The following is a 138,264-nucleotide window of genomic DNA, read 5'->3' as shown; positions in this document are numbered from 1 at the left end:
TCTGCCTTTATAGATTTACTAGATTTTTTTCAGCTTCCTTTAGGCCAGGTGACTCCGAACTCTTGGAGGCACTTGTCGGCCTTCGCTGCCGAACTCCGTAGGTTAGGAAGGGATTTGTCTTTGAAGGCGATCCTTAAATTCTTTCAATTTAAGAGGAAGGGGTCTTGGTTTTACTTGATCCCTTTACAGCCCTTTAGGGCCTTTTGTAAAACGAAGTGGCCGAAGTGGCAAAATCGCTTCTTCTACTATGATAGGACCGCGGCTCCTAGTTTTCCCTGGAGAGGGCCGGAGTCCGTTATCCGTCACCCTCGGCCTGAACCGTTGGACGAGCTCGATGGCGAGCTCAACAAGATTCCCATAGTTAGGAAACAATACACGGAGTCTGAGCTCGTCAAGGGCGACGTCGTGTTCGACATCTCGTCTTCGGACGAAGAGGCCGAGGGTGAGGATTTCTCTTTATCTTTATGCTCTACTGCTTTAACGAAGAAAATCTGACTTTGCTTTCTTGCTTTTTGGCAGTGTTCATGTTGAATAAGGCTATCAGAAAGTCCTCCGAGCTTGTGGAGCCGGAGAGAGAGAAGGCTACCAGCTCGGCGCCTGATGCCGAGAAGAATCCGAAGAGGCAAAAGACCTCTTCGGGTCCAAAGAAGCCGGAGTCGACTTCGGCAAGTAGGAAGGGGAAGACCCAGAAGCCCCCGAGAGCGCCAGAGAAAGACATGGTCTTGGCGCCTCCTTCGGAGCATATCTGTGAGCCATTTCTATGGCCCACGGACTTCGCCGAGGTGAATTGTCTTCTTGATTCCTTGGCTTGGCTTCTGTCCTGTATTTTAGGTGCCCTCTGTTAACTTTTTTCCTTATCCATTTTCAGAGGAATGATATGCTCTCCAAGCTCGTCGCCGTCGAACTCTCCAAAGCGTCCAACGACTATGCCGAGATGCAGAGGAAATTGGCGGCTGCTTGTCACCGGGCCGAGCAGGCTGAGGCAAACTTTGAGAAAGCCAGGGCTGCTAGGATTTCGGCCCAGGATGAAGCTCAGTTTGCCAAAAACCAGCTCGTCATCCAGCGAGAGCAGACGAAACAGAGGGATGCTGCCGCCGTGGTTGCCCAAGGAGAGGGTCTCCGTGCCTACACGGAGAGACTCTTTTTGAGCAGCCAGTTCTCGGCCTTTGTCGGTAGTCTGGTAAGGCTAATTGCCGATAAGGGCGAGCAGGGGGCCGACGTCGTGCTGCCTCTGTACAGCCGAGAGATAGCAGCTCGGCTTCAGAATCTGCCGCTCCTGGAGGAGCTCGCTTCATCCTCGGTCCTGCTTTCTGCAGACCGAGTCCGGAGTTGTCGAGCTGATCGGGACGAGAACCTGGAGGCTATCTTTGCCTCCGTGGGACCCGTTTCACCCGCTTCGACTTACAACGGAGAGGGTGAGGCCGAGCTGCTGGAGCTGGAGGCCGAAGTCGAGCGGGCCGGGCATCCGGAGAAGGAAGCCGATCAGGAGGCGGAGGCGAGGCCGGCAGGAGGCGAGGCCGAGGCTGAGGTAGCTCAGGAGAAAGAAGCTGACCCAGACCAAGGAGCCGGAGACGAAGCTGGCGGAGTATGATTTCGTCTCCCTTCTCTTAGTCTAGTTTCTTCCTTGTAAAATGGCCTTGAAGCCCTCCTAGTGTAAAAAAATTTTCCTTGTGAATGAAAAATTCTCTACACTTGTCTTCGTATAGCTTTTCGTACTCGCCTTTATTCCTGTTGTATTTTACTATCTGCTCGGTACAGCTGCCGAACTAATATAGCTGCTTTGTACTCAAGGAGATGGAGATACTTCACTGGAAACGGCTGTACTCTTCGGCTTTAGACGAAGCTGAGAAAAGAGCTATAGCCGATCAGACGAAGAATGATGAGCTTCTGGCTCGTTTAGTGAAGCTGGAGGCCGATAATAAGGACTTAGAGTCCGATAAGAAGGATCTGGAGGCCGAGCTGAATACGACCATTGCTGAGAGGACTGCGTACGAGGATTACATCCGTGTGCGCGGGGGATTGACCATATCAGATGTTCAGAGTCGAGTTGACGAACTGTGGGAGGAATATCTTGTACTCCGGAGGAACAATGCGCTGGAGAGCTCGGCTTGCCAACAAGTTGTGAAATCACTACGGCGTTGGGCTTCTCGGTACAACATTGTTCTTTCTCGGCGCCCCTCCATAGAAAGATTCCTTCGGCATATCGTGCCAACAGATGCTCGCACTCCAGATCAAACCTCTGGTTCCCTTGTTCAAAATCCTACTCCAAGTCAACAACGAACTCCGGAACAGCCGGAAACGTCTAGACGAGAACGGGCTCAGGAGCAACCGGAATCGTCAAGACAGGGACGGACTGAAATTCGCCGAGGAGTTGTGACTATGAGCGAGCAAGATCAGCAGATGCTTATTGCAGAGACTCTTCATCGCCGAGGTGTTAGGACTTCTCGGGCTCGGGGAAGAGGCGTTGGGTCGAGGATAGCATCTCGTCGACCTGCTTATTCTTCATCTGCTCGGAACGACCGAACTCGGCTTCCAGAGGATTTTGTGAATAGGTGGCTCAACTTTAGCAACCCCGGACAGTAGAATAGTCCTTTGTAATAGTAGGGTAGCGGAGTTGTATGCTGAACAAGATTTGAAAAATGAAATTTTGTTTCCGCCTCTAACACTGTATTTACAGCTTAGCGAAAAAATTTCATCGTACTTGTCCTCGGTCTTATGAAGTATACTTCTTTGATCGGACTTGGTCCTTGGTCTTATGAAATAAACTTCTTTGACCGGACTCGTCTTTGGTCTGATGAAATAAACATCTTTGACCGGACTCGTCTTTGGTCTGATGAAATAAACATCTTTGACCGGACTCGTCTTTGGTCTGATGAAATAAACATCTTTGACCGGACTTGTCTTTGGTCTGATGAAATAAACATCTTTGACCGGACTCGTCTTTGGTCTGATGAAATAAACATCTTTGACCGGACTTGGTTTGTGTTCTAATTTGGCGATTTTTGTCGCCGGGATCGAACTTTCCCTTGTCCTAATTCGGCGAGTTTTATCGCGTGGATCGGACTTTCCCAGTTAACCGAAGTGGTCTTATGCAGTAAACCTCTTTGACTAGACATGGTCGTCCTCGGTCTTATGAGGTAAACTTCTTTGACCGAACTCGGTCGTCCTAATTCGGCGAGGTTTATCGCGTGGATCGGACTTTCCCTTATTGCAGTTCGTTTCAGACGAAGTGCTTATTAAGCTGAATTGCGGTCTTGTATCCTCCTTGGAAGCTTGGACGCACAATCGTTGGCTTATTGCAGTTCGTTTCAGACGGACTGCTTGTTAAGCTGAATTGTGGTCTTATATCCTCCTTAGAAGCTTGGACTCACAATAGTCTTTAATAATCGATCTAAAAAGGGGATCAGTCTTTAAAGAACGATATACCTTGGTACCATTTGTAAGAGACGACAAGCACATAGAGACAAAACACATAGAGAAAAAATGAAAAAGACGAAAGAAAAAAACTTTAAACTTTTCATAAAACGACAAGTAAAAGGTACAAGTAAAAAAACAAACAAATAAAAACATGTACCCCTATGACCGAACTAGACACAAGACAGACTGACCGGACTTTGTCTCTTACAAGTGGAACTTCTTGAGGTTGGAGACGTGCCATGTTCGGGGTACTTGTTCTCCTGACATGTGAGTCAATTTATAAGACCCTTTGCCGAGGACTTCTGACACCCGATACGGACCCTCCCATGTGGGCTCGAGTTTGCCCAGCTTTTCTGCTCGGCTTACTTCGTTGTTTCTCAAGACGAGATCTCCCACTTGAAATTGAAGCTTTTTCACCCTTTGGTTATAATACCGGGCTACTTGCTCCTTATACTTGGCTGCTTTTATGCACGCCAATTCTCTTCTTTCTTCGGCGAGATCTAGTTCGGCTCTCAGTCCGTCGTCATTCATTTCTGAGGAGAAGTTTAGAGTTCGGGGACTGGGTACGCCGATCTCCACCGGAATTACGGCTTCAGTGCCGTACACCAGACTATACGGAGTTTCACCGTTGGAGGTTTTGGGTGTAGTTCGGTAGGACCATAGGACTTGAGGGAGATTTTCTACCCATTGTCCTTTGGCTTGTTCTAACCGAGCTTTTAACCCTTTCACCAGAATCCGGTTCGTTACTTCCGTTTGTCCGTTTGCTTGGGGATGGGAGACCGAAGTGAACCGTTGTTGAATGTTCAGCTCTTGGCACCAATTCTTGAACGTCTTGTCGGTGAACTGAGTCCCATTATCCGAGATGAGGATGTGGGGTATGCCAAATCGGCACACTATGTTCTTCCAGACGAAGTCCAATGCCTTTGAGCTCGTTATCGTAGCTAATGGTTCAGCCTCCACCCACTTCGTGAAGTAGTCCACGGCAACGATAAGGAATTTCATTTGCCGAGGAGCTTGAGGAAGTGGTCCCACTATGTCTATGCCCCATTGCATGAAAGGCCAAGGGCTTTGCATAGTGTACAGATCGGTCTGCGGCATCCTTGGGACATTTGCATGAATTTGGCACTTCGTACACTTCTTGACGAGCTGCACTGCCTCTTGTACCATGGTTGGCCAATAATATCCCCATCTCAGAACTTTTTTAGCTAAAGCTCTGGCTCCGATGTGGCTACCGCACGATCCTTCATGAACTTCTCTGAGGATGTAGTCCGTCTCTTCTGGTCCTACGCACCGCAATAACGGCTGGAGGTAAGACTTTCTAAAGAGGACTCCTTCATGAAGTTCGTACCGAAGAGCTCGGCACGTGATCTTCCGAGCTTCTCTCTTATCCTCGGGCAATTGTCCTTGATCCAGATACTGCAAGATCGGCGTCATCCAGTTCGGCGAGCTGGATACTGAATGTACCTCGGCTTCATCAATGCTTCGATGCATTAATTCTTCCGCCTTTGAGCTCGGATCTGAGGCCAACTTACTTAAGGTATCTGCTCGGCTATTTTCCGCTCTGGGAATGCGGATTATCCGAAAATAGGAGAAACTTCGGCTGATGCTTTGCGCTTTGTCCAAATACTTCTTCATTCTCTCGTCACGAGCTTCACTTGTACCCAACATGTGATTTACTATGACTTGTGAATCACAATGGACTTTGAGAGATTTGACGAGCAGACTTTGCGCTAGCTGGAGTCCGGCCAGGAGGGCTTCGTACTCGGCTTCATTATTAGTAGTGGGGAATAGGAACCGAAGTGAGTAGGTTACCTCGTGTCCGTCGGGAGCGACAAGTAGAATACCAGCTCCACTTCCCATCTTGTTTGAAGCTCCATCTACGAATCCGCTCCAGCAGTCCGGCGGTTCTACTTCGGATTCCAAGGGCTGTGCTAGTTCGGCATTGGCAGAATTCTTCTGTTCGGCAATAACAGGAATTGCTTGATCGAACTTTGCTTCTGCAAGAAAATCTGCCAAGGCTTGTCCCTTGATGGCTTTCCGAGGTAGATATTCAATTGTGTGCTCTCCCAACTCTATAGCCCACTTGGCGATTCTGCCTGATGCTTCCGGTTTGGTCAACACTTGCCGAAGTGGCAGATCAGTTAAGACGCATACCTTGTGAGCATAGAAGTATGGCCGCAGTCTCCTTGCTGCATTTACTAATGCCAGAGCAATCTTTTCCAGTGGTTGATACCTTGTTTCTGGACCTCTTAATGCTCGGCTTGTAAAGTAGATGGGAAGCTGCTTTAGGCCTTCTTCTCGTACAAGCACCGCGCTGATGGTTTGATCCGATGCCGCTAAGTATAAGAATATTACTTCGGCTTCGGTTGGAGCAGAGAGCATAGGAAGCTCGGCTAGATAACTTTTGAGCTCGTCAAAGGCCTTTTTCTGCTCGGCTCCCCACTCGAACTTTGGTGCCTTTTTCAACACCGTGAAGAACGGCAGTTGCTTTTCGGCTGCTTGAGAAAGGAATCGATTCAGTGCGGCTAGACATCCGGTTAGCCTTTGCACGTCATGTATGGACTTCGGCATTGCCATGTTTTGAACAACTTGAACTTTTGAGGGGTTTGCCTTGAGTCCGTCCTTTGAAACCCAACAACCCAGAAACTTTCCCGAATCTACCAAAAAGGTACACTTTTGGGGATTAAGTTTGAGGTTGGCTTTCTTGAGCACGTTGAGAGTGGACTTGAGGTTGTGCTCGTACTCCGAAGTGCTTTTGCTTTTGACGACTATATCGTCAACATACACTTCGACCTCTTTTCCAATCAGGTGCCGAAAAAGCTTGTCTACCATCCTTTGATAAGTGGCTCCGGCATTCTTTAAACCGAATGGCATCTTTTTATAAGCGAAAATGCCGAAATCAGTAATGAAGGCCGTTTTTGAAGCGTCAATCTCATCCATTAAAACTTGATGGTATCCTTTGTACAGATCAAGAAAACAAAAAATTTCAAAGCCTATCAAAGCTTCTACTTTTTTATCTATGTTCGGAAGGGGATAGCAATCTTTGGGACAGTGCTTATTTAGATCGGTGAAATCTATGCACATCCGCCATCCTCCTTCCTTTTTCTTGATCATGACAGGATTGGCTACCCACGAAGGGTACTTCACTTCGAATAACACATCCGCCTTCAATAATTGACGGACTTCGTCATGGATGACTTGATTTCGTTCTGCCGCAAAGAGTCTTTGCTTCTGTTTTATCGGCCGGACTGAAGGATCAATATTTAACCGATGAGTGATTACCTCGGGGGGCACTCCGGTCATGTCCAACGGAGACCATGCAAAGACGTCTTTATACTCCTTGAGGAGCTGGATGGTTTTTTCCCGAAGTAGGGGCGTTCCCGCGAAGCCGATCTTAACCGTTCGGGATGGATCGTCTTCGTACAGCTGAACTGTCATCGAGTTCGGCTCCGGTATGACTTCGGTCATCGCCTCTGGCTCCGGCTGCTGTGATTGCTATGCTTGGTGGTGCCGATCTGACTGCTCGGCACTTCTAAGCGCAATTTGCAGACATTCCTTTGCTCTCTTTTGGTCACCTCGGATGACCGCTATCCCTCCTTTAGTGGGGATCTTGATGGTGAGGTGATAGGTGGAGCAAACGGCCCGAACTGTGTTGAGCCAGTCTCTTCCCAGGATGACGTTGTACGGGGACCGAGCTTTCACCACGAAAAACTCAATCATCGTACTGGAGCTAGTAGGCGCTTTCCCCACCGTGATCGGAAGGCTGATAATACCTTCAGGGCGGGTGTCCTCCTGGGTGAAGCTCTTCAGGGGAAGCGGAGCCGGACTGAGCCGAGCTGGGTCCACTTCTAGTTTGTCGAAGCACTCTTTAAAAAGAATGCTAACCGACGCTCCTGTATCCACAAACACCCTGTGGATCAGTTTGTTTGCCACTCCGGCTTGGATGACAATGGCGTCTTGGTGAGGAGAGATGGCCGGGACGGGATCTGCATCTGAAAATGTAATCACTTCGTCCTGCTTCAGCCTTTTATGCGTTGGCTCCTCTCGATTGGAGCCTCTGCGTTCTGACTTTAGGGACGACTTGGTCTTCCCGGCAGGGAGCGCGTCAATAGTCTGGATTACTCCATCATATTGCGGCTCGTCATCGTCTTCGGGATCCGGCTGCCTTTTCGGATCCTGAGGAGCGCAGTTCGCACCACTCTGCTTTTTATTCTTCTTTGGCTGCTTGCTTCGGTATTTTTTCAATGTCCCTGCCTTCACAAGAACGTCGATACCTGCAGCCAAGTTTCTGCACTCCTCAGTATCGTGACCGTGGTCTTGATGGTAGGAGCAGTAGCTATCCTGTGGTCGGCGCGCGGCTGATTTCGTCATCCGCTTTGGCTTTTCGAATAGGTCAGAGTGCAATTCGAAAATTTCCGCTCTCGGCTTGTTCAGCGGGACGAACTGAGCGGGCGGCTTCTCGGGATTGAGACGAGGTCCCAATCTGTCTTGCACCGGAGCCCTTTGAATTCTTTCAAATGGAGTCCGGCGAGGATGCCCCTGATCGCTATGATCGGGCTTCCTTCTGTCTCCTCGGGACGATGAGCTGTCTAACGACCGTTTGCGACGGTCTGCCTCATCGGCCCGGGAGTACTGGTCCGCAATGTCCCACATTTCCTGAGCTGTCTGCGGACCGCACTCAACGAGCTTCCTGTAGAGAGCTCCGGGCAGGATTCCATTTTGGAATGCCGAAATGACAAGCAGATCGTTGAGATCGTCTACTTGCAGGCATTCCTTGTGGAATCTTGTCATAAAGTCGCTAATTTTTTCGTCGCGACCTTGACGAATGGAAAGCAGCTGAGCCGAAGTGATTCGGGCTTCCGCTTTCTGAAAAAACCTCCTGTGGAAGGCATCCATTAGATCTCGGTAAGATCTGATGCTGCCTTGGGGGAGGCTATCGAACCACCTTCTCGCGTTCCCGATAAGCAGCTCGGGAAACAGCTTGCACATGTGGACCTCGTTGAGACCCTGGTTCGCCATGTTATATTGATAGCGCCCCAAGAAATCGTGAGGGTCCACGAGCCCGTCGTAAGTCATCGACGGAGTTCGGTAGTTCTGTGGTAGGGGAGTTCGGGTGATGTCGTCCGAGAACGGAGTCTTCAGTGCTCCGTACACGGCGAATCCGATATCTCGTCGGTATGGAGGAGATTGAGTTCTCCTGTGATTCCGGTACCGAGGAGGAACAGGAATATGTCGGGGCTGAGGACTCTTCTTCCTGGAAGCCACGGCACTACTGCGGTAGTGACTTTCTTGTGCGGAGGGAGAAGGAGAATCCGCCGTTTTCGTCTCCGACTGTTTTTGGCTTTTCCGCAGGAAGGTTAAGAATTCCTCCTGCTTCGCCTCCAAAAACTGCTTGACAGCCTCATTCAAATCGGGCTGCTGGGAAGACTCAGTGGGACGATTTTTGGAGCGGCTTGTTCCTTCGCCATGAGAACTGGTGGTGGATTTATCCCTAGGCTGTTTTCCAGACCTGTGGGATGGATTGGCTTCCTCCTGGTTCTCACGGGCAGGAATACGGGCACTCTGCGATCTGGTATGCATTTTTTGGGTGGAAAAAATGGATCAAAAATTCGCTTTATCACAAATTTTGTTCTCTGTTTCCCACAGACGGCGCCAGTGATGGTTCCGCGAATTTCTGATGTTAGTAAATGCTGGTAGAGAATTATGACACAATGAATTTACGTGGTTCGATTTACTGAGGTAAATCTACGTCCACGGGGAGAAATGAGGGCAGGTTTGTATTGCTTGATCTGCGAAAATACAGCTTACAACACAGACTTGCTATATGCTATTTTATCTCTAGAGAGCTTAACCTTTTTCTATCAGATCTAAGTTCTATTTATACATTGAACTAGGATCGTGGTTTGCAGCCCCACTAACAAGATCGTGGGTGAGCAATAACTGCTCAATAACTGCTTCATACCACTAAATAGATCGTGGGTATAGCGGAGGTCGTGGAGGCCTTTCATGAGTCCACTAACTCCTAGTTCGGTCGAATGCTGAGACCGAACTGCTGGACTTTACCGATCAGCTCTTGCCGATCTGAGAGGAGAGCTTGACTGGTCGGCTTTTACCGAGCTGTAGGCTGAGTCCGAACTCTTGGGTCGTGCCGAACTCTTTGGTGCCGAACAGATACTCTTTCTTGGGCTCTGGGCTGATGGGCCGTCACTGTTATTGGGCTTGCCATTAGGGTCTAGTTCGTACCCCATCAACGTACATAGTTCAATCATAGAAAATAATAAACTCTTCAATTGACCATAGCTAATATTTTGTTTAACAAGGAATGTTCTTACGTTCTAAACTTCATGCCTATTTCTCTATAGAGAATATAGTGCATTAACTAAAGTACTAAGCGATCGGCTATGGTTCCATAGTATTCTATTTTTGTTGTTGATTTTAATTATTCAAATGAGTTTATGTAATGTAGGCAAAACTACAATTTATTGCATTTGCATTGAAGGTATGAGTCATTGTTGTCTGCACAATAAGAAGATATGCTACTAGTATGTTATTACTAGTGGAGTGTGTAGTATTTTGTTTTTGAAGGAATGCATGGATAGGATAAAGAAGTCCCTAAATTTAATATTGGAATGCTTATCATTTCACACTTTTCACAATTAATTTCATTTCAAATCACACAACCCTTATCAACAACTGGACTAAGATAAGTAGACAGATAAATGCTCTATGGCAAACAATATTGGATATACATATGCCACAGTCACACAGATAAATACAGTGGAGTATTTGTTTTGGAAAGGTGTTAAGTGAACCAAATTACATTTTAGGTATGAGATAATCACTATCATTTAACCACTAAGTAGATCGTATTGAACAAATATATTATCTTAGATATTCTATCCGTTCTATTATAAGGGATCAACTTTTCAATTCGGATTGTCCTACTTTAAGTGTTTGATTTCTTTATTTAGCAAAAAACAACACTTCTATCTCTCTTACTTTATTTTCTTTTTCTTTAATTTATTCTTTCTTTATCTTTAATGTTTTTTCCTCTCTCATACTCACTCTGTCCCCCATTAATTGTTCACTTTCACTTTAACCATTAATAGTGAGTAGGCCTCACATTCTACTAACTCATTTTACCGTACCCAAAAAACTCCTCACATGTAGTGGGACGGAGCGAGTATATTTTATCAAAGAAAATTTACCTTATTCTTTATTGTAATCCATAAACAATAGTATGAAAATTTGAAAATGGTTGTAAGATGCATAAAAGATTGACGTAATACAGACTTCATGATAACGCAACGCATTGACGTATTGAAATAGAACGACGTCGTATGGACTCACGAGGCCAATGCATAATTCTCGAAACAACACGTCGTCGTCGGGGTACAGTTGAGCAGTGACGTGTCGCTTTCAGAGAGATGTGGACCACTTGCTGGTGATACGACCAAGTCCCGCTACACGACAAAATGTGCCTTTTTCGCACCTCATCTTTTTCTCGCCGTCCAATCCTGTGGAGGCTGATCCACAGTTGTCGCCAAAGAAATTAGTTGTGGACCCTTAGTTTTACCAATTTGCCCTTTCCAATTTAAATGTGTTCTATTATTTCTTTTTTACTTTATTATTTTTCTGTAGGCATTATCTAATCCATAATTTCGCAATTACACGTCGTTTTCTCTAGGGATTGATTAATTACCTTCAGTTCATTGATACTGTGTGGGTCAAGCAATCTATTCTTTGCATAAAGTGTGAATCATAGTAAAATATTTAATTGAAAAACTTGTGATAAATTTTGTACTATATCTATGTAGATGACGACATGTTTGAATGCATGTAAAATAAGAGGAGTGATAAAAAAATAATTGAAGTATTGTTAGCGAAAATAATATTTCACTTTATTAGAATGAGAATTGTACTATAATTGAGATATATGTTGATTGAAAGTTCAAAGATATCATATTTTCATTTTAAAAATAAATAAATTATTATTAATACATCCAACTAAATACTAATATTAATACATCCAATTAACTACATTCTTTTTTTTACATTACTACTTAAATTTTTTAATTCACTTCATTAATACATTCAATTATTATCTTTTGAATGTGAACTTAATTCATTAAATACTCCCTCCGTCCGATAAAAATATGGGCGGATGAGATCGCACGAGAATTAAGACAAAATTGGTAAAGTAAGAGAGATGAGGTGAATGGTAGTTAAAGTATAGTTAGTGAACAGTGAGACCTATATTATTAAATTGATATAATTTTCCAGAAATATAATGCATATATTTTTGTGGGACGAACGAAAATGGAAAGTGTACATATTTTTATGGGGCGGAGGGAGTAATATCTTTTGAAATCTCGTGTCATCCATCAACTGTGGCATTTTCACTCAGATGGAGATACATCATAAACTTTTAATCTAACTCAATATTCGGCCAATTCACACGGATTCAAATCTGAAAAAGAAGAGTTGAGTTGTAAATTCTTTGATTTATGCAAGTTAGCACGTGAACAAGCTAACAACCATGCACCTAGAAAATCACCAACTTATCCCATGCTACTTAAAACCAACCTTTGAAGCAAATTGTAAGATGACACTAATTAATGAGAAACACACGTTCAATTAATTGGAATATTATTTTCCCATTAATCTAAGTCGAAATATCAATAACCCTAGTTTAATTAATATTTGGTGGGACTAAAAGATTGAAGCGGAGTTTATTCTTTAACTAATTGACAAGCTACATTATAAAAATTGACACACAAATTTGAGGCGGCTCCTATTCATACCACCACACAAAAGTGTTACTCCCTCCGTCCCAAGGAAGATGATTCATTCCTTGGGCGGCACGAGAATTTATGCAAGTTTGTTTTGTGTGTGAAGTGGAGAGAGTAAAGTAAGAGGGAGGGATTAAAGTAGAGATAAATGTGTTTCCATTTTTAGTAATGGGTCATCTTGGTTGTGACAAATCAAAAAGGAAAGTGAGTCATCTTTAGTGGAACGGAGGGAGTAATAATTATTCCACTTAGAAATATATCATGTAAATGACTAAATGTATTCCACTATAGGCAATAAAAGTCGAACCAAGGACATACGAAGCTAGAGGTGGGATCGGGTGGGATCAACTAATTTTACTGTTTGGTCATCCATGCTAGCGTCAATCCCAATAACTTTAACATAAAAATTGTATTTTATGAATCCGTTAATTACTGGTTGAAATTCATTTTGTTGTAAGCAAGCAAAATGGTCATGTTATTGGTCCACTAAAAGAATTTGCAATCAATATCATAAATCATAGTAATTCGGAATTATGACTATTATCGGAATTGTTAATTAGTCAAGAATTTAGCCATAGTTGGGAAATACTTTAGTGTCTATGTGTGGAAAATGAAGAGAAAGAAGTGAAATAGCAATTGACTTTTGGTGAGCGTTAGGTGTGGGTATCACATGAATGCATTAAGAGGCGAAAAATACTCTTAACATGCACTATTTGTTTTTTGTAATTTTTTTTATAATCCCATTCGGAAATTTATTAATGGGCTACCATGTCACGAGCACTGTCGTCTATCTTCATTTCAAACTTATAACTTTTCACATTTAATGCAGCAAACCAATCAGCTCTAATAATGGTCCATCCCTATTATTATTGTTAATATATTTCATTTTCATTAATTATTCTTCTAGACTTTATGGCCACGTCTTGCATAGCTTTAATCAAGGGCTCTTATCTCTAAAACTATACTCATTTTTTTGTAATTTCAGTTATAGTATATTGCAATCAAAATATATGCAAATTTAACTGTATCAAGAAATTATTGAATTCATTATGGAGTATGTATTAGTAATATATATGTTTCGTTTAAATGCAATTTTTATAAGATTAAAATTCTATCCCATAAAATATTCTCCACATACTTCTAATAGAATATATAAACCTCACAATAAATTTAAGGTTGAGAATATCCACATTATGAATTTAAAACATTTAAGTTATTATGAATTGGCGCCTAATGTTATCTACAAATTGACTTATTATATATAAATAATTCCATTGGTCGTACTACTATAAAGTAATCAACTAAAACTTTGTATACTTAAGTTTTTTCATTTACATAATAAAAAATCAATAGTTCTAGAAATGCCAAAATGATTAAAAGACTACCACGCTGATAATAATAAATAATACTAATACTAATACTAATAATAATAATATAAACACGATTTTTAAAATTCGTGTACACTTAATAATACACAACAATTGTCCTTGAGTTATATAGTTGAGACTTCCATATAACTCAACACCTATTCAATTATAATAACAATTTACGTATACTGGAAAAGATCAAATTAATGTTAGTTGTCCAAAACACTACATGATCAATATTAATTAAGCGTATGTACCTAATTTCCAATTTAGTATAAGTAGGATGGACGATATAGAAAGTGCAGTGGCTACTTAATGGATAAATATGGCACACACTGGCTATTTAAAAATGTACTCCATAATACCTCTAAAATTTAAATTGAATTAGATTTGATTTATATAAATCCGTTTTATTATTAATTACTATTAAATTATTTTATAGAAAAAAATAGATGATACAAAAGATATATGAAAAATCCACATATGATTTTAAACTTGATTTGGAAATAATTATGCAATGTCCAAAAAAAGTTAATCTTTTATTGAATTTTTAAATATTTAATTTAAGAATTTAAAATATTATAGAAGGATTAATAATTAGATATTAATAGTATATTTTAAATCAAAATGTTCATGAACCCATTTTTTAATGTTAATACCGAAAAAAGTCCAATAATGTATTTATCACTTTTCTTATGGACAATAGCTAAAAGATATATAAACTCGATTTTAGTAGGATTCAAACTTTAATTATCTTTGTCACAAATATATACGCCACACAGAATGGGGTCTGACCAAAAATACGAACTAAGCAAAGCGACTTTATATACGAACAAACATACACTCAAGGAAACTCTAACTACCTATTGATTTTGCACTATTTATTTTAATTTTTCGCAGGGAGTGTCTCATGAATTAGGTTGCATTACTAGTAGAGATGAGAATTAGGTAAAACTAATTGTTAAAAATACATTAAAATTTAAGAGAAATTTCTATATGGAAATATTTTATTTTGTGTAAATGCAAAACACAAAAAAATAATGTTAAAATAATAAATTAATATAATGTTTTTAAAGCTATTTTTTGTAACTGAAAAGTACTAAGTATAAAACAATAATTTAGGCATTTTGTAGATCAGGCACGTGTCTATGAGGTATTATTAGTAGTGTCTAGTAAGTCAAATTATTCACGACTTCAGTATTAAACTTTTGTATTGTCATATCTATACATTCGATCACTTGTCAGTGCAATTTTGTATAAGTTGAATTAATATATGAATCGATTTTTCATGAATAAGAATTCATCATGAATCACCAATTTTGGAAACAATCACGACTTTTTAAAATGTAATTAATGTACATACATTTGGTAGCTAAGTTCATCCGTCTAATTAAATCAATTGATGATATCTATTTAAAATACTGGTTTTGGTTCATAAGCTTTGAAACTAAATATTTAAATTTTGAAGTTTGAATTGATTTCAATATCTCATTTGTGCAAATAATATTACTTTTTGTGAAAATGATGTTCATTCGTTAAGATATAAAAAGTTAAAAAATACCACAATACTACTTATATGACTGAAACGATGACATATGAAGATCGTAAAGACCTTGATCTATACATAAATAAGATGATCGAAAAAATATATATTGAGACTTAATATTTTATAATCATATTTTATGGGAAGAGCTAGAATTTAAGGAGACACTGTTTTAAAAATAAAATAAATAGAATTTGATGAGACTGAGTTATGATATTAAACTCTATCCCATCCGCTTGGAATGTATCCACAAAAAAAGTTGATAAATGTAGTAATAAAGTTGGCAAACGTGTGGTAGTAGAAAGTTAATGATGTACGGACACAATCCGATCCCAAATTTTAAGATTAAAGTATGATTAAGTAGTCATGGCCAGAATTTATTTTGAATAGTGCTCTTTGACTATGATTGATAAATTAACATTAATATTTTTAATATTTCAAAATTAATTATTAAGATTAATAGTTGTAAAACATTTTTTTGCTTTAATTTTATCTCATAGACTAGAAAAAAAAGATATGGACAGAACAACATTACGCGTGGAAGTGGGGTATTATTATGACATTATCAAAGGACATATTTTAAACTTTTTGTTAGAAAAAGGTGGCTTCTAATAAATTCATAAAGTAGGCTTCTGTCTCTCAGATGTCCAGCTTAGCTTTCAAGGCTCACATTGTGAATTCACTTTTGCCAACCATAAAACAACCTTCACATTCCCACCCTTCATAAGATAGACCAATTGGTAAGATAGATATTTGTTGAGGCTATAATTTTGTTATCCTATCTTTGTGAAATTTTATTTGTTTTTTATTTATGGTTATCAGATTCAAATCCTTGCTACTACAAGTGACGTATTAAAATGTAAATCAGACTAAAACTCTATTCCATTCGTTATATTTACATGAATCTCTATATCAATAATCACATAAATAAGTACTGCTTTTAAGTTGAGGATGTATGCTGCACAATTATTTTTAATTGATGATATCCTTGTTTTTATGCACACATAGCATAATTTTTTTCGAAGAGATTGTTGTTTATTTATACAATTTACAAAAAAGAACAAGGGAAAAAAAACTATAAAACCGTACACACAGAATCAGTGGCATTATAGTCAATGCAGTAGAAATATTAATACCCATAAAGTTGGATCATAAATGTGAATTGCAAAGAGAAAAAAATCCCATCTATAAATATTACTTCCAACACCATAAAATATTCAGAAGTCTTACAATTTAATCCAAATATCTAAAATCCCCTCTCCAAATCCTCCCTGTCATAATCCTCACCACTCTAACTTCTTATTCTGCCTCTGCAACAATCTATTGATCCTTCTTTTTTTTTTGTCTGTGATCAATTTCCATCTTCAAACAATCCCTAATCTTTTCTTTTTTTGGAATTGTGAGGAGAAAAAGGGGCAATTTTTGAGAACCCTGTTTCCTCCATCCTCTGTTTCAAAATTGTTGCAAAAAAATGGCAAGAATTCAAGATTTCAGAACACCTTTTCCGTCGCAAAACGCATCCGAAATCGGATTTTCTCTCTCGCAGCTCATCCTCTCAACGAATTCCAACACGTTAGATTCGATCTTCTCCTACCGCGAAAACGCGAATTCCGTCGCTGCGCAAGCGACTGAACCGCTGGGCTCATCCGTCTATTGCAGACAAAGAGATTTGCTACGGAAATTTTCCTACGAAAATCCTTTGATTTCCGTCGCTAGTAACCCGGTCGCGGGACCGGGTCCGTTTCCGACGTATTTCAGCCCGAGCAAGAAGAAGCTGTACCGTGGCGTGCGGCAACGCCACTGGGGGAAATGGGTGGCGGAGATTCGGCTTCCGCAGAATCGTATGCGCGTCTGGCTCGGCACGTACGACACTGCAGAGGCCGCAGCCTACGCGTACGACCGAGCAGCCTACAAGCTGCGCGGCGAGTACGCGCGCCTCAACTTCCCCAACCTCGTGGACCCTGCGAGGATCGGCCTCGGCGACGCCACGAGGCTCGCTGCCCTAAAAAGCTCCGTCGACGCAAAGATTCACGCCATCTGCCAGAAGGCGAAGCGCGGGAGAAAGTCCCGGCCCGCCCCCAAAAAGGCAGAGAGCGCCTCCACCACGACCACAGATAGTGGGGTCGTGGTGGGGAGTAAGGAGGCGGAGGGGTCGCCTTCGTCGTCGGTGGCGAATGATGAGTGGTGCTCGGCGCCGCCGCCGGAGATGGATATTGAAGGGTACTCGCTAGCGCGGCTGCCGTCGTTCGATCCCGAGTTGATTTGGGAAGTTCTTGCGAATTAGCATCGAGTTAAATATTAGTAGTACTTTCTAAGAAAGTGTTGTATTTTACCATCTTTTTTAGTTATTAAATCAGTTTAGTCTACTGAATTTCGGATTTATTTCCTCCTTAAGGTTGTTTGCCAGTGTGCCTGTTTCACCTTAAGTACGGATTTCATGCTTCTTTTCTCCACAACTTACTTATCATTTTCTTGTATTTTAATTATGTATTGGCACTATTTATTAAAAGATAGATACAAATATATTAAACTAGACTCAATACGTGCTGTAATTTTACAATATTTTGATTTAATTTTGAACTTTTGTCATAATTTTTCAATAAATGCTGCAAATAAATATTGATAGAATTGGTCAATTGGCAAGTTGGGATCATAGACTAAATGAAACTAGTCTCTAATAATTCATCAAGTTTTATCATGTATTGATAGGGTTTGTGATATGTGTCATCCTAGAATTAGAATTCGGCGTATTTGACGGTAATAGACTCTAAAATAGCTATAGGTGATGGCAAAATTTAGACATATTTTGATTTTTGCATATGAAATTGTGAAATGTGTGATAAGTATACAATTATAATGTGTGGTCCACATTTATGATTTCAATCTCTTGACATTTGACAACACCCCAATAGAGTTGTCAATAATTCGATTTATTTGTTTTAGATGTTATACATATGCATTACATTGAAGGGTGAAGATATGACACATATTGTTCTAACACTTTTAGCCAACATCAAAATTATATAATGTTCTAACACTTTTAGCCAACATCAAAATTATATAATGCATATTTTCGTATCCATCTAACTCAATATAATATTGATTCCATATGTGATATAATATATGCTAGTTAAATTATCTCGTACCGCATAGTAAGTCATAACAAATGGATCCTCAATGAGTAAAAGGATAGTACAATTTCATAATATGACATATGACTTCATCTCTTATGACTCTTAATGGAATTTGAGCCCTTCACGGTCGTATGATATGATATCTCATATCATACTACTTTCTTCGTTCCCATCTTGGTTTAAAAGTGAATCATTTAAGTTGCAATATAAAATTAATAAAATATGAGACCTTCTTCGTTCCCATATGTAGTTTAAAAGTGGACAATTTGATTTACAATATAAAATTAGTAAAATACGAGACCTACCGAAAAACAAATATTGTACTCCCTCCGTCCCTCTGTAGTAGAGATGTTTCATTTTGAGCACTCATTTTGAAAAAATGATAATAAATAGTTAAAATGAAGAAAGAGTAAAGTAAGAGAGTAAATAATATAGATAAGAGTCTTCTCTATATTATTATTTCTCTTAGTTTACTTTTTCTCTACTTTAACTATTTATTACTATCATTTTTTCAAAACGAGTGCTGAAAATGAAACGTCTCTACTGCAGAGGGACGGAGGGAGTAATAATTAGTAAAGAAAAATTTACTAAATACGAGTACTATATAAAAGATCGATTAAATTTTATGCTCCGTTCAAAAATTTAGAACAGTAATAACTATACATAGACTGATGATTTTTATGATTTTTTCTCATCAAAATTTTTTTAACGAACAAGGACAAATCCAAAAGAGAGACCCTACAAAACCAAGCAAAATATTTTGGCATTACACTCTTGGTCCAAATCCAGAAAGCCCATCAAAAGCCCACTGATTCCAGTTAAAAATAAATACTGTTGTCGATTAGTTTTTTCCCGCCAAATCCTCACTCCACGGTCTTTATTTTCCCGCCATTTCCCCCAATTCCTCTTTCCATCTGCCGCCTGCCTAAACGATACGACACTCCGATTGTTTCAATTCTTGTATTGTATGCTGCAATTTTTTTCCGGAATTCTGCGACTAGTTCGGGACTAAGATTTTTCAGCTGGTTTTTTCGCTCCTTGGCTCCAGTAACTATAGATAGGAAAAGCTGAATTGTTCGGAAATGGTGAGAGAGGAAGCTGAGAATACTAGGGAAGACATGGTAATCGACGGAGTGGAAAACGGGCACAAGCCAAACTATGAAATTCCAGATGGATTCAACTCTAACTATCTCAAGACTTACTATGGTAACACATTTTTTGTTTGTTTTATTTTGTCTTCCCCAAATTTGAATTCGACAGATTCTACTCACCTTTGACCTCAATGCTTGGTTATTTGATTTTTTTTAATAAAATTGAATGCTTACCATACAAAAAATTTATTCTTGTTTGCCTAATTTTAATCTTTTGCTGACCGAGTGTGTTATTTTTTCTTTTATTTGTACGTGAAGTTACCTTTTGTTTGATCTCATACGTGCAGTGAATTTTTTTCCATACGCTGAGATGCACAAATGGATGTCGTATGGAAATGGTAATCTTTATTCGGCTCCTGCTATAATTATGCAATTTTTATTGGCTGGCTTATAGTTGTATGTTTTACTTTCTAGATGGAAAGCATCCAGGATGTGATGCATCTTACTTTGGGAGAAGGGAGTTTTCATTCACCTTAGAAAATGATATCTACCTGCGGTTTCAGTCTTTCAAAGATGTAGACGATCTTGAAAAGGCCATCAAGCATCAATGCCCTTTCAAAATTGATATTGGTCCCGTATACAGTGTGGATGTAAGTCTCACTGAGCTTATGGTTTATAGAGGGCCACATATTTTACAATCTTGATGGAAATTTTAGTTTCTGTAAGTTCTGTTCACTGATAAACTTCGTATGCTGTGAATTGAAATGCATTTTGGATTTGCAGCCTAAGAAAAGAAGTGCATATGGGCAGTCTGATGGTAATGTTTTCAGACCAGTTGAGAGGGAACTTGTATTTGATATCGTAAGTAGTTATTCTCCAGCATTAATATTTCAACTGTGGTGGGATTTTCAGATACAATCATACCGGTGAAGTAAATAAGTCACATGGATGCCCAAATTATGATCCCTTTATCTTACAACTGCAGGATATATCAGATTATGATGATGTCAGATTTTGCTGCAAGGGAGCTGATGTTTGTTCGGCATGTTGGCCATTGATGACAGTTGCCATTAAAATAATTGATACTGCGCTTAGAGGTAGGAAATGGTGCACACGATATACTAAATTGTTGTATTGGCATGAAATTTAGTATGGGGACAGAAGCTATATTGCTAAATCACCTAATAAAATACTGAGAATATTACAACTCCATCCTTTTATGGTTGGTATCTTTAGCAATTCTAATTACAAATAATGAAATTGAATTAGTAACAGGAAACCTTGTATGCTGTTTGCAACTCTGTAAGTTTGTAACGGTGGTGTAAGCTTGCATAGTTGAAAACATGTCATTTTCTGATGTCTTCCTTTTACTCATTTACAATTGAAATTTTGTCACTACTTACCCACTTGTTGTGCACTCACAAATATAGGTTTCTTCTTTCTTTCACTATAGGAGAACATATATGCCAAGACAACACTTCCTCACTCATGTTTCTTTGACAAAAGAGTTCAACACTTTATTTTGTCTTTCTTTCAGTCTTCTTGTCTTGTTATTCTGACTATTTTATACTTTAAGTTTTGCTCTTTCAGTTGTCTGGTTAAGTTTGTTGAGTATCCGATTCTATTGACTCTTTTTTTCCAATTTTGTTGGCCATATTTCCTTATATGCCTGATTATGCAGAGGACTTTGGATTCAACCACATTTTATGGGTGTATAGTGGACGTCGTGGTGTGCATTGCTGGGTTTGTGACGGAAAAGCGAGAAGGTAATGGTGCCTTAATACAGATATGATCACTTTTGACCATTTATTGACCCTAGTATATGCTAAACTGTAATTATTATTGGCAAGGTTGGACGATGGACAAAGGGCTGCTATAGTTAATTATTTACATGTCCATAAGGTTTACTCTTATTCTTATTGATTAAATCTTGCAAGTATCTCTTTGAAATTTGAATATATCTTAGGCACTATTATGGTTCTAAAATCCTTTTTGTTTTGTCATGTGTCCTGTTTTCCTCCAGGGAAATGAACACAGCATTAAAAAAGTTACCCTAGTTGGGCAGATGTTTCATCCTTTCATAGGGTATGCAAGTTATATATATGGTTGTTGTATCTCTACTTATTCATCACAAATTACATTTTTTCCATCCAACAGGAGATCTGCTGAAGTTGTGAAGGAATTCTTTGAGGAAAAGTTTGTTTTGAGTCAAAATTTATTTTCAGATGAAGATAGATATGAAAAGATACTGGAAATGATTCCAGATGAATGTAAGCTAGAGTGCTTTGTAATTGCTATTTCCTTTGTGGTGAAAGAAATAATCTATATCCTTCCCCATTCGTACTCTGACAGCCATTACTTCTGAGCTTCGGGGGAAGTGGCAGGATAAGAAACGCACACGTGATGATATCAATGTTGTTCGATGGGGTCAACTGAAATATCTTTTACAATCAGGAAAACAGAAGGTATGACTCCACATAATCTTTTTCTCGAAGATATATTTTTGCTTTTTTTACATGTAATTGCTATTCTTGTAGTTTCCTCATTCAACTAAGATAAAATGTTAAAATTAAAATTGATTTTCTTTTTTATTTTTGACTGATATTATTAGTTGTATCGTCTCTTATTCATATCGTCTCTGTATTTTAGATGCTGGGTGTCCGTAGGTGTGTTGAAGAAATTATGTTTACCTTCACCTATCCAAGACTTGATTTGGAGGTTTTCCATATTCCCATTTTCAGTTTTATTTTGGTATAGGGAAGATAATATGGTGAGTTATGAATTAGATGCATACTGTGCTTGAAGTTTCCCATTTCCATCTCAGGTCTCAAAACACATGAATCACTTGCTGAAGGCACCTTTCTGCATACACCCGAAAACAGGTTTGTTTAACATGCCTCCTTTTTCAATACATGCTGTCCAGGATACTCATACTCATGGTAGATAATGGCATGGTGAATTCCTTGCTTTCAAGTTTATCTGCATATTAATTATCATCCAATTTCTAATTTTCTTTTCAGGCCGTGTTTGTGTTCCCATTGATCCTAAGCACTGTGAAGATTTTGATCCTTCTTCCGTGCCAACCCTTTCCAGGGTGAGAAGTCACAAGTTAAAATATATATACACTGACAATGCTTTGATTAGATGCCTAGATACTTTATATATATGATCATTATTGGTTATGTTCTCTGGTAATACACGATTTTTTGTGATACTTCCACTCTATATAATTTTCATCATCGGATAATACTCTTGATTGCACTACTATGATGAATATTGTGATAGTTTTAGCTCAATACATTGCTCCCAGCAGAGGCATAAAACTAGTTTAGTTAGAACTCTAACACAACTACACAATAATGCCAAGTATTGGCTTTCAGAGGTTCAATAAGTCCACACTATCTTCCTTGCCATTCAGCATCAGTCAGATCTTGTATACTAGTACTGCATTTCTTTAGTTATGTCTCCTACTAGCTATCAGATCCGGTTACTGGCCATTTGTTGGGAGTTTGCTTGTTTAATATGATGATGGCTCTGTAATTTATTGTAAGAAAATGAATTCACGCTTCTTGACCACGACCTACATAGTAAGAGAACTTTTATTCAATCATGTTCTTCTTTGGGGCTGGTAGTGTGTTTCTTTAGTTAAAATTGCCAGTTCCTCGCATTCAGTCCTTAAGAGAGGGACCCAAACTTCGATGGTATATGATTGTGGAAGATATGATTCATCATGGTGCAGTGCTGAAGACTGGCTAATGCAATTTTCTTTTTGGTGAGTTTGCAGCTTCTGGAAGAACTTAACATGCGGCCTCTAGGAAGTGGGGGTGAGATAAGTATGTAATAGTCTTTGAAGTCCTAAATATCTATATCGACCATCTCTTTCATACTCATAATTGTGATTTTGTTAAACCTTTTGCTGGCAGATTTGGAAAATACCTCACTTGGCGAATCATACAGATATTTCAAGTCATCTTTTTTGCACCCTCTGCTAAAGTCCTGCAAGGTATATTCTTAAGCCCAAATCTCTTTTCTTTACTGAGCCATGACTTTATTTATTGCCATAAAAGAAAAAGAAAAAAGGAGCAAATTGTATCCCTATATTTTCTTATCCATTTGCTAAACAGAATCTGCCCTCAATTTGACAAGATATACATACATATTTCTCCATCACACACTTCCATTTTTTGGACTCTGATCTTTTCTAAAGTAGTGACAGTAAACAAAACTGTAGGGATAAAAGTATAATAGACCAAAATAGTATTCCCTCTTTTTCATTATCAATGGACTTAGTATTGAATGTCATGAATTCAAAGACAATAATTGGTAAAATAATAGAAAAATATTTAAGTGGAAAGGAAATCTCATCTTATTAGATATAGTAAAAAATAGAAGAAAACTAATTTTTATGGATGAACCAAAATAGAAAAATATTATTATTGACTGAATGAATATAAAAAATATAGTGTGCCAAATCGAACATTCACTTTATTCTTGTACTTCCATTTATGCTTGTCATTTTAAGAATTCTATTGGTCCCCCAAGATTTGGTTTCTTGCCACATTTTATGAATTCATTTTCCACCAAAAGCTCATATTATTCATTTACCATTGATTTAAGAGCCAAATTCGTTAAAATTTGATGTGCAAAAGTGCTTGTAGGAGTACTTAATTTTTTGTGTTGAAAAATGCAGGAAGATATCGAAAATGCTTATGCTGCTAAAGTTCAGCAGTCGAGCAATTCCCTAAGCTGGTAGAGAAGACTAGAAATGCCTACATTTGTGTCTTTACATTAATGCTATCAATCAATGTTGTCTTTTTTTTGGCAGTTTATGATTTTATACTACATTACACTCGAACCAGTAATGTCTTTTCAACTCAATTCTCCAACTAATATCCAATACATTTCTAGGATATTCTTTTTATTCTCTATTATATGCAATATAGCTTACTAGCTTAGTATATATACAAATTTTACTATTATGAAATGAGAATAGTTATCAAGACAATGAAAAAAAGTTACTACTATTAAAATTTTACTTTATTATTATAATATTACAACCGTAAAATTCTTTAATCGCAAATTGATCCTATTTGCCCAAAATGCATATTAATCGTGAGTTGAACAAAGCTTCTTGGTCGTGAATTGATAAACAAAGCTTTTAGTTATGTGTTTTACTAGTACTACCCCTCCATTCCATAGTAGCGTGGTGGCAAATCTTTTCGGCACGAAGATCAAGAAAAATTATGTTAAATGAGTTAAGTAAACGAAGAATAAAGTAGGAAATGAAAAAGGTTGAGAGATGGAGAGAGAATAAAGTAAGAGAGAGTAAAGTAAGTGAGAAGAAATCTATTGACTTTACTAAAAAGGAAAATGCCTCTGTGTTATGGAATATACTAAAATGATAAAATGACAAAATGATTCAACTACTATGGAATAAAATGAGTACTATTTACAAAACATATGGAGTACTATTACAGGTAAAGCCATAAATAAAAAGTTTAAATAAAATAAAGGAATATTGTCGTATTGACATCTAATGTCATGAAAGTTTTCAAAAGTTGGGGTTTTTCCAGCTCTCGAAGTTGTTGTCGAAAAATTATGAATTTTTTTTTATCATGATACTATAATTTTCTGGAATTTTTCATTGGTGGAAAATAAAAACTCGGGGTAAAATTCGTGATATTATTTACTAATTTTAAAAATCATAGGAAAAATTCATCTTTTAAAATTTTTTATAATATTAGGTTCCAATATCCCTAAAATAAAATTACTAGACATGCCAAAGGTTCGTGGTCTGATGTTACAGAAATTTGCCATATTTGTACAGTCTCTGTCTTTGCCTATATTCCCGGGACCAAGTCAAATCATAAAACTTAACCAGACAATCAAGATTACATAATGAGAAGAAATGAAATTTTATTTACATCGTTATTGCTTTAAGATAAGCTCAAAATATAAAATAAAACAATTCTATTTCCCATCATACCCTCATCGCCGCAAAATAGTAGAGAAAATTGCGGAGCTGCTAACGTAAACTTAACCTTCCCAATTGGTCTTTTCTTAGCAAATTAACCAATCTCACCTGCCACAAAAGTAGACTTCTATTTAAACCAATCATAAATGTAAAAACAACCCCACACTCACTCCCAACCAATCCTCTTTGTCATACATAATTCTTCACCACTCATTTTTCTTCAATTATTATTACTTTATTAGTATATATTACTGTACCACTTTTCCGATTGAATAATGCTATGCGGCCACATTATGGCCAGCCATAAATTAATTAAATAACAAAAAAAATTGATTTTTTTTTTCAAATTTTTGGTTTAATACTACTTGATTTTACTTTTATATCATCTTCATTATATGTTGCTCAACATGTTAGTGTTGCTCTTTCGTAGGTTTTGTTCAACTTATTACTACTGCCATTTATTGATTGTTGCTCAACGTATACAGTAATTCGTGATATCAATGTGTTTTGCGTAATAGAATTCAAAGATAAGTATCAACTCACAAGTCCATTCACACACATATAAGTTTATATCGGTAATTCTAATTTTTTTCTACATATAAATGAACTAAATTACTCTTTATGGCCGGCCACATTATGACCATTTGGCATCACTCTTTCATGTTCCCTATTTTATTGTAGTAGTACAAAACAGATAAAAAGAAAAATCATGAAATTTATTAAATTATGATGTTATCTTGTTATTTTAAACTTCGATCATACAAGTTTTAATATTTTCAATTTTAAGTGAGGTATAATTTAAGGTAACAAAACTACTCATAAATCACAATATCATTTTTATTAACATAATTAATAAATAAATCATCGTCATTAATTTGAGAAAATTAATGACTAATCACAAATAGAAAATTGAAATATTTATTATGAAAAAATTGAGAAAAATATTAAAATTTATAATTTTTATGGCTACATTTTAAAGTTGCTAATTAGACTAGAATTTAACTAAAATTTGTATTTTTTCGGATGCTTCCCTTTTACAAAGGTGGGAAATTAGGGCATCAGCAGTGGGGCGCCCTAAGGCGCGCCACGTCATCAGTTTTATCCACCTACCTCCTCACTTGCAGTGGGGCGCCCTAAGGCGCGCTCTATGGCGCGCCACATCATCATTTTTTTAATATTTACAAAATTCATACGAATTTAAAAAAACTAATAAATTAAAATACGAATTTCAAAAACTTCATTTCATTTAATAAAAATTAATACATTACAATGCGAATTAAAAAAACGCAAACTCAGCGACGGCGGTTACGAGCCCACACTTCTTCAATCATGTCGCTCATGAGTTGCGCATGATCCTGTTGGTCGCTCATGAGCTGCGCATGATCCGGTTAGAATATGATCTCAATCTTTCATCTCTAAAATTAAAATTAGAAAAATTATAAAGTTGGATAACTATGCAATTATAAGATTACTATTTGAATATGAATAAACTATTGTGTGATTTGACGTGGATGAAACATTAAAGAAATACACATTTTGGACCACTGAAGCAAGTTGAAGCTGCCAATGGCGGTGTGTTTTGGACTGTTGTGAAAGCTCTGACTTTGATTCTCATTCACTCCCTCTCACCCACTCCTTCCCCTTCTCCTCCCCCCTCAAAATCCACTCCTTCCTCCGTCACAAATCTCCACCGTCGATTTCAGCAATGGTTGGCCCGATGATCGGCGACAGACGCGGCTGCGGCGGCGGCGGTGCTCCCGAGGAGGATTTCATCCGGAGGCACCACAAGCACGACGTCGGCGAGAATCAGTGCTCTTCGTCCTTAGTCAAACACATCAAAGCTCCTCTCCCTCTCGTACGATTTCACGCTCAGATCTGCGATTGATTTTGATTTTCATTTTGTTTCAATTTTATTTGATGAGATGTGATTTGTGGCGTAGGTTTGGTCGCTGGTGAGGCGGTTCGATCAGCCGCAGCGGTACAAGCCGTTCGTGAGCCGGTGTATTGCACAGGGCGATTTGCAGATCGGAACTGTGAGAGAGGTGAATGTGAAATCGGGGCTGCCTGCTACCACTAGCAAGGAGCGCCTCGAGCTGCTCGATGATGAGGAGCACATTTTCAGCATGCGGATTGTCGGCGGAGATCACCGCCTCAAGGTATGCTCCTCCGCCTCCTCCTCTTTCGTTTTTCCGTTAATGGCGATTGAATCAGCTACATTTCGTAATTCGGCATTCGTGATTGAAATCGCAGCTAATTATAGTTAAAATTCTGGTGTGCTTCGGTTTTAGTTCTAGATTTGCTTATTGAATCACAATTGCCGGTACGAGATTCAGATAAACTTAAGTAAATATTACATTTGACAATCATGTTTTGAGCTTGTTTTTTCCGATTTAGAAACGCATTATGTTGATACATTTTCTTCAATGTGTTGGTGTTGTCATCACCATCTTCAATTGAATATGTAATTGGCTTGTGATTTGAGATTACAGAACAAATTTAGGCCAATCTGGCATTTATTGTCATCTATGAGTTGAGATAAAATTGAATAAATATGTCATATGGCAATTGAATGTGTAATTGACTTGTGATTTCAGACTACGGACCAAATTTAGGTCCAATCTGCTATCTATTGTTATCAATGGTGAGGGTATGAACGTCGTTTTTTGTCAATTGCAGAACTACTCCTCCATCATCACCGTTCATCCAGAGACAATTGATGGAAGGCCGGGGACAATGGTGATCGAGTCCTTTGTTGTGGATGTTCCGGAAGGGAACACCAAGGATGAAACATGCTACTTCGTTGAGGCTCTGATCAAATGCAACCTCAAGTCGCTGGCTGATGTCTCGGAGCATCTAACTGCACAGACCGGTGATAATCAATAATGGTACGAGTGGTGGTGACTACAAGTTCACAAGAAAAAAGATGATGATGCTACATACATAGATCTAAAAGTGAGTAGAGAGAGTGGCGTGGGCGCCACTCCTCGGCTGTCTTTCAGCTATCTATGCCCTCCTCCTCCCATCCCGTTGAAAGGTGTGTGGGTTTGTTGCTTTAGTTCTGTTTCCACGCTCGGCCCGCTTTCGTTGCATCCCAGACCATCACTGGTTCGGGTATGTGCTTCGAACTTTTGTTTTGAAATTTGGGTTGTAAATATTGTAGGCTAGGAAGATTAATCACTTTGATATGTTTGGAGCTTGATATGATTTTGTTTGTGTATTTGATACTGTGACTAAGTTGCTATTTTGGGATTCAGTTCAAAGTTTGTAAATAATGTTGTGTTATCTTGTTTCTTTCTTATTTTAGAGAATATACCTCTAATTTCGGAAGTATTGTCCTAACTCGAAGATGCGTATTATTCGGGGAATATCTCTTCTGCTGCGTTATCTAATTCATGAGGTTTCTAGTGTGTATGCTACGCAACTTTTTAGGCCCAATCACCAATGGGGCGAGCATATGGTAAGATACAAGGATTTGAATATTATGAGAAAAGATTTATGTAAGAAGAAAAAAGACAAGTTGCCAACCACTTTAATTTTTAATTTCATATACTATTTTATCTATACAATCACACTTACTAATGACTATAATTCGAACCGTTCATTTTTTCACTTCAAAAATCCTCTACAAATTCTTTTTTTTATTTAAATTATTCCCTTCTTTATTGTTGCAATTTTTATTAATAAGACTTAAAGATTTAAGCATTTTTTTTTCATAGATTCGACCGTTAATATCTTATCATCCCAGAGCAAATTGGAGATGTTGGAAGTGGTTCCTTGAATAAAAACTGTGATTAGATTGATTGTGCGATCCAATCGAAGTAAACTTCCCTTTAAAGGAAAAAGAAATAGATGCGCGGTAAGAAAAGCGGCCGCCATTTCAGGTAATCCACAAACGCAACTATCGCTGCTGCCTAACTTTTTTGAACACAATCTTCACTTAAAATTCTACCCTTTGTTTTTAGTTTTTCACTAGTCCAGCTAATTATAAGCAGATGTGGGTTATTGTGATAACACATGAAACAAATCCAATTAATGATTTAATTCGACCTAATAAAATTTACTTACTAATTAATTTTAATGCAATATTCTTCTATCTATACTCACAAGTAGTACTAATACTTAGTACTTTAGTCAGCTTACATGGACGGAATGGTTAGGGTCGGCTGATTCAGCCTAGGCTCGTGCAACATGACACCCACACATGTAAAAATGCAGAACAATGTCATTTTGATTTATTAAAGAGTAAAAACGAATCGAATTCGCATGCAATACTTAGGAGTTGTTCGGTTGGGAAGATTAAATCTCATGATTAAATATGCATCATGTTTGGTTCATAAGATTGAACCCTTCAACTTAATCATAGATGGATAGTCTCATGATAATTAGTCATAGCCTCCCCCCTCCAACTAAAATAATCCTACAACTTAATCCTAGATGGATAGTCTTATGATATTAGTCATGACAACCGAACGCCACCTTAGAATACTTAGCGGAGAAAGTCTTTCATCAAGGGCAAATAATGAGTTGAGATGATGGACCATGTATGTCCTTTAAAAATAAAGAGCTTTGCTGAGGCAAACTTGTAAAAAAAGAGTTTTAAAAAAATAAAAATTGCACACTCTTAACAGATCTTGATGGACAAATTGTATGGTTGATTTGTTTGAATTCGAATTCGTCGAAAAATATTAATATCGCATGCAAATTAGTGAGGAATGACTGTTCAAAAAGAGGTTGATGGAGGGACAAAGAGTGATGGGCTTTGCTTTATATCGTTCTTCCCACTTCTGTTAATATTGTTAAGCCTTTAATAAAGCTGCCATTCCAACTTATAAAAGCAACTATATATATATACATTCTACATTATTTCACTATTTTATGAAACAAACCTGCACGATCACCACAATTAATCATGCATACAAACACAAAATTTAATAATTCAAACAATCAAATCACACTATCATATCAAATCTAAATTCTAATCACACTCTATCATACAAACGCAAAATTTAATACTAATTCAAACAATGTAATCTGATTTATAATTGCCATCAACTTTGCATTTTTATGTAAAAAGTTATTCGGGTTGATTAATCAAAATTTGGGGTACACATATTTTTTAGTGCATATTGATCACGTATCATCATGAAGTTAAATGACATACAAATAATGAGACAAAGAATTTGGAGGTACCATTGAGCTCAATAATCCCCTATTCCGAAATAATGATCGCATTTAATACTCTATCATTGTACTATGCTACTAAAACTTTATCCTATATAGTTGATTGACTCTCAATAATAATGGTGGACAAATAAGCGACAAATTTAAAATGAAGCTAATAATTAACAATAAATCAATAATGCGACAAGTTGAAGGCACATGCAAAAAATAGGGAGACTAGCTATCTTGTACTAAGTACTCCTATTACATAAGTTCACATGCACTCTTTATTTCAATGCACATCTAAATTTTATTGTTTTGGGATTTGGGTTTCTCTGCATTTCTTTTGTTTTTCTTGCAATTCTTAATTTACGTAATTTCAAAGTGTTAGATTTTAGAGTTTTTTGAGTGAATGAGTTTGGATATATGCAAGTTTTGTGTCGTATACACCATCATTTTACGAAGAAATTAACTTTGCATTTTGATTTTATTGGTTTGAGACAATTTACTACTAATACTATGACACACTATATTGATTCTTAGATTTTGACTAAAGTTATTTTATCATTTTACGAGTGATTGTTTTAATATAGAGGTGTTTGGTTTGCAAGATTAAATCTCATGATTAAATATGTATATGTTTGGTTTATAAGATTGGACCATTCAACTTAATCATAGATGGATAGTCTCATGATAATTAGTCATAGCAGCCTCCCCCTCCAACTAAAATAATCCCACAACTTAATCCTAGATGAATAGTCTCATGATATTAGTCATGCCAACCGAACGCCACCTAATATGACAAGTCCACACAATCTTTTTAATTAAGAATCAAGTTGTTAAATTATTAAGGCTCTTATTAATATGTACTAGTACTGTATTTTCCCAATTATTATTATATTTTAAAATATATGCATGCAGATTAATTATCTTGTTTTGTTATTTATTAATTAATTCTTTTGCGACGTCACATAATAATGTTACTATCAATTTATTCTAGAATTTTATAACAATCCACTGAAAGAATTTATTTAAATCATGATAATTCCACGTCGATAAACGATAATTCTAATTTATAAAGAATACTTGAATATTTTGTACTTTTAAGAAACACCAAATGTTTCTCAATCAACCCCGAAAATATCCGTTAATTTTGTTTATTTGTTTCCCATTTCCAAATAACAAACGAAATAATTGTGAACACTAATTTTCTACTCAAAACACGTTGCTCAATTAACCCCAAAAATATCCGTTAATTTTTGTTTATTTGTTTCCGATTTCTGATTTTGTAAATAACAATATAAATAATTGTGAACGCTATTTTCTGCTCAAAATCTCTCTCCTCAAAATCTCTCTCTGTTCTCTCTCTCTCTGTCTCTCTCTCTCTCTTTCATTTCGCGGCAAAGACAAGCGCTTGTTGACAGACACTACCTTCATTTTCCTCACTTCAGGTAGTCTCCACTTTTCACACACAACACACAGTCACATTCTGCTCTGTTTGTGTGTGCTTTTTAGCTTCGCTTTTTTGGTTAGTTTCTGTGTGTTTTCTTCGTCAGGTGCAATCCAGAACTCTGTTCGTTTTTGGAAGCAGTTATTTTCTCCATTGGATAATCGGATAGCTTCTAATTTCTCGTTTTCTCAACAATTTTTATTTATTTATTTTGGAACTGCAGATTTATCAATCATCATAGAAGATTTGCATTTGGAGTTTTCCCCTCGGATTATTTCCAGATCTCTGCTCACCTTTTGCGGCGTTTTACTTTGCAAAAAATCATTAAAAAGTTTGCTACTCTTTCATCTACACTCCGCTTAACTTCTCTCTCCTTGCTGCCTTGTGTTTGCTTTGGTTGTTTTCTCTCTAAATTAGCAAGGAAACTCCTACCGTGTTTTTTGTTTTCCGTGGAAAATCTGAATCGAATTAGGTCGAATGTATCGCTGCGGTTGGTCATTTTGGTTTTGTATTGTAACGTTACTACTATTATCGATCAATTTTGGAGAATTTGCCAATGCTGATTGGGCAACTTGCTCCGGAATCGTTCCGATGAGTTACCGGAACGATAAGATTTCGATAACGGACTTTGGAGGTGTGGGCGATGGGAAGACGTTGAACACGAAAGCATTTAGAGAAGCAATTTACAGAATTGAGCATTTGAGAAGGAGAGGAGGCTCTCTGCTTTACATTCCTCCCGGCGAATTTTTAACTGGACCGTTTAATCTCACTAGCCGTATGACTCTTTTCTTGGCTAGAGGCGCCGTGATCAAAGCCACTACGGTATTTAAACTCTTTTCACTATACTTTACTTAATCATCATTATGCCATTTCGAATGCTTCTGCTGCTGCTCTTGCTTTGTAAATGTATTTGAATCGAAGTTTTAGGTGGTTCAATTTGTCTGGCATTGCTATTATACAGTACTTAGAGAAATGTAGTTTGAGCTAGCCTTCCATGTTGAAGTGTAGAGTGCATTGCTTGATTCTCTTGCTGGATTTGTACTTGAGTAATGCTGTAGTTTCTGTTGTGATAAGCATGATTGAATGCAAATTTTGTGAAGAGAATTGTAAATGGTGACCATATGGTATGTTAATTGTGATGTATCTTGTTCAGTAGCTAGAGTTATGATGAAAGAGACTGATAGGTTTAAAAATTCTTATTTTATGTAGTAAAGAATCATGGTTTAGGAGAAACTAAGTTTGTCTTGTGGACCATGGAGATAGCTGGCTGACTTAAGTGCATGTGAAGGTCTTTAGAATAAAGTATGGTTTGCCAGCTATGATAGTGGAAAAACCAGCATTCTGTTTTTTTCCAGACACATGATTTTAAGAAATTATGCAATGGACTGTATAGATGATGACATGGAGTCATGGACATGTATGTAGCTACATGGATCTGTGATTGTTAATAATTGCTTCTGTGAGGACAAGAGCTGATAATTAGAATTCTTAAAACTTCTTCTTGACTACATTTGTGCTTCATTAATCATGTACTAATAGAGAAATTGTAAAATGTAAATTGCTTCACATGTTATGACAAAGAACTGTATCTGGATATGCTGTGATACTTCTCTTAGTATCATTTACTCTTGGCCTTTTTTTAAAAAAAAAAAAGTTCTGGATCTTTGATTCTTTTGTTGCTTAATATTTCAGGATGTTGGCCAGTGGCCCTTGGTGGCGCCGTTGCCCTCTTATGGAAGAGGAAGAGAACGGCCCGGAGGAAGGTACATGAGCTTCATCCTTGGCAACGGTCTACATGATGTGATAATCACGGGTTAGTTTGAGAGAAACTAGTGGTCCATATACCAACCAATTCTAACAGAATGTTGGCCTTTTTATAGGGGAAAATGGAACAATCGATGGCCAAGGCAGCGTCTGGTGGGACATGTGGAGGCAAAGAACTCTCGGGTTTACTCGTCCAAACCTTATCGAGTTCATGAACTCAAGAGGCATTATCATTTCCAATGTCATTTTCAAGAACTCACCCTTTTGGAACATTCACCCAGTTTACTGCAGGTAATGGTTGGTGGTTGCTCACATTATGTTAAAACCTATACATTTTGAATGAAACTCCCTTTTAATTTGAACTCCCTCTTTCCCCTTTACAGTCATGTTGTGATTCGATATGTAACGATTCTTGCACCTGCTGACTCTCCCAACACTGATGGAATCGATCCAGACTCGAGCTCGAACATATGTATCGAGGACTCCTTCATCTCAACCGGGGACGACCTAGTGGCCGTGAAGAGTGGGTGGGACGAATACGGGATAGCATTTGGTCGACCCAGCCACAGCATCACCATCAGAAGAGTAACTGGCTCCTCCCCATTCGCTGGAATCGCAGTTGGGAGTGAAACCTCGGGCGGCGTGGTGGGCGTCCTAGCTGAGCACATAACTCTCTACAACATGGGCATTGGCATACATCTGAAGACCAACATCGGCAGGGGAGGGGTCGTGAGGAACATAACTGTGTCGAACGTCTACATGGAGAACGCCCGGACGGGGATCAAGATATCGGGCGACGTGGGGGACCACCCGGACGAGTACTACAACCGGAACGCCCTCCCGGTTCTCAAGGATGTGGTGATCAAGAACGTTTGGGGTGAAAGAGTGCAGCAACCCGGTCTCATCCGCGGCCTTTGGAATGCACCATTCACTGCTATTTGCCTCTCCAACATCCATCTTGGTGGCGCGCGGCCGTGGCAGTGCTCTCATGTGGTCGGAGCCGCCGTTCAAGTTAGCCCCTCGCCGTGTGCTCAGCTCACCTCCCGCCCGCAGATAGGTGCGTGCTCCTCTTCCTTCTAAAATCTGTCTGATTTGTTGTCATTTTATATGTAAGAATACTTTAAATTTTATTGTGTCATAGCAATTGTTATTTTTCTTGAGTTGAACTGAATCACACAGTCAACGTACATAAAAATAACGACAAACTAACAAAAAATCATGAATTTTGATATATCCGACAATTTAAAAGTCGTTGGAAAATTCATGAATTGTAGAAGTACATTTTTTTTACACGGTGAAATAATATAACTCTAATTTATTGCTAATGTGATTTACATGTGTTTCAAATTGACGTCGACTAAGTTATGTACCAAAAAAATGATAAAATTCATTGAAGGTTTCATCCATATAGAATTTTTCTGCTGGATCTGTGTTGAAAAATTGAGAAAAATTATCAAAATTCATATTTAAGCATAATAAACCATAAATTGACTAAAATTCATAATTACTCTAACAATTTACTCTACATATAAACATAAAGATATTGCTTGGTCCTTCACATCTGAAATGGACGCAAATTTATTTACATACGCTCTAAAGCCTAACTGATCATACCTGCACAACTCGATTTACACTAATAGAGATACATATAATATGTGTAAGAAACATGGCATACATATCAAATTCAAAACATATATTATTATTATTCGTGATTGATGCTTGGAAGATTCTAGAAATAATTGGTCAAGAATTTGCGCACGCCCTTGATGAAACCGGGCATCTCATCTTCCTTCCTCTCATTTCCGATCCTCAAACGTTGCCTCAATTTCGTCATCCTCTTCTCGCGATCGAACCTGTCGTAATCGAAGCGTTTGAACACGGCTCTCTTCATCACCCGATTCTCGTCGTCGTCGTCCTCCTCCTCGCTGTCGCTTTCCTCGCGGCGGCGTTGGCGCTGGCGGAGGTGGTGGTTGCGCACCCTCGTCCACCGCCCGGGGATCGGCTGCTCGAAGTCGCTGTTCTCGCCGATCATGTCGTTTCCGAAGGGGATCGGCTCGCTTTTCCTCATCATCGTAGGGTACAATTTGAAGTGGTGGTGGTGGCGGCCGCGGCAGGGGCGCTTCACGTGGAAGCGGCGGTTGACCGGCCGGAACGTGATCTCCGTCAGCGGCACGGCGGAGACGACGGCGAAGTTGGGATCCGTTTCCGCTTCGTCGGCTTTGATCGGTTCGCTGGGGAGGCGGAGCGCGGTAACGGAGTCGGCGGTGAGGCGCGGCGGAGGGCGGGCGAGTGAGACGGTGAATAGGCAGAAGAGAGCGGCGGCGGCGATGGCGAGCTTTGCCATGGTCATGGTGATATATTTTATCGATTATGAATTGATTGGGGGTGGAGAGATCTGATATAGGGATGGATCCGGGCAGTTCGGGCAGGTTAGAATCGGAGTGGACTGGGGGAGATGAGAGCGGGCAGAGGAGCTGACCGTTCCACGTGGGGATTTGTGGATATTGAATCTGCGTAAGATGGTACGTAATCGAAGCAATACTATATTAGTCTAAGCTATCTTGAGTTGACATTTTCTGTCCTTATTAGGCTTCTTATTTTCTTCTCTTCACACATAAAAAATTCACACATACTTAATTTTTTTATGTGTGGAAGAGCATCTCCAACTATGATTATTTAGCACTTGTTCATAAAAATAATAATACAAGTTTAAATGAGTGGTGTTTATAATTTATAAGAACCATTAAGGGTATTTGCAGCGCAGATGTCTTGTTCCGACCCCCTCTGAGTGTCACTTGGCCGAGAGACGGAGGGGCGTTGTCTCTCCACTCGCCCTCCTTTGGACCAATGAAGTTTAATTTTCATAAATATTTGTAAAATATTAAATGTCAATAACATTTATTATTATATTAAAATTAGGGACTTCAATCAGGCTAACCAGCGGATTTCGAGCCAGCCCTACATATATTACAAGCTAATTGGGTTGTATTTTTTTTATCGAGTTAGAGATTTAAAACTTTAATCTTAAACTACAGGTTTCGGGCTAGGCCATCGGACTAATCGGATTTTTAACTAATACTCCCCCCCCGTCCACCAATACAAGGGGAGTTGTGACTCGGCAAGAGTTTAAAAAATGTACTATTAGAAAGTTAGTTGAAAAGGTTAGTGTAAAGTGAATCCTACTTTTATATAGTATTAATTTTAATAAAATATGAGTAAAATAAAGTTAGTGGAATGTGAGATCTATTACCAAAATTAGTAAAAACATAGGAAAATTTATTAGTTGACCGGGGGAGCAATAAAATGTATGGGGCATATTTCTTAATAATTTTATATCTATAATAAATAAATATTTGCCAAAAAAGTAAAGATATAAATCAAATAACAGTATAAATTTAAAATTTAATACATTAATAAAAATGCACACGAAAAAACATAAAGTTAATGATAAATTTAATTTTTTGACTAATATATTTGTAGCTTCTACTTGTATCTCATAATTTTAAATTAGTTCTTCGCCGTTTATCAAAAAACATAGTACTAACATAATTTAATAATTTAAAGGTAGAAATGAAAATAAGTGATACGTATTTAATTATAATCATTATAGCCTACACCTACAGCCCACAAATCTAGATACAAAATAAATAAATAATGGTTTTATCTTGCAGAACTTAATGTTTCCATTGAACTGTGAAACCATGAAATTACGTTTCTTAAATGAAGACGACGGTGATCGAAGGAATTGGAGCGGCGACAAATACCAACAATGTAGAAGGAGGAGAAATAGAAGGGATGTTGTGGTGCGGAGGCGTTCTGCTTCTGTGGAAGTTGATCAGTAAAAAAAATGAATTGTGGTGGTGTGTATGGCGCCAATTGAAACTATTAAAAGAAAAATATATTCTTGCAACCCTAGAAGGTTAGGTTTTAACTTTATTATTTGTCAAATAAAGTTAAGAAGGTTAAAAAATTATTCTTGCAACCCTAGAAGGTTAGGTACTTAGGTTAGTACATTATTTGGTTTTAACTTTATTATTCCATATATAGAAGGTTAGGTTTGATTTGTTAACTTTAAATGAACGGGAAACTAAATTTTATGTATCGATCTAGAATATATTGTTTGATTTTAACTTTATTATTTATATTACCGTAGAATGTTGATTTTTTTGGGTGCTAAGATTTGGTTTGATTTTTATGCTTGTTATTATTGGTTAACTTTCCTTAAGCAGAAACCCATATCTGGTGTGCTCGTTTCTTTATCAGAACCTTGTTTTAAATTATGAAACAGTCAACTAGGAGAACGAAGTATTGCTATTTCATGTAAAATGCATATTAATCTTAAAGAAATTTGATGCAAAAAGCAAGGGAAAGTCTGATAAAGAAAAATCGAAATAAATTTTAGATGCGAAAAACAGAACAAAAGTAACTCGCACTTGGACGAATGAAGCGCTACATAAAATTATCCATAAATTGGTCATAAATTTGGCTAACTGAAAGAAAAACTGAATTGAAATGGCAGACGGGGGGAATCTGCTTGGTGAATTTGATGAATTTGGGCATAATGTTTCTACAAAATGTAGTAGCCGACGAACCCTTTTTGCCCTTGTATTCCAGATTGATTGTTCCGATGGTGATGTTTTGGCAAGCTTGGCTGCTGCAGTTGAACGTGATTACGTCCTGTGTGGCGCTGGTGCCGGTGACGTTGTTGATCTCAACGCCGCTGATCTTGACGGAACCAGGTAAACCCGAGGGGCATTGTTTGTTTGGGCAGTAATTCTGATCAAATATGATGGGGTTGGCCGCATTGACCATGGTGAGGTCGATGAAGTGGAGATCCGAGACCCTGGTGTTGACCGGAGAAGACCGAAACGTCTTGACCCTGATCCCGTTGGTGGTGTTGTTGAAGATGCACCCCTCCACCCTTATCCCCTTCACGTCCTTCTCTTTCTGGTACTTCCCCAGGCTCCCGATGCTGATGCCGTGCCCGGGCCCGCATGTCACGTTCTTTATGACCACGTCTGTGAGATTGTCCCCCATCGAGATGCAGTCGTCGCCTGTCTTGATCACCGAGTCGATCACCGTGATGTTGCTAGATCGGGCCATGTGGATGCCGTCCGTGTTGGGGCTGTCGCCCGGGGCGGACACCGTCAAGTTCTGGAAGGTGACATTGCGGCTCCAGATGCAGTTGGCGTGGAAGAACTTGCTGTCCTTGGTGGTGATGCTTTGGATGATTGAATTGGTGATGGCGTTCAAGACCAGGTTGATCGGGGGCTTCTCACAAGTTGCGTTTGTCTTGCAGTCATTGTTTTTCCACGCTTCTTGCCCTTGCCCGTCGAGGATGCCACCCCCCGAGATCGTCAGGTAATCCACGTTAGTAATGCCGATCCATCCCTTCTTCTTATCGCGGATTTTGGCCGGGTCCGGATGCGCTTTGAGGTGGCCTTGGACCTCCAGATTCATCGGGGCCTTGTTCGGCCCCGATAGTAAAGCTTGGCTTAAATTCCAATCCCCTCGTGGGATCAAGATTTGACTTTTGGTTGGTGATTCAGTCGCATTTTGCCATGCTTTCTTCAACGCCTGTATCATATAGAGATTTAACAAAAGTTTAGTCAGTCATAAATAACTACAAATACTAGAATATTAGTACATCATAAAATTGACTATCATAATACCTCGCTGATGTCTTTAGTCCGCGTTGCTCCAAAATCAGTGATCTTGAATATATTAATTGAATTAGCAGTCAATATTAACTGCAAAACCAAAATTACTGACACTATGTCCTGCATTTTCATTTTGTCTAGGATTTTGTAAACTAGGAGTAGTAATAATTTTACTGAATATGTTTTCATAGTTCATTGCATGTGTATTTATAATTGAAGGTATGTACAATTTATGGTAATGGAGTATATTGAAAAGAAATTATGGCAGAAAAATAAGTAAAATAAGTATTGGAAATTTTAATTTGTAAAACAAAAGTTTAAGGAAACAAATTGAAACGAAATCCTATAAGAAAAAATATCATTATGGTAATGGAACGTTTTGGAATGTACTGAAATTAAAATAAATAAAATAAGATTTTCCTTGGTAATGGTACAAATAAGTGAAATAAGATTTTCCATGGTAAGGGAACGTATAAGTTTCATAATACTCCTATATTCCACCGCATCTTATTGTATGATTATTGCGTATCTTTCCGAAATATAAGAGGCACAATCCAATCGTTATTTATATATTGGCTTATTTTAAATTATATTCCATATTTTAACTAAATTTAAATACATGTTGAAAAAGAACACTATACGAAAATAGAAAATATTTTAACCTAATTTAGATACAACTATATGGAAATAGTAGATGTGGGATATTAATAATTCAGTGGTAAATTATTTAGAAGATCTTTTATCTTTTTATTCTTGTCAATACACCTTAAATAAAAATAAATAGAGCAGCAAGAAATTCGTGTTCACATTGTCAATAATTAAAGGAGTCTTAAGCCACGAATTTCTTAGCAATGACATACGTATTTGATAACAGTCGCACTTCCTATTAATGATGGATTTAAATCATACAAAAATAATTAAATATTCAATATTATATGATGGGATACGAACTAAACAACTAAACAATAATTGCGAGCCCAATAGCAGTGACGGCCCATCAGCCCAAAACCCAAGAAAGAGTATCAGTTCGGCACAACCAAAGAGTTCGGTCACAGCCTATAGCTCGGTAAAAGCCGACCAATCGAGCTCAACTCTCAGATCGGCAAAAGCTGATCGGCAAAGTTCAGCAGTTCGGTCCAAGAAAGAGTATCAGTTCGGCACAACCAAAGAGTTCGGTCACAGCCTATAGCTCGGTAAAAGCCGACCAATCGAGCTCAACTCTCAGATCGGCAAAAGCTGATCGGCAAAGTTCAGCAGTTCGGTCTCAGTATTCGACCGAACAAGGAGATAGTGGACCCATGCAGGATCTCCACGACCTCCATTACACCCACGATCTATTTAGTGGTATTAAGCAGTTATCAACCCCCCTACCAGGGCTGAAAACCACGATCTTAGTTCGAATGTATAAATAGAACTTAGATCAGATAGACGAAGGTTAAGCTCTCTAGATCCTGAATCTTATAGCAAATCAGTATTGTAATCTGTAAGCGAGACCAAGCAATACAAATTTGCCCTCTCTTCTTCCCGTGGACGTAGATTTACCTCAGTAAATCGAACCACGTAATTTTCCGTGTTGTGATCGTTTATTACTTGCATTTAGTCCCATCAAAAATTCGCTACATCATCACTGGCGCCGTCTGTGGGAAACAGAGAACCAAAACTGTGATAAAAGCGAGTTTTTGATCCTTTTCCACCAAAAAATGCGTACCAGATCACATAATACCCATACTTCCGTCCGTGACGAACGTGAGGAAGCTAGTCCAGCCCGTAGGTCTGGAAAACAGCCTCGGGAGAAATCTGCCTCCAGTTCTCACGGTGAAAGAACAAACCACTCAAAAAGTCATCGCATCGAGCCTCCCCAGCAGCTCGCTTTGAATGAGGCTGTCAAGTTGTTCTTGGCTGAGAAGCAGGATGAGTTCTTAACATTCCTGCAAAAGAGCCAGAAGCCGGAGAAGAAAACGGCGGATTCTCCCTCCCCCTCCAGACATGAAAGTCACTACCGCAGTAGTGTCGTATCTTCAAGGAGAAAGAATCCTCACCACCGATATGTTCCTTCTCCTCCTTGTTACCGAAATCACAGGAGAACTCCATCTCCACCACACCGTAGAGATGTCGGATTCGCTATGTATGGAGCGCTGAAGACTCCATTTTCGGATGATATCACCAGAACTCCGTTGCCTCAGAATTACCGAACTCCGTCAGTGACTTATGACGGGTTAGTGGATCCTCATGATTTCCTGGGACGCTATCAGTATAATATGGCGAACCAAGGTCTCAATGAGGTTCATATGTGTAAGCTGTTTCCCGAGCTGCTCATCGGGAACGCAAGAAGGTGGTTTGATAGCCTCCCTCAAGGCAGCATTAGATCTTACAGAGATCTAATGGATGCTTTTCATAGGAGGTTCTTCCAGAAAGCTGAAACCCGAATCACTTCGGCTCAGCTGCTTTCTATACGTCAAGGTCGCGATGAAAAGATCAGCGACTTCATGACAAGATTCCACAAGGAATGCCTACAAGTAGATGATCTCAATGATCTACTTGTCATTTCGGCATTCCAAGATGGAATTCTGCCAGGAGCTCTCTACAGAAAGCTCGTTGAATGCAGTCCGCAAACAGCTCAAGAGATGTGGGACATTGCGGACCAGTTTTCTCGTGCTGATGAGGCAGACCGTCAAAAACGGTCTTTAGACAGCTCTTCCAGAGGAGACAAGAGGAAGCCCGATCATAGCGATCAGGGACATCCTCGCCGAACTCCTTTTGAAAGAATTCAAAGGGCACCGGTACAAGACAGATTGGGACCACGTCTCAATCCTGAGAAACCACCCGCTCAGTTCGTACCATTGAACAAGTCGAGAGCGGAGATTTTCGAACTGCATTCTGATATGTTCGAAAAACCAAAGCAGATGACGAAATCGGCCACGCGCCGAAGTCAGGATAAATATTGCTCCTTCCATCAAGACCACGGTCACGATACCGAGGAGTGCCGAAATTTGGCAGCAGGTATTGATGTTCTTGTGAAAGCAGGGACGTTAAAAAAATACCAAAGCAAGCCGCCGAAAAAGAATAAGAAACAGAGAAGTGCGAACTGCGCTCCTCAGGATCCTAAAAGGCAACAGGATCCCGAAGACGATGACGAGCCGCAATATGATGGAGTGATCCAGACTATTGACGCTCTCCCAGCCGGGAAGACTAAATCGTCTCTAAAATCAGAGCGCAGAGGCTTCAATCGAGAGGAGCCAACACATAAAAGGCTGAAGAAGGAGGAAGTAATTACATTTTCAGATGCAGATCCCGTCCCAGCCATTTCTCCTCATCAAGACGCTATTGTCATTCAAGCTGGAGTGGCAAACAAACTGATCCACAGAGTGTTTGTGGATACAGGAGCGTCGGTTAGCATTCTTTTTAAAGAATGTTTTGATAAACTGGAAGTGGATCCAGCTCGGCTCAGTCCGGCCCCACTTCCTCTGAAAAGTTTCGCCCAGGAGGACACCCGCCCTGAAGGTATTATCAGCCTTCCGATTACGGTAGGAAGAGCGCCTACTAGCTCCAGTACGATGATCGAGTTTTTTGTGGTAAAAGCTCGATCCCCGTATAACATTATACTGGGAAGAGACTGGCTCAACACAGTTCGGGCCATTTGCTCTACTTATCACCTCACAATCAAGATCCCCACTAAAGGAGGGATAGCAGTCATCCGAGGTGATCAAAAGAGAGCAAAAGAATGTTTGCAGATTGCGCTTAAAAGTGCCGAACAATCAGATCGGCACCATCAAGCATAGCAATCACAGCAGCCGGAGTCAGAGGCAGGAGAAATGAACGAAGTCACACCGGAGCCGAACTCACGACCAGTTCAGTTATACGAAGACGATCCATCCAGAACGGTCAAGATCGGTTTCGCGGGAACACCTCTACTCCGGGAAAAGACCATCCAGCTCCTCAAAGAGTACAAAGATGTCTTTGCGTGGTCTCCGTTGGACATGACTGGAGTGTCTCCCGAGGTAATTACACATCGGTTAAATATTGATCCTTCAGTCCGGCCTATAAAACAGAAGCAAAGAAATCAAGTCATCCATGACGAAGTCCGCCAATTACTGAAAGCGGATGTATTATTTGAAGTAAAATATCCTTCTTGGGTGGCCAATCCTGTGATGATCAAGAAAAAAGGAGGATGGCGGATGTGCATAGATTTTACAGATCTAAATAAGCACTGTCCTAAAGATTGCTACCCCCTTCCCAACATAGATAAAAAAGTAGAAGCTTTGATAGGCTTCGAAATTTTCTGTTTTCTTGATTTGTATAAAGGATACCACCAAGTTTTAATGGATGAGAATGATGCTTCAAAAACGGCTTTCATTACTGACTTCGGTATTTTTGCTTATAAAAAGATGCCATTTGGTTTAAAGAATGCCGGAGCCACATATCAAAGGATGGTAGATAAGCTATTTCGGCACCTGATCGGAAAAGAGGTTGAAGTATATGTTGACGACATAGTTGTTAAAAGCAGAAGCACTTCGGAGTACGAAAACAATCTCAAATCCACTCTCGACGTGCTCAAAAAAGCCAACCTCAAACTCAATCCCCAAAAATGTACCTTTTTGGTAGATTCGGGAAAATTTCTGGGTTGTTGGGTTTCAAAGGAAGGACTCAAGGCAAATCCCCTAAAGGTTCAAGTTGTTCAGAACATGGCAATGCCGAAGTCCATACATGATGTGCAAAGGCTAACTGGATGTCTAGCCGCACTGAATAGATTCCTTTCCCAAGCAGCCGAAAAGCAAATGCCGTTCTTCAATGTTTTGAAGAAGGCACCAAAGTTTGAGTGGGGAGCCGAACAGAAGAAGGCTTTTGACGAACTCAAAAGTTATTTAACCGAACTTCCTACTCTCTATGCTCCAACAGATGCCGAAGTGATATTCTTATATTTAGCAGCATCAGATCAAACCATTAGCGCGGTGCTTGTGCGAGAAGAAGGCCTAAAGCAGCGTCCTATCTACTTTACAAGCCGAGCATTAAGAGGTCCCGAAACAAGGTATCAACCTCTGGAAAAAATTGCTCTGGCATTAGTAAATGCAGCAAGGAGACTGCGGCCATATTTCTATGCTCACAAAGTATGCGTCTTAACCGATCTTCCACTTCGGCAAGTTTTGACTAAGCCAGAAGCATCAGGCAGAATTGACAAGTGGGCCATAGAGTTGGGAGAACATTCAATAGAATATCTACCTCGGAAAGCCATCAAGGGACAAGCCTTGGCAGATTTTCTTGTAGAGGCAAAGTTCGATCAGGCAATCCCTATTATTGCCGAACAGAAAAATCCTACCAATGATGAACTAACACAGCCCCAGAAACCCGAAGTAGAGCCGCCGGACTGTTGGATTGGATTCGTAGATGGAGCTTCGAATAAGACAGGAAGTGGAGCTGGTATTCTACTTATCGCTCCCGACGGACACGAAGTAACTTATTCACTTCGGTTCTTATTCCCAACCACTAATAACGAAGCCGAATACGAAGCCCTTCTTGCCGGACTTCAGTTAGCGCAACATCTACTTGTCAAATCTCTCAAAATTCATTGTGATTCACAAGTCATAGTGAATCACATGCTGGGTACAAGTGAAGCCCGTGGTGAAAGGATGAAAAAATACTTGGACAAAGCGCAAAGTATTAGCCGAAATTTCTCTTATTTTCGGATAATCCACATTCCCAGAGCGGGAAATAGCCGAGCAGATACTTTAAGTAAGTTGGCCTCATATCCGAGCTCAAAGGTGGAGGAATTACCGCATAGAAGCATTGATGAAGCTGAAGTACACTCAGTAACCAGTTCACCAAACTGGATGACGCCAATATTAAAGTATCTAGATCAAGGACAACTGCCCGAGGATAAGAGAGAAGCAAGGAAAATCACATGCCGAGCACGTCGGTATGAACTTCATGAAGGAGTCCTATATAGAAAGTCCTACCTTCAACCGTTATTGCGATGTGTAGGACCAGAAGAGACGGATTACATCCTTAGAGAAGTTCATGAAGGATCTTGCGGTAGCCACATCGGAGCTAGAGCATTAGCTAAAAAAGTTCTGAGATGGGGATATTATTGGCCAACTTTGGTACAAGAAGCAGTACAGCTAGTTAAGAAATGTACGAAATGCCAAATCCATGCAAATATCCCAAGGATGCCGCAGACTGATCTATGTGCTATGCAAAGCCCTTGGCCTTTTATGCAATGGGGCATAGACATAGTAGGACCACTGCCACAAGCTCCCCGGCAAATGAAATTCTTGATCGTTGCCGTGGATTACTTCACGAAGTGGGTGGAGGCTGAACCATTAGCTACGATAACAAGCTCAAAGGCATTAGATTTTGTCTGGAAGAACATAGTTTGCCGATTTGGCATACCCCATATCCTCATTTCAGATAATGGGACTCAGTTTACTGACAAAACATTCAAGAATTGGTGCCAAGAGTTGAATATTCAACAGCGGTTCACTTCGGTCTCTCACCCACAAGCAAACGGACAAACGGAAGTAACAAACCGTACTTTGGTGAAAGGATTAAAAGCTCGGTTAGAACAAGCCAAAGGACAATGGGTAGAAAATCTTCCTCAAGTCCTATGGTCCTACCGAACTACACCAAAAACCTCCAACGGTGAAACTCCGTACAGTCTAGTGTACGGCACTGAAGCCGTAATTCCGGTTGAGATCGGCATACCCAGTCCCCGAACCCTTAATTTCTCAACAGAACTGAATGACGACGGACTGAGAGCCGAACTAGATCTTGCCGAAGAAAGAAGAGAATTGGCCTTCATAAAAGAAGCCAAGTACAAGGAGCAAGTAACCCGGTATTATAACCAAAGGGTGAAAAAGCTGCAGTTTCAAGTGGGAGATCTCGTATTGAGAAACAATGAAGTAAGCCGAGCAGAAAAGCTGGGCAAACTTGAACCCACATGGGAAGGTCCGTATCGGGTGTCAGAAGTCCTGGGAAAAGGGTCTTATAAATTAACCCACATGTCAGGAGAACAAGTACCCCGAACATGGCATATTTCCAACCTCAAGAAGTTCTATTTGTAAGAGACAAGGTCCGGTCAGTCTTGTGTCTAGTTCGGTCCTAGGGTTATGTGCTTTCATATTTGTATTGTTCTTTATACTTGTTCGTTTTTTAAAAGTTTAAAATCTTTTTCGTCCTTTTTATTTGTCTCTCTATGTGCGTTTTGTCTCTCTATGTGCGTTTTGTCTCTTATAAATGTTACTGAGGTATATTGTTCTTTAAAGGCTGATCCCCTTTTTAGATCAATTATTAAAGACAATTGTGAGTCCAAGCTTCTAAGGAAGATACAAGACTCCACAATTCAGCTTAAGAAACAAGCAATTCGTCTGAAACGAACTGCAATAAGCCGAAAACCACTTCGGTTAACTAGGGAAAGTCCAATCCAAGCGATAAAACTCGCCAAATAAGGACACAAACTAAGTCCGGTCAAAGAAGAGTTTACTTCATAAGACCAAGGACGAGTACACTAACTAAGTCCGGTCAAAGAAGAGTTTACTTCATAAGACCGAGGACGAGTACAGGGAAAGTCCAATCCAAGCGATAAAACTCGCCAAATAAGGACACTAACTAAGTCCGGTCAAAGAAGAGTTTACTTCATAAGACCGAGGACGAGTACAGGGAAAGTCCAATCCAAGCGATAAAACTCGCCAAATAAGGACACTAACTCAGTCCGGTCAAAGAAGAGCTTACTTCATAAGACCGAGGACGAGTACAATAAATGAAATAAAAAATCGCTGAACTGTAAATACGCAGTGATAGAAGCGAAATGAAAAAATTTCATTTACTAAGTCTGGTTGGGCATACAATTCCGCTGCCCTACGAGAATGCGTTACACTATTACAAAGGACTACTCTACTGTCTACGGTTGCTAAAGTTGAGCCACCTATCCAAAAAGTCCTCATGATGCTGAGTTCGGGCGTTCCGAGCAGTTGAAGAATCAGTAGGTGGACGAGATGCTCTGATCGACCTACCGCCTCTTCTCTGAGTCCGGGGAAGTTCTAGCACCTCGGCGGCGAAGAGTCTCTTCACGAAGCATTCGCTGATCCTGCTCACTCATATTCACCACTCCTCTACGAACTTCAGGGCGTTCTTGTCTTGACGTTTCCGGTTGCTCCTGAGTCCGTTGCTGACTTGGAGTACGTTCTTGTCTTGACGTTTCCGGTTGCTCCTGAGTCCGGTGCTGATTTGGAGTAGAAGTTTGAGTAAGAGGATCCGAGGTTTGAGTTGGAGCGTGAGCGTCTGTTAGCGGGAAACGGCTAAGGAATCTCTCGATCGCGGGACGCCGGGAAAGAATGATGTCGTACAGAGAAGCCAAGCGCCGCAACGATTTCACAACTTGTTGGCAAGCTGAGCTCTCCAGCACATTGTTCTTCCGGAGTACATGAAGCTTCTCCCACAGTTCATCAACTTGATTCTGAACTTCGGATATAGTCATTCCCCCGCGCCCGCTGATGAAGTCTTCATATGCAGTCCTCTCAGCGATGACAGTATTCAGCTCGGCCTCTAGATCTCTCCTTATGGACTCTAAGTCCTTATTGTTGGACTCCAGCTCCACTAAACGAGCCAAGAGTTCATCATACTTCATCTGGTCGTCTATAGTTTTTTTCTCAGCTTCATTCAGAGCCAAAGAGTATAGCCGCTTCCAGTGAAGTACCTCCAGCTCCTTAGAGTTAAGAATACGAAGCAGCTATGTCAGTTCGGCATTTCAGTTTACCGAGCAGGCAGTAAACCACAACAGGAGTAAAAGAGATTAAGAAGAGCCATAAGGAAGACACGAGTGTAGAAAGAAGAATTTTTTCCATTCACAAGAAAAAATTTACACAAGGAGGGCTTCAAGGTCATTTTACAAATAGAAAGAAAGAAACTAAACTAAGAGAAGGGAGACGAAATCATACTTCGCCAGTTTCGTCTCCGGCTTCCCTGTGGGTTTCAGCTTCTTTCTCCTTGTCGACCTCGGTCTCAGCCTCGGCCTCCCTCCTCCCTCCCTCCTGCTCGGCGCCCCCATCGCCGATCTGCTGCACCTCTTGCTCGGCGTGCCCGTCGCCGGTCTGCTGATCCTCCTGCTCGGTCTCCTTGCCGGCCTCATTTTCCTGCTCACCCTCTTTGAAAATTGAAGCGGGTGAAACAGGCCCCAAGGAGGCAAAGATGGCCTCCATGTTCTCGTCACGGTCAGCACGGCAATTACGGACTCGTTCAGCAGAAAGCAGGACCGATGAAGACGCAAGCTCCTCAAGGAGCGGCAGACTCTGGAGGCGCGCTGCAATCTCTCGGCCATACAGCGGCAAAACGACTTCGGGTTCCTGCTCAGCGTTATCGGTCATCAATTTCAGCAGATCACCGATAAGGGCCGAAAATTGATTGCTCAAAAAGAGTTTCTCCGTGTAAACACGGAGAGCCTCCCCCTGAGCCACCACGGCAGCCGCCTCCCCCTGTTTCGACCGCTCTCCCTGGATGATGAGCTGGTCTTTGGCACGTTGGGCTTCATCCTGAGCCGAGATCATAGCGGCCCTTGCCCTCTCAAAGTCTGCCCGAGCCTGTTCGGCCTGGTGACGAGCAGCATTCAAATTCCTCTGCATCTCATCATAATCGCTGGACGCTTTAGAGAGTTCAACTGTGACGAGCTTGCAGAGCATATTGTTCCTCTGAAAATGGAAAAAGGAAAAAAGTCAACAGAGGGGCCACAAAAAATATAGGAAAGAAGCAAAACCAGAAAATCAAGAAGGAAATTCACCTCCACAAAGTCCTTTGGCCATAAAAAGGGCTCAGAGATATGTTCCGAAGTGGCCGCAACCGCTCCGGATCCACAACCCCCCAGGACAATGTCTCTCTGTGGCGCTTTTGGGGGTTTCTGAGTCTTCGCCGTCCCCCTTGCCGAGGTCGATCCCGGCTTTTTTGGATCCGAAGACTGACTCGAAGAGGTCTTCTGCCTCTTCGGATTCTTCTCGGCATCAGACGCCGAGATGGTGTTTTTCTGTTTCTCCGGCTCCTTTGATTCGGAGGATTTGCGACCAAGCCTGTTTAGCATGTTCACTGCCAAAAAGCAAGAAAACAAAGTTAGTTTTCGCCGCTAAAGCAGTAAAGCATAAAAAAGAAATCCTCACCCTCAGTCTCTTCGTCCGAAGACGAGGAATCGAACACGAAGTCACCCTTGACGAGCTCAGATTCCGAATACTGTTTCCTAATCATGGGAATCTTATTGAGCTCGCCCTCGAGCTCGTCCAACGGTTCTACCCGAGGATGAGAAATTACGGACTATATGGAAATAGTAGATGTGGGATATTAATAATTCAGTGGTAAATTATTTAGAAGATCTTTTATCTTTTTATTCTTGTCAATACACCTTAAATAAAAATAAATAGAGCAGCAAGAAATTCGTGTTCACATTGTCAATAATTAAAGGAGTCTTAAGCCACGAATTTCTTAGCAATGACATACGTATTTGATAACAGTCGCACTTCCTATTAATGATGGATTTAAATCATACAAAAATAATTAAATATTCAATATTATATGATGGGATACGAACTAAACAACTAAACAATAATTGCGAGCCCAATAGCAGTGACGGCCCATCAGCCCAAAACCCAAGAAAGAGTATCAGTTCGGCACAACCAAAGAGTTCGGTCACAACCTATAGCTCGGTAAAAGCCGACCAATCGAGCTCAACTCTCAGATCGGCAAAAGCTGATCGGCAAAGTTCAGCAGTTCGGTCCAAGAAAGAGTATCAGTTCGGCACAACTAAAGAGTTCGGTCACAGCCTATAGCTCGGTAAAAGCCGACCAATCGAGCTCAACTCTCAGATCGGCAAAAGCTGATCGGCAAAGTTCAGCAGTTCGGTCTCAGTATTCGACCGAACAAGGAGATAGTGGACCCATGCAGGATCTCCACGACCTCCATTACACCCACGATCTATTTAGTGGTATTAAGCAGTTATCAACCCCCCTACCAGGGCTGAAAACCACGATCTTAGTTCGAATGTATAAATAGAACTTAGATCAGATAGACGAAGGTTAAGCTCTCTAGATCCTGAATCTTATAGCAAATCAGTATTGTAATCTGTAAGCGAGACCAAGCAATACAAATTTGCCCTCTCTTCTTCCCGTGGACGTAGATTTACCTCAGTAAATCGAACCACGTAATTTTCCGTGTTGTGATCGTTTATTACTTGCATTTAGTCCCATCAAAAATTCGCTATATAATTTAAAACTAAATCAATATGTGGTAATAATGACAAGGTTCCGACTCTTTTGAGGGTATAGAAAAGAGCACACCAAATTAGATTTCCACCTATGTAAATTTGTCCGAACAACACAAATCTTACATTTTATGAAAATAAATAATAAATGTAATTCTAAATAATATTATTAGAAAAGGAAAATATTCTAAGAATCAATCACGAGTTTTGAGGACCTCATTACTCAACTTAAGGTGGAGTGTTAGAAAATAAAAATATTCTAAGAATCAATCATAATAATATTCTTAGAATATATTTGGTACTAGTAGGAATCGATTAATATTATTTCTTGTATAGTTGATTGCAACACTTATGTAATGGGTGTTTTACATAAGAATCATATATCGATTAATTGTCTGTCTAAACTCTCTACTCCTTTTTCCCTCTCATGTCCTATACATAAAATAGGAGGTGGAATATGTATCCATAAAATCCATTATCCTAATATTGGGCATATTATTCTCACGTTTAGACTCTTAGTTAAGATTGTTGTAATAATTTTCGAAGCTTCAAATACACTATAAAATCCATGATAATTTTATTACTAATATTTACGTTATGGACAAGTAATTACAGCTAGCGTGTAACATATCTAGTAGCTATATAATTCATTAATTTAATGATATTGACTACAAAATAAAAACACTCACAATTAAAGTACACTCTACACTCTACACTCTATATACCCCTAATATATTAATTTAAATGATGATTAAGGAGTGTGAATGCGAACCATTTTCTAAATAGATTGTTATCTTTTCATTTTTGTTTAACATTATCACTACTTCAATAGTGTAATTTCTTTGGATCGAAAGTGAATATTCTTTACATAGTCCAAACATTTTGTAAATCGGGTAAATTTTTGCAATGTGAAAGTTTTGCTTGGTTTCTGTCAATATCTTTGTATTTTTGTTATTGTTATCTCCATCCACAAAGTTTGATCTTACCTACTACTTCAATTTTCATGTGTACCCTTTTGAGTAAATGTATGTAATCATTTCCCTTATTATTTCCGATATTCACAGTAACTGTATATATAGTACTCCTAGTAACTCCTTATTTTGAAATCATGAATTCAGTAAACTTTTATGTTTTCTATTGCTACGGAAAAGATTCCTTCGTATCATATTTCAGTTTAATAAAACTATATGGCCAACATAAAGCTTTTTTAGTAGATATATAAATTAATAATTGCTTACCTACTTTGTGCTATTTTAATAATTTATCAAGGGTTAAAAATAAAATAAAAAATTTGTTTTACAAACTAAAAATATAATTGGAAAACTCCATATCACATCTAATGAATTTCAATATTTTAGTTCATTTACATTTTGTCATCAAACAAAAAATTCAAAACAAACATCGTTACTCCATATGCTAAGAAAATTCACCAATCATCTTTACATACATCCATAAAAAGCTAACCAACAGTTTGGCTGTATAACATAGTAATCAACACCCAATTCCCAAATAAAAACACCCAACATCACACCCATTCCTCCCCATGCCAAAATCATCACCAACCAAACCCTAAAAAAAAAAGAAAAAACAAGAATGCTTTCCCGGGCCTTTGTGAAGCCAAACAGAAGAGTCCCGGATCAGAGCAAAGAATGGAGCCTTCGGTCGTCGTCCATATTCGAGCACGAAGACTTCCTCTTCGGGTTCACGGACGACATATCATTGACCTCGTGCAGCAGAGATGGCTCAGACATGACTCTGAGGCAGGTTTTGAGGGCTTCTGTAGGGGTGATGGGAGAGAGCCCTTTGGGGATGACTGAGAAGGTGGTGCTTTTGGGGGGCAAGATTAGGGCAGTGAAGAGGTTTAGGAGAGTTGTGATTAGGAGAAATGAGTTTGGGAGGAGAGTTGAGAGGTTGGCTTTGGTTGGGAATCAGTGTGAGTATTTGGTGCCTGTGATTGCTTATCTCTATGCCAAGAGGATTAAGTTTGTTGTTTGTGATTATTATCCCATGGGCTCTCTTGTTTCCTTGCTTTCTGGTAAACATCTCTCTCTCTCTCCTTGTGCTTATTCGTGCTTTATTCGTCCATGAAATAATGTTCCATTTTTCTAATTCAATGATCCAAATTTTTAACTTTTTGGTTAACTAAATGTTCCACTAACTTTTTTCCACCAATTTTTTTTACAAAATCAAATAATTTCTTAAAACTTAGACCAAATCAAAACAGGTCAATGCACATAAAATTTTATGTTATTTGTAAAATTAAGTTAAATGGATAAAACAAAATGCTGACTTGAACTAAAGAGAGCTATGGTTTCACATTGTACACACATACAACTTATATTATGAAAATTATAGTTAGAGATTGTATGAGGAAATAAAGTTAGTTTAAACTAATTTTGATTAGCTGCAAAGGAAGAAGGGCACAGAGGATTAGAGTGGAAGCACAGGTACAGGATAGCCCAATGCATAGCCAAAGCAATAGCATTCATCCACTCACAAACCACCCCTCCAAAGGATAGGCACTTGAAACTCAACGTCCACGGCAACGTCAAGACCTCCAACGTCATGGTTAACGTTGACTTCTCCGCCCGCCTCTCCGACTACGGCTTCCTCCAGCTGGCCGACCACGTGGACACGGGGCAGGATGACCCATACCAGCCCGGGCTGTCCCAGGAGAGCGACGTGTACGACTTTGGGGTCGTGTTGATGGAGATCTTGGGGTGGCCGGACGCCACGTCAGATCATGTGTTTGCATTTTGTGTGGGGAGAGGAGAGGAAGAGAGGCAAGTGTGCAAAGTTTTGGATATTGCTTTGCTTTGTAGGAATAGTTTGGGTCATGAAAGGCCTACTATTAATGATGTTTTGGCTTGCCTAGCTTGATTACTTTTGTCAAGTGGGCCGCGCGGGACTAGGCCCGTGTACGTACGGATAATTTTGTGCTAATTACGAACTAGCACAAAATTATGAATTAATGTGATATGTGACATACTTTAGATTTGAAAATCGATGGTGATGAGTTTGCGTTCAAATCGAATAAATTATGGATTCTATTTGATTTTTTTTTTTGTAATTTTAATCTAATCAACAACTTTGTGGCCAGAGATTCGACCATCGTGAGGAAGTGAATATAATTAATATGGATTCGTCATTTTTCAGCATGTATATAGTTACTACTATAAGAGGAAGTGAGTATCATTTATATGGATTCGTCATTTTGCAACATGTAATTATCATACTATAATACACATGGAATAAATTGAAAAAGGCAAGAGGCTGAAAAAGAAATACAGGCAAATAAAAAAGAGAAAGAATCATGATCGAACTCGGTTGGGCCCTTGTTTCGGCCCGTTTTCTTAGAAATATATAAACAACTTTACAAAAGCCTGGTAGAGGAAGAATCATGATCCAATTGGTTATTGGGCTTGGGTATATTATATTTTTCAATTCTCGCGTAATCACTTCTTAATAATCAAGCCCATTTAGGGAGTGTGCAACTAAATTATTAAAAAAATGACAAACACAAACACGATTCTTGTATGGGCTATCCTCTTGTACACTTCCAAGTTCCCTTATTTTTCCTTTATTTTATTCCATCTTGTCAGTGCAGAAAACACCTAGTTCTACACCAGAAAATCAGAAATGATTGATACCGTAAAAAAAAAAAAACTATGATGTCAATAGATGTACTTCTCCCTAAACAAAACAAAAAAAAAGAGGAAGAAGGAGCTAATTAAAAGTGAAGCAATTAATTAGAGATGAATAAATTAAATTGACTTGATATGTACATAGCCGAAGCATCATAGAGTTAAGGTTACAAACCTCTTCTTCTTACACTGCTTCCATTTTTCAACAAACTTTTAAAAAAATAAAGCTGCCATTGTGGGGTTCCTCTTCACATGCATCGTTACATGAGTATGTATTTTTTTTTTCAATTTTATTTCAAGAATTCATTATTTTCTTTCTTTCTGGCTAATTCCCACGTTCTGTGGCTGAACTCTGATTTTACCATTTTTTTCAAATCTTGTCTCTCTCATATATCATCACTTTGTTGTTTGTGTGCGTGTTGCCTATTTGCGATTGGTCCGTTTGTGTTCGTGTGATTTGGTCACTCTCGTGTGCACAACTTGTACCAATATTTTAATTTTAAGATTAATATAATTATCATGTTAAGTTACTAGCTATGAACAATAATAAAAATATTAGAGTCTTGTTGAGGTTATTTTGTAGTAGTAATAAACTGGATCTGGAAATCATGTTTCTTTGACTGATTCAATTATAGGAAATGGAGTTTGATGGCAAAGGATAATAGTAGAATATTTATTTCACCAATCAAACTAGCTAGCTAGATAGGTACACATTCAAGATCTATTAATTGCATGGTAAAAAACAAATTAATAGTATATAAATGTGTTTGCAGCAATTGACTTAATTATTAATTAAGCCGACCATTGACCTCACTAACTAGTATTACTATCAACTTTGGTACTACTAAGGATAACATATTAGTAGTATTATTCGGTGCAAAAAGATGTAAATATCTTTACAAAGTTTATAGCAATTTTGTAGCATTGTAAATTACATAATTTTAAGAATTTACAATTTTGCAAAATTCTTGTAAATCGTGTAGCACTTATAAGAATGGACAATTTCGAACAATTGTATAAGTCTGGTAACTAAAATCAGATTCGATTTTTTTAGTAAAGATAAAAGAGTCAATTTGACTAATATATTCATATTATTATTAGGTGGGATATTTTTGTTTATATACACTGAATTGTTTTTATAGTATAAGTAATAGGAGTAGTACATTATTAATATCACGTAGAATGAATTAAAATTATACTAGTATATAATTAATACTTATTGTTTATAATTATGATCGGGTTGACTATTTCTTATAACCAAATAAACAATTTTACAAAACCCTAGGAGAGTTATAATCATGGTACTTTCCCTTGAGCATGATCCAATTGGGTTTTGGGATATAATCAATGCCTAATAATTAGGCGCAATTTCATAAACTGAAAGTATACAATACCTACGTGCAACTAAATTATTTAAAAAATGACACACACATATAATTACAAGATTCTTGTATGGGTTCACTGAAATATCCTCTTGTACATTTCCAACTTTTTTTTAAAAAAATTATTTACTCAAAAAGAAGAGAGAGAGTGTACAATACAACTAGATGAGCCAGCTGTGAATAAGCATAAATAGTGAGGTCTTGATAGATTGATAGGGTAGAAACTAAGAGTGCAATATCAAAAAGGTTTTGAAGAAAAATGGAAATGGATGACTCCAAAACTGAGCTACATTTTGTTTTCATGAACTATGATCCTGAATACGAGCGCCTCCGATCCAACAAGTGCGTCTTCTTCTTCTTCTTCTCCATCATTTCCGTTATATATATACGCGTTTTTTAGTTACAACTCACACACACTGAACGACTCAAACCCTAGCTTCTTATGAAAAAAAAGAAGTTTTATCAATTAGTTGTGTATTTTTTTATGCCAATTTAATTAAAAAGGTGTTGTGTGTGAAATTTGATACTAGAACACATAGAGGGGCACAAGAGCTTGATGTATACTTGAGTAGGAAACATGATGGAATCTTGGCGAAGAGTCTTCAGCCAAATTCCTATAACAAGACCCTCTCATTGGTCATCGTCGATGGATTTGCCGTTGAATTGACAGATCATCAGGTATATTATATATATGCATACACACACATGTATAATTTATATATTTGGTGGTTTTTCAATTTTCAGGCAAATGTGCTTAGATCTTTGAAAGAAGTGAGGATTGTGGAGAAGAATCAAGAACTTGCTTGATGATGATGATGATGATGATTGACGAAGATGGAATTTGGTGTCCATTTTAAGAAAATAGAAAAAGTAGTATATAGCTAGACAAATCTTAACAATGATTTGAACTAGTATAAAATATTGCAATTGCGAGGCTATTATTTATATATTTTCTATATTTAACATGGCAGTGATCTTCAATATTTATTGATTTTGGTGGTTATTTCCTAATTAGCATATCGGAGAAAAAAAGTTATTTGATGGGATTTTCATGAACACTTTAAGGTAAATTTCATAGGCAAAAGCATTAGTTTTTCGTGTGAACACCACAAAAAACTACCGAACACGTTTCCGAGTGCTTAGAAAATGCTTGGTATTTTCATAGTGTGTTCGGAATTTCTTTCGTGTGGTCGGTAAAGCCCATTTTTTTGTAGTGGTATATGTGTGCTAATAGCCTAATAGCATCAAGATTCTTCTAAACTATACTTACAAGTATACATACAAACCAATCGAACTTTGATCAAAGCTTGATTATATCTTAATTTCATAAAACAGAAAAGATAGAAACTCATGAAATGAAATCCAAATTCAGTCAATTAAATTTGTTATTTCAAATCTAAGGGATTCTTAAAACAAAACTATTCAGTTGCACACAGTATATACACAGATGAAAATGTTGTCTTACTCCAAACATAATTATTTTATAGTACACCAAAACAACTAATAGTTCTACACAAGAAATGATTGATAATTTGATTCTGTAAAAAAAAAGGTGAAGCATTGATATTGAAGAGTAGAATCAAATGCATGTGTGAAAAAATTGGCAGAAGCAGCATTGAGTTAAGGTAACAAACTGGAAGCAGACACACATATATCTTCTTACACTGCTTCCATTTTCAACATACTTTTAAAACTATAAAGCTGCCATTGTGGGGGTCCTCTTCACATGCACCACTTCATACATAACTTTTTTTCATTAATTTTTCAAATTTATTTCAAGAAATCATTGTTTTCTGAACCCTGATTTTACCATTGTGTGTGTGTGCGTGGTGCCTATGTGTGATTGGTCAGTGTGTATTTGTGTAAGTTACTCTAGTGACCAATGGATATATATCCACATGGAATATTTGGGTATTTCTTAATTTATTTCTCCTCCACCAAATGTCACTTCTCCTTTATGCACAACTTTTATTATTGTGTTTACTATTTTTAAGTTTAATAGTTCTTGTTTTCTAATCACATTCCATATTCTCTTTTGAGCTATGAAGTAGTAATAAATATAATCGGTTGTTTTTTTCTTTTCATTGGGGATGGGGATCGATCTCTATAAACATAGTTGATGGAAATCGAATCCTTTTTTTAAAAATATGAATATCACATTTTGAGTATTATTGGATGGACTAGTAATTATTGCTTTAGTATATGGACAAAAAAATGTTACAATATAGTTGGCATAAATAGCTCTTGCAAGATGAGAAGAGCCAATTCCAAACTTGTTGAGGATATTTTGTAATGAAATGGATCTAGTAATCATGTTTCTTTGAGACTTTGACTGATTCAATTAAAGGAAATGGGATTTGATGAAGTAAAGGATAATAGTAGAATATTTATTTCACCAATCAACCTAGCTATAGGTACATATTGAAGATCTATGTATACAATTTAGTATTGCAAGGGCAAAAACGTTAAGTAATATGTGTGTTTGCATAAGTTGACTTAGTTATTAATTAAACCGACCATTGATCTATCACACGTACGTGTGCAATGAATGTTGTGAACTTTTTTATACCAAAGCTCCTAATTAATTCACCCATCAAGAAATTTGGAATATCGTGTTCTACTTTATTGTATAATCTGTTTGGGATATTTGGAACAAATTAAAACTTCTAAGATTACAATTCAAATTGGAAGATAGAAAATAGATGGTTTGGTTTGATCCTCGACTCTTCGCTCACCCTTGACTTTTTTATAAATAAAACAGGGCAAAGCCCAATGCTTGAGCCAAAATGCTAAGCGATTGAGACAACAGCAAGATAAAAAAAATGAAAGAAAAAGTCCCACCTACTCTATACAAATTTCAACCAAATGACATGTACAAAACAAAAACTAAAACAAGTCGCAGAAAAAAAATATGCATTTGAAAATAACAACTACTACAAGTCTACAACTATAACAACTACTACCATATTAAGAGAGAAAATAAAATATGTATTTGAAAAGGGAAAAACAAGGTTTCTTCGTTCTCTCTCAAGAGCTCCTTTCCATAGCCATGAACCGCAAAATGTAATCAAATTGCAAGGGCATGAGCAAGAGTAGAAGCCCTTGAGGGAGACTGAAAAACTAATGCCTTGAAATAATAATATTGTAGTATGGATTATTTCCTATATTTGCATGATTTTATTGGTGGATTAATGTGATTGGATTACCCTCCCTTTTTATAATTCACAACCACCAATTCCAAGATACGAAAATTAAATTAAAATTCCTATTCAAACAAATAGGGTCCCCCCTTACCATATCTTTGGCTCTTGACATTCTTTGAAACATTCGGATATGCTAAGTGCCGAATAAAATAATATGCAATCTATTAATTTGTCGTTAAACTTAATCACTAAAACACCACAATTTGGGGTTTGTCGTGTTCTCGTGTTCATGTATAATTTCACAATTATGTTTTTATGCCATTTTGAAATTATCTATTTCACAATTATGTTTACATCCAATTGTATTTTTTTTGTCTTGCGAATTGGATACGGAGAAATGCAACTATATAATGGTATCCGATTTATTTATTTAATATTAATTTTCTAATTTATTTTTGGGATAGTAATTAATGCTTGATATTTTAAACTTGCAGGAATACTTGATGTTGCAGAAGTTCAAGATATGAAGGTTCAGCACTCACAAGTTTTGGGCCTTTTGGCAATACCATTTAACTCGACCATATGCATATGTCTATTTTGGTTTGATCAAATAATAATATAACCTATTCGAATTCTATGTCCCACGGTTTTTGTATTTCATTTTTATTCCTTATACGTTAAAATATTATCAATAAATATAAGTAATATGTAATTAACATAAATATTAATTATATACTTTAATTGGGTTAATTTTAAATAAATAATTGTAAAATTAATTGCTCTAAGTACCACAGAAAAACGACAATCAATAGTGGGAAACAAATAAATTAAGAAGGAGAAATATATAATCTCAATGTGCGTAGAGATGAAGACATTAAAAAATATATAAAATAATGTAAATCACTAATAAATCATAGAGACATTAAATCTTAAAATCACAACCCTTTAAAATTAAATAAAACTAATCAATAGATTTAAGCACCGAATCATAATAAGAAACAAGGACCACACTACTTTTTAGTTTTAAGACACTGGTCCCTTTATTTACTCACAATCAATTCAATAGGAATTTTTCAACGAATTTATTTTCTTCACCCTTCACCATTCAACAATATTGTGATGTGATAGTACATTGTCATTAACACTAAACAATCTCTTTCGTTTATTTTCTAGGACAGCAATGCAATACGATTAACGGCTTATTTTGAAAGGGTAAAATTAAGATTAAATGCATAAAAAAATAAGTGAAAATTCACTAGTTGAGATTTGTAAAACGGAATTCGTATTCGGAACCGAAGACCAATATATTCTTTAGAAATCATAATTAAATAAAAAAACCATTGTAGATTCTTAATTTTACCCTTGAATTCATCTTTAGTTCGGAAACCACTCAAAATTTATAAAATAAATAATTTAAATCTTCCACTAAAACACCACTTATTAATGCATTGCAATTGCAATATCTCCAACTATTTTAATAGTAGATGCAATTCGGATAAAATTTTTATAATGTTTTGTCAATATTTACACGACTGCCACGTCGATCGATAGTACGGAAATAATGGGGGTGGATCCCCTGCTGTTCCAAAAACACAGCACAATGTGCTGTGCACAAAACGCACAATCACAGGAATGAAACACAGCCCATTTCCTTTTTCTTTTCTTCCATGTTTTCATTATTACTAATGTTAGTACAATTTTAAATACTAAAAAACATTGTAAAATCGAACTATAAAAATATTAATTATGTAATCACTTCTGAAATAAAATGATTAACTCAAATATTCAAAATTGAATGATAAATATATTCTCTAATTAAATATTGAGGAAATCATCAATTATAATAAAATAGTTCAATATATGTAAAGAAATAAGGATAACTCATTTTTCAGCGAATCATTTCATTTTAAAAATGATAATTGTAATAAGTAATAATATATTAACAAATAAAATTTACAATGTGTTTTAGCATTCAATATTATACTAATAATACGTAGTACTTAGTTGGAGTATTAAATAAGAATGAAAACATTAAAGAAAAGAAAAAGGAAATGGGCTGCGTTTCATACCTATGATTGTGCGTTTTGTGCACAACACAATATGCTGTGTTTTTGGAACAACAGAGGATCCATCCCCAGAAATAAAGTCAACTTTATTTTTACTAGTACTACGAAAATTGTATGTTAATTGATTATTCCACGTGATGTGCTGTCCTTTTCACCAAATGAGAAAATTTTCCACAAAACACGGTTATACATATACTTATACAAAGTCATGCTAATTGCTAAAATATGATATGAGACATCTTGCGCTAAAATATCACAATCAATTTTTTTATATGGCAAAATGTTCATAGAGCTAGTGTGTATTTCGTGTGACGGATCTAATAAATGAAACTTGTGGTTTAGGAGCTACAATAAAGATAGTTCGTAGGAGGCTTAAGCCTTAAAGTACTGAATTTAATAGAATTTTTTGATAACTGACGTTAGAGTCCGCTGACACCACCTTCATTCATGTTGCGTCAAAAAATTTGATGATTTTCAATTGTCACTATTTTTGATATATTCTATTTTCTAATTCTTGACTTTGATTGATTATTTTTTCATTCGTCAAAAAATTTCTTGAGACTATGCTTTACATTCGTTACCCAAATATTTCAATTGAATATAAACGGCTTCTAGACACTTACGTCATTAAAATTTTGGAATATGTTCTTCACCTAAATTCGGACATCTAAAGTTGGTACGTAACATTTCAGTTTTATTAAGATAGGCCAAATCGGTTCAATCTTGGTATTACATAGTAATAGAAGTATCTAATATAAAAAAATTCTTTTGTTTAGACAATTTTTAATCGTTACATTTTTACCTTTTAGATCAATAGTTAATTATTAAATTATGACTTGATGCAAATAATAATATTAATAATAATTAAATTTTGACTACTAAGGTGATGGTATTGGAACTATTGGTAAAATTTTTGAGAAAATCATAACTTTCAAATTCCTAAACTAGAAAAAACTAGCCAAAATCAGATTGATTAGTTACGAAAACAAAGAATTAAATAAAATCTTCATATTATACTATATATTAAGGAATTAAGGTAATAAAAAAAGAATGACAAATGCACACATATCCTATTCATTTTGTTAATAATAATTTATTTGGTTAAAGTTGTAACAAACCAAAAGTAAGGCATTTTCCTTTTGAATATCATATTTTCATAAGTATAGATTATGTACCGATAACTGAATATTAATTAAAATGAGTTAACAAGTGGTATTATCAAATTATTATATTACATAATATTTATCATAATTTCAGTTTCGTGGGACAAAAGGTAGTAATTGAATAATATGATCTAATTCTAAATAGATATGGACAGTAAGTTATTCACGTGATAAGAAGGCCCAATCAAGCTGGATTAAAATAAAATAATTTAAATCGAAAAAACGCGGAATTTGAAGATTCCATCTCAAGATTTTCATACTAATTGCACTTTGACTTAATTATATTTTATCATATTCACTTCATCTAAACACTTGAAAACTTTAGGTTTGAACGAGTCAGCATGCATGTGGAACCTTCTTTGCCCTTTGGGTGTAGGGATCCCATTCAATCAACACCGTTCCTTTAGGGATATTCAGTTGCTCGAGATTAAATTTTCCCGATATTATTCGAGATTGAATTGGCTCGGAATCAATTGAGATTGATTTGTTACATGGAATGCCAAGATTTATAAGCCAAGACTAATCCTAAATTAAGTATCGAACATATGTAATCTAACAACATTCATAAAACTTAATCTCGTCTAATTCATCTAAGACAAAAATTGTGAATAATGTGATTGTTTATGTTTTCCAAGATTATTTCGTCAAAGATCGGTAGTGATTACATAAGCTTTTCATAACTAACATTGTTAAAAGGCAAAATTCTATCTAAAGATCAATGGTCGAAATTAAATTTTAGTTTGAATGTTTTGTTTCGTTTCAATTTCTATCCTAAGAAGCAACTTGTTGTCTATGATCGACATAAAAGAATCTTCTATAACCCTTTTCTTTAGAAAAGAATATATTTCATCAAGGCAAATCAAACAGTATAAATCCAACCAAATTAGTCCAAAAAATTACTAATCCTTAGATCTAATTTACTATAGTATTTCTTAAATAGTTGGCACAAAGCTCCTACTAGTATAGTCTATCTAGCTCACTCCTAGGTTACAAATGAATTATTACAAATTTTTATTTTCTTATTTTCATTAACAAAAAAAATGTTCCAGCTAAATTAAATTATCGCATTTTACTACACGTAAAATAATTATGAAACACGAAAGTACTAAAAAAATATAACACGAGACTGAAAAAGAAGAAAAGGAGAAATTTTATTGAGGTTTGAATTGGTCAGCCCTCTAAAACATTAATTTTAAATATTTGGTCCACAGAAAAAACTCGGTTTCTCAGTCAAACTTCAACTCTCACTCTTTTCCACATAATTTTCTTTCTCAATCATTCCTTAAAAAAACTTTCTTTAAATACATGTGCTTCATCAGCTTTGCCTGCATCACTCTATTCTCCTCTTCAATATATATATATATATATATACTATAGCATTCCCTTAGCTTTCTAATCTAACCAAATTTTCTCAACCAAATTCTATATAACCAATATAAAGGACAAAAAAAAGAGATTCTTGGTCCTTTGCATATATGAAGAGAAGCTTAGTTTGCTGCATAGCAAGAGCATTGTACCGTACGTGCGGATTGGCTAGCCAAATCCTGAGCTGAACGAGCATCGTTTTGTGGAAGTCGACCGACCCTCTCTCTGTCTTTCCTGCAAGGCTGCAAGCAAAAGTGAAGTAAGAAATGTGGTCATGGGAAATGCAAGTGCTGAGCGATGAATTAGCTCAAGGGATGGAGAAAGCCATGCAGCTCCGGTTTCATCTCTGCTCGACGTCTCCCTCTGAGGCCGAGGACTTGCTTCTGCAGAGGATAATATCAACTTTTGAGAAGGCTCTTTGCATCCTCAAGGGCGGGGGACATGTTGGAGTAGCACCGGCTGCAGCTCCTGAGTCTTCGATCTCTGCTGATGGAAGTTCTAGAAGCGATGACACTAACAAGAATCTGTGTCAAGATTTTGGCGAAGCGTCAAAGAAAAGGTAGTTACAGCAGTAAATTGTTAAAACAATAGGGAGGAAAATTTTGACTAACATTCTCTACTTGTTTAATATCATAGGAAGCTGCAGCCCACATGGACAGAACAAGTGAAAGTCAACTCCGGAAACGGGCTTGAAGGGCCCGGGGACGACAAATATAGATGGAGAAAGTATGGACAGAAAGACATTTTGGGAGCTAAATATCCAAGGTTCATTCTCTCTCTCTCTCTCTCTATACATCAAAAGATATTACTATAAAAGACATTTGCATGAGAATATGGTCTGAAAATATATACGGTCATTTTTGCAGAAGCTATTACCGGTGTACCTACCGCCAAGGCCAGAACTGTTGGGCAACGAAGCAAGTGCAGAGATCGGACGAAGATCCCACCATATTTGAGGTCACATACAAAGGAACACACGCATGCAAACAGTTCAATGATGCAGTTCCACAACCAGAATCACCAGAAAAACAAGAACTCAAAAGCAACAGCTCATGTTATGATCAACTAGAGCAGAATCCAATGATTTCAGACTTTAGAGCTAACCTCAGAGTCGACACTGCGGTTTCAGACATCCAAGAGATGCCGCCGGCCTACTTCTCTTTCCCATCGACAATTCCATGCCAAGAAAGAGAAAATGAGTGTTATCCAATTTCTGCTCAGGCTGATGACAACCACTTGGGAGGATATTCCCCGTTGTTCTATTCTCCAGCCACATCAGGATCAAATTGTTTCTCCTCTGCAACATATCAGATGAGAGACTACGGGGCTAATGATAATACAGACATAATGTCAGCCAATGCATCAACAAACAATTCTCCGATTGGCGGAATAGAGTTCTCAATTGATCCAGTACATATAGATCCAGATTTCCCATTCAACATCCCTGGATTTTTCACATGATCGAAGTTCAAACTTTGTGAAAGAGGGAAACAAGAGAGCTGGTTGGTTTAACAACCACTATTCTTGATCATTGAGATAAGGGAATAACATTCTTGTAAGAATATAATCCTGGTGCTTCAGTTATGAGCTGAAAACCACGGACTGATCGTGTATGGCTAACAAGTTCTGCATTCTAGTTGGTCTAGTTTTCATGTATAGAATCAGAGTGTCATTCAATTCTCACTAATACGTTAGCCTACCAAGAAGACAGACATTTGGAGTTATCAATTTAGATTTTAATGATTCAACCAACCAAATACAACCAGAAGAAGAAGCAAGGTGAAAAACCTTTCAACATTAAACCTCAAGAATAGGAATGAACATTCTTCACAACACGAGCTCTGGCATCCGATGTAATTATTCCACTTACATGATAGAAATGGGGACTATTAGATACAAACAATTAGTTACATGATATGATTATATGCATATAAGCTATTGGGTACTGCGTCGTTGCTAATAAACTCAAAAGAAAATATGACGGACACAAAAGATAATCATGCGGAAAAAAGAGCTGAAAATAGGATTCCCTGCCTAAGAAGTTCATATGTAGCGCTGAAAGAGTGGTTGGCATGAACTCATGCATCACAAGTATGGACATGAGAATTAATTACAGAACAAAATAACAGATTTCCACGATTGCAGCACGCTAGAGTGTCAATCACAACCATAGGGTCGTATTGATCACCTAACCGATGGACTGTCCTCCTCTTTTGCCTCAGTAGGGAAATTCGATCCGTTACCATTCCCATCTCCAGCTTTTCTAAGAGCCTCTCTGAGGCCTAAAACAATGAATACGTTGGTCAGAGCAAGCAGCGACTCGGCTCCACCGTGTAGCCAATCCACATTGGACAAAGATGTCCCATAGTGCACCTTTGCTGTTTGAAAACAGAAATTAGGGGAAAATACAAAACTAAATTAGAGATGACAAATAAAAAGTGTTCATATAGGAAGTAAAAGGTGTTTTATTGAAGATTGTTACCGTAAATTCCAGCCGGTACTGCAAAAAGATGAGGAATGATTAGTACATGACAAAATGTCAAGCTCAAACATTTACTAGATTAGATAGAAGTTATAGTGTCAAACAGAAATAACGCAAGCCTCAAATTTGCAGGTTAAAGAATATTCAAAATAGAGTGATATCTTCCCAGTTTTGAACAATCTCTAGCCCTTTTTCAAGTTGAAAACTCAATTAGGAACCACATAAACTTTTTTTCAATCATACTACAGTAGATTGGGAGAAGCAGATTGTAATCTTTCCAAAATCAAATCCTTTTTCACTATCATTTAATAACAGCACAAAAACCCTAAACCCCCAATTCCCCCAACGATTCAGAGAACTAAAGATTATAAGAATTAAAGCAGTAAAGAACAAAAAACAACAACTTACTCGTAGCGCCGACGAAAGCAAGCAGGAAATAGAAGCCGAAAAGAGTGAGTTTTGGAGCAGATTTGGATTTGGTAATGAAATAGAGGAAACCAAGATAGGGGAAGAGGGAGAAAGCGAAGAGCTGGGATGCTATGCTTTCCGAATCAATGCTCGGCGCCCATGGATCCACGGGAAGCAAAAATCCGTTACAGATGATCCCTTTTCGAGCGATTCTTCTTCCATTTGCAATTTGAATTTGGTGTTTGAGTTGGAATTGGCGGTTGAGAGTGAAGATGGTTTCTGCGGTTGGGTGGGAGGTGATGTTTTTACATAAACCAGTGGTGGATTGGGGATTCTTGAACCAAGTTTGGATTTGAACAAAGCTACTCATTTTTCTACTCTCTCTCTCTTGTTGTCTTTGTTGATAAGTTTAAACTTGAAATGATTCAACACCATCACAAAATTATGAATTCTGGGATTCCATATCCATTCGTAACTGTTTATGATTCTGCAGCTTGCTACAAAGCTCACATTATTTTCCTTTTTAATTGTATAAAATTAAACAAAATAGACAAATCAGGTCTCAAAGATTGTACAAAATTAAAAAAATTTGTAAATTTTATTTTTCGATATTAGGCTCTTTAATTATTTACACATTACAATAGTTTGTTTTATGTATTTATTTTAATGAAAATATACATTTCAATAGATATGAAGTTAGATTTGTGAGTAAAAAAAGTTTAAAATTATGAGCCCATCTTCAATTTTTAGAATTTTTTTTACCCTGAAGTCAAAAGTTCCGGTCCACACAAAACGGAAATTAATTAAATTGATGTGTATGCAAAATATAACAATTTTGTTCAGCTCGAAAATTAATCAAATTATTTGAAATTACTAATTTTAATTTATGATAAAACAACTTCCATAAGCAGGCAAAAAACAAACTTAACCTTGATTAATTCACCTTTCATTAAACCTTGTTGAAGCAAAAATCCACTATTTCAGTTCCAACTGAAAATCGTCCACACCTAAAATTCCCATCTCACAATCTTTACATGACCTACATCTTGAGTAGTAAATCCAAAACTCCCATTTTTTCTCATCAAACAAATTTCCTTTCTTTCCAAATCTTCAACTTATGCAAACAAACATCAAGTGAATAGAACAACAATGAGCCTCTCCCTCTCTTCTCCAATCTTGCTCCACAAACCCTCTCATCATCCAGTTTCCTTCCCACATTCAAGACTGCCAAACCATTCATGGAAAATAGCTTCAACAAAGAAGCAAAACCTCCAAGAGCTGAAGCCGTTGTGGGACGACGGTTACGGGACTCAAACAGTGAGAGACTACATAGAAGTCGCCAAAGCTATGGCCAAGCCCGATGGCGGCCCACCTCGGTGGTTCTGCCCTGTTGAATCCGGACCGCCTCTTGAAAACTCACCTCTTCTTCTGTATTTACCTGGTACTTGCAGAGACTGTGTTGTGTGAGAGACTAGACATATATATTTGAGGATGCTTTTATTAACTGTGTGCAGGAATTGATGGTGTGGGGATGGGGATGGTGTTGCATCACAAGGCTATGGGGAAGGTTTTTCGAGTGAGGTGTATGCATATACCGGCTGATGATCGGACAGCATATGAAGATCTCGTTGAGTTTGTCGGGGCGGCTGTGGAGGAGGAGCGAGCTTCATCTCCGAACATGCCGGTGTACTTGGTCGGCGACTCATTCGGAGGGTGTCTTGCTCTTTCTGTAGCTGCGGCAAAGTCTGCTGTGGACATAGTCCTCATATTGGTGAATCCAGGTCAGTCTTTTCCTCAAAATAACATATTTATATGTTACTAACAACGCAACGTGTCACTGCAGCGACGTCGTTTGAGAGGTCACAGCTCCAGCCACTGCTCCCCTTCATGGATGTTCTTCCGGCCAAGTTACTCCCTTACTTGCTGGGCGCCACCTGCGGTGATCCGATGAAAATGGCCGGCGTGATCAATGCTACAAAGTCATCTGACCCTCCCTCAAAACAGTTGGAGAGATTTGTCCACGAGCTGTCTGCTTTACCAGCAGCTGTATCTAAGTTGGCAGACATCTTTCCAAAACAAACACTGCAGTGGAAGATAAAGCTGCTGAAATCAGGTGCAGCCTCTTCTAACTCGCGTCTCCACGCAGTAAAAAATGAGGCCCTCATCCTGGCAAGCGGCAGAGACGCTATGCTTCCTAGCAAGGACGAGGCAGAGAGGCTCTCGTCCTTGCTCAAGAATTCAAAAGTCCGTTTGTTCAAAGATAACGGTCACCTTCTATTAATGGAAGATGGGATCAATCTGTTGACAGTTACAAAAGGGAATCACATGTACCGTCGCTCCAAAAAACGCAACCATGTGATGGATTACCTGCCTCCGAGCAAGTTTGAGTTCCATCACACATTCGACAACATACTAGGAATGTTGCGTTTGGGTGTCAGCCCAGTCATGCTATCGACTATGGCAGATGGAGAGGTCGTGAGGGGATTGAGTGGAGTACCGGACCAAGGCCCGGTTCTCCTCGTGGGCTACCACATGCTTGTAGGAGCAGAAATCAGTACTATTGCTGAGGAGTTTCTGAGAGAGAAGAAGGTGATGGTTCATGGATTAGCACATCCAATGATATTTGGGAAGGATATGGAAGCAGCATGTCAAGAAGTCTCAGGTTTCGATTATTTCAAAGTGTTTGGAGCTATACCTGTTTCAGCAGCCAACCTTTGTAGATCACTAAAGGAGAAACGGCACGTGCTTCTTTACCCGGGCGGGGTGAGGGAGGCCCTGCACCGTAAGGGAGAGGCGTACAAGCTGTTCTGGCCGGAAGACCCTGAGTTCGTGCGGATGGCTGCCAAGTATGGGGCTAAAATTGTGCCGTTTGGGGTGGTGGGAGAGGATGATGTGATTGAGTTGTTGCTCGACTACGATGATCTGATAAAGATACCTATTCTTAAAAACAAGATCAAGAGTGAGAATGAGAGTATGCCTAGGGTGAGAGCAGGGAAGGATGTGAAGGGGAAGGTAGCAGAGCAGATTTTCTATGTGCCCGGTTTCTACCCTAAGGTGCCTGGGCGGTTCTATTTTCTGTTTGGGAAGCCGATGGAGATGGAGGGACGGGGAGAGCTGATGACGGACAAGGCGAGAGTGAAGGAGGTTTATCTGCAGTTGAAGGGGGAGGTTGAGAGATGTATGGCTTATTTGATAAAGAAGAGAGATGAAGATCCTTACCGGCATTTTTGGGACAGGTTGTTGTACCGTGCTGTTTCGTCTCCAATTCATGAGACTCCCACTTTTGATCCATGAAGGTATGCTGCCTGTTGAGATCAATGTAATAATAACTGAGTGCGATGAGGATCAAAATGTAATAAGAGTTTCTGTTGTTGGAAGGTTTGGTAGGATTTTTCAGCTTGATGTGGTTTCAATAAGAGCGTTCTTGTTTCTGTAACAAATAGTGAAATACTAAGATATGGTATTCAAACTCAGCCTGCAAAAACTGTTTAAATATACAGAATAATATGTCACCAGCATTACAGTTAATAAGCAGGCACGCATCCATTCCCAGACCTCAACTATGGCAGAATAGGTACTGAAGATAGGAATGGTGAATGAGGGCAAGACTAACTAGGACTAACTAGGTGGTGCCAGAACAGCTTGCTCGTGCCATGCTCCATTTAAGTTTGACTGCCACAGCCTCACAACACCATCACTTCCCGTTGTAGCAAGTGTCATTCCACTCATATCCCATTCCATCTCCCACACCTATTACCGAAATATGTTACTGTTACCATCTACATATATAAAAAAAACTGGTTTTCTAGGAAACTACATAATTATTTACAAATGAGACTAAATATAGACATTTATCATAATCGACAGATACATTGTGGAGGTTTGGTTTTATATTAGTCCAAGTTTCAAATTTTTAGTTTTTCCAGAATTCCAGTATAAATTACTAAGCCCTGGGCAACCAAGTCAAATGTGTTTGGAAATTGAGATGTATATTTCATAACTTGTTTACCTTTGATGAAACCCATTGTTGCTTAAATTTTGGTTATTTTGATCAACGCTGCCAAGTATTACTAAGCACGTAGCAAATGTACTAGGGGCATTGGGGATAGGGGTGTTAAATACCTCATTCTCATGGCCGGAGAGCAATGCAACCCTATGCACTGAAAGTCTCCCATCATGATCAGGGTTTGACCTGAGTTGCCAGATCGATATTCCTTTCTGAGTTGCAACAGCTATCAGTTCATAAGGCCTGAACAATTACAAAGCAATCATCTATCAACATTTGAAAATAAACTCATTTCCATGAGGTTTATCTTTCCAAGGTATGGCAATACAAGGAGAACACTTTTTACAATGTTGCATCTGTGTGTGTAGTATGCTATCTTTTTAGAATTGTTTCATGCTCCTAGTTTTCTTATACTAAAGTATATGTTTGTTTCATTCTTTTGAAGCAAGTATATCTATACCATGCCCGTCCATTACAACTTGTAACAAATGATTATTTCTCAATAATCTATACAGAGAAATCATTAGCAAAGGGGTAACAGAAGCTTTATTTTAAACCTTCCATCTAGAAAAGTGGAATTAGTAAGAGAAATTATTAACATGAGCCAGATGGGGAATGCTTCATATCTTCGCACCTTCCAATATTTGGGGCCCAGGCAACTGAAGAAACCTGATCACCCTTGTCCTCGGGTAAAGAAAGCTCTGCAACTGGAAGCCATCTTTGATGATCCAGATCAAACTCCCAGACCTGTCAGGTATACAACATAATTATACAACTAAACCTGAAATGTGGCTCCACAGATATATAGTCAGAGAACCAGGTCAATTCACTAAATAGAAAAACTGACTAAAATGCTCCCAGATTAAGAGAGATCACAAATAAGTGAGGTATCAGGTGAATTCAGCAGCAAAAGAAGCATATACCTTTGCAGAATTTAATGATGGAGTGTTTGAATTAAAGCCCAAAACAAAACTTGATTGTCGGACTTCAATTCGTTCTGGATTCCATGAAATGGACGCAGATATACAGGAGACATTCCCAAACTTGGACACCAAATCAATCACATTTTGAAACTCAGCCTGTAAGTTAATAAAACGGAATTACTGGTCCAATGAGAAAGTAAAAGATGCTTGTAATAGAGTCTAGATAGCAAAAGTGGAACCTGAAGCTGCCACTTCTCCAGTTCAAGCGTATCTAGGAGCTCATGTATTTTAACTCGTCCGTCAGAATATGCAGCAACCTGTTGAGAAAAAAGTCAGCAAAGATTGGTGTTCAAAACAGACCACAAGCATTTTATCATTCTCAAAATTGTCAAGATGGCTAGTTTCTCATAGATATATTATACATACAATAATACAAGTAATGTAATAGAGACTTTCATTTTCGATGAAGAGACTGCTGTATAATGAATTATGCATCGACGAGTTATGAAAATATTATACCGCCACGCATGCAATAACTCTATCAGAAAAAAGTATTGCAATTACAATAGTTCTTTTTTGCATATATCTAAATATATCTTTTGTCTTGTCAGATTAGTTTCTGAACTCGCTCAAACATGAAAGTAACTCGTATATGCACTTCATCCTCGACTTGCAGAGCTCTCTAAGGCAGTGCAACTATCCAAGAAACCGAAGTGCAAGGTTGCTTTAGGAAGATTGTATCGGCCAACATCTAAGCTTACAGATGCCCCCCTTCTTTTCTTCCAACATAAATATTTATGTGCATACTTCCTTCCTCTCATGCTATAATTTAAACTACAACAAAATATTGGTGTCTCAATTTTGTGCAGGCAGAGCCTGTAATTATCAGCTCTCAACACCCACATTCATAAGATAAGAGACTGAAGCACACAAAAAGCAAACAAGACCCACTGCAGCCACATAATGCCAATTGATAGAAATTAGTAATTAACACTAACCAATTTCAGACTTGTTTGACCATATCCAAATTGAACATCTAGTACTTGACTCGTGTTCCTATCAAAGCATTTGCACATCTTCCAGTGAGGCCCTTCAGTATCTATAGGATTAAAAATACAAACATATTATAGTTAGCCCCTCATACATAATAAGAGAAACAAAAGGAAGTTATTGGAGATGCAAAATTATATAAACACAATTAACAGGAAAAAATTGGGAAAATGCAGAAAAAAAGAGCGAGCAAGCAACTGCATCACCGTATTCAGAAAATCTACGCAGAAAAACTAACTGAGAATTCAGAAATTACCATCCACGATCTCCTCCCACAAGGACAAATTCCCATCTTCACTAATGCAAGCAACTGCATCACCGTATTCTGGCGGAGCCCAGACCACTTTCACAATGCTGCCATTATGTGCCTATTTTCGAAATAACACCATCATATGAGAAATCCCATTATTGAAAAAAGTTACAAATAAATACAGCTCACAAGTAAAAGCTCAATACACACGAAAATCACATCTGCATTTCAACAGAAAGTGTTGAACACCTCAAGCCCCTGCTAAAAGTAACATAACGAACTATCCCACTAATCTTAACTTCAAATCATTTCACCGAATGACTGCAAAACAAAACAAACAAATCAAATGGAGAAAGAGAGCATATATACTGACCTTAAATCTGTGGGTACAAGTAAAGTTTGAAGATGCTGGATCAGTTGAATCATAAATTGCCAACGAACCATCAATGAGTCCTGCAACCAATCTCTCGCCGCTGTAATTCCAAGCTGTGCATCTTGTACCTTTGTCAAGTACCAGAATGGACTTATCCATCTCTGCTCTAGCTATTAATCGATCCTACAACGACTTAGAAACTGGAGATGAAAAGGGGATGGACACACTACTAGAGCGCGGTTTTGGTTCCTAAAACCCTAATTCAATTTGGGAAATTTGGAATATTTGTTTAATTAATTAATTAATTGTATTTCCCTCTTAATAAAATTTCGAAAAGGGAATGGGCTTTGATTCGTTTAACGAGGCCCATCAGTAACAAATCCTTTTGCCGAAGTAGATTTTTCTTAGAAATAAGGTGTAAATTGTTCTATAGATATACATTAAGGTACATAAACATTTTTGTAGTATGTGAAAATGTATGTGTGCGTGTGTAACGTGTTTATTCAGTGTGTGTTGTGTGTCCAATGTTATGTTTGCGTGCATGCATATGTATCGTGTGTTGTGTGTAGTGCGACTTGGTATGTTTATTATGTGAAGTATATTATTTAGGGTGTGTAAGTTAAAGTTGTGTATATGTGTAGTTTAACTTTATAATTATTTAGAATTATAAGTCTAAATAATTAGTTTAGTTATAAAATTTGGAGAATTTGGAATTGAAATTTTAAATTAAAATATTTTTATTATATCACACAACGGATTCAAATTGCATAGTCTAATTACATATCCATAGTTCCAATTTCATAGTGCCAAATGATCTCCTCCATCTTCATATATTTTCTATTTTCTTATTTCTTTTGATTTTTGTCAATTGTCATTTTCAATAAGCATGGAGTTTATCTACATTCAACTAGTCCCATACCTCGACCTTAATTCTTTCCAGATTGATGAGTTTTAAGGGCCACAGATTTAGTATTTTCCATGAAAAACACTATTCAATTATGACTCATTTGGCATATATTCAGTCCTTATGTCTCTAATAATTCTTGCTTGGCTGAGTTGGCACAATTGAATGATTAATGGCATGGCCACAAGTTGTACACGTCAACACAAACCCTGTAATAAGCTGGCTCATTTGTATCCTTTGTGGATGTCCAAAAGACCAAAACCACACACACTGACACACACACACACTTATATGTGTGTGTAAGTATGTAAATTAGCATCAACCATACTCACAAAAAATGAAGAAAATGATAAACATGTACTACACAAATTCTATTGCAAAGTTTGGTGTCTCAATTATTCTCTTGGCACTCACATTTATGCTTCTTCACCACAGATCCCCTCACTTCCACCCACTCCCACATAACACTCAGAACACTTCTGTGCCCATCCAACAAAATCTAGGTCTTAACCTCATTTCCTTAATTTCTTCAAAAAATTGTGTTTCTTCACTAACGTAGAATGAGTTTGTTGCAATGAATGTAGAAAAATGTGATGTTTTTGTGGGAGGAGATTGGGTGGCTTATGAAGGAGGGCCTCTTTACAACAAGAGCTGCAGTTACATCAACGGCAGCAACCAGAACTGTATGGAAAACGGGCGACCCGATTCGGATTATCTTCACTGGAGGTGGAAGCCACGCGCCTGCCACATGACCCGGTTCAACCCGCTCCGCTTTCTTCAGATTATGAGGAACAAAAGGTGGGCCTTTGTTGGAGATTCCATATCAAGGAACCATATCCAATCCCTCCTTTGCATGCTCTCAACGGTACATCTTCATCCTCATTTTTGTTGTTTTTTCTTTTAATGTAGGTAGTGATTTATTTAGGATTTTTTTATTTTGGGTGAGACTCGTACAACAAATTAATTATATTCAGTAAAAAGAATAAAAGCAATACTAAAACATTACAATTTACAAACACTACTAACATTTTCTTCCTCGTACACACCAAATGTTGATCAACAATAAAATATTTAATTCATCGTGAACAACAAATGCTACAACCGTCATAAAAATCTAATCCAATAAAAATATTGTACACATCAAGTTCCTTAGCTTGGTCACCAAAAAAATCCTAGCATCATTAAACAAACGTATATAACTTTGTCCTTCTATATATAATCTCGTAACGAATAATTCTCTAGGGCATATTTTGATTGTCTTCCTGCATCCGCGCCTTTTCCCCTCGTGATGGGTTTTTCCACGTTATATCTTGGCATCGATTTATTTCAGGTCGAACATGCTACTCTGATCTACCACGACGAGAGCCACCAATCTCAGACATGGCACTTCCCTTCCTACAACCTTACAACCTCGGTTATTTGGTCTCCATTTCTTGCAAAAGCCATTATACCTCAAAATATATACGACGCTTCTCCATCTGAAGTGGATGTGCATTTAGACAAACTCGATCCTAGCTGGACTGATCAGTTTAACAGCTGGGATTACACAATTTTTTCGGCTGGGAAATGGTATAGTAGAAGCTCAATCTACTATCAAAACAACACCGTATTGGGGTGCCATTACTGTCCCAAGAGGAACCTGACCGACATCGGGTTTGACTCTGCCTATCGCAGAGTCATTAGGGACGTGCTCGACTACATTATTGAGTCCAACCACACGGGCACGGTGTTTTACAGGACTACTAGTCCGAGCCACTTTGAGGGGGCAGAGTGGTTCGATGGTGGAGTGTGTGAGAGGAAAGGGCCGGTAAAGGAGGGCGAGTTCAGGCTAAGCTGGTTGGACAAGATTCTTCGAGATATAGAGATTGAGGAATTTGGAAGAGTGTATGTCGTGGCTCGAGAAAAGGGGGTGAAACTTAGGGTTTTGGATGTGAATCCGATGTCGTTGTTGAGGCCGGATGGGCACCCGGGGGCGTTTAGGGTTTCTCGATCGTCGGCCGGTGAGGGTAAGGATGCAAAGGTTGTTAGTGATTGCTTGCATTGGTGCTTACCTGGCCCTATTGATTCTTGGAATGATGTTTTGATGGAGATGGTTGTGAATGGTTGAGATTGTAGCATGAGTGTGTTATGTTTGTTGACCAAAAGTTTTGAATTTAAGATCATCTACTTATTTAATTTTGTGACACTGTATATATACGGTACGATTTTTGTCATTTATATTCCAATACTCAATATATATCATTTCCAGTTGTTTATTATTGTTTCTTTGCTTCGAAGAAAGAACAAAAAAAGATATAATCATACTACCTCTCAGTCCTACATTAAGTGTCACATTTTGTCATTTGGGTCTATCCCACAATAAGAGTCACATTTCACTTTTACCATAAATAGTAAGTAGACCTCATATTCCACCAACTAATTTTACTCACATTTTATTATAAAACTAATATATATAAGTGGGACTCATAATCCACTAACTTATTCAACCCACTTTTCTTTACCTTTCTTAAAATCTGTGCTTACACTAAATGTGACACTTAATGTGGGACGGAGGTACGTAGTATCACATATGAAACCATCGTCCATTCGTCGTCACTCATCAACCATAAATATTACGATTTTTATCGCTTATTGTTTAAATTTAATGATTTAATTATCAAATCATAAGTAAACAAAAATACTTAAAAAGTTCAACTATTTAAACAACCTCGTTTAATATCTATAATGTCACCTCTTTAACATATTAACACTTTTATGTGCCACATCAATAGATTCAAATCTTTAGCATGTCCAAAAATCTTCTATTTGAGAAAAATGTCAAAATTATTATAATCGACGGTTTTTTAAATTGCAGGTTAAACAAAAAAATTTCTTGCAATTTGCCTTATAATTTTATTTCCTTGTAAAAAGTCGTTTATTTCCGTATCCTGCGTTCAAACATACACATAAGCTCATACATATATATTGATTAAAGCTATAGAGAAGAAAGAGTGAAGAAAAATCCACCATCACAAATCCCCCAATTCTAATCAGATCTCTCTACTCAAAATCGAGAAAATGGAGAAGAAAAAATCCAATGAATCGAGCAATCGCATGATATGGGATTGCGGAAGCACGCTCTACGACTCGTTCGAGTTGAAATCGCTCCAAAAGGAGCTCGATTCCGCCCTAGTCGCCAGAACTCTCTCGATGCCCCATTTATCCGATCGCCGCCCTCCGCCGCCGCCGGAGAACACAGGAAGCAGTCGTCGAAGATTTTTTCGCTCTTTTCAGAAGCTGATCCGAGCGGTTTTCAGGCCAAAAGGCGCCAAAAAATCGAGTTACGATGAGAAATCGGGAAACGGATTTTATGTGGTTTATGATCGAGCTCCTAAAATGGCGGAAATTCCGGAATATGAGGAGTTGTCGCCGGTATTGAGAAGGTCAGCTTCTCTAGGATTCACTTGCTCTTGATTTGTAGAAAATTCTATTCTCTCTCTAGATTTTCGATCCTCAATAGTTTTTGCTTTGAATATTAGTATTTGCAAAAATACAAAAAGTTGATGATGTATAGATTTGTAGGAATATGCTTTGTCCATATTATATCATCAGAATATTTCTTTGATTTTGTGCATTTTTATCTTATAAAGTCGTTTCAATTCCAATATAAGAACACAAGTTCCATTCAATTGTGGTAATTCTTACATCATGTTTTAGATTTTTAGAAGTTATATCAATTACTAATATGGCATGCTTAATTGATACTTAATAGATTTATAATTAAATGATCAACTTATTAACAAAACAAACTTAAGAAGATCATTAAATGAATGCTTATGATCCAATCCCCACTATTTTGTAATTATAAAAAGGTGATTCTAGCCAGATTAATTAAAAAAATCGTACCAGAGATTCCAAAATAAAATAATGTTGAAGAAAAAAAGGTCATGATTACTAAAAAAGTTAAAAAATAAATTCGTCGCCTGAGAGATTCGAACTCTCGCGGGGAAACCCCATGTACTTAGCAGGCACACGCCTTAACCACTCGGCCAAAGCGACGCTTGTTGGTAATGGATTGACCGAAATAATTAGACTATAGATATTAAATATAATTACAGTTATTTTCGATTAACTAACCCGTCGCGTCAATTTATAATTAATCTGTTCGGATTTAGGATGGTTTGTTAATTGGTTAACCAACATAAATGGTTCAATTATAACCAAAGCAACTGATTAATCACCACTAGACATAACATCTGCCGAAGCGGATGTAGCCATAAGCCATGGTTGAGTGCATAGCCAATAATTCATTCGTCTTTTACTAAAGAATACTGTGTGATTGTCGCTATTCAAGCAGCATACGCATTTTTGCTGCCGAAGCTCAATAACAACACAAATTATACCGTAGATGAGAAAAGTGATGGATCTCTAAGCTATACTCCATCAATTCAATCAACAACATCACTGCTAAAAAGCTTGAACTCAGCAGCATCTCCAACCAGCTTCCTCACAGAGGAGAATGCCCCCACAATCCCCACACAAGTGAACACAACAATGATGGAGTTGTTGATCCAATACGCGGCCGATGATCTCGTTGGCTTGTGACTCCGGTTGTAGAGGAGCATCGGGAGCACGAAGTCCAAAGGGATGAACCCAATGGCTCCAACCACACCGTTTATGTCTCCAAAGAAAGGCAGCATCGCAGCAAAGAAGCCACACAAGATCACGTATAGAGACCGAAGAATGATCCTCGGGATCAAGTTCCTTGTAGAGAACACACCCTTGTTCACATCAGCCGACTTCTTCTCCATTATCTCGTATGCAACTTGGGAATACACCTAAAACATTGCACACTTCATGTAAAATAAGGCAATGTGGATACTTAGTAGTAGTTAGTACTAACCAAGCCGATGGCGAAGAGCTGAAGGAGCACAAATACAATGGCGAGCCCTAGCACCCAGACAGAGGCCAAAGAAGGGCCCTCATCCGGCATGAGGCTTTTGAGGATGTTCGCGTTGGATTTGTTGCCAAACACCCAATATCCGGAGATTGCAGCAGAGTAGAAAGTCAGGAAAATCACAATGTAGCACATGATTAGGCCTTTTAGCATCTTCCCGGTTGCTGGGGGAGCCAGTGTCGCCTGCATTCCTCGTTGAAGACGAACAATTATGCATAAACATCATCATTTCCACATCATTACAAACAAGATAATCCCACCTGTATCTCAGGTAGTATGCCATTCCCATAGATGGCTGCTATTATGGATATGGAAGTGAACGCGCTGAAGATTCTAGAAGACTCGGAAGGCTCTAAAGAGTAGTCCCTCCGTGGCGCCTCTTTAGAGGCTGCTGCAAACAGAAAACAGAAAACAGGGCTAACATGATAGAATATCGAAGAAGCTGACAAAACTAGGTTGATTACCGGCATTGATGCAAGCTCCGACTACAAGAAAAGTATAGCCTATGCTGAGAAGCAGCGACACGAGGTTAATGTGCCTGAGCGAATGGAAGCTCGGGAACTGGGAGAGAAGGATCATAACTAGTGTCACCATTGCTATGAAGTGGTAGAGCTTCAATGATCCATTCGGAGAGAGGTTCGAATACATGATCTACAAAGAATCATGGCAACAATACTTTAAAAAGTAGTGGTGTTACTTCTTCATCTTTGTGAAGATAGTTAGAATCATACCTGAAGGCATTCCCCGGCAAGAAGAATAGCTCCGATGCTGATGCCGGTGTTGATTGCTGTCTGAATGAACACCACAAAATAGAACATCCATCCTGAACCTATAACAGCTCAAATGATTATCTACGTGTTTACTTTTCATGATTGATACGATATACGATAGAGTATTTCTCGAATCTTATTCCTATTAAACTATGGATTACATATTCTACCTTCATCTCATCTATGTTAATACTAAAACATCAAACTTTAAAACCAGAGTTATTCATTATACCAACCTAACAACATTATTCAAAATAATAATTTCAATGTGTAATAATTCCTGTTTTCTTTTAAAACAACAATAAGTACCATTTACAATAATTTAGATGGATTTGATTGCAACACTAAAAGAAATCCTTATTAATAATTAAGACTAGAAATAATAAGCCACCAACATTTCCATTGATATTATTCAAAAAATCATAAAAATGAGTGAAAAAGGCGTGATTTAGTTTACCTAAGACATCGGCGGCGAGTTCGCGGAAGCGGATGTGGCGGCGGCCGGACTTCTCGCAGTGGTCGAGGACCAAAGACATGAGAAAGTAGGCGTAAAAGGTGACGAGACCCATGGAGGTGAGGCAGAGGAGTCCGAGGGCCCACCCCAGCCCCCGGAAAGCGTAGGGCAGCGTGAGTATGGTGGGGCCGACGATGGCGGTGGTGAGGTGGAAGGCGGCGTGCCACCACTTCCCCTTCGATTGCAGTACGAAGGCGGCTCCAGCGTCGGCCTCCTCCGCCATGGGAAAGGGAGAGTTGTTGCTGCGGTATGAAGGGATCAAGAATAATGATACGTGTGGGAAATGTGAACGTATTTTTGCTTACACCATAACTATATTTGTTTTGATTTGATGATGTTTCCGGTTATTCATTAGCTTTGATTGCACGACTACACCATTACTTTATTAATACAGCTTTTGGTTGCATCCATTAATTTTTAGCCAAAAGACAAAAGTATAAAAAAAAATCATTTAATTGGGAAAACAGAAACTCAAAGTCCCAAGGACATCATTAATAGTCCTGATCCTGGGTTATTCCATTTTCTATCCGTTACCAAATAACGCTCGATTATTTAATAAAATTCATACATTCATAAAATGAGAATTCTCAATGAAAACAAAAGCACCATAAGTCAGAGATGTTCAACATAATCCAAGTTGAACATCTTTCTTAAACATCAGTCTTGATGTTTTCCTAATTATCTTTGTTTTTTTTCTGCCAAATTATTGTTGTATGCTTCCAATTCTTTCTTATACGCCTCCATTGCCTCCGCAGCTTTCTCATTCCAAACCTGCTTCTCTTCCTCACTTAATTCCTACACAAATCAAGAATCGAAGTTATTGCAACTTTACCCTTGAACTAAATCAAACCTTCCTCATCTGCACAAATCAAGACTCGAAGTTATAATACCTTCCACTTGAGCGAAATGAGCGCAGTGATAGTGGAATTGTTGGTCCCGGGACGCTCTTCCACCAAACTCTTCCTCGTCTCCTTGCTGAAGAGAAGGTAGGACGAGGCAGGCCGCTTTGGCTTGTTCGGATCAACAGTCTTCTCCTCGTTCTTCTTCTTCTGGCGACTCACTTTCTCTTTCTGCATACCAATCGCAAGCATCAATATATAATAAACATTTGAAGTAAATAATCAGAGAGGCCTACAATCAAGCAATACCTTGATCAAAGTTTCAGTTTTCTCTTTCTTTTTGAGCAGTTGCATAGCTTCTTGCTTCTGGAGTTTCATGAACTCTTCCCCATCTTTCTTGAGGTTAGCAGCTTCTTCTTCCTTCTTCTGTTTGTAAACTTCCATCTCTTCCGCATATTGTTCCTTGTTTTGCAATGCTATCTGGAAAAATCATCAAGCCGAAAAACCCAATTTAGAAACCACATTCATCATTCAAATGAAGTAGCACAAATTTCAGCCACCAAAAACTGACCTCTTCATAGGGGGCTTTCTGTATATCAGTCATGTTCTTCCACTCCTCACCTGTGATCTTTGCAACCTTCAATACGAAATCAATATTCCAGTTCAATTCAGCCTTAATCACATTCATTAACCCTAAGATTTTTAAAATTATTAGCCCTATACCTCCAAGACATTCTTGTTTTCTGAAAGCAGAGCTGCTCTGCGCTCATTCGAGAAGATGAAGTAGGCCGACATCGGATGCTTCGGCTTCAAAGGATCTTTCTCCTTCCTGTCACAACACAACAAAACAACAACATCAGCAAATGAATTTCTACTACTTGAGCAAAAACCAACTGAAAATTAGAGTGATTTTTTACTTTGTTTTCTTGTTGTTCTCTTTCTCTGCCTCCTGCTTGAACTGCAGGTACTGTTCGAGCAACTCCATTGCAGTCTTGTGCTTCTGCTCTTCTTCGAGAAGCTTCATTGCATCGAGCTCGCGCTTCTCGTTTCCTGCAATCTTCAAATAGGCCTCCTTCTCAGCTTGGTACCTCTCTTCATACGGCTTCTTCTCTTCCGCGGTGACAGATTTCCATTTTGCACCCAGCAGATTCGACATGGCCTTGAAATCAGCATCTGGATTAGCTTCCTTCACCTATTAACACCAGAAGATGAGTCTAACGAGTTTCCAGATTCAAAGTAAGAGATGAAATTGCGCAATTGAATGAATCATACCTCATTCCACTGGTCTTTGCACCACAGCACGTAAGGAGGAGACGGTTTCTTCTTCCCGTCCTTTTTTTTCTCCTTCTTCTCTTGCTCTAGGTCTTTGATTCCGAGCCCTAGAGGGAATGTCTGTGAAACCCCCAATTTTTTTTTTTGAGAGAGAGAGAGGTAGATGAAATGCAATTGAGCAATTGTAAAATCAACTGAAATAGGGGTGATCAGGGTTTAGATGAAACGCAATTGTGTAATTGAGCTATTGCGAAAGAAATTAATCGAATTAGGGCTAACCACTGTAGGTTTGAACTCCTTGATCTTCTGCAATTTCCTGAGCTCAATTTTGAGCTTCTCTTGCTCGCGATCTCGAGTCTCGAGCTGTTCCTCTTTGGCCTTCAACATCTCCTCGGTCTGCTCCTTCTCGATCTTCAATTTCTCGAGCTGCTCCTGCATTTCCAGCAGCTGCTTCTCGAAAGAAGACGCATCGGAAGGCGGTTGCTTCCCCTTCGCGGCGACGGGAGAGTGCTCCAGAACCGCCCCCGCGGCGATGTTGGCCTCATTTGACGAGACAGCTTTGGGCTTCAACGCTTTTTTGGTTCTCCCCTTCTTCGTGGGCGCAGGCTCAGCAAATGTAGGGTTTTCTGCTACGGCGGCCATTGGAATGGTGAGAGAGCGCGAGAGAAAGATGAAAAGTTGTGATAAAAGAGAGACGAAAGGGGAGTGGGAGTCCTAACGGTCGGCTATTTCAAATAATGATTTAATTGATCTTATTTTGATTTAATGAGAGATTTCAAATAATGATTCATCTCCGTAGGTTTTAATTCATTTGTGTCCTGTTTTCATTCGTCTTGAAAATATTTTCTTGAACGATTTCCAAGGTTAATTAAAATAATATTTAATTATGAACCAAAGTTTAATTGGTCTCATAATTTTAGAAATAAATAGATATAGTCATTGGCCGAATAAATTATGAAGTTTGATCAAATAAGAACATAGATAGGTGGGCTTTTCTTAGTATATTCAATGTAAAAAACAAGCCCTAACAAAGAAAATATCATATCAAGAATTTCATTTACTACAAATAATTACTATATAAATAATATGTACCATAATAAAACTTGCAAGACAAAATTTACAATATTATATCCGAACATGATAGCATCACAATTTGTCGATATTTTCTTGCAAAGATTTGAAGATCCATGAGAAACAAAATGCATGCATGCTCTCTACTTCTAAGCAAAGCTTAATTAAACATTTGATTAGTACTAAATAAAATAAATATCAAATTTAGACCACGAATTAATTTATACCAAAATGGACCATATATCATACCAAAATAAGGTTTTCCTGTGTCAGTCAAATTACACATTAGAGCATCCACAATAGCGGGCGTCCGTTATTGCGTCAAAAACTGCAGAAGCGGACGTCGGCGACGGACGAGAGGTCGTCCGTTGGTTTCAGCGGACGTCCGTTGGTTTTTGTTTTATATCCCCAGTGGATGCCAGAGGACGTCCGAGCCCGATCTTGGGCGATCGGGCGTGAGATCGGGCATCCACTGTGGATGCTCTTAACGCGATTGCTTATGTGGCTGTAATCAAATTTTATCTTCATTTATTGCTATTAATATTCTCTCTTCATACTTAATTACTGAGTAGTTAATTTCCTTCGTTCTCATCTACAACCAGCATCACCATTTCAATTCTTGTACAGAATTTCAAACATTGATGCTAAATGAGATTTTCATTCTTCTATGCAAAACAATTAATTTCAAAACACACTGAATTTTTTTCCCATATTCTCTTCCTAACTTTACCTCTCTTCTCTGCAAATTCTCTTATTTCTGCGTAACTTAAAAACAATACTCTTCATTAGTTTTAAAAGAATGAAGAACTACTGTTCTGATTGATTGAAAAATCTCATTTTAATTGTGAAATGGAAATAATGATTTTAATACAACTTCAAATATATTGTATTAGAAATGGACGGTTATCCATACTTTTATAGGTGAGCTATGATATGATAAGAATTTTAATGTGGGACAAGATATTAAGAATTTTAACACGCTCCCTCACGTGTGGGCCGGAATGGCACATCGGACTTCCATTACGTGGGTAGGCAAGAGAAGAGATGGAATGACACATCGGACTTCCATTACGTGGGTAGGCAAGATAAGAGATAAAAAAATAAACTCCATCATCGACTTGGCCCCGCTCTGATACTATATTAGAAATGAGCCACTCACCCTTTAAAAGGCCTTATAGGGGGAGGGTTATCCATACTTTTATAGGTAGCTAGGATCGTTACCAAGTCGATGTGAGAAAAGATATTAAGAATTTTAACATGTTGTCCCCGAAATTATTTGGCTCACGAAATTTTAGGAAGGAGTTGAAAATCTCCATTAATGGTGAAAACATTAGTTGCATAAAACTCATTAAAACTGGGGCAAAATAATTCCAGAAACAATTCTCCACCGATAACGAAGACGACGAAGAGATGAGAAAAATATAAATTTCTTATAAATTATGTATTTATTTCTAAGCTTCATCCTTCAATTTCAGATCTGAATCTCTCTGAAATTTTGACATAACCATTTAACCTTTACTATTAAATGAGCAATTATAACCCAAACGAACTCTTTCAATTTTTGAGATGCTAAATTTAAATAATCTTTTTGGGTTGAAGAAGCAAGAGCTCTCAGATTGTGATAAATGATAATGGAGGCGAGAAGATGAAGCCTCAGGCCATCCACAACACTGTCTCTTACCCGTCTCTTAACCGTCTCATCTCTTCACTATTCATGGGTCTCACTGTACTTTTCATCCTATCTCTTAACTAAGAGACAATACCTGCAACCATCTCATCTCTTAACTATTCATTCAATTTCATTTTTTATTTTTATTTTCAACAAATTCAATTAATAAAAACACACTTCATTAAATAAAATAAAATTACAACTTAAAATTTAAAAAAAATTTAAAATCCAAAAAAAAATAAAAATTATACTACCTCCGTCCCCCAAAATTCGTCCCGGTTTGACCGGGCACGGGTTTTAAGGAATGTAATGGAAAGTGGATTGAAAAAGTTAGTGGAATGTGGGCTTAACTTTTATATATTAGTTTTATAATAAAATGTGAGTAGGAATGAGTTAGTGGAATGTGGGGTCCACTACCAAAAATGGTAAAAGTGAAATGGGACAAATTTTGGGAGACGGACGAAAAAGGAAAGTTGGGACAAATTTTCAGGGACGGAGGGAGTATAATTTAAAATACAATTTTATAGAAATTGAGTAGAACTACTCCGCCTGCGAATCATCCCCCGAAGACGGTGGCGGTGCACTCAAGCTACCTAAAGGCGGAATACCAATTTTGTCTTACCATATACTCGATTCCGGCAAGATGGCCTTGATATTGGAGAGGCGTCATGCGGGAAGTGTCAGCCATCGTGACGGTCAAGTACATGGACAATAGGGTGTTCGAGCCCGAGACCGAGCCCGCCTGGCTTGATTCACCTCGGCCCCTCCTCCCTCTAGCCGCCTTGGTCCCTTGCGGCCTACGATGCCCACGAGAGGAGCCCCATGCATCGGTGGTCGTGCCCTCAACCTCTTGTGAGGCGTTGCCTGACCCGCCCTCACTAGACGAGTATTGGCCACCCGATGTTTGCTTCGTGCGTTTCTAGCTCGAGTCCGTTCTGGACTGGACACCGTCGGCCCACCTTTCAACGTCTTTGACGGCCTCCCAAACATCGACATATTTGAATTCTTTGTCGTTGTCGTAAAAAAAGACTCTCATAATGTCGGCTCCACTGGCTCCGCTTTAGTATTGAGCCACTTCATTCTTATAGATGTCGCAAAATTTTTTGACATCTCTGTCGACTCGGTCAAAATGACTGCGGAGCATCTTCATGGTGCGGCGGCGGGACCGAGACGACTTGTTCTCATTGTAGGCGTCAGTGACCTTTTTCCAAAAACACTTGCGGGTTTGTTGATTCCCGACGATGGGATCGTACGAGACGTTGACCCAAGCGTTGAACAGAGTCATCGTGTCCTTGCGGCTGTATGGATGACGACCTATATCCTCCTCCTCCTCCTAGGCCGCCTCCTCCTCTTCCTCCACGGCGTCGAATGCGCAACCCCTGGAGCTTCCACCGCCTCGCCCTCCTCCCGGATTGGGTTCATCCGGAAAATCCTCCCTAATTTGGGATAATCCATGCGATTGCTCATACCTCGGGGCGGAGGGACGAGAGTATGCATCCACATCAAAATAGGGTGGTTGGTACGCCGCCGGCGTCGACGAACCAGAACCGGCAGCACCCAAGACATTGTACATGCCCCCCAGTCGCCAAACGTGTTCAAGTCATATCCGCCGGAGCCGCCCTCGTTTCCGTCGCCTGACATTTTGAGATGAAAATTGGAGAGGTGAGATGAAAATTGGAGAAGAAAGAGAGATGATTTGAAAAGAATAGATGTGTGTTTGTGTGTATAATGAGAATAAAAGAGGAGTATTTATAGAGTAAAAAAAATAAAAAATAAAAAATAACAACGTTGAACGGTAAAAAAACGGTAACATTACCGTTATAATTTTTTAATTAAAATTGATTTTTTTAAAAAAATGATTTATTATGTCCGTGTGACGACGCTTACTCGCGGGCAGTGAGTGGACGTCACGCCTAGCGCCAGCGCGTGCTACGTGGCGCTGGCGCCTGGCGAGTTGTCCCGCCAACCGTCCCTCTGGGACGAGACACCCGCTGAGACGAGACCAAGACGTATCCCTGCAACACCGTCTCGCTGCCGTCTCTTCCCTCCGAGACGAGATAGAGACAGCAACGAGACGTGTTGCAGATGCACTTATCGAAGAAGTAAAAATTAATGCTCGCTTTTAAGAGAAAGTAGACCGCTATTTAAAACCAGAAAAAATAAAGAATTAATGAAATAAACTAGTGACGTGGCATCCATGTCATAGTCGCTCATTGGAGGCGCTTAGAGCATCTCTAATGCACGGATGTCCCATTCGGACATCCACTAGGACTTCCCAAAAACACCTCCTGTCATGTCACTAGGACTTCTCATCCCACTGCCACGTCACTAGGACATCCCCTTCACAATCTGCCATTCCCATCGCCCTTCCCACTAGGACTTCCCACAATAAAAAAATCACAAATTCACAAATAAAGCAATTTACGTTTACGGAAATAAAATTTCAACACGAATACGAATACGTTTACGCTATCATTGTCACTAGTCATTCTAGATATACTTGAAAATAGAGATGTAGAGAGAGAAACTTGTTAACACAAGTTGTGCGAATAAAATGAAGTTCAACGAACCGTATATATAGAGTTTTTTTTTAAAAAAAAATAAATACCGGACGTCCGACCCACGCCACAATGGCGGACGTCCGCCCGCCCGTCGCCCCCACGTCCGAGGACATCCGACGTCCTAGTGACGTCCGTATCCGAGTTGAAACGCCACAATGGCGGACGTCCGGTCGGACGTCCGCGACGGGCGACCGGGACGTCCGCCATTGTGGCGTCGAAGGTCGGATACGGACGTCCCGTGAGGACGTCGGGTGTCCTCGGACGTGCGGGCGACGGGTGGGCGGACGTCCGCCATTGTGGAGTGGGTCGGACGTCCGGGTCGGACGTCCGGTAATTAATTTTTTTTTAAACTCTAGTGGGAAGGGCGATGGGAAGGGCGGATTGTGCAGGGGATGTCCTAGTGACGTGGCAGTAGGATGGGAAGTCCTAGTGACGTGGCAGGAGGTGTTTTTGGGATGTCCTAGTGAATGTCCGAGTGCGACACCCGCCCACGGGAGATGCTCTTAAATATATAGCCTAGCAGATCAAACCTCTGAATATGGGATCTAACAAATTCCATATATAATTATCAATTAATTATGTAATCCCGTAATTATGGAATGAAATATCCCGTAAATATGTTATCAATTAATTATAATAATATTACTAAAAAGAATGAGATATTTATGAAATAGCCGCCTCTCCATCCCATGTCGTCGGCGTTGTGTCTTTCTCAAACCGCGGCGCCGCCGACGTGTCCGCCTAAGGAAGAGGAAGACCGGATGAGCCAAGTCCCTGATGATATTCTTCTTCTACTCATATCCTGGGCAAAATCGACAGCCGCTAAAACCACGAATCTCTCCCATAGATGGAAAAACCTTTGGTGTGTCGTCCCCAGCCTCCGCTTCCACTTGAGCTGCATCGGCCACTACGTCTTCGATTTAACTATCCGCTTCTCTCACTTGGTGTCCCGCTGCCTCTCTCACCGTGACTCTGCAGCCGCTGTCCACGACTTCCACCTTTCATTCGACGTCCCTAGTTACTGTGAATTCTTGGACGAAATTGTGGAGGAATGCATGCTCTACGCCATCAATCACGACATTCAATCCGTCCGCGTCCACACCAATCGCTACCGTTTATATTCTTATCTTTACCATATTTGAAAACCCTTTATCTTGAAACTGAATTGTGCTTCCACGGTAATGACAACAAAATGGAGCCTTTTTCCGAGCTGGAGAAGCTTACTCTCATCGGTTCTTTTGCTTCTTATAAAGGCACCAAAGCTTAGAGTTCTTGAAATCACCAAGAGATTTATACTCCGTTGCTTACCTCTTTTAGATACGAGTCTGATGGGGTTTGGGATTGTGAAAACGTGAATCTCCCCAAGTCTATTTAGACATTCATGAGACTAGACCCTTGTACAATTATCGGCATCGCTTTTGTTTTTGTTAGGATGCTTCACCAATTTGAAAGTGCCACCACACTTTCATTGACTTTGGACACTCTCAGGGTACCTCTCTCTCTCTCTTTCTCCTCATACTAATGTACTATGTATGTATGTATGTATGTAGTATATTTTAATGGTTGTTTGAAACTGATAGGTTCTTGAATTCAATGGTGGTCCCTTTGAGCAAACTCCTCCTCCACCATTTCCCAACATGAAATGTCTGATGGAAGGACGTAACGGAATTCGCACAGTATTTCAAGGAGTAATGAACTATTTGATGGGGACTTTGTATAGTGAGGTGGAGTTTCCTCCTAATGTCATTGTTGTTGAACAAATTTTCGACATAGACAATTGTTATAAGTATGGAGAGTCATATCCTAATTATACAGACAGCGATTAAGACATTGAATTTCTTAATCAACTATTTTCCCTTTGTCTTGTTGAATTTGAATGCGTAATTTGTAAAGTATACTATTTTGTCTTAAAATATATGGCCGAAATACGAAAGTTGACTCCTAAACAAATGAAAACGTCATCAAAGCATGGTTCCATCAAAAAATTAATGGTAAACGCTAATTAACCAAATTTTGACATAATTAGTATGGTTTTGTCAAAAAACTAACAGTCAACGTTAACGGCCAGTTTTGTATAGTTGTGGTATGGAGGATTGGGGAGGTACTGTATAACTTACCGAAGCCACCATACTGTATATCTTACCGTAAACGCGGTATGCGAAAAAAATCATACATTTACCTTATTTTGGTATACCTTATTTTTGTGTATGACAAAATTTCATACCGGTATCGTACATCATTTTCGGTATACAGTATTTTTGCGTTATACCCGGTTTTCAACATCAATGAAAATAGATAATTTGAGTTTTTAGAATATTATTTATAGTGTATAATCTAAAAAATATATTAAATATATTTTATTTATAATTATATTTATACTCCCTCCGCCCCTTAAAAAATATGTGGCAATGGATATGTCTAGGGAATTAAGAAAAAAAAAGGATTAAAAAAAGTAAAGAAAATGATGGTTTCAACTTATAAAGAGAGATACTGAAAAAGAGAAGAAAAGAAAAGAACATCCTCAATAAGTTGCATCCAAGACAGAAATACTATATTGCTACCGAAAATTCCACTAGCAATTTCACAATCCAACAATTGCTGCATTAAGGAAACACTAAGTACTTACCAAACTAACTAAAAGTAGTACCATAATGTTTTCCTATACACCATGTATTTGTAATAAACAACAGTACGCATCATCCAAACAATCAAATCTTTGCACAAAATAAGCATTTACCAGAGCACCGAAACTCCAAAATCAGAAACAGATAAAAAGGAAGAAAACTTACAAACAAATCATACCAACATTCTTTGGAACAAACATCAAGCAGCAATCTGCCTTGTTCCACCCCTCTTCTTCAAGATCATGTCTTTGAGATCTTCGTACCGATCATGGTGAAAATCGATCCAAATGCACAACTGGCTTATGGCCTCTCTCTTCTCCTCACTCAGTCTCAATATACCACTATCCTTCTCATTCATCTTCCTCTCCAATTCTCCCACCTTCTCGTCCCTTTCTTTTATCATCGTCTTCATCTCCTTCACCTTCTCCTCGTGCTGCTTCGCCATCTCAGTAAGGTGTTTCCTCTCCTCCTCGTTATTCAGCAGTATCATCTCCACCTCCTTAACTCTCTCTGTCAACACCTGCACTTGCTGAACTAAACTCCCAATCTCCTTCTTCATCTCATCCTTTTCAGCATTGCTCCCAATAATCAAGTTCAGCACAGCTTTGAGCTCATTCCCGATTTCAAAAACCCGCGACTCCAAGTGGCTGTAGTCCTCCTCAAACTTCACACAGAATGTGTCAATCCCATTCAAGGTCTCATTCGTCTTCTCAGATATTTCTGCAAACAAATTCAGTCGAGCTTCGTTGTAGATAGAAACTAGCCCGGATAATGAAGCAATCCTCTCTTCGAGCAACTTCTGCTCTTCCATCAAGTTCTCAACTCTATTCTGCTGGGTCTCTTCCTTCTCGCTCAACACCTGCTCCGTGATCCGGAGCTTCTGATCCGACAGCCGCTGCTTAACGTCAGTCGCTCTCATATTCTCTAACAGAGAACTAAGTTCATCATCCTTGATCTCTAGCTCGGATTTGAGGTCTTCTATGGTTTCTTCGAGCTGATCGATGTCCTTATTCTTCGCAGCCATGCTTTCACGGAACTGATCAGAGATCTCCTCTGTTTTCTTCTCTGATAAGATGAGTTTCTCATGGCAATCCCTAAACCGGACTTCCAATTGCTTGTTTTCCTCTCTCAATCTCAGGACTTCATCTCTATGTTCTTCCATTTCTCTCTCATGCTCCACAATCTTATGCCCTAATTCAGTGTTCCGATTCTCAGCCAGCGATAATTCCTCTTTCAATTTCTCAATCTGAACTAAGATCTCCGAAATTTCTTCACGCTGTTTCTCAATAACCCTATCTGATTCACTTTTCTGATCACTCAGATGCCCTAATTGCTCTCGGAGATTGTTCACATCTGCAGTCAATGCCACAATCCGCGCAGATGATTCACTCTCACTTTCCTCAAACACCTTTCGCAAATTGGAAATCTCACTCTCCTTCTCCTTCAACATTTTCTCCATCTCAGAATTCCTGAATTGCAGCTGCGCATTTTCTTCTCGCAGCGAGGAAACGTCGGCGTTTAACCTCTCCACGGCGCTCTGACCTTCCTGATGCAACGCTTCCTTCTCATCTACGGCGGATGGTTTCTCCTCCACATCGACTTCGATTTCGCCGTTTCTTTCCGCCGGCGAATCATCGGAATCCGACGAATCCGAACTCGGCGAGGAGCTGTCTTTCCCCCTCTTTCTACGACGAAACTTATCCCTCAACTCTCCAGTTAGATTATCATAACGAGCGTAAAGCGAGTCGTACTGCTTCTGGAAATCCTTAATCAAATCTGCCACCTCCTCCTTCCTTTCATCACCAACTTTGTCATTCAGAAAATTGAAGATTTTCTGCACATTTCCATCAATTCCTGCAGTTTGCCACAGAAAATAAAGAGAAAAAAGAGCAATCAAAATCATAATCATAGAAGATCTGAAAAGGTAAAAAGAAGCAATTAATTAGTAAATTTTCTGAACCTGTTTTGACTCCTTTGAGCTGATCGTCTTTGGTAGGATCGATAAAGGATTTAAACGACTTGCGCCAGCGCTGCCTCGGCATTTCTCAGATGAATTCTGATGGGGTACGAACTAAACAACTAAACCCTAGTTGCGAGCCCAATAACAGTGACGGCCCATCAGCCCAAAACCCAAGAAAGAGTATCAGTTCGGCATGACCAAAGAGTTCGGTTCGGCACAACCAAAGAGTTCGGTCGCAGCCTACAGCTCGGTAAAAGCCAACCAATCAAGCTCTACTCTCAAAACCCAAGAAAGAGTATCAGTTCGGCATGACCAAAGAGTTCGGTTCGGCACAACCAAAGAGTTCGGTCGCAGCCTACAGCTCGGTAAAAGCCAACCAATCAAGCTCTACTCTCAGATCGGCAAAAGAACCAATCAAGCTCTACTCTCAGATCGGCAAAAGCTAATCGGCAAAGTTCAGCAGTTCGGTCTCAGTGTTCGACCGAACAATTAGATAGTGGACCCATGCAGGATCTCCACGACCTCCATTACACCCACGATCTATTTAGTGGTGTTAAGCAGTTATCAACCATCCACGATCTAGTGAGTGGTGCTGCAAACCACGATCTTAGTTCAATGTATAAATAGAACCTAGATCAGATAGACAGGGGTTAAGCTCTCTAGATCCTGAATCTTATAGCAAATCGGTATTGTAATCTGTAAGCGAGACCAAGCAATACAAATTTGCCCTCTCTTCTTCCCGTGGACGTAGATTTACCTCAGTAAATCGAACCACGTAATTTTCCGTGTTGTGATCGTTTATTACTTGCATTTATTCCCATCAAAAATTCGCCACATCATCACTGGCGCCGTCTGTGGGAAACAGAGAACCAAAACTGTGATAAAAGCGAGTTTTTGATCCTTTTCTACCAAAAAAAAAATGCGTACCAGATCACATAATACCCATACTTCCGTCCGTGATGAAGGTGAGGAAGCTAGTCCAGCCCATAGGTCTGGAAAACAGCCTCGGGAGAAATCTGCCTCCAGTTCTCACGGTGAAGGAACAAACCACTCAAAAAGTCATCGCACCGAGCCTCCCCAGCAGCTCGCTTTGAATGAGGCTGTCAAGTTGTTCTTGGCTGAGAAGCAGGATGAGTTCTTAACATTCCTGCAAACGAGCCAGAAGCCGGAGAAGAAAACGGCGGATTCTCCCTCCCCCTCCAGACATGAAAGTCACTACCGCAGTAGTGTCGCACCTTCCAGGAGAAAGAATCCTCACCACCGACATGTTCCTGTTCCTCCTCGGTACCGAAATCACAGGAGAACTCCATCTCCACCATACCGAAGAGATGTCGGATTCGCCATGTATGGAGCGCTGAAGACTCCATTTTCGGATGATATCACCCGAACTCCATTGCCACAGAATTACCGAACTCCGTCAATGACTTATGACGGGTTAGTGGATCCTCATGATTTCCTGGGACGCTATCAGTATAATATGGCGAACCAAGGTCTCAATGAGGTTCACATGTGTAAGCTGTTTCCCGAGCTGCTTATCGGGAACGCAAGAAGGTGGTTTGACAGCCTCCCTCAAGGGAGCATTAGATCTTACAGAGATCTAATGGATGCTTTTCACAGGAGATTCTTCCAGAAAGCGGAAGCCCGAATCACTTCGGCTCAGCTGCTTTCTATACGTCAAGGTCGCGATGAAAAAATTAGCGACTTCATGACGAGATTCCACAAGGAATGCCTATAAGTAGATGATCTCAATGATCTACTTGTCATTTCGGCATTCCAAAATGGAATTCTGCCCGGAGCTCTCTACAGAAAGCTCGTTGAGTGCAGTCCGCAAACAGCTCAAGAGATGTGGGACATTGCGGACCAGTTTTCTCGTGCCGATGAGGCAGACCGTCGAAAACGGTCTTTAGACAGCTCATCCAGAGGAGACAAAAAGAAGCCCGATCATAGCGATCAGGGGCTTCCTCGCCGAACTCCTTTTGAAAGAATTCAAAGGGCACCGGTACAAGGCAAATTGGGACCACGTCTCGATCTTGAGAAACCGCCCGCTCAGTTCGTACCATTGAACAAGTCGAGAGCGGAAATTTTCGAACTGCATTCTGATATGTTCGAAAAACCAAAGCGGATGACGAAATCAGCCACGCGCCGAAGTCAGGATACGTACTGCTCCTACCATCAAGACCACGGTCACGATACCGAGGAGTGCCGAAATTTGGCAGCAGGTATTGATGTTCTTGTGAAAGCAGGGACGTTAAAAAAATACCAAAGCAAGCTGCCGAAGAAGAATAAGAAACAGAGAGGTGCGAACTGCGCTCCTCAGGATCCTAAAAGGCAACAGGATCCCGAAGACGATGACGAGCCGCAATATGACCGAGTAATCCAGACTATTGACGCTCTCCCAGCCGGGAAGACTAAGTCGTCTCTAAAAGCAGAACGCAGAGGCGTCAATCGAGAGGAGCCTATGCATAAAAGGCTGAAGAAGGAGGAAGTAATCACGTTTTCAGATGCAGATCCCGTCCCGGCCATTTCTCCTCATCAAGACGCGATTGTCATTCAAGCCGGAGTGGCAAACAAACTGATCCACAGAGTGTTTGTGGATACAGGAGCGTCGGTTAGCATTCTTTTTAAAGAATGTTTTGATAAACTGGAAGTGGATCCAGCTCGGCTCAGTCCGGCCCCACTTCCTCTGAAAAGTTTCGCCCAGGAAGACACCCGCCCTGAAGGTACTATCAGCCTTCCGATTACGGTGGGAAGAGCGCCTACTAGCTCCAGTACGGTGATCGAGTTTTTTGTGGTAAAAGCTCGGTCCCCGTATAACATCATCCTGGGAAGAGACTGGCTCAACACAGTTCGGGCCATTTGCTCTACTTATCACCTCACAATCAAGATCCCCACTAAAGGAGGGATTGCAGTCATCCGAGGTGATCAAAAGAGAGCAAAAGAATGTTTGCAGATTGCGCTTAAAAGTGCCGAGCAATCAGATCGGCACCATCAAGCATAGCAATCACAGCAGCCGGAGTCAGAGGCAGGAGAAATGACCGAAGTCACACCGGAGCCGAACTCGATGACAGTTCAGTTATACGAAGATGATCCATCCAGAACGGTCAAGATCGGTTTCGCGGGAACACCTCTGCTCCGGGAAAAGACCATCCAGCTCCTCAAAGAGTACAAAGATGTCTTTGCGTGGTCTCCGTTGGACATGACCGGAGTGTCTTCCGAGGTAATTACACATCGGTTAAATATTGATCCCTCAGTCCGGCCTATAAAACAGAAGCAAAGACTCTTTGCGGCAGAAAGAAATCAAGTCATCCATGACGAAGTCCGCCAATTACTGAAAGCGGATGTATTATTCGAAGTAAAATATCCTTCTTGGGTGGCCAATCCTGTGATGATCAAGAAAAAAGAAGGATGGCGGATGTGCATAGATTTTACCGATCTAAATAAGCACTGTCCTAAAGATTGCTACCCCCTTCCGAACATAGATAAAAAAGTAGAAGCTTTGATAGGCTTCGAAATTTTCTGTTTTCTTGATTTGTATAAAGGATACCACCAAGTTTTAATGGATGAGAATGATGCTTCAAAAACGGCTTTCATTACTGACTTCGGCATTTTTGCTTATAAAAAGATGCCATTCGGTTTAAAGAATGCCGGAGCCACATATCAAAGGATGGTAGACAAGCTATTTCGGCACCTGATCGGAAAAGAGGTTGAAGTCTATGTTGACGACATAGTTGTTAAAAGTAGAAGCACTTCGGATTACGAAGACAATCTCAAATCAACTCTCGACGTGCTCAAAAAAGCCAACCTCAAACTCAATCCCCAAAAATGTACCTTTTTGGTAGATTCGGGAAAGTTTCTGGGTTGTTGGGTTTCAAAGGACGGACTCAAGGCAAATCCCCTAAAGGTTCAAGTTGTTCAGAACATGGCAATGCCGAAGTCCATACATGATGTGCAAAGGCTAACTGGATGTCTAGCCGCACTGAATAGATTCCTTTCCCAAGCAGCCGAAAAGCAACTGCCGTTCTTCAATGTTTTGAAGAAGGCACCAAAGTTTGAGTGGGGAGCCGAACAGAAAAAGGCTTTTGACGAACTCAAAAGTTATTTAGCCGAACTCCCTATTCTCTCTGCTCCAACAGATGCCGAAGTGATATTCTTATATTTAGCGGCATCAGATCAAACCATTAGCGCGGTACTTGTACGAGAAGAAGGCCTAAAGCAGCGTCCTATCTACTTTACAAGCCGAGCATTAAGAGGTCCCGAAACAAGGTATCAACCTCTGGAAAAAATTGCTCTGGCATTAGTAAATGCAGCAAGGAGACTGCGGCCATATTTCTATGCTCACAAGGTATGCGTCTTAACCGATCTTCCACTTCGGCAAGTTTTGACTAAGCCTGAAGCATCAGGCAGAATTGCCAAGTGGGCCATAGAGTTGGGAGAACATTCAATAGAATATCTACCTCGGAAAGCCATCAAGGGACAAGCCTTGGCAGATTTTCTGGTAGAGGCAAAGTTCGATCAAGCAATCCCTATTATTGCCGAACCGAAAAGCCCTACCAATGATGAACCAACACAGCCCCAGGAACCCGAAGTAGAGCCGCCGGACTGTTGGATTGGATTCGTAGATGGAGCTTCGAATAAGACGGGAAGTGGAGCTGGTATTCTACTTATCGCTCCCGACGGACACGAGGTAACTTATTCACTTCGGTTCTTATTCCCAACCACTAATAACGAAGCCGAATACGAAGCCCTTCTTGCCGGACTTCGGTTAGCGCAAAGTCTATTTATCAAATCTCTCAAAATCCATTGTGATTCACAAGTCATAGTGAATCACATGTGGGGTACAAGTGAAGCCCGAGATGAAAGGATGAAAAAATACTTGGACAAAGCGCAAAGCATTAGCCGAAGTTTCTCTTATTTTCGGATAATCCGCATTCCCAGAGCGGAAAATGGCCGAGCAGATACTTTAAGCAAGTTGGCCTCATATCCGAGCTCAAAAGTGGAGGAATTACCGCACAGAAGCATTGATGATGCTGAGGTACTTTCAGTAACCAGCTCGCCGAACTGGATGACGCCAATATCAAAGTATCTAGATCAAGGACAACTGCCCGAGGATAAGAGAGAAGCTCGGAAAATCACATGCCGAGCACTTCGGTATGAACTTCATGAAGGAGTCCTATATAGAAAGTCCTACCTTCAACCGTTATTGCGATGTGTAGGACCAGAAGAGACGGACTACATCCTTAGAGAAGTTCACGAAGGATCGTGCGGCAGCCACATCGGAGCTAGAGCTTTAGCTAAAAAAGTTCTGAGATGGGGATATTATTGGCCAACTATGGTACAAGAAGCAGTACAGCTCGTTAAGAAATGTACGAAGTGCCAAATCCATGCAAATATCCCAAGGATGCCGCAGACCGATCTATGTGCTATGCAAAGCCCTTGGCCTTTTATGCAATGGGGCATAGACATAGTAGGACCACTACCACAAGCTCCTCGGCAAATGAAATTCTTGATCGTTGCCGTGGACTACTTCACAAAGTGGGTGGAGGCTGAACCATTAGCTACGATAACGAGCTCGAAGGCATTGAATTTTGTTTGGAAGAACATAGTTTGCCGATTTGGCATACCCCATATCCTCATTTCGGATAATGGGACTCAGTTCACCGACAAGACATTCAAGAATTGGTGCCAAGAGTTGAATATTCAACAGCGGTTCACTTCGGTCTCTCACCCACAAGCAAACGGACAAACGGAAGTAACAAACCGTATTTTGGTGAAAGGATTAAAAGCTCGGTTAGAACAAGCCAAAGGACAATGGGTAGAAAATCTTCCTCAAGTCCTATGGTCTTACCGAACTACACCAAAAACCTCCAACGGTGAAACTCCGTACAGTCTAGTGTACTGCACTGAAGCCGTAATTCCGGTTGAGATCGGCATACCCAGCCCCCGAACACTCAATTTCTCAACAGAACTGAATGATGACGGACTGAGAGCCGAACTAGATCTTGCCGAAGAAAGAAGAGAACTGGCCTGCATAAAAGCAGCCAAGTACAAGGAGCAAGTAACCCGGTATTATAACCAAAGGGTGAAAAAGCTGCAGTTTCAAGTGGGAGATCTCGTATTGAGAAACAATGAAGTAAGCCGAGCAGAAAAGCTGGGCAAACTTGAACCCACATGGGAAGGTCCGTATCGGGTGTCAGAAGTCCTGGGAAAAGGGTCTTATAAATTGACTCACATGTCAGGAGAACAAGTACCCCGAACATGGCATATTTCCAACCTCAAGAAGTTCCATTTGTAAGAGACAAGGTCCGGTCAGTCTTGTATCTAGTTCGGTCCTAGGGATATGCGCTTTCATGTTTCTATTTGTCCTTTATGCTGGTCGTTTTATAAAAGTTTAAAATCTTTTTCGTCTTTTTTATTTGTCTTTATGTGCGTTTAGTCTCTATGTGCGTTTTGTCTCTTATAAATATTGCTGAGGTATATTGATCTTTAAAGGCTGATCCCCTTTTTAGATCATGTATTAAAGACAATTGTGAGTCCAAGCTTCTAAGGAAGATACAAGACCACAATTCAGCTTAAGAAACAAGCAGTTCGTCTGAAACGGACTGCAATAAGCCGAAAACCACTTCGGTCAACCAGGGAAAGTCCAATCCAAGCGATAAAACTCGCCAAATTAGGACACAAAGGGAAAGTCCAATCCAAGCGATAAAACTCGCCAAATTAGGACACAAAAGGAAAGTCCAATCCAAGCGATAAAACTCGCCAAATTAGGACACAAAGGGAAAGTCCAATCCAAGCGATAAAACTCGCCAAATAAGGACACAAACTAAGTCCGGTCAAAGAAGAGTTTTCTTCATAAGACTGAGGACGAGTCCGGTCAAAGAAGAGTTTTCTTCATAAGACCGAGGACGAGTCCGGTCAAAGAAGAGTTTACTTCATAAGACCAAGGACGAGTCCGGTCAAAGAAGAGTTTACTTCATAAGACCAAGGACGAGTCCGGTCAAAGAAGAATTTACTTCATAAGACCGAAGACGAGTCCGGTCAAAGAAGAGTTTTCTTCATAAGACCGCGGACGAGTACAATAAATGAAATAAAAAATCGCTGAACTGTAAATACGCAGTGATAGAAGCGAAATGAAAAAATTTCATTTATTAAGTCTTGTTCGGCATACAATTTCGCTGCCCTACGAGAAGGCGTTACACCATTACAAAGGACTATTCTACTGTCCACGGTTGCTAAAGTTGAGCCACCTATCCAAAAAATCCTCATGATGCTGAGTTCGGGTGTTCCGAACAGTTGAAGAATAAGTAGGTCAACGAGATGCTCTGATCGACCTACCGCCCCTTCCCTGAGTCCGGGAAGTTCTAGCACCTCGGCGGCGAAGAGTCTCTTCACGAAGCATCCGCTGATCTTGCTCACTCATAATCACAACTCCTCTACGAACTTCAGGGCGTTCTCGTCTTGACATTTCCGGTTGCTCCGGAGTCCGTTGCTGACTTGGAGTACGTTCTCGTCTTGACGTTTCCGGTTCATCCTGAGTCCGTTGTTGGTTTGGAGTAGAATCTTGAGCAAGTGGATTAGAGGTTTGAGTTGGAGTGTGAGCATCTGTTGGCGGGAAACGCCTAAGGAATCTCTCGATTGAGGGACGCCGGGAAAGAATGATGTCGTACCGAGAAGCCAAGCGCCGCAATGACTTCACAACTTGTTGGCAAGCCGAGCTCTCCAGCGCATTGTTCTTCCGGAGTACATGAAGCTCCTCCCACAGTTCATCAACTTGATTCTGAACTTCAGATATGGTCATTCCCCCGCGCCCGCAGATGAAATCCTCATATGCAGTCCTCTCAGCGATGACAGTGTTCAGCTCGGCATCCAGATCTTTCTTTATGGACTTTAAGTCCTTATTGTTGGACTCCAGCTCCACTAACCGAGCCAAGAGTTCGTCATACTTCACCTGGTCATCTATGGCTTTTTTCTCAGCTTCGTTTAAAGCCGAAGAGTATAGCCGCTTCCAGTGAAGTACCTCCAGCTCCTTAGAGTTAAGAATACAAAGCAGCTATGTCAGTTCGGCATTTCAGTTTACCGAGCAGGCAGTAAACCACAACAGGAGTAAAAGAGATTACGAAAAGCTATAAAGAAGACACGAGTGTAGAAAGAAGAATTTTTTCATTCACAAGAAAAATTTTTTACACAAGGAGGGCTTCAAGGCCATTTTACAAGGAGAGAAAGAAACTAAACTAAGAGAAGGGAGACGAAATCATACTCCGCCAGTTTCGTCTCCGGCTCCTCTGTGGGTTTCAGCCTCCTTCTCCTTGTCTACTTCGGCTTCAGCCTCGGCCTCCCTACTCCCTCCAGCCTGCTCGGTGCCCCCATCGCCGATCTGCAGCACCTCCTGCTCGGCATGCCCGTCGCCGGCCTGCTGATCCGTCTGCTCGGTCTCCTTGCCGGCCTCGTTTTCCTGCCCACCCTCTTCGTTAAAGATTGGAGCGGGTGAAACAGGTCCCAAGGAGGCAAAGATGGCCTCCATGTTCTCGTCCCGGTCAGCGCGGCAGTTACGGACTCTTTCAGCAGAGAGCAGGACCGAGGAAGAAGCAAGCTCCTCAAGGAGCGGCAGACTCTGGAGACGAGCTGAAATCTCTCGGCCATACAGCGGCAGGACGACTTCGGGTCCCTGCTCAGCGTTATCGGTCATCAATTTCAGCAGATCACCGATAAAGGCCGAAAATTGATTGCTCAAAAAGAGTTTCTCCGCGAAAACACGGAGAGCCTCCCCCTGAGCAACCACGGCGGCAGCCTCCCTCTGTTTAGATTGCTCTCTCTGGATGATGAGCTGGTTTTTGGCACGCTGAGCTTCATCCTGAGCCGAGATCCTAGCGGCCCTTGCCTTCTCAAAGTCTGCCCGAGCCTGTTCGGCCTGGTGACGAGCAGCATTCAACTTCCTCTGCATCTCAGCATAATCGTTGGACGCTTTGGAAAGTTCAACGGCGACGAGCTTGGAGAGCATATTGTTCCTCTGAAAATGGAAAAAGGAAAAAGTCAACAGAGGGGCCACAAAAAATATAGGAAAAAAGCAAGGCCAGAAAATCAAGAAGAGAATTCACCTCTACAAAGTCCGTTGGCCATGCAAAAGGCTCACAGACATGTTTCGAAGAGGCCGCCAAGACAATGTCTTTCTCCGGCGCTCTTGGGGGTTTCTGAATCTTCCCCTTCCCCTTTGCCGAAGTCGACTCCGGCTTTTTTGGATCCGGTGATGGGGTACGAACTAAACAACTAAACCCTAGTTGCGAGCCCAATAACAGTGACGGCCCATCAGCCCAAAACCCAAGAAAGAGTATCAGTTCGGCATGACCAAAGAGTTCGGTTCGGCACAACCAAAGAGTTCGGTCGCAGCCTACAGCTCGGTAAAAGCCAACCAATCAAGCTCTACTCTCAAAACCCAAGAAAGAGTATCAGTTCGGCATGACCAAAGAGTTCGGTTCGGCACAACCAAAGAGTTCGGTCGCAGCCTACAGCTCGGTAAAAGCCAACCAATCAAGCTCTACTCTCAGATCGGCAAAAGAACCAATCAAGCTCTACTCTCAGATCGGCAAAAGCTAATCGGCAAAGTTCAGCAGTTCGGTCTCAGTGTTCGACCGAACAAGGAGATAGTGGACCCATGCAGGATCTCCACGACCTCCATTACACCCACGATCTATTTAGTGGTGTTAAGCAGTTATCAACCATCCACGATCTAGTGAGTGGTGCTGCAAACCACGATCTTAGTTCAATGTATAAATAGAACCTAGATCAGATAGACAGGGGTTAAGCTCTCTAGATCCTGAATCTTATAGCAAATCGGTATTGTAATCTGTAAGCGAGACCAAGCAATACAAATTTGCCCTCTCTTCTTCCCGTGGACGTAGATTTACCTCAGTAAATCGAACCACGTAATTTTCCGTGTTGTGATCGTTTATTACTTGCATTTATTCCCATCAAAAATTCGCCACATCATCAAATTCTGAGCAAATTTTCTAGGTTTAGTACTTGAATTACAGAATGATGAAGAAAGAAAGCAGTTGTAACATTTGGTTTGTTAACTTCGAAAATATCGATGTTTTTAATTTTACATAAATAAATTAGGGAAAATCTAATTTTGAAACATCTGGATCTAATTCATTATAAAATCAAATTCAAATACTATTGACTTTTTTTAAAGAAATCCTTGTTTGTCTTCTTTGGTATACTAATTAATTTAGGAATACGATTATGACTATTAATTTATAGCTATCCTTCTTAACAAGATAGCTAAGTTACAATTTATATTTAATTCTATTAAAAAAGATTTGCGTTTTTTAAAAACATAATATTGTTTAATTTTTCTAAAAAATAATGCGTAATAATTAAAAACTGATTATTATACTATCTCATATGGAACATAATTTATAGACTATTCACTTTGATGGCATATTTATGTAACTAGATGAATTGCATTGATCTTACACTTTCAAGTATTCCATACTTACAATATTTTCATTTTAATTAAAATATTTGACTACATGATTTTTGTTTATAGATATGCAATCGCAAAGTAGTAAAAAATTTGAATCCAAAACATTCAAATTTTGGAATAAAAACTAACTACAAAAAATAAAATTCTCAAATATAATTAATAATTATTTTTAATATTTAATGTATTAAGTATTTGATAATTAGTTTTAACATCTTAAAAATGTTTATAAAATTATTATAAATTTAAAACAAACATTTTAAAACATTTCACGTTTTCACTACATTTTTTTAAAAATTCAATATTTATGAGTCTCAAAACTTGAAACTAAAGCCTTAGCCATTTCATTGGACCGGCCAATCGAATTTGGGCTATAGAGATGTGGTCGATCTTATTCGACTTGAAATTCAATTTAAGTTTGACCATTACTAGTAGTAAAAATTTAGGGTGCTCACTTGTTAATTGCAAATTAATCATGTTCAAACCAATCGAACAGTAGTTTTATCGGACTTAAAAATTCGCTAATCCAAACTTTACAAGTAAAAATTTTACTAATTCAAACTTTTATCATTAATAACCAAGAAAATGTGAACATAAATTTACTAAAAAACATGCAACCTTTTTTCATTAAGCAACACAAATAGTGGTTACAAAGACCACAATTCACCGGCGATCGTTGAGATCATATCCATTCCCGCGTCGCCGGAGATCCTCCACAAATTTATCCGAGCTCCGCTTCTCGGTCCGTGCACCACCGTCGTCATCATCCAATGAGTCTCTCACATTCTCGTCCGCGTCCACCATTCCGTCCACCGTCTTCTTCGCCATCTTCCCTAGTATCTATGGATTTTTGTAAGCTGGCCTTGGATACTAACAGCAAGCTAACAGCAATTGATCAAACAAAACTCACCTCAATACTACAAACTAATTCAAGAAACTCCTAAAGTTAGCTAAATGTTCATACTGAGAAGGTTCTAAATGAACCCTTCTATCCAAGGACGGAACCAGAACTTTCGATAAGCCGGTGCTAAAATTATAAAAAATAAAGTATATATAAACTTTAAATATAATTTCTTATTCTTACCTCCTTTATTTATTTTAAAAATTTATAAAATGATGAAAACACAATTTGAGAATTTCAAATACAAAATTTCATATATATTTTTATAAGAAATAATATTCATTCAAATTAAAAATTTTAGTAAATTTTGGCCCGTCATTTCATTATATTTAAAATTATAATATTAAATTGTAAACTTTCAAATTTTCACAATTATATCATCCAATTATAAAATGTTGTCTTTTGAAAACATTTAAAGTTAAACGATGGTCTTTTATTAAAATAAGAAAAAAAAAACAAAAAAAGAAAAAGTATATAGTCTAATAAAAATTAAAAAATCATGATTTTATATTCTACTTTTAAATAATTAACTAGATTAATTTTTTACTAACATTTTATATACAAACATAGATACACATAAATTGTGACATTATGGAGATGAGTAAAATAATTTGTTACGTAAAACTCATAGTATTATACTATAAATAAAAAGAAGATTAGCATATACGTACTCCGCATATAAATAAAAAGAAGCAAACTTGATTCTATCATTATATCTACTATTCTCAAATATCTAGAAACAAGGATTTATAGTTGTAGTAGAAGTATATAATATAAAAAAACAATAGAAGTAGTAGTATATGAATAGATTGTGGACCCCACATAGCTGGATTCATTATTACTTTCTATTTCTCTCCCTTCTCTCTTTCGTCTTCTTCTCCTTTTCTCCTCCCCTTCATCCTTTTATCTTTCCGTAAAAAAATGCAAAAGGTGCAACGTGCAGATACAGACAACTATGGTGGTAGTACTGGACCAGCACCGGCACCGGCCAAGCCCCCGCTAGAGCGGTGGCTTGGCCCATGCCTAGGTCCGTCCTTGCTTCTATCCACCATGATGTTAACCAGGCTCCCAGCTTCTGCAAGATGATTCTCTTGACAAAGGCAAGCCAGAAGGCTCGAGTAAACATCAGGATCGATCGACACCAAAGATCCCAGCTTTTCGATTTCTTGAAACAAGAAGTATCCATCAAGCACCCTCCCTTCCAAAACAATTCCTCTTATGATGCTACTTGCTGTCAAACCACTAGGCTTCAGCCCACGAGCCAGCATCGTCCTAAACATCTCCTCCGACTCCTTATGCCTCCCTGCTCGGAACAGAGACAGCACAAGCACGTTATAAAGCTCATCCGTCCGAACTCCATTTCCTCCAAACGTATCAACCACCTTACGAGCCTCCTCTACTTTCCCTTCTTTGATAAGTCCATCAATCAGAGTAACAAATGTCACCCTATTTGGTTTCAGCTCTGAATCATACATCCGATCCAAGATGCTCCGCGCCTCACTAGCCATTCCTTTTTCGACAAAGCCCTTTATCATGGTGGTATAAGTCACCACATTCGGCCTACCCTTGTCCTTCTCTTTCTCTTCCACTTTCTCCATTCCATCTAAGAACTCCAAGGCCAGCTTCAAACTCCCGTGCATACAAATTCCATCGAGTATGGTCGAATAGATCACAGAATTCGGCACACATCTGTGCCCCTTCATAACCTTAACCAATGCAAGAGCAGCCTCCAAATCTCCAGCGTCACAAAGACCCTTAATCACAGAACCATAGGTAACCATATCAGGAGTCAGATCACATTGATGGATCCGCGAATTTCTGATGTTAGTAAATGCTGGTAGAGAATAAAGACTACGACACAAAGAATTTACGTGGTTCGATTTACTGAAGTAAATCTACGTCCACGGGAAGAAGGGAGGGCAAGATTGTATTGCTTGATCTGGGATTACAGCTTACAACACAGACTTGCTATATGATATTTTATCTCTAGAGAGCTTAACCTTTTTCTATCTGATCTAAGTTCTATTTATACATTGAACTAAGATCGTGGCTTGCATCACCACTAATGATGGTTGTGGATGTCGTGGAGGTCATGGCCTAAGATCGTGGATGTAGCGTAGGTCATGGCCTACGATCGTGGCCTGAGTTGACACCACGTGGTAGTGGGTGTGTTGGAAGTTGTGGAAATCCAGTATGGGTCCACTAACTCCTTGTTCGGTCGAATGCTGAGACCGAACTGCTTTGGTTGCCGATCTGAGAGTAGAGCTTGATGCCGACCTGAGAGCAGAGCTTGATTGGTTGGCTTTTACCGAGCTGTAGGCTGAGGCCGAACTCTTTGGTAATGCCGAACTCATACTCTTCCTTGGGCTTTGGGCTGATGGGCCGTCATTGCTGTTGGGCTTGTTTAGTACGCACCCCATCACTACCCCCCCCCGAAGGGCGAAGTGAATCACTTCGGCAAAGTGAGTCACTTCGGCATTCTGGATAAAGGCAAGGGGGAGGCTGATGTCAGGGGACGTGCCTTGCATTAAATGCGACAGTAAAATCCGGCCGTTGAATCCTGAAAAGGTGGGATTCGAAACGGTGCGACGATTTTGAAATCTTCGCCGAATCTGATAAATACCTCCTTTCTTCATCATTGAAGCACTTTTGCGACTGCTTCTTCTGCACTCTCTCTTTTTTGCGAAAATTCTCTCTCCGCTTTCAAGAATTTCTTCAGACTTTCTTCACCTTCAAAAAGTAAGAAAAATGTCTTCTTCTTCTTCTTCGGAGTCGGGTAGCGGTAGGAGAGGCGGTAAGGGGTCTTCTGGCCGGAAAGAGTCCGGGGAGAAGACCGTAGAGTATTTCCATAGTATTTTGAGTAAGGATACTGTGATATCCCTACCCGAAAAATACTTTTTTCCTGGGGGGAAGGCGGTGGTACCTGACGGTGATCATAGGGCTGACTCCCCGCCGGAGGGTTACGCCACCGTGTACGAGGCCTGCTTAGAATGCGGGCTTCGTTTCCCCCTCCCTTCTGCCTTTATAGATTTACTAGATTTTTTTCAGCTTCCTTTAGGCCAGGTGACTCCGAACTCTTGGAGGCACTTGTCGGCCTTCGCTGCCGAACTCCGTAAGTTAGGGAGGGATTTGTCTTTGAAGGCGATCCTTAAATTCTTTCAATTTAAGAGGAAGGGGTCTTGGTTTTACTTGATCCCTGTACAGCCCTTTAGGGCCTTTTGTAAAACGAAGTGGCCGAAGTGGCAAAACCGCTTCTTCTACTATGATAGGACCGCGGCTCCTAGTTTTCCCTGGAGAGGGCCGAAGTCCGTTATCCGTCATCCTCGGCCTGAACCGTTGGACGAGCTCGATGGCGAGCTCAACAAGATTCCCATAGTTAGGAAACAATACACGGAGTCTGAGCTCGTCAAGGGCGACGTCGTGTTCGACATCTCGTCTTCGGACGAAGAGGCCGAGGGTGAGGATTTCTCTTTATCTTTATGCTCTACTGCTTTAACGAAGAAAATCTGACTTTGTTGTTTTTTTTTTTTTTTTTTGTTTTTTGACAGTGAACTTGCTGAATAAGGCTATCCGAAAGTCCTCCGAGCTTGTGGAGCCGGAGAGGCAGAGAGCCCCTCGCTCGGCGTCTGAAGCCGAGAAGAATCCGAAGAGGCAAAGAACCTCTTCTTCGGATCCGAAAGAGCCGGAGCCGTGTTCGGCTAAAGGGAAGGGGAAATTTCATGAGTCCCCAAGAGTGCCGGGGAAAGACCTGGTCATCTCCGAGGTGGTTGCAGACATCCCGGAACACGTCCCTGAGCCTTTTCAATGGCCGACGAATTTTGTGGAGGTAAGCTTTCTGACTTGGCTTCTTTTCCACATTTTTTGATGGCCATTCTGTTGAGTTTTTTCCTTGTTCATCTTCAGAGAGCCAAGCTCGTCTCCGTGGAGCTCTCCAAAGCATCCCACGACTACGAGGAGATGCAGAAGAAGTTGCATCTTGCTCGTAGTCTGGCCGAACAGGCTGAGGCCAAATTTGAGAGGGCCCGAGCTGCTAGGATCTCGGCTCAGGATGAAGCCCGGTCAGCCAAAAACCAGCTCATCATCCTGCAAGAGCAGACGAAGCACCGGGAGGCTCAGAAGGAGGCTGCCGCCGTGGCTGCCCAGGGGGAGGCTCTCCGTGTTTACACGGAGAAACTCTTTTTGAGCAGCCAGTTCTCGGCCTTTGTCGGTAGTCTGGTAAGGCTAATTACCGATAAGGGCGAGCAGGGGGCCGACGTCGTGCTGCCTCTGTACAGCCGAGAGATAGCAGCTCGGCTTCAGAATCTGCCGCTCCTTGAGGAGCTCGCTTCATCTTCGGTCTTGCTTTCTGCAGACCGAGTCCGGAGTTGTCGAGCTGATCGGGACGAGAACCTGGAGGCTATCTTTGCCTCCGTGGGACCCGTTTCACCCGCTTCGACTTACAACGGAGAGGGTGAGGCCGAGCCGCTGGAGCAGGAGGCCGAAGTCGAGCGGGCCGGGCATCCGGAGAAGGAAGCCGATCAGGAGGCGGAGGCGAGGCCGGCAGGATGCGAGGCCGAGGCTGAGGTAGCTCAGGAGAAAGAAGCTGAACCAGACCGAGGAGCCGGAGACGAAGCTGGCGGAGTATGATTTCGTCTCCCTTCTCTTAGTCTAGTTTCTTCCTTGTAAAATGGCCTTGAAGCCCTCCTAGTGTAAAAAATTTTCCTTGTGAATGAAAAATTCTCTACACTTGTCTTCGTATAGCTTTTCGTACTCGCCTTTATTCCTGTTGTATTTTACTATCTGCTCGGTACAGCTGCCGAACTAATATAGCTGCTTTGTACTCAAGGAGATGGAGATACTTCACTGGAAACGGCTGTACTCTTCGGCTTTAGACGAAGCTGAGAAAAGAGCTATAGCCGATCAGACGAAGAATGACGAGCTTCTGGCTCGTTTAGTGAAGCTGGAGGCCGATAATAAGGACTTAGAGTCCGATAAGAAGGATCTGGAGGCCGAGCTGAATACGACCATTGCTGAGAGGACTGCGTACGAGGATTACATCCGTGTGCGCGGGGGAGTGACCATATCAGATGTTCAGAGTCGAGTTGACGAACTGTGGGAGGAATATCATGTACTCCGGAGGAACAATGCGCTGGAGAGCTCGGCTTGCCAACAAGTTGTGAAATCATTGCGGCGCTGGGCTTCTCGGTACGACATCATTCTTTCCCGGCGTCCCTCAATCGGGAGATTCCTTAGGCATTTCCCGCCAACAGATGCTCGCACTCCAGATCAAGCCTCTGGTTCCCTTGTTCAAAATCCTACTCCCAGTCAACAACGAACTCCGGAACAGCCGGAAACGTCAAGACGAGAACGGGCTCAGGAGCAACCGGAATCGTCAAGACAGGGACGGACTGAAATTCGCCGAGGAGTTGTGACTATGAGCGAGCAAGATCAGCAGATGCTTATTGCAGAGACTCTTCATCGCCGAGGGGTTAGAGCTTCTGGGGCTCGCGGAAGAGGTGTTGGGTCGAGGATAGCATCTCGTCGACCTGCTTACTCTTCATCTGCTCGGAACAACCGAACTCGGCTTCCAGAGGATTTTGCAGATAGGTGGCTTAACTTTAGCAACCGAGGACAGTAGAATAGTCCTTTGTAATGGCGTAATGCCTTCTCGTAGGGGAGCTGAATTGTCAGCCGAACGAGATTTAATAAATGAAATTTTTTCCTTTCGCTTTTATCACTGCTTACTTACAGCTCTGCGAAACAATTTCATCGTGCTCGTCATCGGTCTTATGAAGTGAGCTTCTTTGATCGGACTCGTATTTGGACTTTGAAGTAAGCTTCTTTGACCGGACTCGTCTTTGATCTTATGAAGGAAACTTCTTTGACCGGACTTGGTTTGTGTTCTAATTTGGCGATTTTTGTCGCCGGGATCGAACTTTCCCTTGTCCTAATTCGGCGAGTTTTATCGCGTGGATCGGACTTTCCCTGTTAACCGAAGTGGTCTTATGCAGTAAACCTCTTTGACTAGACATGGTCGTCCCCGGTCTTATGAGGTAAACTTCTTTGACCGAACTTGGTCGTCCTAATTCGGCGAGGTTTATCGCGTGGATCGGACTTTCCCTTATTGCAGTTCGTTTCAGACGAAGTGCTTATTTCTTAAGCCGAATTGTGGTCTTGTATCTTCCTGAGAAGCTTGGACTCACAATCGTTGGCTTATTGCAGTTCGTTTCAGACGAAGTGCTTGTTAAGCTGAATTGCGGTCTTGTATCCTCCTTGGAAGCTTGGACTCACAATCGTTGGCTTATTGCAGTTCGTTTCAGACGGACTGCTTGTTAAGCTGAATTGTGGTCTTATATCCTCCTTAGAAGCTTGGACTCACAATAGTCTTTAATAATCGATCTAAAAAGGGGATCAGTCTTTAAAGAACGATATACCTTGGTACCATTTGTAAGAGACGACAAGCACATAGAGACAAAACACATAGAGAAAAAATGAAAAAGATGAAGGAAAAAAACTTTAAACTTTTTTTTTAAAAAACGACAAGTAAAAGGTACAAGTAAGAAACAAACAAATAAAAACATATACCCCTATGACCGAACTAGACACGAGACGGACTGACCGGACTTTTGTCTCTTACAAGTGGAACTTCTTGAGGTTGGAGACGTGCCATGTTCGGGGTACTTGTTCTCCTGACATGTGAGTCAATTTATAAGACCCTTTGCCGAGGACTTCTGACACCCGATATGGACCCTCCCATGTGGGTTCGAGTTTGCCCAGCTTTTCTGCTCGGCTTACTTCGTTGTTTCTCAAGACGAGATCTCCCACTTGAAATTGAAGCTTTTTCACCCTTTGGTTATAATACCGGGCTACTTGCTCCTTATACTTGGCTGCTTTTATGCACGCCAATTCTCTTCTTTCTTCGGCGAGATCTAGTTCTGCTCTCAGTCCGTCGTCATTCATTTCTGAGGAGAAATTTAGAGTTCGGGGACTGGGTACGCCGATCTCCACCGGAATTACGGCTTCAGTGCCGTACACCAGACTATACGGAGTTTCACCGTTGGAGGTTTTGGGTGTAGTTCGGTAGGACCATAGGACTTGAGGGAGATTTTCTACCCATTGTCCTTTGGCTTGTTCTAACCGAGCTTTTAACCCTTTCACCAGAATCCGGTTCGTTACTTCCGTTTGTCCGTTTGCTTGGGGATGGGAGACCGAAGTGAACCGCTGTTGAATGTTCAGCTCTTGGCACCAATTCTTGAACGTCTTGTCGGTGAACTGAGTCCCATTATCCGAGATGAGGATGTGGGGTATGCCAAATCGGCACACTATGTTCTTCCAGACGAAGTCCAATGCCTTTGAGCTCGTTATCGTAGCTAATGGTTCAGCCTCCACACACTTCGTGAAGTAGTCCACGGCAACGATAAGGAATTTCATTTGCCGAGGAGCTTGAGGAAGTGGTCCCACTATGTCTATGCCCCATTGCATGAAAGGCCAAGGGCTTTGCATAGTGTATAGATCGGTCTGCGGCATCCTTGGGACATTTGCATGAATTTGGCACTTCGTACACTTCTTGACGAGCTGCACTGCCTCTTGTACCATGGTTGGCCAATAATATCCCCATCTCAGAACTTTTTTAGCTAAAGCTCTGGCTCCGATGTGGCTACCGCACGATCCTTCATGAACTTCTCTGAGGATGTAGTCCGTCTCTTCTGGTCCTACGCACCGCAATAACGGCTGGAGGTAAGACTTTCTAAAGAGGACTCCTTCATGAAGTTCGTACCGAAGTGCTCGGCACGTGATCTTCCGAGCTTCTCTCTTATCCTCGGGCAATTGTCCTTGATCCAGATACTGCAAGATCGGCGTCATCCAGTTCGGCGAGCTGGATACTGAATGTACCTCGGCTTCATCAATGCTTCGATGCATTAATTCTTCCGCCTTTGAGCTCGGATCTGAGGCCAACTTACTTAAGGTATCTGCTCGGCTATTTTCCGCTCTGGGAATGCGGATTATCCGAAAATAGGAGAAACTTCGGCTGATGCTTTGCGCTTTGTCCAAATACTTCTTCATTCTCTCGTCACGAGCTTCACTTGTACCCAACATGTGATTTACTATGACTTGTGAATCACAATGGACTTTGAGAGATTTGACGAGCAGACTTTGCGCTAACTGGAGTCCGGCCAGGAGGGCTTCGTACTCGGCTTCATTATTAGTAGTGGGGAATAGGAACCGAAGTGAGTAGGTTACCTCGTGTCCGTCGGGAGCGACAAGTAGAATACCAGCTCCACTTCCCATCTTGTTTGAAGCTCCATCTACGAATCCGCTCCAGCAGTCCGGCGGCTCTACTTCGGATTCCAAGGGCTGTGCTAGTTCGGCATTGGCAGAATTCTTCTGTTCGGCAATAACAGGAATTGCTTGATCGAACTTTGCTTCTGCAAGAAAATCTGCCAAGGCTTGTCCCTTGATGGCCTTCCGAGGTAGATATTCAATTGTGTGCTCTCCCAACTCTATAGCCCACTTGGCGATTCTGCCTGATGCTTCTGGTTTGGTCAACACTTGCCGAAGTGGCAGATCAGTTAAGACGCATACCTTGTGAGCATAGAAGTATGGCCGCAGTCTCCTTGCTGCATTTACTAATGCTAGAGCAATCTTTTCCAGAGGTTGATACCTGGTTTCTGGACCTCTTAATGCTCGGCTTGTAAAATAGATGGGAAGCTGCTTTAGGCCTTCTTCTCGTACAAGCACCGCGCTGATGGTTTGATCCGATGCCGCTAAGTATAAGAATATTACTTCGGCTTCGGTTGGAGCAGAGAGAATAGGAAGCTCGGCTAGATAACTTTTGAGCTCGTCAAAGGCCTTTTTCTGCTCGGCTCCCCACTCGAACTTTGGTGCCTTTTTCAACACCTTGAAGAACGGCAGTTGCTTTTCGGCTGCTTGGGAAAGGAATCGATTCAGTGCGGCTAGACATCCGGTTAGCCTTTGCACGTCATGTATGGACTTCGGCATTGCCATGTTCTGAACGACTTGAACTTTTGAGGGGTTTGCCTTGAGTCCGTCCTTTGAAACCCAACAACCCAGAAACTTTCCCGAATCTACCAAAAAGGTACACTTTTGGGGATTAAGTTTGAGGTTGGCTTTCTTGAGCACGTTGAGAGTGGACTTGAGGTTGTGCTCGTACTCCGAAGTGCTTTTGCTTTTGACGACTATATCGTCAACATACACTTCGACCTCCTTTCCAATCAGGTGCCGAAAAAGCTTGTCTACCATCCTTTGATAAGTGGCTCCGGCATTCTTTAAACCGAATGGCATCTTTTTATAAGCGAAAATGCCGAAATCAGTAATGAAGGCCGTTTTTGAAGCGTCAATCTCATCCATTAAAACTTGATGGTATCCTTTGTACAGATCAAGAAAACAAAAAATTTCAAAGCCTATCAAAGCTTCTACTTTTTTATCTATGTTCGGAAGGGGATAGCAATCTTTGGGACAGTGCTTATTTAGATCGGTGAAATCTATGCACATCCGCCATCCTCCTTCCTTTTTCTTGATCATGACAGGATTGGCCACCCATGAAGGATACTTCACTTCGAATAACACATCCGCCTTCAATAATTGACGGACTTCGTCATGGATGACTTGACTTCGTTCTGCCGCAAAGAGTCTTTGCTTCTGTTTTATCGGCCGGACCGAAGGATCAATATTTAACCGATGAGTGATTACCTCGGGGGGCACTCCGGTCATGTCCAACGGAGACCATGCAAAGACGTCTTTATACTCCTTGAGGAGCTGGATGGTTTTTTCCCGAAGTAGAGGCGTTCCCGCGAAGCCGATCTTAACCGTTCTGGATGGATCGTCTTCGTACAGCTGAACTGTCATCGAATTCGGCTCCGGTATGACTTCGGTCATTGCCTCTGACTCCGGCTGCTGTGATTGCTATGCTTGGTGGTGCCGATCTGACTGCTCGGCACTTCTAAGCGCAATTTGCAGACATTCCTTTGCTCTCTTTTGGTCACCTCGGATGACCGCTATCCCTCCTTTAGTAGGGATCTTGATGGTGAGGTGATAAGTGGAGCAAATGGCCCGAACTGTGTTGAGCCAGTCTCTTCCCAGGATGACGTTGTACGGGGACCGAGCTTTCACCACGAAAAACTCAATCATCGTACTGGAGCTAGTAGGCGCTTTCCCCACCGTGATCGGAAGGCTGATAATACCTTCAGGGCGGGTGTCCTCCTGGGCGAAGCTCTTCAGGGGAAGCGGAGCCGGACTGAGCCGAGCTGGGTCCACTTCTAGTTTGTCGAAGCACTCTTTAAAAAGAATGCTGACTGACGCTCCTGTATCCACAAACACCCTGTGGATCAGTTTGTTTGCCACTCCGGCTTGGATGACAATGGCGTCTTGGTGAGGAGAGATGGCCGGGACGGGATCAGCATCCGAGAACGTAATCACTTCGTCCTGCTTCAGCCTTTTATGCGTTGGCTCCTCTCGATTGGAGCCTCTGCGCTCTGACTTCAGGGACGACTTGGTCTTCCCGGCAGGGAGAGCGTCAATAGTCTGGATTACTCCATCATATTGCGGCTCGTCATCGTCTTCGGGATCCGGCTGCCTTTTCGGATCCTGAGGAGCGCAGTTCGCACCTCTCTGCTTCTTATTCTTCTTTGACTGCTTGCTTTGGTATTTTTTCAATGTCCCTGCCCTCACAAGAACATCGATACCTGCAGCCAAGTTTCTGCACTCCTCGGTATCGTGACCGTGGTCTTGATGGTAGGAGCAGTAGTTATCCTGGGGTCGGCGCGCGGCTGATTTCGTCATCCGCTTTGGCTTTTCGAACAGGTCAGAGTGCAGTTCGAAAATTTCCGCTCTTGGCTTGTTCAGCGGTACGAACTGAGCGGGCGGCTTCTCGGGATTGAGACGGGGTCCCAATCTGTCTTGCACCGGAGTCCTTTGAATCCTTTCAAAAGGAGTTCGGCGAGGATGTCCCTGATCGCCAAAAGGAGTTCGGCGAGGATGTCCCTGATCGCTATGATCGGGCTTCCTCCTGTCTCCTCGGGATGAGCTGTCTAAAGACCGTTTGCGACGGTCAGCCTCATCGGCACGGGAGAACTGGTCCGCAATGTCCCACATCTCTTGAGCTGTTTGCGGACTGCATTCCACGAGCTTTCTGTAGAGAGCTCCGGGCAGGATTCCATTTTGGAATGCCGAAATGACAAGTAGATCGTTGAGATCATCTACTTGTAGGCATTCCTTGTGGAATCTCGTCATGAAGTCGCTGATCCTTTCGTCGCGACCTTGACGTATAGAAAGCAGCTGAGCCGAAGTGATCCGGGCTTCCGCTTTCTGAAAGAACCTCCTGTGGAAAGCATCCATTAGATCTCGGTAAGATCTAATGCTGCCTTGGGGGAGGCTATCGAACCACCTTCTCGCGTTCCCGATAAGCAGCTCGGGGAACAGCTTGCACATATGGACCTCATTGAGACCCTGGTTCGCCATGTTATACTGATAGCGTCCCAGGAAGTCATGAGGATCCACCAACCCGTCATAAGTCATCGACGGAGTTCGGTAGTTCTGTGGAAGGGGAGTTCGGGTGATATCGTCCGAGAACGGAGTCTTCAATGCTCCGTACATGGCGAACCCGACATCTCTTCGGTATGGAGGAGATGGAGATCTCCTGTGATTCCGGTACCGAGGAGGAACAGGAACATGTCGGGGTTGAGGATTCTTCTTCCTGGAAGACACGGCACTACTGCGGTAGTGACTTTCATGTCTGGATGAGGAAGGAGAATCCACCGTTTTCGTCTTCGGCTCTTGGCTCTTTTGCAGGAAGGCTAAGAACTCATCCTGCTTCTCAGCCAAGAACAGCTTGACAGCCTCATTCAAATCAGGCTGCTGGGAAGACTCGGTGTGTGGACCTTTTGAGCGGCTTGTTCCTTCATCGTGAAAACTGGAAGTAGATGTCTCCCGAGGCTGTTTTCCGGACCTGCGGGCTGGACTAGCTTCCTCATGGTTTTCACGAACGGTATTACGGGTAGTATGTGATCTGGTATGCATTTTTTTGGGGTGGAAAAAGGGTCAAAAATTCGCTTTATCACAAATTTTGTTCTCTGGTTCCCACAGACGGCGCCAGTGATGGATCCGCGAATTTCTGATGTTAGTAAATGCTGGTAGAGAATAAAGACTACGACACAAAGAATTTACGTGGTTCGATTTACTGAAGTAAATCTACGTCCACGGGAAGAAGGGAGGGCAAGATTGTATTGCTTGATCTGGGATTACAGCTTACAACACAGACTTGCTATATGATATTTTATCTCTAGAGAGCTTAACCTTTTTCTATCTGATCTAAGTTCTATTTATACATTGAACTAAGATCGTGGCTTGCATCACCACTAATGATGGTTGTGGATGTCGTGGAGGTCATGGCCTAAGATCGTGGATGTAGCGTAGGTCATGGCCTACGATCGTGGCCTGAGTTGACACCACGTGGTAGTGGGTGTGTTGGAAGTTGTGGAAATCCTGTATGGGTCCACTAACTCCTTGTTCGGTCGAATGCTGAGACCGAACTGCTTTGGTTGCCGATCTGAGAGTAGAGCTTGATGCCGACCTGAGAGCAGAGCTTGATTGGTTGGCTTTTACCGAGCTGTAGGCTGAGGCCGAACTCTTTGGTAATGCCGAACTCATACTCTTCCTTGGGCTTTGGGCTGATGGGCCGTCATTGCTGTTGGGCTTGTTTAGTACGCACCCCATCACACATAAAGGCATTTCTTTCAACAATTTCACCGACTCATCTAATCGACCTTTAGCAACAAGAAGCCTAATGACAACATTATACGACACCGTATCAGGCATACACCCAAGCTCCTTCATTTTCCCTAAAACCCACAATCCCATCTCCGCACACCGAGCCTCTTTACACAAATTCAAGAGCACCTTAAACATCCTAACACTAACAGCAAAACCCTCAGCACTATACTCATCCACAACATCAGCAATGATTCGAGGGTTTTTCTCAAGATTCAGTAGCTTACAAGCTTTGCTATACATATACGGAGTGTGTCTGTGTGTGGGGTGAAAAGCAGCCCAAATGAAGAACCTGACGCCCAATTTGGGCTTTTCAATAGCACATTGTTCCAACACTTTCGCTATGCATTGAGAATCGAGATTGGATTTCACCGCATTTAGGTTTTTCTCGACATGGGATTGATGTTTTTGCAAATGGGTCAGGAAATCTTGGGCTGGAATGGATGAATATTTGCTGAAAAAGAGTAATCTTTTGAGTGGGAAATTGGGGGCTCTGGGTGCAATTAGAGAGGACGAGCGTCGAATGAATGAAATAGAAATCGGCATAATCTTTCAAAAGATGAGGAAAAGGGTTTGTAGGAATCTGGGTCGGATTAAATCGGCAATACAATTAAAAGATATTGGTTTGAATTTTGTTTTTTACTGACAACATTAATTATGTATAGTAGTACTAGTATCACATTTTTATTGTTTTGTTGATAGAAAATTGATGAAGTATCTGGTCAGAGACTTTTTCTCTCTCTATAAAGCTCTGGAATCATCAATCTCTTCCAATACCGGCCTTCAATTGATCATCGATTACATCTTCTGTGTGTAGGCGCGCATATCTAGATATATAAAGATTTCCTTAGAAAGCGTGGTATCTTTTGTGGTTTGGACAGTGTAGCCAAACTGTTTGACATATTGCCTCAGAGAGAAAGAAAAATGAGCAAGCGGCCTCCTCCCGATCCTGTGGCTGTTCTCCGAGGCCACCGCGCTTCTGTTACGGATGTTTGCTTCCACCCAGTCAAGAACATCCTTTTCAGTGGATCCACCGATGGGGAGCTGAGAATTTGGGACACGTTGCAGCGTAGGACCATTTCATCGTCATGGGTTCACAGTGCAGCTCATGGCATCATCAGCATTGCTGCTGCTGGGGAGAACAGAGTGATTAGTCAAGGAAGGGATGGAGCTATCAAGCTCTGGGACTTGGGAGAAGCTGGCCCATCCAGAAGCCCTCTCACTACGATTAATACGAATTCCTATCACTTCTGCAAGCTCTCTGTATTGAACAAGCCCCATGCTGAAATTACACCAACTGAAAAAGTATCCAAGAATCGCCATGAAACTGAGGTTGGCTCGGAGACTGGAGGGCGTAATTATGTTGCCACAGCTGGGGAAGACTTGTCTGTAGTTGAGATTTGGGATGTTAATACTGCTGAAAAGCTTGTGAAGCTGCCTCCGAGCTCAGTGGATCGTTCTGCAAAGTCTAGAGGAATGTGCATGGCTGTTGGAGCCTTTTTGCCATCTGAATCAGAGGTTTATGCACATGTTGTTGCTGGGTTTGAGGATGGATCAATGGTGTTATGGGATTTGAGAAATCCTTCCTTGCCGGTGACTGGTGTGAAATTTCACTCGGAGGCAGTCCTAAGCTTGTCAATTGACAGTTCATGTGGAGGAGGGGTTTCCGGATCTGCGGATAAAAAAATTGTGACATTTAGCTTGAATCCTTCAATGGGATCGAGTTTGGTCAAGAAAGAAGTTATTTTGGAGAGACCCGGTATAGCAGGGACCTCCATAAGGCCAGATGGTAAGATTTTCGCCACTGCTGGATGGGATCACAGGGTGAGGATACATGATTATCGGAAAGGGAATGCGTTGGCTATACTGAAATACCATCACACAATTTGCAACGCTGTCACATTCTCAGCTAATAGTAAACTGATGGCTTCATCTTCAGAAGATGCCACTATAGCGTTATGGGAGCTTTATCCTCCTAGAAATTGACATGTAATGTATAATTTATTGCAAGTTTAGTACTTATGCGAAACAAAGGGTACATTTATAAGATTGTGCTTTGTTTTGTTGTTCTATGGTCTATTTTTTTACCTTTTGAAATAGTATGTTTGGATTGCTGAGAGTATCTTTTGAATACTTAATGTCCTTCGGCTTCTGTTGTTACTTAGGCGCTTTCCTATGATCGAAGCTGTGTTCTGGTGCTAAGTTTAATTCAACAAAAACGTCGGGATGCATGGTAACTGTATGTTGCTGTTAGATGAATGATGTTTGATGGTTCCATGTAGCTATGGTTACCGAGTTACAAAATTCTTACAATGCAGCCAAGATGTTATCATGCCTCCTGTATTCAGACAACAAATCCTTGTAGAAATCCGACCGGCCTTTGTGATAGTCTATCCATATACATAGTTGCCGTATAGCCTCCCTCTTCTCCTCTGTAAGTATTTTCATTTCATCATCTCTCTCTTCTATAATTTTCTCTAATTCTGTCACCGTATCTTCTAACTTGCAGACCTTCTCTCGGGATGCCAATATCTCGGTCTCCTTGTCATCAAGCTGAGCTAGCAAGCAGTCTAAATCGTCTTTCAAGTGTGACACGGATCTGTTCTTCGTTGCTGCCCACTGTTTTACAGAGTTGATCCCACGCGAGGCTTTCAACATCCTATTCTGGAGTTTGGCAGTGCATTCCTTGAATTTCAAGGTCTTTGAGTCTATCATTGTGAGTAATTCGTTTGCTGTAACCGTCAAGTCCTTCACATTCTTCAGTTCAGTAGACGTTCTGGCTGTCATCTCTTTGAGGTTATCTTGCTCATACGAGTCCCTTGTCTTTCGATACCACTCCTTGTTTTCAGATTGTAGCTGTTCTGCAACCCTTATCCTACGGCTCAGGATCCTGTATTTGTCTTCAAACTGTTTCCGGAAATCTACAGCCATTTCTTCTATTTTTCTTTCCACATTATGGAAGTTCGTTTTGGCCATTTTCTCCAACTGGGATTTGTTTTGCTCTTTCTCCTTGTCCAGTTCGCGCTGCAGTAGTTTCTTATCATTCTTCAAGGCTTCAAACTCCACCTGCAAATGGATTCTCTCATTTTCTGACGTCTCCAGCTTGCTCGTGACACTTTCAACCCCTTCTTCCAAGTATTTCAACTTCTTCTGTCCAGTTGATAGTTCATTTTCCCTCGTAGCAATAGTTCTCTGCAGTTCAGACACTCTTTCTTCTAGCATCTCTCTCTCTAACCTCGATTGAGACACTTCGTGGTTTATTTGCTCTTCCAAGTTGCTCTTGGTGGTGCTTAATGAATCTAAATCTGACTCCAAATCATGCACCTTAACTTGCAGGCTTTCCTTCTCCCGCGCTGTTAGCTGCTCACTCAAACACAGCTCATTTCTTAGAGCTTCTATCTGAAGCAGGTAATGTGATATTTCTTCTGATTTCTTTGCAATTTCCTGCACCATTTCCTCCTTGTGGCTATATACAGTCTCTAGCTGTTCCTGCAGCGAACTGACTCGTTCCATTAGGCCCTCGACTTCAGATGACCAGTGCTTAGTTTCGTCCAACAGCCCTTCTTGCAATTCACTTTTCTGATGCTTCAAACTGCTCAATTCGAGCTGCATTCCTTCAGCCTGAGTTTCGAGCTCCGTCATTCTAGTCTTGTACATCTGCTTATTATCCTCGAATCGCTTCCTGAAGGAGCTAAAAAGGTCCTCTTGCTCTCTGCTCTCAACTTCCATTTCAATTATCTGAGCTTCTAGTGCAGAAATTGTGTCCTGTGCTTGCACAGCTTCGTTGGACCTCCACTCCAGTTGCTCTTCCAGTCGTCTCCTGTGTGCGCAGAGGGTAGAAACCTCGATCCTCAACGCAGCAAGCTGTGCCTCCAGATCTCTTATCCCAACCTTCTCCCTTTGATTCTCAAGGTCCCTCAGATAGTCGAAAGGCGACCCTGGTTCGCTGTTCATTACTTTAGTCACCTCACTCGAACAAGTCAAAGTATCTTCTACATCAGAGGTTTCAAATTCTCTGTCCTTTCCACTATTCCAATAATTTGATTCTGCATTCGAGTCGGGAGCAGGAGAAGAGTCTTCAACACTTTTCTTCACCCTTTCTCTCAAATTCTCATAGAGAATGTAGAGTTTTTCATACTGCTTGTGGAAATCTTGGATGAGTTCTATTGCTTGCGACTTTTTCTTCAAGTTCCTCTCTCTGTTTCCGCGGTTTATATCCTTCATGATCTTAAGAACGCTGTCCACTTGATTCCCCACCGCTGCACACATCATACTACTTGTCAATTTCTTGCATCAATTTCTTTAAAATATCAAAGTTGAAGATAACCTCGTGTACCTATTTTGACTCGTTTGAGCTGTTCTTCCTTATCAGGATCGATGTGATTGCAGAAGGACTTGGATCTCCATTGTTGCTTTGCCATCTCTGCCACACCCCAGAATTCTAAAGAAGGTCTCTGCCTCTCCCTTCACCCCCTTTGTCTATCTTATTTTCTCTCTCTATGTTAATCTGCAGCATCATATTGCGGTTTACAATGTTAGTCTCATCACAGTTTGGCCATCTAAATCAATAATACTAATACTAATAGTTTCAAACGTATAAAGATTAATGCATGATTTTGATTACAATCACTTTTGCATAAATTTAGCTCTCTCTTTAACCATTTCCTAATATCAAGAATGGTTAACCTGAGACCTATTCGGCTATTCCTCATATACTTTATCAGAAATAAATCCGCCTTTCATGTAAATTCAATGAATTCCAGGTATGAACAATCATGTAACATATATTATAAAATAATAGGAGAATTATGCATTGATTAATTTAGGTAAATGTTTTCTGGAAAGTCTCAACTAAATTACAAAAACATAAAAGAAAAATGCATGACAAGAACAATATTACCTGAATATGAGAGAGAAAATGGTGAAGATTTAAAATCCTCAGGGGTGAAGGGAAGGTGGAGAGATGAAATGGAGAGATGAAATCTGGATTTGGTGTCTGAATATTTCCTTGAATAAACAGGACCACCATATATTTACTAATTATTTTATTTTGAGGGAGCAATATATTTGTTACAAATAGAAGATATCCTTCTGTGATTATATGAAAATTTTAATACTATAAACTCCTGCCCTGCTACATTATTTTATCTTCTCTTTTTTAGAGACTCTGGTCTAAATTAGTTATCACTTGTCACCACCACGGCACCACCACACTGGCAGTTTCAGTCCTCAATCTGGTAAAATTTTGGAGTGGTGATTGGAATTAGACATGGTGATGGAGTTGGTTGTTAATAGCTTCCTTGGATCAGTGTTTATAGGAGTGCAGACATTATTAGTTAAACTCAATTTATCTTTACAATAATGTAGATCAAAAGTTTATTTAATTCAGTGGAGTATAAAAGATATGTTGATTCGTTAACAAGGTGCCTTTTTAATCCGAATTTAAAAATATTAGCTGTATTATTTATGTTGTTTGCTTAATAGCTTGAGTTAAAATTTTCAGTGAATGAAGTTGGTGTATCTTTTCAAAACAATGGATGCGTTGCCAAATCAACTTCCTGTAATACATGTCAGCTTTCAGGTATAGTTGGTTGAAAATTTTGATTCTGAGCTATATACATTGAACAATGAATTGAAGTACAAAAGTATGTTCTAATTATAAACTGTTAGTGTACAAATCAGATTGATAACAATTCTTGAGCTCATGGGTCAAGTTTTATCAATCTAACATCGTGTTAAATCTCGAGTAACTCGCGAATTAGCTTAACTCACTTACACCAACTGCTTGGCTTGGTTACAGAACAAAAAAATATCAAAATTTTCACTTCTTTTTTATGTTGTGTGGAAGGCAAAACAGTCTAGCCCGCCCTACCTGAGCATGTGATCTATGTTTCAGGTTCGAGGACTGGCATCCGAAGGCAGTGCAGTTGGCCTAGCAGCAAGTCTTGAAGGGCGTGCATTGGGATTCATGAGCGATGACATTGCTGAAGCATACGTGTTGTAAGCAGATGCATGGATTGGCGATGGGCATACATTGTAACCTTTTGATGGCGAGGAGGCTGGAGAGTAGGGCTTCTTCACTCTTGATGGCGAGCACATTGAACTCTCGTTCTTTGCTTTAAATTCTCTGGCAGGCGAGGATGCTGGCGAGATGCTGCTCTTCATCCCAGATTGTAGTGTTCTTTTCATGTCACTCTTTGGACTCTGCACCACTGTCTTGCTTAGTGCTCGTGATGGTGACGAGGCTGCTGAAGTCGATGCCTTCTTTACCCTGGCTGGTGAATTCAATGGCGCGTCACATCTTGGTGATTTAGGAGATTCTGCGTGTACGGATCATCAATTTCAGTCGTTGATCAGAATTAGAAAGCAGAAACTACAGAGGAGAAAGAGAAACTGACCTGGGATGAATTTGGGCTTGATGGTTTTTAGTTTCATAGGCTTCTTGTCATAATCTTCATAGCTGTCGTTGGTCGTAGCTGTTGATTCCATCGTCTTGTGAAGCGGAAATGATTCCACCGTCCTGAGATCCACATCAACGGCCGAGTTCTTGCTGTCAATGATATCTGAGCAAACCAACCTCCGATCAGTCGGCACAAGGAAGAGATCATCCATGGCAGTCAACTGCTCCTCATCAAAGATTGATGCAGGGAGTTTCACCATTCCTTCAGTGACCATATCCCATTTCTTGCTATTGGTTTTCTCCTTCTCAATAATCTTGTAGGCCAGCATCTGGAACGGGATCTGCGTGACAGGCGCGAGGTTCCCACTCCCTTCTTCTTCGAACTTCTTCAGATACACGGCCTCCATGTCGCAGTACTCCACAGGAGGCGGAGGCGAATGCGGATGGCCGTGCTCAGGGCTGATGATGAGGATCTTCTTGATGTAGCGCAGGATCCGGCATATAGACGAGAATGACGGGCGCAGAGCCGGATTCGTCTGCCAGCATTTCTTGGTGAGGTTAGTCAGGTATTTTGGTGTAGGGCGGGAGAAAAGAGGCCTCTCTCCCGCCATCACATTCCTCGCCATCTGCTCCCCTTGCAGATGGCTGTCCTCGAACGGGACTTTCCCCGTTAGCAGCTCGAAGCAGAGCATCCCGAAGCTATACACATCAGCCTTCTCGGAGTAGTTCCCGCTGCATTTCCCACCGAGCTCAGCCAGCACCTCGGGGGCCAACCAGATATCAGCATCAGCAGCAACCGGCCTAGGGCTTCTCGAAGCACAGCTCCTGATCGCGCTTATCCCAAACCCGGACACTTTAACTTCAAAACAGCCCGTGGAGCTGTTCCTCTCCTTTAGAAGGATGTTGGAAGGATTGAGATATCCATGACACATCTTCTTGGAGTGCAAATACTCCATCCCTCTCGCAATCTGCAGCATGATATCCACAGCCACCGGGACAGTGAACGGGACGCGATTCTTCAGCCCCGAGTGCTCCTTCACGTAGGAAGCAAGATCCTTGCTCATCAGATCCATGACAAGGTACCCTTCCTTCCTCCCTTCGTCGTAAAACGTGCAAAGGTGCTGCAATATGTTGGGATGCGACAGCGAAAGCAAAGAAGAAACCTCGGGGAGTAAAGGCGCAACATCTCCAATGAACGTCCTCAACCCGAAGCTCTCCCCCAGCCAATGGATCTCCTTGAGATGGCTCGGCCCATTGGGGTACCCCGGCCCCAGACGTCGTTTCACTTGGTAATCCGCCGCCCCTACTAGGATGCTGCTCGGCATCACCTTCTTCGAAGTTTCCACATCGTTCAGCTTCCTCAACAGCAGCTCAGCCAGCTTCTGCTCGCTCTTCTCGTCCTTCCTTTCCCCAACTTTCTCGGACAGCAGCCATCTATCCTCCCGCCACGCGGTCTCTATCTGGCTGCTGATCTCCGCAGGTACTAAAAACTGCTTCCCAAACTTCCACAAGAAAATTTTGGGATCATCACATTCATGATCATATTTATGCAGGAGGGCCACCCTCTTCCTCTGCTGCTCCCGCTCGTCGCTCCCAGAGATCTCCGCGGCCGTCTCAATCGCCTCAATCACAACGGTGAAGCAGGACAGCACGTTGTGAATGTGCATCTCCACACAGTCCCTGTTCGCGTGGAGGCTGATGGCCTTCCCCCACCAGTTGTTGATATCGAGGCAGTATCGGATGTGGCACTCAGCGTCCTTGAAGACGAGGTGGAACTCCTTCAGCGGGCGCTCCAGAGGCTTCCACTTGGTGGCTTTCTCGTCGAGCCTCAGGCTGTGCCTCATCTCCTCCGAGATCGTGTCGAAGGCCAGCTGCATCATGTCTGCCAGCAGACAGCATTGCCTCTGGTTGATGGAGATCTCATGCTTGATTATCATCAAAGCCTTCACACTGCCAACAACCTCCCCAACCTGCCTCAACTGATCCATCTCTCTTTCTTTGATGGTATTTTTTTTCACAGAATACACTCACCTGCTACATGCAAATACACACACATAAGCCATCACTGCTTTCCATAGTTTTAGCTTTGGCAAATTGCCGGAAGAACCGTGAATTTTGGTCAAATTCTACTCCATCCCGCAACTTTAAAAATCGGCAGTGAAAATCTTGAATTTGAACACTTTTCTCAATTTGCTCACGACAAATATTTTTAAATTGCTTTGTGTGTTGAGAAAATAATAAAATTTCCCGCCGGTCTCGTCCCTATAGAAATTAGATCCCATGGAAAAATTGAGATAAATGTTGAAATTCGGGGATATTTGCTTATGAACAATATTTAAAATTGTATTACCAACCAGAATTTAACCGAAATTTATGATTTGTGTGGCAATTTGCCCTTTAGCTTGGGAATAAATGATTAAATATGGAAATAGTGAGTTCCCGTGTTAATATACAATTTTTTGGTTATGATAAATTGCGAACGCATCCAAACAAGAAAAACGGATTAATGACTGACCTGTTGCACGAGGAGATGATCAATGAAGCAATGGCATCTGCTAAATTTGAAGGGTTCGGGGACGAACCCTAACGAAATTCAGCAGAAACCTGATTAGGTATAGCCAATGCTAGATGATACCTATAAATGAATAGATTAGATGCAGAAAAAACAAATGGAAATGAAAGTGTTTCTGTTTTTTTTAGTTTGCCGTTGAAATCTACCTTCTTTCTTTTTGCCTTTGATTTTTTTCTTTTCAATATATTTCCGTTAATTTCGTTACATTCTATTATCATCTTTGTTGTTTCCTTAGAAGTAGAAATTTTTAACTAGTGAGCGGATTTTAATTTGTACTACAAAATTGTCGTGTATTTCGCATATAATTATTCATTACTTGGAAGCAATCTATGTAAAGAAAAACTACAAAATAAAACATGAACTATGAAGATTATAAAAGAAGCACAAGGTGTAAAATGTGTGACAAATACAAAGTCTATGTCAAATTGAAAATTGTGTGACGTCTGGAGACATTTGGTCGAAAAAAATTAAGAGAGAAAAATGAAAATGCGAGAGTGGGCGATTTGTAGAAGAAGAGAGATACCGATAGTTGGGTTTAGTTAGAAATAAGCATGATTAGGCATAATCTTTTTAATTTGCATTTAGACTATGGTACTAAGTCATAGGAGTGATTACTTGCACATTGCAATCTTCTTTATGTTGCAACACCTTCTGTACGTGTATAGTAAATTGCCAATATTTCGTTTCTTGAAGGACATAAATAAATTGTCTAACCTAAAAATAGGGAAACAAATCTTACCTTATTTTTAAAAATATAATGGCGTGTAATCAGGAATATAAAAAATTACCTCATTATTAAATAGTATGAAATTATCTTGAATATACGGATCACATTATAACTTGTAATAAAATCACATTACTTTTATACTTTTCCATGCATATAAAGATATTTATATGGTAATATAGTTTCTTTCAATTGTCTCTCAATAGAGTAAAAATTTAGTGGACTAGGCACACCAAGTTGGCATGATGATGGAAGATCCACACCATATTACCTAATGAGAATTCTCTTTGTTATGGAAAAAAAAATACTCCATATAATTTCATCATAGTACTTATTACTCCCTCCGTCCATAATTTAAAGAACCCCTTTTGCAACTTTGGTTTGTCCACAATTTATAGAACAATTTACTTTATTCCATTTTTAGTATGCAGACCCCACATCCCACCAACATTTTACACTCACAATCCAATATAAAACTAATACTTTAAATATGTCTCATATTCCACTCACTTTCTTCCTTTAATTTTCTTCACAAAGTCAAACAATTTCTTAAAACCCGTGGCGAATCAAAATGACTCTTTAAATGATGGACGCAGGGAGTATATCTCATTTCAACATATTTATATATAATAAGAAATACTACTATTTAAGCAATGCCATTAAATTGAAAAGATTATTACAAATATAAAATATGTAGAAAAATTATAAGAATATAGTAAAGTACGAGTTTATAATTATGTGTAGGAGATCCAGATTTTTGGATAGTTTCCATATTTAAGGATATGATTTTTTTTTCATAAAAAAGTGAATGTATTTAATTTGCATATTTAGTTCATGCCAATTTGGTATGTCTAGTACACCAAATTTTTACTCCTCTCAATGCGGTACGCAGCCTCTCCATATTTAGGGCCGTTCATGCATCTTTTTTTCAATCTATCATATTTATTTTGTATTTTTATATCTTTATATATGTATGTATTGTCAATAAGGTAAGAATTCGTAAATACAATTCTTTTAACTACTTATTTGAGAAATATGACTTCAATAATACATCCCAAAATTATTTGGTTGCCTAGATTACAAATATTATTAGAAGAATAATCTTTATTAGTATATATAGAGAGAATGGAGGAAGACAAAACGAGCAAGCTAATTGAAAGAATGGAGGAAGACAAAACGAGCAAGCTAATTGAAAGAATGGAGGAAGACAAAATGAGGCAACTCCCTGATGGATATTGTTCTACGATAAAATGGACACAGTTGAAGCAATTAAAACCAGTATTCTCTCCCATAGATGGAAGAATCTCGAAACCGATTTGGTCTTCGATGATGATGACATCAACATGGAGCCCTTTTCCGGAGCTCGAGAAGCTTACTCTCATCGTATATTGTTTTCTTACTGATGCCCTTGTTATAAAGGCACCAAAGCTTAAAGTTCTTGAAATCACTACTTTCTCTGAAGTGAAAGAGATTTATAGTCCATTGCTTACCTCTTTCACTTACAAGTCTGATGAGGCTTGGGAATGTGCGAATGTGAATCTCCCCATGCTGGAACAAGTCTATTTAGACATTCATGGCCCGATTTACCCTTACAACCCACGTTAATAAGTAATAACAACTTTGTTAGGATGCTTCACCAATTTGGATATATGATACTATAGTTTCATTGACTTTAATAGTTCTACAAAGTCACCTATACAGCTTGGAGATATTTCCAAGTTATGGGCTTTTACACCCTTGTCGTACATATTTTTTGTAGTACTATTATTAAACTGCCAAAAATAAATGCCAATTGTAAGAAATTGAAGGGTTGGGAGGAAATCGAAACATTATTGTGTTGTGCTCTATAATTCATCACATGTAAACATGGATGATGGAGATAATAAAAGAAAGTTATTTTCAAGACAAAGTCAAAATAGTCGATTACGTAAATTAACTAAAAATCGGCTCATGAATGTCTAAATAGACTTGTTCCAGCATGATACAAATAAGCATCCTATCAGTTGGCTCATTCTATCTTCCTCCATTGATCTGATACAAATAAAATTGAAGAAACACAAACTTTAGAAAAATACTACTACTACTAATTAAAGTATTTTAGTTTTTAATTGACACTATCATAAACCAAAAAATGTAGACGGTGAGGCCAGGAGGGACCCAACGGCGACGTTGTGCGGTCTGAACTGATAAAAATAAATCAAAATCTATTGATCGAATAATATTTTTAATTTAGTTTAGGTAACAAAATAATTAGAGATGCAGTATTCCACTATTATAGTCATATATACCCATAAGGAAATAAGAATCGTAAATATGAAAACGAAATTTAAATTGTAAAGAATAGAGATATGAAAAAGAACGGATTTTGAGAGAGACTCGGAAGAATACTAGTTAAGGAAGAAAGTTTACAAAAATAATAATTTTATTTTTAAATTTGATTAATCTTACTTTTCGTTTATTTATTATATAGGGGTATATAAAGTCTAAAGATATGAAAACAAATCAAATTCTAGACTCCATCCCTCCCATGAAAATAAGGATATTTAATATTTTGGTATCCCATAAAAATATTTGTTTCTATTTTTTATTACCTTCTTTTTTTTTCTATCTCTATTACTTAACTAATTTACCTAATTGTGAATAAATTTCTAATGTTATCCTAAATGTTCATATTTTTGTGAAACGGAGAGAATTTTATAAAAGATATGGTGTACTAATAAAGTTAATTTTAATTTATTTATGTCAAAGTTTAGTAGTACAAAATTAGATGACGCAGAGTAGATCCACCGATTATTTTTTTTAACCATATCAATTTCAACACGTTATGTTTGTGGATTGACACTCGGACAGAATTTTGATTAATAAATGAGGGACAGCGATTGTTATAAATTAAAATTTAAAAAAAAATAAAAAAAATTTGGAGCCACTATTGAAACATTTCAAATATTGATACTACTTTAGTTTCAAAATTATCCCAAGTTGTGAAATATTTTTCGATCGACTCTAGAAACTCACAAATGTTGTAGTAATAATTTTTATTTCTGATAAAAAAACATTACAGATTATTTTATGCACTCCACATATAATAGTGGCTGGTAATACAAAATAAAATTACGACAATTTATAAAATAACGGGCCTCATCTGCTCCATTAATATGGCATCTATAATAGAAGATTTGTTTTATGAGTATATAATTTCTTGAGTCGGATAATCAACCTTAGTGGCTCGCTCAATGTAGGGACTAATTTGGTGGTTGAATCAAAAGCTGAAAACAACTAACGATTGGGATTTTCATCATGCAAATCTAGCTAGTACAACATATAGTTGTGTTTTTTGCACTTTTTTTAAATAAAATGTTATGCGCGAAACTAATTTATGAGCTTTGTTTTCTTAAAAGTGTTAGTTTGTGTATGTTCAACTTCATACATGAATGCAACAAGATAACGTATATACCAACTATGAACGTGGCATGCCATCAAGATATCGTTAGCTACAAGGATTTCTCATTGGATCATGAAGAAGGTTAAAGCCTTATCACACAATTTTCTTCTCTAATAGTACTAGTTTAATCAAAATTGTCCAAACTCCAAAATCGTTAGACAAGTAAATACCAATTATAAGAAATTGAAGGGCTGGGACTGAAATCAGAGGAGCATTGTGCTCTAAAATTCATATAGGAAATCGAAATATTAGTGTGCTCTAAAATTTATCGCATGTAAACATGAAAGATGAAGATTATTATAGAAGCACAAGGTTTAAAATGAGTGACAAATACAAAGTCCATGACAAATTGTGAAATTTTGTGACATCCCACCTTGAGACATTTCGGTCAAAAAAAATTAAGAGAGAGAAGAATGAAAATGCAAGAGGGGAGATTTTTAGGAGAAGAGAGATATCGGTGTGCTGTTTTTTTAATTCCTATTTCTGATCAAATACTCATAAATATGTGAAAAGATACAAAATGATAAGCTCTCAAATCAAATGCTAATAATCTATAAAAATAAATAATAAAAATAATACCAAAAATCAAATCAAATCAAATCCAATGAAGCTAAAGGTAGTAGTATTCGTCTTTGTCAAAAATAACACTTGCGAATTTTATGACATCCTTCCATCAATTTGAGACATTTCATGTTGGAAAATGGAGGAGGAGTTTGCTTTAAAGATCCAACTTTGCTGAGTTTGCTTTAAAGATCCAACTTTCCTCTGGAGAATCTATCGATCAATTTGAAACAACCATTACCATATATATACGTACATACATATTATATTAGTATGAGGAGATGGAGAAATGTACCTGTATAATGCAGGTCCAAACTTAATGAAACTGAGGTTGCATTCCGTAATTGGCGAAGCATACTACGAAAGTTGGTATGATTTACATTGTAACAGTATTTTCTCCCTTGAATGTCTAAACACACTTGTTCCAACTTTGGGAGATTCACCTTTGTACACTCCCAAGCCATAGCAGACTCGTATCTAAACGAGGTAAGCAACGGAGCAGAAATCTCTTTCACTTTATAAAAATCGATAATTTCAAGAACTCTAAGCTTTGGAGCCTTTATAACAAGGCCATCCCACGAATACTTGATGAGAGTAAGCTTCTCGAGCTCGGGGAGGCCGGAAAAGGGCTCCATGCTGATGTCATCATCATAGAAGACCAAAGGAGTTTCGAGATGAAAGGATTTCAAATTTGGTAAAGATAAGCGTCCAGGTACTTCAACCGGGCGGCATAACTGCCCGAGCTCGAGCTCCCGCAGTGTCTCGCAGGTGAGAAAAGCTGCCGGAAGCCTGAGTCCGCGGTAGGTGTGGCAGTTGAGGCGGAGGGATTGAACGCCGTGATTGATGGCGTAGAACACGCATTCCTCCATGTATTCCCTGTCGCATAAGTCGAATGAGAGGTATAAGTCGAATGAGAGGTGGAAGTCGTGGATGGTGGCTGTGGCGTCGCGGTGAGAGAGATATTGGGAGACACGTTGGTAGAGAGAGAGTAGTTTAGGTCTCAACTCTTTAAAGTGTAAGCAGCGGCCGGAGAGGCTGAAGCGGAGGCGGAGGCTAGGGAGGAGATACCGCAGATTCTTCCATCTCGTGGAGAGAATGCTGGTTTTAACGGCTTGAGATGTGTCGATTTTATCGAGGATGAGAAGAAGAATGTCATCAGGGAGTTGGCTCATTCGGTCTTCCTCCATTGCTCTGATACAAATAAAATTCAAGAAACACAAACTTTAGAAAAATAATACTACTAGTAGTTAAAGTATTTGAGTTTTTAATTAACATTATCATAATGCTTCCATTCCACATACGAACCTTACAAGCAAAAAATGGTAGATGGTGAGGCCAGGAGGGACCCAACGGCGAAGTTGTGCGAGGCGGTCTGAACTGATAGTAATATGTAGTAGTAATATTTAAGAGAGAGAGAGAGAGAGAGTTTATATAGGAGTACTAATAAAATATTTGTTCGAATAATATTTGTAATTTAGGCAACAAAATACTAATTAGAGATTCAGTATTATAGTCATATTTACCCATAAGGAAACAAGAATCGCAAAATATGGATTTTGAGAGAGATTCGGAAGAATACTAGATAGTTAACGAAGAAAGTTTAGAAAAATAATAATTTTATTTTTAAATTTGATTAATCTTACTTTTCGTTTATTTATAATATAGGGGTATTTAAAGATACGAAAATAAATCAAATTTTATACTCTCTTCGCCCCATAAAAATAAGGATATTTTCCATTTTAGGATGTCTCATAAAAATATCTTCTTCTATTTTAGGTTATTTCTTTCTCTCAAATAAGGTGGGCCATATTTTCCATTTTCAATACTACTATATTTACTTTTTCTTTCTATCTCTGTTTTACTTAATCAATTATTCATTAACTCTCGTGCTATCCCAAAATTTATATTTTTATAAAACGGAAGGAGTATTTTATAAAAGATATACTAATAAAGTTATTTTTAATTTATTTATTTTAAAGTTTGGTATTACTCCCTCTGTCCCAACATATTAGACTCATTTCTTTTGGCACAAGAATTTAGGAGGTGTTGTTTAGTGGAGTAAGTGAGGTTGGTAATAAAGTAGATTTTTACCATAAATAGAAATGACTCAATTATGTTTGGACACTTCAAAGTGGTATACGAGTCTAATATCTTGGGATGGAGGGAGTACAAAAATTAGATGATGCGGAGTAGAACCATAGATTATTTTTTAACCATTTCAACACGTAATGTTTGTGGATTGACACTCGGGACAAAATTTTGATTAATAAACGAGGGACAACAATTGATATAAGTTATAAAAAAAATTCAAAAAAAAACGAGCGACTATTGGAACATTTCAAATATAGATACTCTATGTGTTCCCTCATAGTTGAGGCAAAAATTTTCGGCATAGAGTTAAAAAGGGAATTTTTATTGTGTCAAAAAAATAGATTAAAAAGTAAGAAAAAGAAAAAGGTTGAGAAAATAAATTAGAAAGTGAATAAAGTAGAAAGAATAAATTAAGAGAGAGAAAAAAGTTATTATATATAAAAATGATTCAACTACGAGGGTACGGGGGGAGTACTACTTTAATTTCAAAATTATCCCAAGTTGTGATTTTCGATCAGCCCTGTTCTAGAAATTCACAATTTTTTTAGTAATAAATTTTATATCTGAAAAATAATATTACTGATTATTTATAAAATAACGGGCCTCATCTGCTCCATCAATATGGCATCTTTAATGGAAGATTTGTTTTATGAGTATATAATTTCTTGAGTCGGATAATCAACCATAGTGGCTCGCTCAATGTACAGCCTAATTTGGTAGTTGAATCGAAATTTGGGGTTTTCATCATGCAAATCTAGCTAGTACAACATATAGCTGTATTTTTGCACATTTTTTCCAAATAAAATGTTACTCACGAAACTAATTTATGAGCTTTCGTATGTTCAACTTCATACATGAATTCAACAAGATCACGTATATACCAACTATGAACATGGCATGCCATCAAGATACCGTTAGCGGGAAGGATTTGTGATTGGATCGTGAAAAAGGTAAAATAAGGAGAAGAGCAACTAAGGAATTGATTATGGTCCTTAGTCGTTTGCGTTTGTGTTGCTTTATTAATTCGTTTGGGGCTTGGCTTGAATGGTAATCTATAAAGTCCATGAAAAGCAATTGTTCCATCCCACTAACATGTGATTAGTTGTCCTGAAACACAAAATGAAGGTCCAGTAAAGTCTATACAATGTTTCATTGTTAACTAACATAAGATATTGTATTACGTATAATAAACGCCTCTTTTCTATAATCTCTTAAAAATACCTCTCTTTTACCTAATTACCCTCATTCCGTCACCTTCAAAACACTCGACGACGGCATCGGAACCCCCTGGGCGGAGGAGGTTTTTGTCAAAGCCAAGAAAGATAAATGAATTTCAATGGAGAGACTAATATTACACATACATTTAATTTCCGGTTATTTACAAATAAAGATAAGAATGAGTCATAAATTAACGATTTAGACAGTATATCACTATTTAACAATTAACTCCTAAATTACAAATTGCAGGTAATAAGAAAATGGGATATAAGTGAAGACCAAATCCAAGGAGAAAGGCGTCTGCCACGTGGAGGAATCAGAGCCGTGAACAGGTGGCGGGGCAGCTGAGAAACCGATTCTCGCCGGTGAGGCACGTGCTATGTCGTTATCAGTGATTGGACTGGACCCATGTTCTTCATTACCGGTAACCGTTACTACTGGTGCCTTCAATATCTGCCCATCTCCCACAAATCAATAAACAATACTAACCTTTCCTTTTCTTCAATATTTAACTGCCTTGTCTTAGTCTTCGTCGGTCGAAGTATCAACACATGCTTGACTACATATAATTAAACAACAATTTGGAAGGATAGTTGCAAATGAAATCACCAACAATAGAAAAAAAAAATAATAAATCTATGTGACCAAATTTTGTAAAATCAAAAACTAGTTTATTGAAAAAAGTAAGTTTATTTATACATTTAATTATAATATATGAATACATATACAGTACATAAAATTGCATAATATTGTGGTGATATAAATTATATATTTATAATTTGTGTATAATTTTTTTACTTTTTTGGAACCATAAATATAATTAGTGCATACTTTAATTCAAATTTTAAAGACGATAGAATGGAAATTCAAATATAAAAATGAAAAATGAGGTTAAAGGCTAATAAGTCATTTTAACTTGTTCACTTATTATATTTATTATTTTAATATAATCATATTATTAATATAATCTTATTTTGGTTGTACAAAATTTGGTTGTTTATCATCAAGTAGGAACACATACACGCCTTTATGATGTGTTTATTTAAAAAACTTGTTTTTTACAAACACAAAAATTGATACGAAATTAATTTTTTTAGTAACAACAATAATTTAGAAAACTAAAAAAAGTTTTTTAAAATAAGAATAAATTAATTTAATCTTTTATTTTTTAGAACGCTTCCATTTGATTCCTCTAATTTTAATTTGGACACAACAATAAGAAATACAAATTAATATTCTTAATTGCATTAAAAAAATATCTTAATGGTTTTTTTTATTGTAGTGATCTGAAGTATAAGAAATTGAAACACGTCACTCAACTTAGTGAACCAAAATTGAAACGCATCTTACCTATACTCGGAAGTAAAAAGAAAAAATTCTCCCACTCCCACCTACATAACTTTTTTTCCTATTTTCATAGTAGTAGTATAAATTTAGAAAAAATAGCCTGAATATCAATCCTCCCTGTTTTATAGCTAACATCATCTCCAACAAAGAGAGGTAAATGAAAAAGGTATATTATCTATTTATATTTTTATAAAGTGAAATATACTCTTCCAAAAATAACGCATTCTAAAGGAAAAGGGTATATAGAAGAGGTAAATCATTTTTACAAAAATAAAATAATAGTACAAAATGCATTAAAAAGCATAAAGTGTGAAGAAGATAAATATGATAATTATAAAATTTTATCTCTCTATTAATAAAGAGGTAAAAATACCTCCTCAAAATAGAAAAATAAGAAAAGATATAATACATTCTTAAATACTTCTCTCGTTAAATAATAATTATATGATTTTACCTCTACTTTTATTTTTCTTATTGGAGACGCTGTAATAGGGTTAGTTAAATATGGAGCAGCATGTGAAAGAAAACCGTGTGCGCCGGTAGAGAGGAATCCAAGGAGAGAGAAAGGCATATGATTTTGAAAAACATGCTTTCCATTTCCATGGCCCACCTTCCACCACTAATACACTTGCCTATTTTCGCTTTTCCCTAACTCCTTCACAGAGTAATTCGTTGCTGCATTACTTTCTCTCTCTCCGCTAGAATAAATTCTTAGAGGGAGAGGAAGTAATCAACAAAAAAAAAGGAAAAAAAAAGGAAGCAGAAAATGGCAGCGAATTGCAAGTTTTCGGTAGGCATTTTTGCCGCATTTGCTCTAGTTTTCGCAATCTTCATGCCTGCTGTTCAAGGCCAGGGCCCCGGCGCTTTCCCCCCTGCTCCTGCCCCAACCAGCGATGGTCAGTTCCTTCGATTTATTGAATTGAATCATTCGTGTTTCGATTTTTGAAAATTCTTTCCGCAACTGCATCCGCTTTTTCTAGATCTGTTTGATACTGCTTTTCGTGTTTGATTCAATGCTAGAAATCTATTGATTCATACTATGCTGTTTTTAAAAAACTTGAAAACCTAATTAATGAAGAGCAATTTATGATAATAGAACGCGATCTGCTTTCTGTTCCACCGGAATATAGAAGAACATGAAACCGATCGATTTGAAAACAAAAACTTATACTAATAGAAATTGAAATAAAAATTTATAAATGTGAGCAATGTATAGGTTGGGGCATAACTGTGAGTATAATCAAACTCATAATCAATTTATGAATGTTGTAGATCTCAAATGCCGTCTCTGTTTAAAATCACCTGCAGATTTTGCTTCCAAATGTCTGGATCTTATTTATATTGAGCTAAGATAAATGCATCACTTTGCTTTTCTCTTATTAGAATGATGTGATTACTTTGTACTTTTACAACTTCTGCATAATCATTGATCCATAGGTTAGACTTTCTGATTAGTTGCTGTTTTATGCATTTACTCATTGAGTAAAATATGAAAGTTGTGGAGTAATTGAATATGAATGGTGTAGGGACTGCAATTGATCAAGGCATTGCATATGGGCTGATGCTGTTAGCTTTGGTTCTCACATATATCATCCACACCTTCGACGCCCCGTTCAGTATCTGAATCCCAGCGGCAGTGGGTTAGTTAATTTTTTGTGTTTAGGTTTCATTGATTGACTGCATTATGAGTTATGAATCATGTTCATTGTGGAGACAAGAATTTCTGACTTGTTGTATTCTTCCCAGTACAAGATTTTAATTAATTTGTCGATCTTATCTATCTCTATGGTGCCCATTTCCCCAACAATTTCATTGCTTTTTTATGTATAATAATTCATGTTTGTCGTTTGCTTCCACTTGGGCTTGAAATAAGTAATATCTTAAGGTCTGGTCTAATTCATGAATTTTGAACAATTTCTTCAACTTAAATTTAGGTTGGAAGTTTTATTATTTTTGACAAAAACTTGGATGCACACACTCTCGTCCACCCCTCCTCATCCTCTTCCCTTCTGCTTCCACCGATCTCCTCCACCACCGCGCCCTCCTTGACCCTGCTGCCTCCCTCTTCACCTTCTTTTCTCTGGTCGGCTCACGCTCCATGCTCGTGCGCTAGAGCCATGTTCTTTTTTTTTTATCTAATGAGTAGATAATTGAAAAATCAATGCAATATCAGTCAATCATACACCTCCATTTACTAGCTCTAATCCTCCACGAAAAGTAAGTCTTAGGACTCTAGATCGGCTAATTGTTTTAGAATAGTGTTTGCAAAATGCCTCGAAGCTCGAGGTAGTGAAAAAAACGGAATGCTATATTTCCAAAATGGATTTCATATTCGAATAAGCCTCGTAATCACAGGTCATGCTCTATTTTGAATTAATTGTGCAACTCTGAAATACGATGGTGAAATTTGAATTAGAGCAGTACTTAGTTTGCTTTACTCTTCTTCTTCGCACACATTTGGTATGGTGCTAGAACCTTGTTAAACCAATAAACCTCGTAATTGCAAGACAACACAAAAACCTAAATGATTAAAGGGACTCAAATCAAGAAAGCCATCTACCATGACCACCACCAATGAAGAAGATATTAAGTTCCATTGATTTGTCTCATACCGACAGGTAAAGATCTTACTTTTTGCTCAAGCTCTTTAGTGAACAACGAAATAAGCTTATCCTATACTTGTATATTTCTGAATTCGACTAATCAAAAGAGAGAGTGTGTGGGGGGGGGGACTGTCTGTTGGTGTTAGTAAATGAAACCTAGCATAATTGCAATGTTTTTAAAACCGGACCGGTCGGCGAACCGGCAAAGCTACTGGTTTATGATTGAACCGGTCCAACCGGTTCAATCACTGGTCGAACCGTTTTACTGTTGCAAATACATATAATTAAGTATACAATATACAAAATATATTAAATTTACATATAATTAATAATATATAAAAAATATTAACTTTATATTTTAGTTGTAATATAAATATTAAAATTTAGTAGTAAATGAATAAATTTCATAAATATTTTTGTTGGTAAATAAAAATAAATATATGATTCATTAGTTATTGTAGATAAAAAAAAATGTAATATTTTATATATAAATAGATAAATTTAATTGTAACTAAAAAAAGTGTATTGAACAAAATAATATTATACTATTAAGTAATAATTAAACATGAATAATTAGTTATTTTATGTAAAAATATTAATATCAATGGTTAGTGTATATAAATAAAATATATAGTACAAGAAAAATATTAATATTAAGTAATAATAAATTATATTTACATATAAAACATATTAAATTTATGTGTAATTACAAACTCATATATTGTAAAAATCTAGTGATTATTAAAACATAATTAAAAAATATATTATAATTAACAATTTATTAAAATAATATAAAATCAAAATGAATTACTACCTCCGTCCACCAAAATTCGTCCCAGTTTGACCGGGCACGGGTTTTAAGAAATGTAATGGAAAGTGGGTTGAAAAAGTTAGTGGAATGTAGGCTTGACTTTTATATATTAGTTTTATAATAAAATGTTAGTAGGAATGAGTTAGTGGAATGTAGTGGTTTGACATGTTGGCGGTTTCTAGGGGTGAACCGGACCGGATTGCTTGCCGGTTCGCGGTTGGACCGGTTGAATCGGCCGGTCCGGTTTTTAAAACACTGCATAACTGTTAGTGAGACTTTAAGTCTCATTAGATGCTGAATGTAAGTTTCTTTTCTTTTAATCTATATAACTAAACAGATGTTAGTGAAAAAATGAAATTTGTAGTAATAAATTAGAGAGAAGATGGCAAATAGTTTAG

At 39.5% G+C, this 138,264-nt stretch overlaps 21 protein-coding genes and 2 non-coding genes across 32 annotated transcripts; 11 read left to right on the top strand and 12 right to left on the bottom strand.

Moving 5' to 3' along the window:
* Positions 1–16,315: 16,315 nt before the first annotated feature.
* LOC121750097 (ethylene-responsive transcription factor ERF061-like) lies at positions 16,316–17,602 on the top strand. The gene has a single exon (XM_042144555.1). The coding sequence runs from the start codon at positions 16,591–16,593 to the stop codon at positions 17,401–17,403; it is 813 nt and encodes a 270-aa protein (XP_042000489.1). The 5' UTR covers positions 16,316–16,590; the 3' UTR covers positions 17,404–17,602.
* Positions 17,603–19,128: 1,526 nt separating this feature from the next.
* LOC121752977 (DNA primase small subunit-like) lies at positions 19,129–24,265 on the top strand. 2 transcript variants are annotated; one of them, XM_042148095.1, is made up of 16 exons: positions 19,129–19,459; positions 19,692–19,742; positions 19,819–19,994; positions 20,128–20,205; positions 20,330–20,441; positions 21,026–21,110; positions 21,195–21,246; positions 21,368–21,429; positions 21,502–21,614; positions 21,697–21,809; positions 21,994–22,062; positions 22,169–22,226; positions 22,365–22,438; positions 23,129–23,168; positions 23,268–23,347; positions 24,035–24,265. In XM_042148095.1, exons 1-16 carry the CDS (start codon positions 19,336–19,338, stop codon positions 24,095–24,097), a joined length of 1,350 nt encoding a protein of 449 aa, XP_042004029.1. In that variant the 5' UTR covers positions 19,129–19,335; the 3' UTR covers positions 24,098–24,265. The 2 variants fall into 2 exon arrangements, with proteins under 2 accessions (XP_042004029.1, XP_042004028.1); XM_042148094.1 differs by having other exon boundaries at positions 23,129–23,177.
* A 2,586-nt stretch (positions 24,266–26,851) lies between these two features.
* LOC121753192 (abscisic acid receptor PYL8-like) lies at positions 26,852–28,600 on the top strand. Its single transcript, XM_042148396.1, has 3 exons — positions 26,852–27,173; positions 27,259–27,474; positions 27,995–28,600. The coding sequence occupies exons 1-3, from the start codon at positions 27,024–27,026 to the stop codon at positions 28,199–28,201; spliced, it is 573 nt and encodes a 190-aa protein (XP_042004330.1). The 5' UTR covers positions 26,852–27,023; the 3' UTR covers positions 28,202–28,600.
* A 3,169-nt stretch (positions 28,601–31,769) lies between these two features.
* LOC121751998 (probable polygalacturonase) lies at positions 31,770–34,852 on the top strand. 2 transcript variants are annotated; one of them, XM_042146856.1, is made up of 5 exons: positions 31,770–31,929; positions 32,152–32,750; positions 33,621–33,741; positions 33,809–33,983; positions 34,076–34,852. In XM_042146856.1, exons 2-5 carry the CDS (start codon positions 32,406–32,408, stop codon positions 34,770–34,772), a joined length of 1,338 nt encoding a protein of 445 aa, XP_042002790.1. In that variant the 5' UTR covers positions 31,770–31,929; positions 32,152–32,405; the 3' UTR covers positions 34,773–34,852. The 2 variants fall into 2 exon arrangements, with proteins under 2 accessions (XP_042002790.1, XP_042002789.1); XM_042146855.1 differs by having other exon boundaries at positions 31,778–31,929; positions 32,035–32,750.
* Positions 34,853–38,141: 3,289 nt separating this feature from the next.
* On the bottom strand, positions 38,142–39,484 carry LOC121751737 (exopolygalacturonase-like). Its single transcript, XM_042146531.1, has 2 exons — positions 39,365–39,484; positions 38,142–39,269 (listed from the first exon to the last, which is right to left on the bottom strand). The coding sequence occupies exons 1-2, from the start codon at positions 39,482–39,484 to the stop codon at positions 38,142–38,144; spliced, it is 1,248 nt and encodes a 415-aa protein (XP_042002465.1).
* Positions 39,485–52,172: 12,688 nt separating this feature from the next.
* LOC121751736 (probable inactive receptor kinase RLK902) lies at positions 52,173–53,459 on the top strand. Its single transcript, XM_042146530.1, has 2 exons — positions 52,173–52,614; positions 52,984–53,459. The coding sequence occupies exons 1-2, from the start codon at positions 52,173–52,175 to the stop codon at positions 53,457–53,459; spliced, it is 918 nt and encodes a 305-aa protein (XP_042002464.1).
* A 9,692-nt stretch (positions 53,460–63,151) lies between these two features.
* Positions 63,152–64,987, top strand: LOC121753247 (probable WRKY transcription factor 41). The gene is made up of 3 exons (XM_042148466.1): positions 63,152–63,901; positions 63,979–64,107; positions 64,209–64,987. The coding sequence occupies exons 1-3, from the start codon at positions 63,609–63,611 to the stop codon at positions 64,801–64,803; spliced, it is 1,017 nt and encodes a 338-aa protein (XP_042004400.1). The 5' UTR covers positions 63,152–63,608; the 3' UTR covers positions 64,804–64,987.
* A 349-nt stretch (positions 64,988–65,336) lies between these two features.
* Positions 65,337–66,729, bottom strand: LOC121753250. Its single transcript, XM_042148468.1, has 3 exons — positions 66,233–66,729; positions 65,825–65,842; positions 65,337–65,720 (listed from the first exon to the last, which is right to left on the bottom strand). Exons 1-3 carry the CDS (start codon positions 66,600–66,602, stop codon positions 65,527–65,529), a joined length of 582 nt encoding a protein of 193 aa, XP_042004402.1. The 5' UTR covers positions 66,603–66,729; the 3' UTR covers positions 65,337–65,526.
* Positions 66,730–67,076: 347 nt separating this feature from the next.
* On the top strand, positions 67,077–69,526 carry LOC121753246 (acyltransferase-like protein At1g54570, chloroplastic). The gene is made up of 3 exons (XM_042148465.1): positions 67,077–67,673; positions 67,747–68,013; positions 68,076–69,526. Exons 1-3 carry the CDS (start codon positions 67,382–67,384, stop codon positions 69,524–69,526), a joined length of 2,010 nt encoding a protein of 669 aa, XP_042004399.1. The 5' UTR covers positions 67,077–67,381.
* A 146-nt stretch (positions 69,527–69,672) lies between these two features.
* LOC121753249 (protein SEH1-like) lies at positions 69,673–73,232 on the bottom strand. Its single transcript, XM_042148467.1, has 8 exons — positions 72,835–73,232; positions 72,468–72,579; positions 72,160–72,260; positions 71,401–71,478; positions 71,162–71,317; positions 70,873–70,985; positions 70,355–70,481; positions 69,673–69,982 (listed from the first exon to the last, which is right to left on the bottom strand). Exons 1-8 carry the CDS (start codon positions 72,991–72,993, stop codon positions 69,851–69,853), a joined length of 978 nt encoding a protein of 325 aa, XP_042004401.1. The 5' UTR covers positions 72,994–73,232; the 3' UTR covers positions 69,673–69,850.
* On the bottom strand, positions 71,808–71,933 carry LOC121753428. The gene has a single exon (XR_006040407.1). It is a non-coding gene; the product is annotated as a small nucleolar RNA snoR104 (small nucleolar RNA).
* Positions 73,233–74,018: 786 nt separating the features above from the next.
* LOC121750744 (protein trichome birefringence-like 23) lies at positions 74,019–75,996 on the top strand. The gene is made up of 3 exons (XM_042145346.1): positions 74,019–74,241; positions 74,323–74,603; positions 75,069–75,996. Exons 1-3 carry the CDS (start codon positions 74,076–74,078, stop codon positions 75,843–75,845), a joined length of 1,224 nt encoding a protein of 407 aa, XP_042001280.1. The 5' UTR covers positions 74,019–74,075; the 3' UTR covers positions 75,846–75,996.
* A 535-nt stretch (positions 75,997–76,531) lies between these two features.
* Positions 76,532–77,382, top strand: LOC121751302. The gene has a single exon (XM_042146023.1). The coding sequence runs from the start codon at positions 76,796–76,798 to the stop codon at positions 77,189–77,191; it is 396 nt and encodes a 131-aa protein (XP_042001957.1). The 5' UTR covers positions 76,532–76,795; the 3' UTR covers positions 77,192–77,382.
* Positions 77,383–77,694: 312 nt separating this feature from the next.
* On the bottom strand, positions 77,695–77,776 carry TRNAS-GCU. Its single transcript has one exon. It is a non-coding gene; the product is annotated as a tRNA-Ser (tRNA).
* A 228-nt stretch (positions 77,777–78,004) lies between these two features.
* LOC121750213 (probable GABA transporter 2) lies at positions 78,005–80,297 on the bottom strand. 2 transcript variants are annotated; one of them, XM_042144706.1, is made up of 6 exons: positions 79,902–80,297; positions 79,406–79,503; positions 79,139–79,325; positions 78,935–79,065; positions 78,621–78,857; positions 78,005–78,555 (listed from the first exon to the last, which is right to left on the bottom strand). In XM_042144706.1, the coding sequence occupies exons 1-6, from the start codon at positions 80,179–80,181 to the stop codon at positions 78,166–78,168; spliced, it is 1,323 nt and encodes a 440-aa protein (XP_042000640.1). In that variant the 5' UTR covers positions 80,182–80,297; the 3' UTR covers positions 78,005–78,165. The 2 variants fall into 2 exon arrangements, with proteins under 2 accessions (XP_042000640.1, XP_042000641.1); XM_042144707.1 differs by having other exon boundaries at positions 78,935–79,062.
* Positions 80,298–80,506: 209 nt separating this feature from the next.
* On the bottom strand, positions 80,507–82,899 carry LOC121751527 (high mobility group B protein 6-like). The gene is made up of 8 exons (XM_042146277.1): positions 82,349–82,899; positions 82,070–82,189; positions 81,715–81,989; positions 81,521–81,626; positions 81,369–81,434; positions 81,107–81,277; positions 80,849–81,028; positions 80,507–80,753 (listed from the first exon to the last, which is right to left on the bottom strand). Exons 1-8 carry the CDS (start codon positions 82,709–82,711, stop codon positions 80,637–80,639), a joined length of 1,398 nt encoding a protein of 465 aa, XP_042002211.1. The 5' UTR covers positions 82,712–82,899; the 3' UTR covers positions 80,507–80,636.
* Positions 82,900–89,899: 7,000 nt separating this feature from the next.
* On the bottom strand, positions 89,900–92,036 carry LOC121751735 (COP1-interactive protein 1-like). The gene is made up of 2 exons (XM_042146528.1): positions 91,955–92,036; positions 89,900–91,848 (listed from the first exon to the last, which is right to left on the bottom strand). Exons 1-2 carry the CDS (start codon positions 92,034–92,036, stop codon positions 90,194–90,196), a joined length of 1,737 nt encoding a protein of 578 aa, XP_042002462.1. The 3' UTR covers positions 89,900–90,193.
* Positions 92,037–104,285: 12,249 nt separating this feature from the next.
* On the bottom strand, positions 104,286–116,340 carry LOC121751734 (pentatricopeptide repeat-containing protein At5g47360-like). Its single transcript, XM_042146527.1, has 2 exons — positions 116,039–116,340; positions 104,286–105,150 (listed from the first exon to the last, which is right to left on the bottom strand). The coding sequence occupies exons 1-2, from the start codon at positions 116,338–116,340 to the stop codon at positions 104,286–104,288; spliced, it is 1,167 nt and encodes a 388-aa protein (XP_042002461.1).
* On the top strand, positions 116,134–122,131 carry LOC121752104 (protein DECREASED SIZE EXCLUSION LIMIT 1-like). 7 transcript variants are annotated; one of them, XM_042146998.1, is made up of 8 exons: positions 116,134–118,086; positions 118,263–118,330; positions 118,416–118,531; positions 118,607–118,795; positions 119,434–119,505; positions 120,470–120,547; positions 121,601–121,678; positions 121,994–122,131. In XM_042146998.1, the coding sequence occupies exon 1, from the start codon at positions 117,022–117,024 to the stop codon at positions 118,081–118,083; it is 1,062 nt and encodes a 353-aa protein (XP_042002932.1). In that variant the 5' UTR covers positions 116,134–117,021; the 3' UTR covers positions 118,084–118,086; positions 118,263–118,330; positions 118,416–118,531; positions 118,607–118,795; positions 119,434–119,505; positions 120,470–120,547; positions 121,601–121,678; positions 121,994–122,131. The 7 variants fall into 7 exon arrangements, with proteins under 7 accessions (XP_042002932.1, XP_042002927.1, XP_042002928.1 ...); XM_042146993.1 differs by having other exon boundaries at positions 118,607–118,813; XM_042146994.1 differs by having other exon boundaries at positions 118,263–118,336; positions 118,607–118,813.
* On the bottom strand, positions 118,405–120,051 carry LOC121751733 (COP1-interactive protein 1-like). Its single transcript, XM_042146526.1, has one exon. It carries the CDS (start codon positions 120,049–120,051, stop codon positions 118,405–118,407), a length of 1,647 nt encoding a protein of 548 aa, XP_042002460.1.
* LOC121751732 (tyrosine-protein kinase ABL1-like) lies at positions 121,990–125,144 on the bottom strand. The gene is made up of 3 exons (XM_042146525.1): positions 125,013–125,144; positions 122,496–124,528; positions 121,990–122,417 (listed from the first exon to the last, which is right to left on the bottom strand). The coding sequence occupies exons 2-3, from the start codon at positions 124,483–124,485 to the stop codon at positions 121,990–121,992; spliced, it is 2,418 nt and encodes an 805-aa protein (XP_042002459.1). The 5' UTR covers positions 124,486–124,528; positions 125,013–125,144.
* Positions 125,145–129,953: 4,809 nt separating this feature from the next.
* Positions 129,954–130,983, bottom strand: LOC121751731 (F-box/FBD/LRR-repeat protein At5g53840-like). The gene is made up of 2 exons (XM_042146524.1): positions 130,092–130,983; positions 129,954–130,009 (listed from the first exon to the last, which is right to left on the bottom strand). The coding sequence occupies exons 1-2, from the start codon at positions 130,981–130,983 to the stop codon at positions 129,954–129,956; spliced, it is 948 nt and encodes a 315-aa protein (XP_042002458.1).
* Positions 130,984–135,095: 4,112 nt separating this feature from the next.
* On the top strand, positions 135,096–136,232 carry LOC121750555 (arabinogalactan protein 22-like). The gene is made up of 2 exons (XM_042145112.1): positions 135,096–135,348; positions 135,979–136,232. Exons 1-2 carry the CDS (start codon positions 135,219–135,221, stop codon positions 136,074–136,076), a joined length of 228 nt encoding a protein of 75 aa, XP_042001046.1. The 5' UTR covers positions 135,096–135,218; the 3' UTR covers positions 136,077–136,232.
* The last annotated feature ends 2,032 nt before the right edge of the window (positions 136,233–138,264 follow it).

Source organism: Salvia splendens, chromosome 10 (genome assembly GCF_004379255.2).
Source record: "Salvia splendens isolate huo1 chromosome 10, SspV2, whole genome shotgun sequence".
In the NCBI taxonomy this organism is placed as follows: Eukaryota; Viridiplantae; Streptophyta; class Magnoliopsida; order Lamiales; family Lamiaceae; genus Salvia; species Salvia splendens.
The sequence above is the reverse complement of the archived record's forward strand: the minus strand, read 5'-3'. Positions and strand labels throughout refer to the sequence as shown.

Bases quoted from the DNA above. Each gene is read 5' to 3' on its own strand.
- LOC121753192 (XM_042148396.1), top strand. From the start codon at position 27,024: ATGGTTGGCCCGATGATCGGCGACAGACGCGGCTGCGGCGGCGGCGGT. The intron at 27,174-27,258 runs GTACGATTTCAC...TTTGTGGCGTAG, and splicing joins TCAAAGCTCCTCTCCCTCTC to GTTTGGTCGCTGGTGAGGCG. The intron at 27,475-27,994 runs GTATGCTCCTCC...TGTCAATTGCAG, and splicing joins GCGGAGATCACCGCCTCAAG to AACTACTCCTCCATCATCAC.
- LOC121751737 (XM_042146531.1), bottom strand. From the start codon at position 39,484: ATGAAAATGCAGGACATAGTGTCAGTAATTTTGGTTTTGCAGTTAATA. The intron at 39,270-39,364 runs GTATTATGATAG...TATATGATACAG, and splicing joins GGACTAAAGACATCAGCGAG to GCGTTGAAGAAAGCATGGCA.
- LOC121752104 (XM_042146999.1), top strand. From the start codon at position 117,022: ATGAGCAAGCGGCCTCCTCCCGATCCTGTGGCTGTTCTCCGAGGCCAC.
- LOC121750097 (XM_042144555.1), top strand. From the start codon at position 16,591: ATGGCAAGAATTCAAGATTTCAGAACACCTTTTCCGTCGCAAAACGCA.
- LOC121751735 (XM_042146528.1), bottom strand. From the start codon at position 92,036: ATGCCGAGGCAGCGCTGGCGCAAGTCGTTTAAATCCTTTATCGATCCT. The intron at 91,849-91,954 runs GTTCAGAAAATT...GGCAAACTGCAG, and splicing joins GCTCAAAGGAGTCAAAACAG to GAATTGATGGAAATGTGCAG.
- LOC121751734 (XM_042146527.1), bottom strand. From the start codon at position 116,340: ATGTATAGCAAAGCTTGTAAGCTACTGAATCTTGAGAAAAACCCTCGA. The intron at 105,151-116,038 runs GTGCGTACTAAA...TACTAACATCAG, and splicing joins ATGCCTTTATGTGTGATGGG to AAATTCGCGGATCCATCAAT.
- LOC121751736 (XM_042146530.1), top strand. From the start codon at position 52,173: ATGCTTTCCCGGGCCTTTGTGAAGCCAAACAGAAGAGTCCCGGATCAG. The intron at 52,615-52,983 runs GTAAACATCTCT...AATTTTGATTAG, and splicing joins TCTTGTTTCCTTGCTTTCTG to CTGCAAAGGAAGAAGGGCAC.
- LOC121753247 (XM_042148466.1), top strand. From the start codon at position 63,609: ATGTGGTCATGGGAAATGCAAGTGCTGAGCGATGAATTAGCTCAAGGG. The intron at 63,902-63,978 runs GTAGTTACAGCA...TTAATATCATAG, and splicing joins GGCGAAGCGTCAAAGAAAAG to GAAGCTGCAGCCCACATGGA. The intron at 64,108-64,208 runs GTTCATTCTCTC...TCATTTTTGCAG, and splicing joins TTGGGAGCTAAATATCCAAG to AAGCTATTACCGGTGTACCT.
- LOC121753250 (XM_042148468.1), bottom strand. From the start codon at position 66,602: ATGAGTAGCTTTGTTCAAATCCAAACTTGGTTCAAGAATCCCCAATCC.
- LOC121750213 (XM_042144706.1), bottom strand. From the start codon at position 80,181: ATGGCGGAGGAGGCCGACGCTGGAGCCGCCTTCGTACTGCAATCGAAG. The intron at 79,504-79,901 runs GTAAACTAAATC...GAGCTGTTATAG, and splicing joins ACTCGCCGCCGATGTCTTAG to GTTCAGGATGGATGTTCTAT. The intron at 79,326-79,405 runs GTATGATTCTAA...GATTCTTTGTAG, and splicing joins TTGCCGGGGAATGCCTTCAG to ATCATGTATTCGAACCTCTC.
- LOC121751733 (XM_042146526.1), bottom strand. From the start codon at position 120,051: ATGAACAGCGAACCAGGGTCGCCTTTCGACTATCTGAGGGACCTTGAG.
- LOC121751527 (XM_042146277.1), bottom strand. From the start codon at position 82,711: ATGGCCGCCGTAGCAGAAAACCCTACATTTGCTGAGCCTGCGCCCACG. The intron at 81,990-82,069 runs GTATGATTCATT...TGGTGTTAATAG, and splicing joins GCAAAGACCAGTGGAATGAG to GTGAAGGAAGCTAATCCAGA. The intron at 81,278-81,368 runs GTCAGTTTTTGG...TGATTTTTCCAG, and splicing joins AGAAAGCCCCCTATGAAGAG to ATAGCATTGCAAAACAAGGA.
- LOC121750744 (XM_042145346.1), top strand. From the start codon at position 74,076: ATGAAGAAAATGATAAACATGTACTACACAAATTCTATTGCAAAGTTT. The intron at 74,242-74,322 runs GTCTTAACCTCA...CAATGAATGTAG, and splicing joins GCCCATCCAACAAAATCTAG to AAAAATGTGATGTTTTTGTG. The intron at 74,604-75,068 runs GTACATCTTCAT...GATTTATTTCAG, and splicing joins TCCTTTGCATGCTCTCAACG to GTCGAACATGCTACTCTGAT.
- LOC121752977 (XM_042148094.1), top strand. From the start codon at position 19,336: ATGGTGAGAGAGGAAGCTGAGAATACTAGGGAAGACATGGTAATCGAC. The intron at 22,439-23,128 runs GTGAGAAGTCAC...GTGAGTTTGCAG, and splicing joins CCGTGCCAACCCTTTCCAGG to CTTCTGGAAGAACTTAACAT. The intron at 23,178-23,267 runs GTATGTAATAGT...TTTTGCTGGCAG, and splicing joins AGGAAGTGGGGGTGAGATAA to ATTTGGAAAATACCTCACTT.
- LOC121750555 (XM_042145112.1), top strand. From the start codon at position 135,219: ATGGCAGCGAATTGCAAGTTTTCGGTAGGCATTTTTGCCGCATTTGCT. The intron at 135,349-135,978 runs GTCAGTTCCTTC...TGAATGGTGTAG, and splicing joins TCCTGCCCCAACCAGCGATG to GGACTGCAATTGATCAAGGC.
- LOC121751302 (XM_042146023.1), top strand. From the start codon at position 76,796: ATGGAGAAGAAAAAATCCAATGAATCGAGCAATCGCATGATATGGGAT.
- LOC121753246 (XM_042148465.1), top strand. From the start codon at position 67,382: ATGAGCCTCTCCCTCTCTTCTCCAATCTTGCTCCACAAACCCTCTCAT. The intron at 67,674-67,746 runs GTACTTGCAGAG...AACTGTGTGCAG, and splicing joins TCTTCTTCTGTATTTACCTG to GAATTGATGGTGTGGGGATG. The intron at 68,014-68,075 runs GTCAGTCTTTTC...GTGTCACTGCAG, and splicing joins CCTCATATTGGTGAATCCAG to CGACGTCGTTTGAGAGGTCA.
- LOC121751731 (XM_042146524.1), bottom strand. From the start codon at position 130,983: ATGGAGGAAGACCGAATGAGCCAACTCCCTGATGACATTCTTCTTCTC. The intron at 130,010-130,091 runs GTACATTTCTCC...ATTGATCGATAG, and splicing joins TTTGGACCTGCATTATACAG to ATTCTCCAGAGGAAAGTTGG.
- LOC121753249 (XM_042148467.1), bottom strand. From the start codon at position 72,993: ATGGATAAGTCCATTCTGGTACTTGACAAAGGTACAAGATGCACAGCT. The intron at 72,261-72,467 runs GTAATTTCTGAA...TTAATCCTATAG, and splicing joins GTGGGAGGAGATCGTGGATG to ATACTGAAGGGCCTCACTGG. The intron at 71,318-71,400 runs GTTCCACTTTTG...ATTAACTTACAG, and splicing joins TGGAGAAGTGGCAGCTTCAG to GCTGAGTTTCAAAATGTGAT.
- LOC121751998 (XM_042146856.1), top strand. From the start codon at position 32,406: ATGTATCGCTGCGGTTGGTCATTTTGGTTTTGTATTGTAACGTTACTA. The intron at 32,751-33,620 runs GTATTTAAACTC...TTAATATTTCAG, and splicing joins CCGTGATCAAAGCCACTACG to GATGTTGGCCAGTGGCCCTT. The intron at 33,984-34,075 runs GTAATGGTTGGT...TCCCCTTTACAG, and splicing joins ATTCACCCAGTTTACTGCAG to TCATGTTGTGATTCGATATG.
- LOC121751732 (XM_042146525.1), bottom strand. From the start codon at position 124,485: ATGGATCAGTTGAGGCAGGTTGGGGAGGTTGTTGGCAGTGTGAAGGCT. The intron at 122,418-122,495 runs GTCAGTTTCTCT...CCGTACACGCAG, and splicing joins CAAGCCCAAATTCATCCCAG to AATCTCCTAAATCACCAAGA.